Source organism: Eucalyptus grandis, chromosome 5 (assembly GCF_016545825.1).
Source record: "Eucalyptus grandis isolate ANBG69807.140 chromosome 5, ASM1654582v1, whole genome shotgun sequence".
NCBI classification, from domain to species: Eukaryota; Viridiplantae; Streptophyta; class Magnoliopsida; order Myrtales; family Myrtaceae; genus Eucalyptus; species Eucalyptus grandis.
The window spans coordinates 46567092-46711270 of record NC_052616.1 but is presented as its reverse complement, the minus strand read 5'-3'; the positions used below and the strand labels follow the sequence as shown (position 1 = coordinate 46711270).

At 39.4% G+C, this 144179-nt stretch overlaps 8 protein-coding genes across 10 annotated transcripts; 6 read left to right on the top strand and 2 right to left on the bottom strand.

The window, feature by feature from the left end:
• Positions 1–15232: 15232 nt before the first annotated feature.
• LOC104447102 (wall-associated receptor kinase-like 1) lies at positions 15233–17652 on the bottom strand. Its single transcript, XM_039313781.1, has 2 exons — positions 17124–17652; positions 15233–16314 (listed from the first exon to the last, which is right to left on the bottom strand). The coding sequence occupies exons 1-2, from the start codon at positions 17650–17652 to the stop codon at positions 15233–15235; spliced, it is 1611 nt and encodes a 536-aa protein (XP_039169715.1).
• A 9279-nt stretch (positions 17653–26931) lies between these two features.
• Positions 26932–29187, top strand: LOC104445169 (40S ribosomal protein S18). Its single transcript, XM_010058998.2, has 4 exons — positions 26932–27073; positions 27213–27373; positions 28357–28545; positions 28813–29187. Exons 1-4 carry the CDS (start codon positions 27071–27073, stop codon positions 28916–28918), a joined length of 459 nt encoding a protein of 152 aa, XP_010057300.1. The 5' UTR covers positions 26932–27070; the 3' UTR covers positions 28919–29187.
• A 2238-nt stretch (positions 29188–31425) lies between these two features.
• LOC104445275 (vesicle-fusing ATPase) lies at positions 31426–41461 on the top strand. The gene is given in 22 exon segments (XM_018874599.2): positions 31426–31618; positions 31874–31969; positions 32045–32126; positions 32217–32267; positions 33584–33754; positions 34116–34270; positions 34361–34469; positions 34865–34964; positions 35043–35098; positions 35824–35889; positions 36016–36098; positions 36401–36534; positions 36904–37114; positions 38486–38571; positions 38574–38616; positions 38719–38779; positions 38869–38928; positions 39078–39136; positions 39224–39311; positions 40061–40183; positions 40842–40907; positions 41102–41461. Coding segments are annotated over 22 exon segments (2262 nt in total). The 5' UTR covers positions 31426–31430; the 3' UTR covers positions 41276–41461.
• Positions 41462–45934: 4473 nt separating this feature from the next.
• LOC120293490 (vesicle-fusing ATPase-like) lies at positions 45935–56349 on the top strand. Of its 3 annotated transcripts, XM_039312940.1 has the most exons (12): positions 45935–46110; positions 46403–46506; positions 47052–47220; positions 48029–48160; positions 48249–48309; positions 48401–48460; positions 48610–48668; positions 48756–48843; positions 49413–49535; positions 50427–50492; positions 50812–51054; positions 56243–56349. In XM_039312940.1, exons 1-11 carry the CDS (start codon positions 45998–46000, stop codon positions 50950–50952), a joined length of 1116 nt encoding a protein of 371 aa, XP_039168874.1. In that variant the 5' UTR covers positions 45935–45997; the 3' UTR covers positions 50953–51054; positions 56243–56349. The 3 variants fall into 3 exon arrangements, with proteins under 3 accessions (XP_039168874.1, XP_039168876.1, XP_039168875.1); XM_039312942.1 differs by lacking the exon at positions 45935–46110 and having other exon boundaries at positions 46490–46506; positions 46976–47220; XM_039312941.1 differs by lacking the exons at positions 45935–46110; positions 46403–46506 and adding an exon at positions 46746–46941.
• Positions 56350–62319: 5970 nt separating this feature from the next.
• Positions 62320–90864, top strand: LOC120293491 (vesicle-fusing ATPase-like). The gene is made up of 8 exons (XM_039312943.1): positions 62320–62440; positions 62532–62591; positions 62738–62796; positions 62884–62971; positions 63877–63999; positions 64696–64761; positions 64991–65182; positions 90694–90864. Exons 2-7 carry the CDS (start codon positions 62547–62549, stop codon positions 65114–65116), a joined length of 507 nt encoding a protein of 168 aa, XP_039168877.1. The 5' UTR covers positions 62320–62440; positions 62532–62546; the 3' UTR covers positions 65117–65182; positions 90694–90864.
• Positions 90865–92404: 1540 nt separating this feature from the next.
• On the top strand, positions 92405–94243 carry LOC120293955 (vesicle-fusing ATPase-like). The gene is made up of 4 exons (XM_039313780.1): positions 92405–92583; positions 92827–92925; positions 93001–93082; positions 93165–94243. The coding sequence occupies exons 1-4, from the start codon at positions 92405–92407 to the stop codon at positions 93252–93254; spliced, it is 450 nt and encodes a 149-aa protein (XP_039169714.1). The 3' UTR covers positions 93255–94243.
• A 3035-nt stretch (positions 94244–97278) lies between these two features.
• LOC104447207 (F-box/kelch-repeat protein SKIP6) lies at positions 97279–103912 on the bottom strand. The gene is made up of 3 exons (XM_039313779.1): positions 103722–103912; positions 97522–98356; positions 97279–97440 (listed from the first exon to the last, which is right to left on the bottom strand). The coding sequence occupies exons 1-3, from the start codon at positions 103910–103912 to the stop codon at positions 97279–97281; spliced, it is 1188 nt and encodes a 395-aa protein (XP_039169713.1).
• A 28901-nt stretch (positions 103913–132813) lies between these two features.
• On the top strand, positions 132814–142944 carry LOC104445277 (vesicle-fusing ATPase). Its single transcript, XM_010059115.3, is given in 22 exon segments — positions 132814–133049; positions 133312–133407; positions 133484–133565; positions 133661–133711; positions 135073–135243; positions 135653–135807; positions 135899–136007; positions 136396–136495; positions 136571–136626; positions 137355–137420; positions 137533–137615; positions 137914–138047; positions 138463–138673; positions 140037–140168; positions 140272–140332; positions 140422–140481; positions 140634–140692; positions 140780–140867; positions 141584–141706; positions 142413–142478; positions 142675–142757; positions 142759–142944. Coding segments are annotated over 22 exon segments (2229 nt in total). The 5' UTR covers positions 132814–132864; the 3' UTR covers positions 142817–142944.
• The last annotated feature ends 1235 nt before the right edge of the window (positions 142945–144179 follow it).

Here is a 144179-nt window from a genome sequence, read left to right as displayed (position 1 = left end):
AAATTATTGAGTATTGGAAATGATAAAACACCGTTGACGATGAAAAGACAACATGCTAATTCATTGGTCAGAAACATTGGGGAATTCGCGTGTGATAGAGAGTAACAATGGTTACCAACTGTGGGTATCTAAAGCCCACTAAATTATAACTACTAACAAACGGTTAGTGTCCGGTCACAACTGCACATTTCGAGATTCCATTGGTCCTATTTGTAAGCGGTTACGACTTTGAGGTCATCGAAATACCAAACTGTCACTTGGCACCGACGCTCCGTTCGACATCCTTGGTCCGTGCGTTTCCTTTCTATGTTCACACTAATTGGCCATCCAACTGTCTTTATCACTGGATTATGATACATGTCCTTTGCCTGACGTAGATTAACCATGTCATGTAATCGACGGTGACTGTGCCATATAGTTCTCCATATCCACTTCTCCGCATGTCCTTTGAGTCATCTTTCTTAATCAAACTCAATAAACCAATCAAATTTTACTATTTATCAGTTCCGAAGAATTGGCTATTTTTTTTGTCAATGTAAACCAGGTAACTTTACGCTGGCCAATTGACCTGGGTACATGAAGGGAAACAACCTGAAGTACCGAAATTTAAGACCCTAAGAAGTGCTTAGAGATCCTAGCGACTTTCTTTTGAGTGATTTTTCCAAGTCTGATTGCCCTCCTCTCCTTCTCCTTCATTTGGCATGACAAGCGCTAGATAGGTTTCTTTTTTCTTCTCATCGGAGTTATTTCACAAAGACTTGCCATGGTAAGGAAGAAGGGGGGAACAAGCACACTTGGAGAGCGCAGTACAACGGAATGTCGTAAGAATTATTGTAACCCACATGATATTATTAATTAATGGTTTAACAATTATTTAAATGATATAAAAGAAATATTGGCTATGAAAAGTTACAACTCTCATGAAAATGTACAATTTTTATGAAGAAGTTATAGTTCTTATAAAAATTTACTTTGATAAAAGGCCCTTATTGATAATTAGTATAAACAGAGTCTGGTCATATCTGTACTTAAGACAACGAAGGTTGTATTCTATCATCTATCGGATAAAATACATTAAGAAAAGTGAATCAAGGGAGAGAAATCAAATTTTTTCATCTCTTCAATTTCTACAACAATTATTTTCAATGATATTGCTGTGGATGATGACATGCATTCATCTCTCTTATCATAAAAAATCATGAATATCGAAGATCCCTATTTTTTCAAATTTTTACAAAAAGAATAACATTATTTCTAATAACCTAGTATCGAAGCATAGTTTTGGATCTCATGATTATTAAAAATGTATGGTTTTTGAATAAAGATTTGTTGAATGAGGTTGGTTGGAATGAGGTGACACTTAAGCGGGAGGACTCACCACCCCTAAGTCACACTTAATACACCTACGCCTTGGGTTTTAACCCTTTCACGAGGATCAAGCCTTATTATTGAGCCAATGGCCGGTGGTGAGGTCTTTTTCTTGTTATTCACCAATTATTGAAATAATTTCACGAGAAACCTAAATGGTGGAAGGTGTGAGGAAACGAAGTGAAAAAAGGGAAAAAAATTGGCGAACCGGCACAAAGGGGAAGAAGGCGCGTGGATCCACGTGCGCTAACGATCAAGTGTGTGGAATCCACATGCCTCATGTGCACTTAAAATTCTGCCCGTTAGCTATTTATTTTACGATTCTACCCCTCTTCTTTGATTATTTACGATTGTACCCTAGCCACATTGACTTATCATTTTGGCCCTTGTTGATAAACTTATGTTTTTACCCCTTTGGTATTCCGTTTTACAGCTTTGCCCTTACACGTTAATTACGATATTGCCCTTGCATGCAATTTGGAGAATGTTTTTTTTTGGTAAGTCAATTTGGAGAATGTTTGTGTTTTATAATGTTAAAAATTCAATTATGAATGGTTTGTTAGTCACCAAAGTGGTTGGAACTTGGTCTTTTGAATTTTTGATATTGTATATTGTTTTGTTCAATTACCCGTGTCTAATTGATGCTATGATTGAAATTGATATGTTACATATCCTTATCGGTGTCATGGGTATATTGAAACTCATTTACTATAAGAACTTAGGGATTCACCCAAAGGTTAGTTAATTTCTTATAATTCATAATTATTATAGTTGGTAATTAATGTGTTGTTAGGTTTGTTTTAATATCCAAAGGTAGTAAATAAATTTAACGAGATATACTTATAATTACCAAATAAAAGTTATTAGCATCATTATGGTTTAATGTAAGTTTGTATATCATAGAATCACCCAAAGGAGAACTATGATTTACACGTATCATTTAATTTGACTATGATTGTGTGATATTGTCAAAACATTGACGTATGAGTGTTTTCTTGCATATTTGCAGTATTTGCATATGTTTCTCTTCATAAGCATGCTTTGTATGTTCCTTTATTGAATGAAATCAATTTCTCTGATTCAAGTGAACAAGTCCATTTCAATTAGGTGTCTTGGATCTTGAGTTAGTACTTCAAGTTGAGAAATATATTGCTATCATTGATGAGAGTAGCAATAATGAAAAGTCTTTTCGCAAAGCTAGGGAAAGATCGAACATATTAAGTTTGATGTTCATGTGAACATATTAACCTAGCGAGGGTGAGCCTTGCTCAACAACACTAAGGTCAAGCCTTGCCTAGCGGTTGGCTACTAGGGCTCGATGACTAGTCAAAGGAAGAAGGAAAGGAAAATAAAATAAAATAAAAAATTATAAAAATTTTAGAAAAATTAAAAATATATAAAAAAAAAAAAAATTCCATGTCAACACCGTCCATATCATGTAGGATAGCTAATGCTAATCAAACCACCGCATCAGTGATTTTCGGCCAAATTTGGTTAGAAGAACTAAATTGGCAAATTATTAAAAAGATTTAGGATTAAATTAACAAATCATTAAAATGTTTTGGATTGTAGGACTGAATTGTCAATTTGTTAAAATGTTTAGGACAAATTTAATAAAATTGAAAGGTTTAGCACTAAATTAGCTGCTATATAATAGATTAAGGACTTTTGGACAAATTTCCCTAGAAGCATTGGTATTTCCATTGCCGTTGCAGTTCACATATATGATCAGAGATTGGACACGAACAACGCCTTGGTCTTCACGATTAGTTGCCAGAGTGATCTCAAGGACGTCCAAGCCCACACTCGCCAAGAATGAGCGCTCAAATCTGCATTTGATCTTGGACCACTTGTTGAGACAATGATTGCAAACAGGAAAGGAATAGCAAATGGACATTGTGCATTAGGATTCATAGATTGTAAACCGCAGTGAAAAGCTAAAGCAGACTAATGAGAAATCAATAAGAGAAGGAGATAATATAAGGGCCACTTCCTATAATAATCAACACTATTCTGTAACTCACTTATAAAGGGCAAATAGAGAGATTGTGATGTTTCACATTGTAGAAAACTGGGCACAATACAACGAAATCCTTCTTCATCTCGGCAAATCGTTGAAGAGTGACCGATCGTCCTCTAATAAAGTCAACTCCACATCTGCTTCCCATCGCGTCAATGTGGAGACTGTACCGATAGGATAGATAGATCCAGTTCTAATGTGGTCGATCTCTTCATCATTTTGCTCCAATTCCATTGCCACTTCCTTCATTGTGGGCCTACACCTTCCTTTAAGGTTTAAGCATCTTTTCGCCAAGTTAGACACCACAATAATTTCTTCTTTCTCGCCATGGTTTAATACCTCCTTGTCAAGAACATTGAACAAGCGATTCTTCTCCATCCTATTGATGAAGTTAGAGGTGAGCATCGGTCTAGGGTCAACCCTGGACCGACCTTAGACTGGCCCAACCCTACCGGTCCTAGTCCAGTTCCCAGGGAGACTGAGTCGGTCCTTGGTTCTAGAATTCCTAGACCAGAACAAGCGATTCTTCTCCATCTAATTTATTATTTATAATTTTTTTAAATAGAGAAAATCTTAAAATAAATAGTGTCAACAACATTAAATAGCTCTTTAGTAAAAAATTCAAGTAATTTTACATTTTTCTTTAATAACTTAGATTTTTAATGTCTTTTACAATGTCAATAGTTATAATTTACGAAGGAGGAAAATGTTTTTGTGAGGAGTCCTATCGACATCCAAAAAGGCATAAACAGCTCCTTATGGCACCCTCCTTTAGTATTTGTTCTCTTCTGTCTTATTTGTCATCTTTGTCTTCAATTTGCCAAAATCGAAAGAAACAACTTCTCCACTTGCCACTCGACACTTGTCTTGCTTGCTTTGGGTCATTCGAGCCACTCACCGCTCGATGCTCGCTTCGCTTGTTGCTCCCGGCCCAACATTCGATGCTTATTCTGTTCAACACTCACCCCACTTGACCCTCACCGCTTGCCTTTCTTAGTTGACCTCGCTCATCATCGAACCCATTGGATCAGTAGGGTCCTTAGTTGCCCTTTCAAGGAGTACAAAAAATGAAATAAAAAATTATTATTTGGTCCTGAGTTGACCTGGAAACCATATCAAACCTATTGGGTTGGTTCGGTCCTCAGTCTCAAGCTCAATAGGGTTGGTCCTCGGTCCCAAAAATTGAGGACCAGCACTGTACAAGTTGGTCCTAAGGTTAGTGGGTGGACCAGCCCAACCCAGACCATGCTCACCCCTAGATGAAATAGGTGGCCAGGCTTCTGCCCTCTTCCACCCTAAGTTGGGAAATTGTTTTTTCTCTTCTTAGTAACTCGACAAGGACAACCCCAAAGCTATAAACATCACTCTTGTTTGTAAACCGACTTGTTTGGAAGAATTCTAAATCCAAGTATCCCAAGGTTCCTTGCAACTTTGTGGTCAAGTGAGTTTGGTCAATGGCATTTGATTTTTTTTTTTTTTTTTGGTCGAAAATAAAGATATTTCATTACTAACCCGAGACTGATGGGTTACAAAACGATTCGATGTCCAAACATAAAATAAGCCAAAGAGGATGAGGGGATTTAAAATCCAGTTCATCGGGAGTGAGTCGGTTTAATGAGCCTTAGCAACCTAATCTGCGGCCTGATTAAATTCTCTGGGCTCAAAACATAGTTTAATCTCCTTAAGTTGGCCCAACAATTCCTTGCAATCTTGGATGATAGAGCGTGCAACCCATGGAGGTTCACCTTAACCCAAGATGGACTTCACCGCTTGCAAGCTGTCGGACACCAAGACTCCATTAAGAACATTTGAAGTGCATGTGTTCTGTTCAGCCGAAAGTGTTGCTCCAGTTCGTTCACTTCGTGCGGCTTCTCTCTCTTTCCACCAGTTCAACGCCTCACGGACAACTAGGGTTTTCGCCACGAATACAGAAGGGGCAACAATCGGTTTCGCAAATCCATCGAGGAGGATGCCCTCTCTGTTTCTCTTCACCCTTGCTACTAATCCCTTAAGTCCATAGTTGATCCATGAGCTATGCATCGAGATCTTGAAGAAGAAGTCGGTCGGTGGGTCTTCTGATGTTGTTGCTAAAGAGCGTCCACTGGATTGTGCAGCTACCGGAGGTTTGTCTTCTGTTCGGTTAGTACTATTCATTCCCTGTTTCAATTGTAGTTGTGTCAAAAATATAGATTCTTCGACTATTAAACTCGGATTGGGGTTTTTTCCTTTGAAGATATGGCTATTCCGCGCCTTCCATATCCTCCAAATAGCTTCGGCAAACTTGGCTTTGGCTTGCAGGCTCTTCCTCACAATGAGATTTGCCCATACCCATTTATCCATTCGATTACTGATTTCTAGAGAAGTATTGGCTACCATTTTGTGATCTGACCATATTTCCTTTGTCTAGGGACAATGAATAAATACATGCTCAGTGGATTCAAGAACTTGGTCACAAAAAGGAGTCTTGTTCACGTAAAATCTTCCTCTTGTGTAGGTTTTCTTTTGTAGGTAAACCATTGTTGCATGTACTCCATATTAAAAAATTGACCTTTGGGGGAGTTCTGAGTTTCCATATTTCTATCCATAGCTTTTTAGGAGGTTGGTATGACGAGGATGGTTGATTTGTCATTTGGAATCTTTCCGAGTCCCGAAGCTTGTTGTACCCATTCTTTGCCGTATAGTCTCCTAATTAATTCACTTTCCATATCATCTTCTCTGGCCCAGGTGTTAGGCTCAAAGGCGTAGCTACAATTCCTTTTGCAAGTTTGTCATTGAACATCTCCTGTAGTAGTTGAGAGTTCCATTTCCTTTCGGTTTGATTAATTAATTCTGCTACAAGAAGAGGATCATTTTTATTTGCTGGACCACCTATCTTGCCTGATATTAGCCATCTATCCTCTCTAATGATGATCTTACTACCATCCCCAACCTCCCATTTTACTTCATGCTCAATTGCATCTCTTCCCACAAGTAAGCTTTGCCACCCCCATGAGGGTCGGGGCCTTTTTAGCTGTCTAGAAATCACCTCTAGGGAAGTAGATACCTCTCAACATCCTACTCCATATGGAAGTTTGGTCTTGTATAAACCTCCAAGCTTGTTTCCCTAACATCACTCTGTTGAAATCAACTAAGTCTTTGAAGCCTAAACCCCCATAATCTTTCCTTATTTTTAAAATATCCCATCTTTTCCAATGGATGCCCTTTCTTGTAGCATTTTGTTTCCACTAGAAAGATGAAATTCTCTTTTCAATCACCTTGCAAATTGATATAGGAATTTTCTAAAGATCGACATGGCAAATTGGGGTAATGCTTGGACTACTGTCTTGATTAGTATTTCTTTCCCAGCCTTAGACATTAGCTTCTCTTTCCACCCTTCTAATTTCCTCTCAACTCTTGTTAGAACCCAAGAAAACATCTGTTTCCTTGTTTGCATCCAATCTAAAGGTATTCCCAGATATTTACCTGTTTTTTCAATGATCGGCACCCTTAATTCAGCTGCTATATTATGTTTTAGTACTTGAGGGCAATTCCTTTCAAAGAAAATTCATGACTTATTGAGATTAATGGACTATCCCGATGCAAAGCAATATTGCTTCAGAATATTTGCTAAATTCTTAGCCTCAATAATTGTACCATTCAGAAAAAATATAGCATCGTTTGCAAAAAGAAGGTGTAATAGTATTGGACAGTGTGTGTTTAGCTGAATACCCTTTAGGCTTCCATCTTTGATAGCTTTTAGTAATAAGGAGGATAATACATTTGCTATCATAATGAATAGATAATGAGAAAATGGATCACCTTGTCTAATTCCTCTCTTGTTGGTTTGAAATAGTCACATGACTCCCCATTTACTTGGACCCTAAAGGACACCGAGGAAATACGGGACTTAACCAAAGTTACCCATTTGTTACAAAATCCCATGTTCAACAAACAATCACATAGAAAGTCCCATTCGACACTATCATAGGCCTTTTGCATATCCAATTTTAGGATTGCCTGAAATTTCCGCTTTCTTTTCCTCACTCGAAGCTGATGGAGCACTTCCTGAACAATTAATATATTATCATGAATTTGTTGGCCCCCAACGAAGGCACTTTGTTCTTGGGAAATAATCTCTGGGAGCCAGGGTTTTAATCTATTGGCCATTACCTTTGCAATAATTTTATAATTGAAATTGCAAAGATTAATGGGCCTATATTGAGTAATGCTTTCTGGATTTGAGACTTTTGGAATGAGAGTAAGATGGGTCCTATTAAGTTCACGATCAAGCATACCTTGGCTGAAGAAATTGTCTACCATGTTGAAAATATCCTCATGAATTTCTAACTAGTTACTTTGGTAGAATAATCCATTGAGTCCATCCAGACCCGGTGCCTTTGTTGCGCCCATTTGATAAATGGTGAGTTTTATTTCTTCCTTTGTAACAGGCCCTGTTAAAGTTTCATTCATCTCCATAGTGATCACTTCTTGACATTGATCTAACACCGGTTGATATTCTCTATACCCTACCGTCATATATAGAGCCTGGTAGAAACTTGATACGTGTTGTTTAAGGATCAAAGGGTCCCGACTCCAATTGTGATCATCAATTTGTAGTAGAGAGATTTTATTCCGTTGTCTCCTTTGTATTGTGGTAGCATGAAAATATTTCATATTTGTATCCCTCCATTTAATCCAATTAATCCTGGATCTCATACCCCAGTACATTTCTTCTTGTCTCCACAAGCTTTCAATATGTTGGACAACTTGGCGATATTCTTCCTGGTTTTGGCTCCCTTCAGCCTTATTCATTAACTCAGTGAGTCTACCTTGTAGTTAAGGAATTTCATGGGATGCATTTCTAAATGTTTTGTTGTTCCATCGCCTTAATGCATTAGCAACCTTCCTAGTTTTGCCCACAATATCCAGCCGGGTAGCCTTCCTCAGCTCTCCAGGCTCTTTGGATCACTTTTTTGCATTCTAAATTTTCTACCCAAAAAGCTTCAAATATGAATTTCTTCTTTTTCCTCAGCCCAATTGTATCTGTTTGTAGAAAAATCGGACAATGATTTGAACCAATTGCTAGAAATGCATATGCCTCCACATTAGGGAATGAGACTCTCCAATCAAGGTTGCAAAAAGCCCTATCAAGTATTTTTTTTTTTTTGACGAGTTTAGCGCCTTCTCGGTTATTAGACCATGTGTAAGTACACGTTTTACTATCTATATCCATCAATGAACAAGAGTTCATGAAGTCCTGGAACGCCGCCATTCTATAATATTTTAGTTTTAAAAAAATCATTTTTTTCCTTTTCTTTTCTTTGGTCATTGACCCTTTGAACCAAATCTAGTGAGGGGTCGTGAGCCCTCACTATGATTGACAAGGGTGTCATGACCCTCGCCCAGGCCCTTACTGGCCACAACAAGGGTGGGCAAGGATTGCGAACCCCTCCTTGTAGTCTGCAAGGGCCTAGGCGAGAGTCCTCACCCAAGGGCTGGCAATGATGGTGGCCCATTGAAAAAAAAAATTGCCATTATCAACATCAGCCATGCCACATAGGACAACCGGCATTAATTGGACTATCATATTAGTGATTTCCGGCCAAATTTGTCAAAAGGACTACACTAGTAATTCAATTAGCAAATTCTCAAAATGTTTAGGACTAATTTGACATAATTAAAAAGGTTTAAGACTAATTTGGCAAATTGTTAAAGGGTTAAGGACTAAATTAGCATAATTAAAAGGTTTATAATTGAATTAATTGTCGTATATAAGTTTAGGACTTTTAAGACAATTTTGCCATGCATCTTGTATAGGTGAGAAACAAAGATTTCAATCGAATTGTCAAATGCATAGAGTTGGAAGATAAAATTGTACTAAAAGCATTGTTGAATGCGTAGATTATGAAACCGTAGTTCATCCGAGCAGAGATGGCAATATCTTTCGCCTTCGTACAGATGAAATTGGTGTGTACACAGTCACGTTCCGCAAGCAGGAGAAAAAAAAAAGAGCGGGCAGTGACGTACTCGTAATGATGATGGCCCTGTGATCTACGCAGTCGTATGATCCCAGTCGATTCACGCTCTTCCCTCGGCGGCAGGGGTTCGGATCCTCGTTGCACTCATTGACATCTGATGGATATTAAATGATGGCTTAATGAAGGAAATAAGGAAAAAGAACAGATTGTTTCCAGATATATGACTAAACATTCAACAGTCAAATTCTCTGTTGGATTCTCTTATATTACCGATTTGTGAGCATCCATTGTCTGATTTACAATTTATTTATCCCAACTATATTCGCAGACTTTTCATTGGTTTCGAGCTTGCATAGCATCCTACTTGATTTTGGATAAAGAATATGGCTAAGATGCAAAGTAAAAGCGGACGTTCTAAGCTCACCTTGGCATCCATGGAGAAGAAAATAATTCCCGTGTAACCTTCACGGCAAGAACAATATAGTAGAATGGCCAAACCAGGTCTAACGTCCTCATGGTAGGAGCCGGAATTGCCATTGGCGAGACTATTGTTTTGTTTGCTCAGTAGTTGTTCCTCATATTGGGTAATCGCCCATTTCGAGCATCACCGGAACATCCTGGGGTAAACGTCTCAGATGAGCTTTACGCAACCATCCTTGCTCGACTAGGAAGGCATACCTGCAGTTTGAATCCCCCCGCGCTAAGTCCTTGCCCTCGGAAGTCTTGAACTCCACTTTGTATTTGACGATATCAGTGACGATCGAAGTCACGCAGCAACCAGTACCATTTGCGCACTGGTTGAATCCGAGAATCCTGTCTCCGCTACAGGAAGACTTGCATCCTACGACGTTCCCTATGGTATCATCGGTGGCCATCAAGGCCTGGTTATCACAACCGCCGGCAACAAAGTAGTTTCTATTCCGGGAGAACCTAAAAACTCCATTACTGCTCCTTAAGTCCACGAGGGCATCTTTTGCCGGTTGGTCGTACAATTAAGATTCAAATACAATATTGGCTGGCTGACCCTGATGTGACCTGGGGTGGTTGAACTTTCAGGTAGTCCGATCTTTAACACCACCACGCCCAAATTCTTAAGTATCGGAGTAGAGATGCCACCGGTCTGCTGGCAATCGATCTCGTACCAAGGATCCAAGAAGCAGTGGTGTCCAATTCCAAAAGGGTACGGAATGTTTGTCAGATTGCCGCACGTGTCTGTACAGCCTGGCCAGGCCAGACTCCGAGGAGGTGGTTCTGCAGCATGAGCCGACCAGCTCGCCACGAAAACAAGCACAAGAGCAAAGGAGGCCGTCGCCAGGATCATCTTCTCCCTGTTCATCCTCCACAGCCTGCTCCTACAGCTAGCTATTGAACTGTCAAACACCACGCCATGAAACATAAGACGCTGCGGCTGTTTGTCCAACCGCATCCAACGTCTTCCTTTCTCTCATTGATTGACGATGCCTCTCAATCTCGGCTTGTTCTGTCTGCCTCTCTCTCTCTCTCTCTCTCTCTCTCTATTTATTTACTCTAGTAGTTATCACTCGACGGAACTACTTGACTCTGCTATTTGCCGTTTGTCCATCGATGCTATCGATGGTGGAGTTTGGATGTATGTCCGTTTATTACTCGCATGACTATTTCCTGCTAAATGTGTTTGTTGCAAATGTATGTCATATTCCCATCAAACATAACGCCAGGCATGAAATCTCGTAACTATCATCCTAACAATGCCAAAGCTTTTGTGCTATTGTATTTGTATCCATAGAACACCATTAACACATTAAAAGCGTTTGACATGTGGGATAAATCCCAATATACTGGTCACTAAGGGCCTATTAGGTAACACTCCCGAGAGCAACTGATTCTATTCTTTTTTTCCTTGGAACAAAAAAAGAAAAAAAGAACAGAATTCCGTTTGATAAATTTTTTTATTTCCGGGATTTAAAATCCATTTTTTTTTTCTGAGAATAGAATTAAGAAGCAAAAAAAAAGTCACTTCTTCTTTCCAAAAACAATTCCTAGAATCAAATCTAATTTTTTTTCTTTTCTCCTCTTTTCTTCTCTCTCCTCTTCTTCCCTTTCCTTTTCTTCTTCTTTCTTTTGGCTGGTCGTCGGCCTCGGCCATGGCCGACGACCTTGCGTGGGTGTCACTGAACATCGCCAACCCTCGGCGATGCCAAGCCACAACAAGGCTCATTGGCTCAAGCCTCAACCTAGAGGTGGCCCGATGAGGTCAAGCCTCGCCATTGGGTGGGCAAGCTTGGCCTTGCCAAATCTAGGTGAGTTGACCTCACCCAACCAAGCAAGGCTGAGCCTCACTAGCCAACGTGAGGCTAGCCTCACAGTGGCCAAGCAAGCCTTTGGCGAGTTCCCTGAACCTCGCCCGACTGGTTGATAGCCACCACCCTGGCTGGCGACTAGCGACAAAGAAGGAGGAAGAAGAAGAAGAAGAAGAAGAAGAAGAAGAAAAAGCAAAAACAAATAAGAGAAAATTTATATATATATATACACTAAAAGTATTAAAAAAATTAAAAGAAGCAAAAAAATTTAAAAATCTTACCAAACACATTTATATCCCAGGAGGAGAAATTTTGGATAGTTACCAAACACTTTCAAAAATTCAGAAATTGTTTCCAGAAATAGAACTAAAAAAATTATTTCTGAGCAAAAGTTATTCCCAGGAACACAAAGTATTTACCAAACTTGCCCTAAATATGTTTTGTTATTCATGAAATCACTAAATTTCATGACTCGGACTTTTTTAATACCCCTCCGAAAATTTCCACTAATTTTTTATTATTAAAATATATTACGGATGTGATAAAATTATCCCACTATCTCTAGCATTAACATGTACTTAAAATTACCCCCGAACTTTTGCTTTAGTGTAATAAATCTGTTTTCTAACGTTAAGTCGGGCATACACCGTTCATTGATGTAATATTTAGCAAAAACAAGTTTTTTCATTGAATATATTTATTTTCTTTTGAGTCGTATATGGTTCAAATATGAAGCTTTCATAAGTTATAGAGCAAGAGTCACACATATACGACCATGCAACAATAAGTTGTATTGTACATAATTAAGCGCATGATACATTGATTGTCAGGAATTCTTTTGTTTTTACTTTCCTAAATTTCCAATTTGCTTTATCTTTTTTTGTGATTGCTCATTTAGATGTATATTTTGTCAATTCAAAATGTAATTGAATCACGGATTTTTATTTTTTGATTAATCATTTAGATATGTGTTTCATCATTTCCAAGTGGACTAAAAGTGGAAGTAACTGCCCAAGCAGTCCAATAGAACTAGTGAATTACGGTGAAAACCGGTTCCCCTTCCCCTTTGAAATCAAGCATTTGCTCTTTACCCACAAAAAGATCAAAATGCTTCAAAAATTATGTGAGCATTACACACTTGACAAATACTACATTTAATATTAACCAAAAGGCCAAGAAAGGCATACTTTGATTTGAATATAGCTTGGCTTTTATTCACAACCTCTTTTAGGGTTTCTACTTGCTCGTTCCCTATGGGACTCTCGACATTCACATGGATGGACACAACAACAGAGACAAGCCAAGAGTCCTATATTGAAGGCATTTGCATGGAAGGCTGCACACCACCGGAGAGACAAGCCAGACACATTGAGAGTCCCACATCAATGATCAAAAAGCATGCAAAGTCCATAAGAGGGGTTGTGAATAAAAGCCAAGCCAACTCAAGCATGCCTTTCTTGCGATTGGTCCAAATATTTGCAACTCAACAACATTGAGAAAATCCCTAATAATTAAGAGTTCAATTTATTTCTTTGATACTTTTAAAGAAATAAAATTAAAATTTTAAAAATAATGAATTTAGTCTAGACGTATCATCCTTGTAATTGGACTGAAATCACCGACTCCAAATTGGAACTGGGGAATCGGAAGGACGGCCCTAGTACCAAACCGAAGTGGTCTAGTTCAGTCCAATTAGTTCCTTTTGCTCACCCCTAGAATGAACAATTCAACCTATGTCTTAAAGGGTCATGATAGATTTTTAGTATGAACGAAAGTTTAGGCCAAGATAATTAGGAAAGATCAAACCTTTTGAAACTGTCTATACCTTTGTGAAATCACACACACTGGATATTAGATGATGATCTTGAAAAATCACCTCTGGTTCTCTAAGAGAAACCGCATAGTATCTCATTCCGAAGAGTTATGGATTCTTGTACTAATCTTGGCTTGGTTGAAGATGATCTTCTTGGAAGACATTTTTTGCGAAACAAATAAAATTTTCGTGTTTTAACCAATGCATCAACTTTAGTACGAGAGTTCAAGGTTGAAACCAACGCATCAACTTGAGTGCGAGAGTTCAAGGTTGGTATTGCTTCCAGAGTTCTTAATTCTCGTCCAAATGGCTAGGGGAAAAATGTAAAACTCTTCTGCTCTCATAAATACACACCAAACCAAAACAAACAAACAAACACCGACTTACGCCCGATTTTATAAATTAAATAAAATTATATTATTCTGCATTTTGATTTTCATTTATATGCTAGATCTTTTAGATCACTGCTAAAGTCCGGACTGTAAATCATTATCCTTGTATTAATCCGATTTTATAAATTATGTGTTCACATTTGAAGTAACTCAGTGAATTGGAGGTTTCTAGACTAGTTTCTAGTTAGTCAAGTCACAATTTTTGTGAAGAGTTCTTGAACATTTACTTTTCTTTCTAACTAGGAGGGAAAAGATGCCAAACCGAAAGACCTTCGTCACACAAGTGGACTTCCTTCCAAGCTAGCAGACGCATTGGTATTTCACTTGCCGCTGCCGTTCGCATATCTGATCGGAGATCAGACATGAACATTGCCTTGTCCTTTGCGATAAGTTGCCAGGGTGATCTCCAGCACGTCTAAGCCCGCCCTTGCCTGGAACAGGCGCTTAAAGATGCAATTGATCTCGAATCATTTGTTGAGATAACAGTTTTCTCCAATTTCAAACATGTTATATTTGTATGATACGTCCCTGATGAGGAGTGATTAAGGCACCGATTCGTCTTAATGTAATGTGATTGAGAAGGCACTCTTTGAAGGGATATGAGTAATTATCTTTTAAAGGAAGTATAAATAGGATGACTTCAATAGATAATCGACAGATGACAATAGAATGTTTCAGAAAAGAACGCTCTTCATTTTGTCTCTCACATTCCATCAAAGAAGAACAAACAAAAGGCAATTTGATTATTACTTTGAAAAGACAATCGGCATTAACGTTGTAAAATGTGAATACTTTCCTCGTGATTGTATTTAGACCATTGTGAAGTAGTATCGCTTGTTGTTTGCTTGTGATTTGTTGTTTGTTCTTGGGTAATTTGTTCATTGTGCATATCAAATGGAAGTCATTTCTTCGCCGACTTTCTTCCTACAGAACAAGAAAGAATCGTGACACCTCCGCAGCATTGGCAGCAGCCGAGCTTTGCTAGACACTTTGTGGCTTGTGTGGTGCATTGTGCATCAGGAGAGTCAACAAGAGAATGGAAAGGAAAAGTATATGGACAACCATTGCCAAAGGCATAGACATGAGTCATTGATATTAAACCCGATTGAAAAGCTAGAGCAGACTAACAAGAAATCAAGTAGAGATAATATAATCTCCAATGATTCAAGATACACAGAGTATATCATTATTCTGTAACTCACATACAAAGGGAAAATGATTGACCATGATGTTTCGCATCATAGAAAACTAGACACAAACAGAGAAATGCATCTTCATCTCGGCAAATCGTACAAGAGGGACTGATCCTTGTCCAACAAAGTCAGCTCCACATCTGCTTCCGATCGCGTTAACGTGGAGACCGCACCCAAAGGACGAATAGATCCGATTCTAATGCAGTCAATCTATTCATCATTTTGCCAAGCAACCACAGGATTTTCGAGGGATCTTACTTGCTCCAATTCCATTGCCACTTCCTTCATTGTAGGTCGATATCTTCTGTTAAGGTTTAAGCATCTTTTTGCCAAATTAGACACAATAACAATTTCTTCTTTCTTGCCTTGATCTAATACCTCCTTGTCAAGAACGTCGAACAGGCAATTCTCCTCCATTGAAATGATGAAGTACATGGCTAAACTTCTGCCCTCTTCTGCCCTCGATTGAGAAATTGGCTTTTCTCCTGTTAGTAGCTCGACAAGGACAACCCCAAAGCTATAGACATCGCTCTTGTCCGTAAATTGACTTGTTCGGAAGTATTCGGGGTCCAAGTATCCGAAGGTTCCTTGCACCTTTGTGGTCAAGTGAGTTTGGTCAATGGTAATTGATCTGGAAGCTCCAAAATCCGCCACTTTGGCTTGATATTTTTCATCCAAAAGTATATTCGACGACTTGATATCACGATGATAAATGGGAATGGCCGCAATAGAGTGCAAATACAAAAGAGCTCCAGCAACTTCATTGGCGATTCTTAACCGTGCCTCCCACGGCACAGGAAATCCTCCACATGGATTATGAAGATATTGGTAGAGAGTTCCATTGGGAACAAATTCATATACCAAAAGAGGGACTTCACTCTCCAGACAGAATCCCAACAGCTTGACCACATTTCTATGATTGATTTCAGAGAGAATAACGATCTCATTGACAAACTGTTCGACTTGCTCTGCATCAACAACTTTGGATTTCTTGACCGCAATGATTGCTCCATCTGTCAACATTCCCTTATAAACTGTTCCTTGAGCACCATGACCTAGTATCCGGTTCTCATTAAAATGGTCCGTAGCCATGTCTAACTCCAATGAGGTGAATAACTTGCCTTTCGCCGTGTGATTGTCTTCAACAGAAGATAGGCGTTGTTGCAAGATAAGTCCGCCATTACGTTTGAAGAACTTTTGCTTGAGCTTTGCCGCGCGCCTTCTTTTGATGAACTCGTACGACCACCAAGGAAGCAAAGATAATACTACGGCTGCGACACTGGTGCCCACACCTGTGTAAAAAAGAAGTCAACTGCAGTTACTTTAGGAACCTAATAGATGACATTCTGAGAGATTCTCTTGGCCCTAGGATTTACATAACCAATTTCATCTTCATCGTCAACGAATTTGCTTCCACCAATTTGAACAAGTGCCTTCTCGCTTTGAAGAGCGAAAACAGAAAGGAGGATTCACTTAACAATATAATTCGAAAGATCCTCGAGTACGATGCATCATGTATGGGTGAGAAACGAAGATTTCAATCAAATTATTAAATTCATAGAATTGGAAAATATAATTGAGTTAAAAGAATTATTGAAAGTACATTATGAAAGTACAGTTAAATTGAGGAGAGATGGTGATATATTCGTCTCATGCAGAAGAAGTTGGTGTATATACAGACAGTCGCGTTCCGCGAGCATGAAGAGAGAGGACAGGCAGTGACATACCTATCATGGCGATGGTCTTATGGAGTACACAGTGGTGTGTCCCTGGTCGATTCACACACTTCCCATGGCATTTGATGTTCGGTTGTTTGCACTCATTGATATCTGATTGATATTGAATGATATATGGGTTAAGGAAAGAAGCAAAAAGAAGAGGCGGTTTCAAGATATATGACGGAATATTCGGCGGTCAAATTCTCTCTTGGATTATCCTATGTCACCAATTTGTGAGCATCCATTATCTGATCTGAACAATTTAATTATTCCAACTGTACCCGTAGGCTTTTCGTAGATTTCGAGCTTGCATATCGTCCTACCCGGCTTTGGATAAACAATAAGGTTAAGATACAAAGTAAAAGCGGGCGTTCTAAGCTCACCTTGGCATCCAAGGGGAAGAAAAGAATTCCCTTCGTAGCCTGGATTGCAAGCACAAGATATATGAAAAGAATCCTTGAGCGTTTGGCAGGAGACGGAGTTTTTATTACTGTGCCCATTGCTTCGTTTGCTCAGCAGCTTTTCCTCATCAGGGGTGATCGCCCATTCAAGCACCACCGGAACATCCAGTGGTAAACTATTCAGATGAGCTCGAGACCACCATGCAGCCTCCACCAAGAACGCGAACCTGCATTTCGCACCCCCTGGCGCTATGGCTTTGCCCTCGTAAGACTTGAATTCCACACTGTATTTGCCGACATTATTGGTGATCGGAGTCATACAACAACCACGGGTACCAGAATGGCAGTAGTAATGCCCGAGAGTCCTATGTCTGCCGCCGTCACAGGAAGACTTGCATCCTAGGACCTCCCCTGGGTTACCATCGAGGACCATCAAGGCCTGGTTGTCACAACCTCCGGCAACAAAATAGTTCTTAGCCCGGGAGTACCTGAAAGTGCTGTTATTGCCCATTGAGTAGTCCACTGGGGCATCATTTTGCTGGTTGGTCGTACAGTTAAGATGATACGATGTCGGCTGGCTGACCTTAATGAGGCCCGGGGAGCCTAAATGTCGCGGTAGCTGGATATCTAACACCACTACGCTAAAATTCTTTAGTACCGGAGTGGAGATGTTGTGGGTTTGCCGGCATTCGATCTCGTAGAGGGGACTCAAGAAGCAACCGCGTCCCATTCCAAAAGGGTACGGAATGTTTGTCAGGTTGCCACACGTGTCCGGGCAGCCTGGCAAGGCGTGACCCTGACGAGGTGGTTCTGCAGCATCAGCTGGCCGGTTCGCCGCGAAAACAAGCACAAAGATAAAAAGGCCATCGCCAGAATCATCTTCTCCCGGTTCATCCTCCACGGTTCGCTTCTATATCTGGCTATTGAATTGTCAAAACACCTCTCTCTCTCTCTCTCTCTCTCTCTCTCTCTCTCTCTCTCTCTCTATATATATATATATATATATTTATATATATAGTTGTTCTACGAGTTAGCACCCGACAAACTACTTGACTTGACCCAGCTATTGACTTCTGTCCGTCGATGCTATCATTAGTGGAGTTTGGACGCATGTCCTTCGACTTTAGCCCATGACTATTTCTTGCTGAACACATTCCCAAATGTATGTCATATTCTCCATGAAACATAACGTCAGGCGTGAAATCTTGGAAACTTCCTAATAACTTCGCCAACCTCGCGAGAATCGCCGCCCAGATGTTTCTCGTAAGTATCATCCTAGGAATGCCAATACTCCTGTATTATCAAATTTGTATCCGTAAAACAACATTAACTTACTAAAATTTAATTGACATATGGATAAATCACAGCATAGTGGTTCCCAAATATTATTTGTTCTAAATATTGGTGGATGTAATTAAACAGAAAAATCAAATTTGACGGGCATTTTCTATCATTGTCTTACGTGTTTATATGTTGTATATAATAATGCTTAACATTTTCTTTTTGAAAAAAAGAAAAAGAAAAAGCAAGTAGACAATATGTCATGCAATTCATTCAATCCTCTCAAAACTTACTTTAAGAAGAAAAGCTCCACTCGAGCACAAAGATGACAGGTAGTGATTTTCCAAACCGCTTTCGAGCAATCAAACAATGTTAGTCCAAAAATAATTAAAACAACTAGAATGAATTCTTCAACTTAAGACCTGAAGACCCAATTTAGATTTTTTAGTACCAACGAAAGTTTTGGGAAGGATAATTGGGAATGATCAAACCGATTTGAAAACTATATATATTAGAATGTATGTGTTGACACGTAAAATAGGAAACATTATCCAAAAATTCCTAAATTTATTGCACTTTTAACAATTTAGTCCTAAAACTTTCAATTTCATTAAATAAGTCCTAAATCTTTTCATATTTCGCCATTTGAGTCCATCTGACCAACTTTGGTCGGAAATTGTTAACGTGGATGCTAACCATGCTTCGCAGCACGGCCGACACTTACAAGACAATTTTAGTAATATTTCCATATCTTTTTGATTGTCTTTATTTTCCTTAATTTCTTTGCTTTTTTTTTCTTTGTTGGTGATCCTCACCGGCCATGAAAACCTCATCCAAATTTGGCAAAGCCTTTGCACCCTCACTAATGGGCGAATAAGCTATAAAGCCTTGTCTATGGCCATCACGACCTCACTGGTGGCAGGTGATGGTAGAAGGCCCTCATTAGATCTAGCAAGGCCTTCACAACTAGCAAGGGTTGTTGGCAAAATAATAATAATAATAATAATAATAAACTCAAAGAAAAAAAGGAAAATATAAAATAAATGTTCAACATAATAATATAAAATTTTTAAAAAATATTATTAATAATTGTTCACATCAAGGTGTCGCTTATATCATGTAGGATATTCGGTCCACGTTAGCGATTTCGGATAAAATCGGTCGAATTGACTTAATTGATAAAAAGTGAAAATATTTACGATTAAATTTATTAACTTGAAGAGTTTATACTGAATTAACAAAAAGTACAATAGGTTAGGACTTTTTGAACAATTTAACCCATAGAAAGTGAAGATTGCGCTTTTTCCACTCCCACCATGGCTAAAACACTCCCTATCACATTGTTTTGACAACCTTTGTGGGTCCCACTTTTTTTAGTATCCTTTTTGGTTTGGTTTTGGTTTCCGTTTATTTCTTCTCTCTCTTTTCTTGTGAGTCCCATTTTCCTCCTTCTTTACTTCTCTTCGTTCCGTCTTAATTGTGATCATGGTTCAACCCCTGGTAGTACCTGTAAAAAAAAAAAAGAGAATGCTCCATGATCTATCTCTATCACTTGTCATCCAGGCCACGTTGTACTTATCAATTATTGAATCTATAGCCAGAGTTTGATGCCTAAGAACACAATAGACCTAAAGGCTCTCACATTGAACTTCTTTACGGCAATCAGGAAAATAAGGATCTTAACAATTGATGGGCAATGAGGTCACCTCGTTGCATAAGGGCTTGGACTTAAGGGTCAAGTTTGTAATCACCACTTCAACCCTCTCAATTGCTTGCGACAGCAGCTTGGCAACCGAGGTCAGAACAGAAGTAGAAGCGAGCGCTAAGGCAAAGAAGGGCAAATCCTCGCCAGTCTTGAGGATGGAATTGTTGTTCTTGAAGGTGGCCTTTTCAGTTTGCATAAGCAACTTAGTGAGAGCAAGGGCGGATATGGGCCATAGATATTGGTGGAGAAGCGGAAATTGCTAATGAGCTTCATGAGGTTTTGGGTGAGGGCTTCAGCTCCTGGATCTGAATCTTTGATGGGAGTTTTTCTTCTCTCTATAATCAATCAATTAGAGAGTCTAATGCGAAATGAGACAACGAATAACACAGAGCGAAAGGGATGGAATGGGGGTGAACAGCGAAGAGTGAAGAGATATGAGATGGTTTTTTACTTACAACTGAGCTTCGAGTTGAAGAAATGGAGATGGAAGAGGACTAGTTGGGTGAGGAGGAGGTTTCTAGAAATCAAGGCTTCAACTTAGTGGGTAGCTTGTGTCGGTAATGGGCGTTTTTTAATCTTTTGGTGCTGTTGATAGACGTTAATAACTTGTTTATTATTGACATGAGATGGTTGTTTTAGAGAGAGACGGAGAGAACAATGAGAAATAAATGATAACAAGTGACAGAGCGAAAAAAGAAAAAGAACAAAAGCAAATGAAGAATGCATTAAAAAGATGGGACCTACTAGGGTTGCCCTCAGTTGCGTTTTATCTTTCATGACAGCGACGGATACGGAGTTTCAATTTGAGGGGCAAGTTAAGAAATATGGAAAAATCTTACAAGTTCTAACCGATCCATCAAGTTTAGCGCGAAAGTTCAGGGTTGCTATCGCTTCCCAAATTTCTTGATTTTCGTCAAAATGGCTTGACGGAAAAAAAATGCAAAACTGTCTTTCTGAAATGTTCAACAATCACTTGTTATCACCAAGGAGCGAGGTAACCTAGTGGTAAAAAGATCACAATGGGTTTAACGAGGTCATAAGTTTCAAGACAAGTCGTGAGCGAACTTCTAATCAACATGTGTTTGGGCATTTGATATCTCATGTGAGAGATCTCTTCATTTCTAGCACTTTGATAGGGTTGCAGTGACAAGCTTGTACAACTACATGTGGACTGAGTAATTATGCTCAAACAGTATTTTGTAACTAGTATGAAACTCTTTTCATAACGTCGAAATTAATGCCAAAAGGAATACTTGCGTCGGTGGTCCATCTCTACTATTTTATCCCAAAAGGAAACACTCGCGTATCTCATTGAATTAAGCCAGTCCAATCAAGATTCTTGACAAATAATGAATGACTTCCTTAAAGGCTTTCACTTATGAAGAGATCTCGAATTTGAAATTCTGGAAGTCAATGAAATGAATTGCTAGAGTATATAATGATACCTTTTGCAATAATGTGAGCGTTTTATTCGTTAATTCTCTCTTTGTTTCTTTTTTCTTTTTCTTTTTTTTTATCGAGGATCCAGCCTAACTTACCTTACAAGAGCACAGCACCGACTATACCTCGAAGGAGACTGGTTCAACAATCCACCGCCGAGACCCCCCACTTAAATCACAAAGCATAACCCTGGGAGTCGAAACCCTTACCTTGTGGCCAAATTCAAGGAGCAAGCCTCAACCAGCGCAACCATACGTGGGTGGGTTAATTCTCTTTTATTTTGATATTCATTGAATTCAATAAATGGCCGTTGGATCAACTTGCTAGAGGGTTTGAACTCTAAATTTCAAGGGATTGATCATTTTGTTTGCAAAGAGTACCGTTCTTGCACTCTTGTCTTATTTTGCTTACAACTAGTATTTCTACTAATGAAATTTGTTGAACAATAGCAAAACATTAGTTTTAACAAGCTTTAATGTTGAATATTAGCAATTATATATATAAACATATTGTACAACAACCAATTCATTTCTACACCTTTTGACAATTTGCCAATTCAGTGATAAAGCTTGCAATTGTGTTAACTTAATCCTAAACCTTATAATGAATTATCAATGTAGTCATTCTAGCTAACTTTAACAAAAGATGGTGACGGTGGTTGTCTAGTTAACGTCAACTATCCTATTTGGTACTGCCAGTGGTTGTTAGCCCTCAACCAGTGGACCGCCGACACATTGAAGAAAAAAAGAAATGAAATGAAAAATGAAATCATTAAAAATAATTTGAAATTTAAAAAAAAAAATTAAATGATTGACTATGTCAATACCGACGGCACCATATAGGATGCTCGTTGGTAATTGGACCATGACGTCAACAATTTCCTTTCAAAATTAGCCAAAAGGACTACATTGGTAATTTTAAAAACTGAATTGGTACTTCTTTAGAGTTCTATTTGTCACTCTTAAAGATAATCCCTTGTGGCTAGCAAGGGCTTATGTGAGAGCCAGGATGCCCTCACCTAGCCAAATATGATGAGAACGCATGGCCTTTGCCCCCCTCATTGTGCCTAGCAAGGCCCACGACACTCGTCAAATTTGAGACTAGGTGAGGGGGTCGCAACCCTTATGTAGGCTCGCCAGCCACAACGAGGGTTCGCGAGCCCTTGCCAATGGCTAATGAGAGCTTCACAACCCTCGCCCATTAGCCGGTGAGCATTGTCTACCCTTGCCCAACGTCCAACAATAGTTGTCAACTCTATATAGAAAAAAGGGGAAATTTTTTAAAAACAAAATAAATAAATAAAGAAAAATTTTCATGTCAACGTCGACCATTCCATATAAGATTATCAACGTCAATTGGACCACCATGTTAGCAATTTCCGACCAAAATTAGTCAAAATGACTAAATTAGCACAATTGAAAAGTTTATGATTGAATTGGCAAATTGGCAAAAGTTTTAGGACTAAGTTAGTATGATTAAAAAGTTTAAGACTAAATTGATTGCCATACAGAAGGTTTAAGACTTTTTGGACAATTTCCCAAAAAATTATAAAAAGAAGAAGAAGATCTAACATCTTCTATAGATCTCCCTATTAGGTAACTCCTTGGAAGGCATTTATTTTTTCGCAATATTATAATGATTAAATATAAAATATCCCTATTTCATATAGCAACAACAAAATGGTTAAATGCAATTTAACAAATTTTAAGAAAAATGCTATAATTTTACACAAATGGTTAAATGCACAAGCGTGCTTAGTAGTTCGTATGTATAAAGAAAGGTAACTGGTAACTAGAGAGGTCAATTAAGATTGTGCCAACTAAGCAAAAGAAAGAGCGCCACATCAGATTTCTTTGAGTTTTAATTGGTTAGTTTTCTTCAAAATGCATTGATTAATCCCAGCCTAATAACTCTAAAATAAGTGGATCTTTTGAATGCTATTTAATCACACCTTTACATTTTATCTAACTAGTTCTCGGCCCATGTTTTGTTCGGATTTATCCTTAGAATTTTCACATATTTGTTAATTACAAAAGAGACATATTAGGCTTTGACACATTCTAATTCAACGGTGATAATGTTAATTTAATTACGCGAATAATTAGACACTTTGAAATACGTTTCTCCTAATACATGTATATAAATCTTGGTATATTTAGACATTTAATAATATTTCACTTCACTTCACAACTATTATATATAGTCAATTTTTGTTGCATATAAATGATAATATAATTAAGGGCTAGTTTGTTTGAGTGAAGGAGTTTTCTGCGAGTTAGTTTTCCATACTTTCACGCATTTGGGGTGCTGAAAATAATTAGTTAGTGAAAAACTATTTACACTTAAAGAAAATATGCATGCTTAAAGTTAGAAAAATGAATTTCCTAATTTGAAAATGAAAAAATATTTTCCTAAAAATGATTTTCCAAAAATATTCTCTAAAAAAAATAATTTCCCAAAACTATTTTTCTTTATCAAATAATTTTTCCTGAAACTATCACTCTCTAAATATTTGCATATACATTGAGATTTCAAAAGATTATCCTTTTAGCTTCACATGTTTGGCAAAACTCTAGAATTTTTATTTGTAAAAGAAAATACTCATGTCATTAACTTTAGTGCATCCAACAGCCAAAGGTCTTGTCGAGACCTACCCTTTGAGGGACTACCCTAGGCCAATTAGGTTTAGAGGTAATGCCAAAGATAGGTCCACCAATCCTCTATCAACATGAGTTCTCCCAAACCCTCACCTCACATGAAGTTGGGATATTTAATTTTCAATTCAATTAGCACTATGAGAATTCCAAATGAAAAGTTGCTACTAGCCCATTGAGGTCAACTAGAGACAAAATGAGGTATGAGAGCATAATTTACTTCTTAGCAACTAGAGATTTAGGGTTGAAGACTTGAATACACTAGTTATCTAAGTAGTGACATTTCAATACATAAACTCAATCATTTAATCACTAAAGTGTTTAGGTAGTCTTTTCACCAATTATGAGCTCTAAGTTTCCAATCCACTAAGTGTCTATGCAATGTTTGTTTATTAAGATCCTAGGATTTATCCTTATTGCGCTAAGAAGGAAAATAACAATCAACGTTTTGAAAGTGCACGCTCGAGTATATAATCGAAATTGAAATGCACAATCAATAACCTAACATTTTTCTTTAACATTTTTCTCCAATAATATCAATACCCTATTGTAGAGCCTTATGAGCTTCTTCGAATTGGGTTTAATTTTTTTCCAAAGATTTAAACATTTGTTTAGACTATGCTAACCCTAAGACATTTATCAAAATCCTAAACTATGTGAATTCCAATTTAGGAAAATTCAACACTAATTCTAAACTAGAATTAGCAATAAAATATAGGAAAACTAATCAAAATCTAGTTTATAGACTTTTCCTTTTTTTTTAATTTTCTAATAAATATTTTTAATAGTTTTAAAATAAATAATTTTTACTAAAAAGAGACTCGGGTCGGACCCTGATGCCTAGAAAGGGTAAGCACGGACTCGAGTCCTGCCAACCTGGCCCTTCGCTAGTACTAGGCTTAACACATGAGCTCGATCCATTCAAGGACCAGTCTTGTCAACCCTAATCAAACATCCCAGCCCAACTTCCATTTCCTATGCCAAGCCCACACCAAGCCTAGACCCATTAAACCAAATGAACCCAAACCCACTAAACCTATTCAATCCCATCGAGCCCAACTTCCTATTCGATCCCTTATCCCCGCGCCAGACCGGCCCTTTTGCCTCCAAATATCATCCCATCTCAACTAACCCTAGCTCGGCTCAGGTAAGGAGACCCAAGCTCGGCTGCCCCGTCTCATTGCCCGAGCCAAGCACGACTCTGGCAAAGCTGGTCCTCTAGACAGCGGCTCACCTCATGCTGGCTATAAGCGTACGGCATCACCGCTCTTGGTCGAACCAAGCCCTAACGTCGGCCGCGCCGAGCGTCCATCGACAACTCAAGTCGCCAGGTCGGGACAAAGGAAAACCCCTGCCTGGCCTCGACCGAAAACTCTGCTCGAGGCCCTGTCCTGCGTCCTGCGCCCTCCATTGCACGAGCGTCGCTGTCCTTTTTGTTGCAGAGAGCGCTGAGGGAAAGAGAAAGGAAGGAGAGAGACAGGAGGGAGAGAGGGAGAGAGGGAGAGGAGGGCCGGGCCCTGTTGGACCGGCCCGTTTCGTTTTTTTTTTTGTTTGATTTTTTAGATAATAATTAAAAAAAAAATCTATTGCTATTTGCTAGCCTACCCAAGTGTCTATTCTTGCTGTTTCTATTTTTTGACGACTAACCAGGTGTCAACAAGTCTAATTTTCTTTAATTTTTATTTTCTCGAAAAACTCGATATTTATTTAAAAAGGGAAGAGAGTCATTCCATTAAAAGAGTTCATTTCATGCTGAAAATCTATTTTTACTATAAAATGTATAGGCGAGATGTCGAGAGAAGATTACTTGTCCAAGGAATTTATTACTCTTAAAAGTAAGGACACTGTTTATTTTTTTAAAAATTATTGCGAGAAATTACAAAATTATTATTTTCTTTCCAAAGTTAAAATATCCGAGTACCATGATTTCCTATGATTTTCTCATTGTGGATTTTTCCTAGATAAAAGCTCAAGCAATCTTAATTCATAATCATCTTTTCCACAGAACAAGGGAGATTAGGATACCATAACAATGTCTTTAAACTTAACAAAAGAATAGTTTCACAAAAAAAAAATACACTTCATACGAAAATTCTTCTATATTTAAATATAGATCTTTTCATGTGCCCCACTAATTGTTTTTAAAAAAAATGAGATGTTCACCCGATTAGCCTTTAACAATATATATATATATATATATATATATATATATATATATATATATATATGTTGGTAAGGGCCTTTAACTATATGTATATGGGAAAAAGCCACAAAAAGACCCTAAAATTTTGCTAACTATTACAAATTTATTCCAAATATTTTTTGTAATACAATAAATCCTAAATTTATACTCGTGTGTCACCTTTACCTCTGAAATTTTTAAACCGCGATCTTATATTTATATAACACATTTATCTTATCTTAATTTTTTGTCACACTAAAAGTTCTAAACTCTTTTTTTGTGACACTAAATTTTTGGAGTAAATGTGTCATTTATATATACATTTGAGATTTTTTTATTATAAAAAAAGTTCAACATAAATCCAAATTTGGGTCAAATTTGTCATAAAGGTATAAGTTTATGATTTTTGGTGTTATAAATAATGTTTAGAATAAATATATTTCAGTTGGCATAATTTAATATATTAGGTAACTTTCTATCCTATTTAAAATTTCAATTTTTATGCACAGAAGAACGAGGGGGGAAAAGGAACATCAAAGAAAACCCTAACCCATCGAAGTCCCCTATAAATACCACACTCAAAACCCTAGCTCCAGTCCTTCAGCCGTCTCTCTCTTCAAGCAAGACTCGCTCCTCTCTGCCTCGCTCGCCTGCTAGCCCAACGACCATGGTAAGCTGCTGCTGCTCCTCCTCCTCGACCCGACCCGATCCGCTCCGATCCGAGCTTCCGGGTCTCGTTGTGTTGCTTCGATCGATCGACTGACTGACCGGGAGCGTGTTGTGTTGTGTTGAATTTTTGTGTTGGGCAGTCGCTCGTGGCGAACGAGGAGTTCCAGCACATCCTGCGTGTGCTGAACACCAACGTCGATGGGAAGCAGAAGATCATGTTCGCCCTCACCTCCATCAAGGGTATCGGCCGCCGCTTCGCCAACATCGTCTGCAAGAAGGCCGACGTCGACATGAACAAGAGGTTCGGCTTCCCATCTCGTCTCCCGCTCCCGACCGGTCGTCGTGCTGCCTGCGTTGTTTTTCTTGTTTAGCGAAATGGGTGCGGTGCGGTGCGCATGCGATTGCGATTGCGGTGGTTGCGAAGAAGTTTGTGAATTTTAGCTGTTTGCCGCAATGGGTCGAGCTACCTAGGTAGTTGGGTACTGTCGGATGCGAATTAGCTATGATTTTGCGGCATCTGCAATCTGCAGATTGTGTGGATGATCTAGGGAACATGTGGATTTTGGGTGTTTCGTCTTGTGATCTGAGTAGGAATTGGGAATAGTGGTCTTCGTTGCGGAAGTATCGAATTGCAAGAGAGCACTAATGATTAGTTTAATCCTTTGTTGGGCCTGTGATTTGCTTCGAATCTGATTTGTAGAATCAGAGAAGACGACTGTTGTTTAGTCTGATCTGCTGTCGAGTCCGGGGCATTCAGAAGATCTGCCCAGTTGTGGGTTTGATGCAGCGATTCCCACGGTTCTATGAGGAGGTCCATTGTCTGAGGAAACAATTGCCTCTGACATTTCATGGGTTTAATCAGAAACGATGATGGGCACTTGGATTGGTGGAAACCTTAATTTCTAATTCTGTGCTTTTACTTGGCTCAAATCTATCAATGACTTGGGGACTTCAATTCATTACTTTAGGGTTGTGTAGGTGTTATGTTAAGAGTATGCTATATATATGCTGACTGTCCTTGATCTTGTTGAGAATAATATGAAGGAGGTCACGGGATGGCTTAGGAAAATTTCAACCTGTTATCTAGCTGCAGGCGCCCCGTTTCCTTTCTGTCAGAGTTCCTTTTCCACTGTTTCTTATTTTATTTGCAGTGCATCTAATTGGTGCTAAGAGGATGCAAAGTCTAGTATGTTTTAGTCCCTTGTATGATTTGGTTTAAAATTTCTTGCAAGATAATTGGTATTTCTGATGTGTTAATGCTAGAATGTTTTTCTTTTCCACCAGGGCTGGTGAATTGACTGCTGCTGAGCTAGACAACCTCATGGTCATTGTTGCCAACCCACGCCAATTTAAGATTCCAGACTGGTTTTTGAATAGAAAGAAGGATTACAAGGATGGAAAGTACTCTCAGGTTGTCTCCAACGCATTGGACATGAAGCTGAGAGATGATTTGGAGAGGTTGAAGAAGATCAGGTGACCAGAATTTGCTTATTTTGCTACTGTAGATTGATTTACATTGCTGTCCCATGGTCTTTTTCCTTCTGTGTGAATATGTGGGGTAGCAGATTGGCATTTGCGTCACAATTCTTTCTAGTAGTATGTTCTTGTGAGTAGAGTCTCCCATCAATTTCAACTGTCAAAGCTAGTAATTAGCATGTCGCATCAGTTATTTCTGCTAGTAACCAATTTGGCAGAACTTCCTTTATGTCATTATCTGACTTTAGCACTGCAATAATGCAGGAACCACCGTGGTTTGAGGCACTACTGGGGCCTGCGTGTTCGTGGCCAGCACACAAAGACTACTGGACGTAGAGGAAAAACTGTTGGTGTCTCCAAGAAGCGTTGAGTATTACTTTTAATTATGGGTGTTACATTCAATGTCTTTGGGGTAGTGTTTTTTGTTTGAAGTTCCTTGCGTGGACTCTGATACAATTATAGCTCAAGGTTATTTCCTTGCCCTAGTTGTACGATGTGCTTTGCCTGGCCTGATTGCTGAAGTGTTAGTGAAGTAAAGCGGATCAAAGTTTTAAGTGATAATCAGTTTCATTAAGCAAGCAATGAGAGGTCCGGACAATTTTGTTGTTGAATGGTAAATGTTATTCATGCGATTTAATAGCCCATTGTGAGTTTGGTGGGGATGTGAGTACCGCCTTGGCCGCTAATGATGGCAGTGAGCCTTGGTCGACTTTGCAGACTAGTAGATAGATCGTGCTTCTATTTTTCTGCTGGTTATATATCTTGGAACAGACGCAGTTGCATTGAACTTGACGGGGGGGCTTGGATGTGAACTGGACAAGTTGTCTGTCATCTGCATTTGAAATGTGGAAGTCCTCCTATGGAATTTCTCTGTTAAAGTCCGTAACTTCCTTCAGGAGTGCGAGAATTCTGAGATTATGGAATGAGTGTATGATTGATGGGCATTGGCATGTTTCCATCTAAAGGAGACTCGGATATTGTTCATTGGCTTTGGTGTACTAGTTGCTTGGTAGTGGAAGGGAAGACACAATGGTTGGAAGTCGAAACTTATCCGCTGTTTGTCTGCTCTTACTGGTTGCTCATGACTTTCCTTTCAAAATTTGAAAATAATGTTCTTGTTTGGAAATATTATGTATGGCATTTGACAAGTCAGTACGGTAGTGTTAAATTCGGGAAACTTTCGATCGTTTCGGGGCAAATGAAACAGGTGGTGATCGGGCTGGGACCTACAGGATGGCGGTAGAAGTAGGATGAGGGCGGCCGACACAAGACATCCTGTGCCAAATTGTCTATTCTCTGTTGGGCACAACGTCAGCTAGTCTCTAAGTTGCGTTCAGTGTGGTGGTTAATTCACACGGTATTGACCCTACAACTCGCGTTTGACGGCTTGAACACCGATAGCCATGCTCGGCTTTGCATCTTTGCTGTCAGTAGTTTCGCATTGGCTCAGACGCTAGCTCCTAAAAGGGGAAACTTAAGAGGCCTCGCTCGGCTTTGTGACTCGATATTTAGAGCGAATGTACGATCAACCGTCAGCTGCTGGATGACGTTGATTGATAAATGAAGTCGATAAATCTTGACTTGCGAATGTACGATCAACCTCTCGACTGGATTACCTATCCCCCGCAGTATATAACCCTCTTATAAACAGGTTAATTTTATGTTCTGATGTTGAGATTTTGCGTTTTTCGGATGTTGATTAAGTAATGAAAGCTATATTTCCGAAAAAAAAAAAATTAATAAGCGATCTCCATCTCTTTGTCTTTGAGTTTTCCTCGTCTCGGTCCATCTTAGTATATGAGTCATCGTTGCCGGTACACTCTGGCTTTTCGTAGAATCTTATGATTGTCAATTCGATCCTTCAAGACCTCTGAACTGTCTGTACAGTTAACCCACGTAACTTGCTTGAGTGGGTGTGGGTTTTGGAAAATGGGTCGAATTATGGGTCCTTAATGATCTATTTTTTTCATCTTTATTTTTTCTCAACTTATTTATAACACATTTAAAAATAAAAGAGTCACCAATGTGAAATTGAGCTAATTAAATCCGGGTTGCAAAATGGGTTTGCCAGCCCTAAGTTCTTTATAAATATTTTTTTCTTTCTGAGTCTTTAAAAACATTTTAATTTATAGATCCTTATATTTATTTTATTTACTAATTTTTTTTTTTTAAATTTGATTTGAAGTTTTTATTCAATTAACATATAAATGTAAATAGCTTAAAGTGGGCATGACTTTTCCTACAATATTAATATGTTTTAACATAGAGTCTTGATCACTAGATTTGCATTATATGAATATGGGTCAAAGTAGATTAAATGAGTCAATATGGATTGAGCCATTTTCGATGCGACCCAAACCTAATTTGACCCGCCCATTTGACACCCCTAGCAATAAACAGAATCCATCACGATGTCTTACTATCACGAAGGCACGATTTGGGCCAAACCGAACCCAAAGGTCCGCTCATCCGACTGGAAACTTGGGCCCCGTCCAAATTCAAATCTGAACGTCGCCTCTGAAGTTTTCCCAAAATGGTTATGTCAACGGGGGCTCGTCGAAATAGGAAAAAGATTTCGAGATCTTGATCATACATGGCAAGAGAATAACCCCATGCATAAGAAAAGCATAAAAAGTATAGCTTAATTATTAAGTTGCTATATGTGTTACCTGTCATTAACTGACGAAGCCGCTGGGAAGAATCGTTCTCCCGCGCTAACCATCTCTCCCTCTCCTCTCCTCTTCTCTCCTCTCCTCTCCTCTCCTCTCTCGTTTCCTTACGGCCGAAGAAAACGCCCCGGAACCGAACGCTATAAATGTGACCGCATTGTTCCTTCTTCATCTTCATCTTCATCGTCTTCGCGGCAATCTCCAGTGGAAGCCATGGCAGGTGTGTCCTCCCAGCCACTGTCGCCGTCCGCCCTGATCGTCACCAACACCCCCGCTGCCGACCTCGCCCTCACCAACCTCGCCTACTGCTGTCCCTCCGATCTCCACCGCTTCACCGTCCCCGGCGCCACCACGGGGCTCCCCTTCGCCTCCGTCGGGGATTCCTTCGTCCTCTCGCTCTCATATCCTTTTCCCTCGCGAGTCACGTTCTTATGATGTCGTCAACCTGCATGTCATTTGATCGTTTTACGTGCATGATCGTCTCGTTCGAGGTGTTGGTTTCGTCGGCATGGTTGAGTTAGCGATAGATATCGATGGTTTTGGTTTTCTTGCTTGCGAGGACTGTCTATCTAAGCGTGTGATTGTTTGCTGGTGGTGTTGTGCGATCTTTGCTCGAACTGTCCAGTGATTGTGTGTTGGCCTTAACTGAGAGAAACTCCTCACGAGAATATCCGCCCTGGTCACATCGCGCTGAATACCATTCAACGGCGCTATGCGAGGGTTTCGACCGGTGACTCGATCTCTGTTAGCAGGTTAGTTCACGGCGAACCGTGGTACTCGCATTTGTAGCAAATGGAGATTGTCTCAACGGGTTGTTGCGAATGTAGGTTCGTGCCACCGGATGATTTCGATCTGGCGTTGCTCATGCTCGAGTTGGAGTTTGTCAAGAGAGGAGCCAGAAGTGAAGAGGTTTGCATGTCGTGAGCCTACTGTCCTGCTTTTCTATGTGGGAATAGCAGTCTCAAGAAACGTCCTCTTGTGTTCTTGTGAATTTTGTAGATTGATGCTGTTCTGCTGGCTAATCAGCTACGGAAGAAGTTCATCAACCAGGTACTACATACTTTTCTTCAGAATAATTCCAGTTCGCGTAATGCCGGAATCAGTCTTGGAGTGTAGAGATTATGTTCATTTAGTCAAGTTAATGATTTAAAAGGTTTTATTCTTCCCGCTTTTGTGGAGAGATTCACGATCCACTTGCTAGTTTATGAGGCACGGAACAGAGTATCTCTTGAGGTAGCCTGAACCACAATCCACAAATGAGTGAATGAGCTCTTTCTTTTGGGATAAGTAGAAGAGCTTAACTTCTGCATAAAAATTTCCAAACGGATAAGAACCGCATTTTCAAGCTAATTATAATTATCTGATTCAAGTCTGAAAAAAGAGTGAGGAAATGTGTCAACATTCACCGTAGCTAAGTAAATTAGTACGTTTTCCAATGAATAGATTTGAGTGTGCACGTGCAGCAGACAAAGATGAACACGCTCTAGACAAAAGAAAAATGGTTTCGTGAGATATTCTGCCCTTTAAACATGGAACATTTTCTACAAGTGATTGTAGCTACATAAATACCCAACTGGGTGATGCCAAACCAGGAGTGAGTGTATTTGATAAGTAGTATGAGTTTATGAAGGATATTGTGGTATTTCCACTTAAACTGTACACATATCACTGACCAACACTCTAGAATCCGTAATTTCTAGGACCATCTAAGTTTCTCTAACTTTTCATCCCAGACAATATTGAATCACTTGAATGAGAGATTTTGTTTTTTGATGAGTAAGTATTTCATTAATAAAACTTGAGCTGCTGAACAACTCCTGCTACATGTTCAAGTACTGAGGACAATCAACGGACTTGTTAACATCTAGTACAATGGAGAGAATTTTTGGGAACTCACTCCTGTATCTAAGTGTATTTGAAATCCATCTCTTAATTTGGTAAGGAAATTATCCAAGCATAGGAGCACTTCTAGATAAAGGTGCCAATTCGGCATAAGATTGCTGAGGTGCGGTTGTGTCTTGGATCTCTAATGTGTCCCTGTCAAGGACTTAGTATATTATGTCATCTCTTTGAAATGCACTGTTTTAATTCGTGGGGAAATGTCTGACTATAGGTGCACTTGGAGGTAAAGGTGCATATTTAGCATAGGATTGTATCTTGTACCTTTATGTCTCCTTGTCGGGGACTTAGTGAAGTATGACATTCTTAAGTCTGATTTTATGTCAGCTAAAATTATTGAAATGGGACTCTGAAGGTCATGTATTTATTTGCGTCCATGGCTATTATGAAGTTTTCTTAGATGTGCATTTTGCCCTTTCTGTCACTGATATGCAAATTTTTTGATGTACATGCAAATGTATTTTCAGGTTATGACGGTAGGGCAAAGGGTAACATTTGAGTATCATGGGAACAACTATGTCTTCACGGTCAATCAAGCTGCTGTGGAGGGACAAGAAAGGTCAAATGCTCCTGAAAGAGGAATGATCTCAAACGACACATACATTGTGTTTGAAGCATCAAATGCTAGTGGAATAAAGGTTTTCCTTTTAACTTCTTTTCTTTTTCATCTCATACAGTTTTCATTTTTTTGTGGTCCAGATTTGAAGTCATATAGTGAATTTTTTTTTCAGTATATCCTTTAAATCTGATTTTAGACTGCAGGAACAATAGCATCTTGAATTAGAATTTGGGTGCAGTGAGGGTGTCTGTTGTGCTCATGGAGCACAGCTGAAACTTCTGTGATCTTAATCTTGCTCTGCACTTTTTGCTTGGAGTCTATTTCTTTTCCTGTGTGAATTTTCGATAGTGAACATCTTCCTAATGCTGTTTTATTGGCCATTATACCATAATGTGGTAATTTTGTTGATTCTGTCTTGACTGTTTTGTCTTGTTATTCAGGTCATCAATCAACGTGAAGCTGCCAGTAGCAACATATTTAGGCAGAAGGAATTTAACCTTCAGTCCCTAGGCATTGGTGGCTTGAGTGCAGAGTTTGCCGATATATTTCGAAGGGCTTTTGCTTCTCGTGTTTTCCCTCCTCATGTGACTAGCAAGTAAAGAAACCAGAATTCTGGGCTTTGCAATTTATATGATGTCTTATATTCTGGTGCAGTTTTCTTACTCTAATACAAGGTCAATTCCAGGCTTGGTATTAAACACGTAAAAGGCATGCTGCTTTATGGCCCTCCTGGTACTGGCAAAACCCTAATGGCTCGTCAAATAGGGAAGATGTTGAATGGCAAAGAACCAAAGGTATGGTATGCTATCTCTTGTGGTTGTTCAATCACTACGAATGCTATTTTCATGAAAGGCTTTCAATCCAAGATGGGTATCGGTGAAATTAATCAATAATACTTAGTTTCCATGAAGGTCAAGGACTTAGAAGTTTATTGCTGCCCGGCCTTTACTTTCTCCCATTTGCTTAGGATGTGTCTCCCGTATTTCTCAAAACCTCGAATCCTATTGGACATAGCTTCGTTACTGTTTGTATGGTAGTTTACTTATTTTGCTGAGCATGTTTGAATCAGCTTTAAGATGTAAGCATGCGAACGGACCTTTGTACTCACATATGTAGACCTACCTACTCACATTGTAAATTATTTGTATGTATGTCTGTTTTTTCAATTTGACTTCATTTTCTGAGCCAGATAGTCAATGGTCCTGAAGTGATGAGCAAATTTGTTGGTGAAACTGAGAAGAATGTTCGAGATTTATTTGCTGATGCTGAACAGGATCAGAGGGCTCACGGTATTTCAGATAAATGAATTGGATTTATGAATCCTTTTTAGCAAGTATCTGTAACTTCTGCTTCTCCTTAATTTTCAGGTGACGAGAGTGATTTGCATGTCATCATTTTTGATGAAATTGATGCTATATGCAAGGTATGAATTATCTGGTCGATTTATGCATTTCTGTCCTCTATAGTGTCGAATAGCTTAGTCTCTTTAGGAGCAAATGTCATCTTTCCTTTCATTTCTTAGTTTTGAGGAACTTTTTAACTGGTTGTCTTGGCTTAAGTTGTGGAAGCAGTGTATATAGAGTAGCAGACATTGTGTTGACAGGGTTTTTTTTCTTGTATAAGGTCAACTTTAGCGAATTGTAAGGGTAGACTTTCATATTTTGTTTTCTTGGTAGCTGCTCTATAATGACCTTTATAGTTTTCAAGGTTCTGCTTCAGGATTTTTCCCTGATGGTTTACTTTCACTTCTCACTGATCTGATATACATTTTTTTTAACCAAAAATATGTTATGTTGAGGTGCCTAAATCGTTCCTAGAATTCTTATCAAGTATGACAGAAAACATGTGCGACGCAGAACTTTTCTCAACAACCACCAACACCCCCCTCCCTCCCTCTCAAAAAAAAAGTTAAAGAAAAGGAACAATGGATGTAAAATTGAAGCGTCAATTGCATCAACTGTGTTTTTGCTAATAGTCGCATCTCAATCATGAAAATAATCATGGTGATTTGTTGCTTCTTGTTCCTTTAATTTTTTTTTTTTTTTGGGGGGTGCCTCTTAAATGGCTGTTTTCTGTCCTATTGTTTCATAGACTGTTGCTGGTTGTCAACTTTCTATAATAAAGATATGAAATGACCTGATTTGGCAGTCAAGAGGATCAACAAGAGATGGTACTGGAGTTCATGACAGTATTGTAAACCAGCTACTTACAAAGGTTCGTATTAGTATCTTAGTGTTCTAAATGTGCGAAGTTATTTGACTAGGTCCATTTTTTCGCGAATATTTTCTGTTATGCTCATTAATACCAATCATTGCTGCTGATATAGTACCTGATTTTCAGATTGATGGTGTAGAGTCACTGAACAATGTTTTGCTTATTGGAATGACCAACAGAAAAGATCTTCTTGATGAGGCTCTTCTGAGGTGGTCCCTCTTTTTCTCTTCCAGTTCTTCATATCCAAGTCTTTTAGCTGCTATTTTAATATCCTCAGATGGTAAAAAGCACTCACGAGTCATCATGCAACTTCTTGAGAGATTCTTTTATTGTTGCTCTTAAGCATTATTGTGTCAAGCACTATGAGGACAAAAAAAAATGTTATCTTTTTGTTGACATGTGGTGGCGTCATACTTTTGGCAGGATCATATGTATTTTTACAATATTGGTTTTAGAGGTAAAAATAGATTTTTAAAGATGTTCTTTACATTTTGGACTATTGGATTTGCAGACCAGGACGCTTGGAGGTACAAGTTGAGATAAGCCTTCCTGATAAGGATGGTCGCACCGAAATCTTTGAGATCCACACGAAGAAGATGAATGAGAATTCCTTTCTTGCTGATGATGTCATACTTGAGGATCTTGGTAAGTCAGCTGGTCGCTTTTACTAGAATGGAACTTCATGGTGCACATTTTCAATTTTTATTTTAGAAGTGGCTTATTCTAGTGATCATTGTCATACGGAAGCAGAAAAATTGGCATATGATATGGTAGTAGTGTAGTTCAAATGATTTTTCGTGTTTCTTTGACCAAATTGGCTAACTCTCGTATTTCTGTACGCATTATGTCTATACTATAGAACTACTGGGTCCCCAGCCTGGTGGCCACTGTCCTCTCTGAGAATTGGGAGGTTCTTAATTACCAAAGAAAAAGAAGGCACATATGCTACAAAGGGTGACGCTTAATTCATCTCTGGAGATGACCCTACATTATTTGCGATTTGCGATTGTGCAGCTGCTTGGACAAAGAACTACAGTGGTGCAGAAATTGAAGGTGTTGTGAAAAGTGCCGTATCATATGCTTTGAATAGACAATTAAGTCTCGATGATCTTACGAAGCCTGTGGATGAAGAGAGTATCAAAGTCACTAGGAATGATTTTTTGAATGCACTCCAAGAAATCGTTGCTGCATTTGGAGCTTCCACAGATGACTTGGAAAGATGCAGGTAGGAATCATTGAATGTTGATATTCTCCAAACATCTATCTTTTGTAGCAATGTTCTTATAATCCTCAGTTCCAGTGAAGCAAGAATTTATGACTGGATATTGCATGTAAAATTACACATTTTCAAAATTGCTTGCCCAAAAATCTAGTGGTACACTAACCATAAACTAAGCATTATCCCACTAAGTGGAGTCAGTAACTGTTTTTCCCCCAGTTGATACTTTTATTGGGTTTCAAATGATACTTTCCCTGTCCATCATGTATAGCGAGGGAAGGAAAGTACATTTGTTCACAACGGTAAAGTATAATGTGATGTCCTTTTAGTACTAGCCTCCTGAGGACTGAGATTTAGGTCATTAAGAAGGGGGAAGCAAAAAAAGGTTGATTCGCAATAGGTTCCTTAAAGCTTTCTCTGAATCTCTGTATGCAGTATAAATGATCACATGTAGAACAACACAATGAATGCCTTAGAGATGGTTTAGCTGCTGTAGCTGCAGGCTTTAGTATTACACAAGTGATTCTTATTAAAATGTAGGAGGATCTCTGATTTTTACTTATGGATAGGTAATTACAAGAACAAATATCTGGTTAAACATGAACGAAGCTGAGATGAGAGTTGATTTCTTTGAAACTGCTTTCTTGTTTGGAGTTAGGTTCTCAACTTGGTGTTTGTTATTATTGAATCATAATAGATTAATCTGATGTGTTTTTAATGTGTGGTCTTACCTAATTATGTGTGGTCCATGGTGAATTATATGTTAGATTTGGTATAGATTTAGTTCTTGAACAGATAACGAAGAGGAGGGGACTAATTCAGAAAATTCTCTCTGAGCTGAGGTGTGGGAGTTAAATTTGCTACAAGTTTTATCCATAAAGATGTCCGGTCCATTGTTGGCTCAGAGGAAGGCATTTCAAGTTTCATTATGCAAATAGATTGGACTGTGTGAAAATAAATGGGTTTCCCACATGCTTCTTTTACACATGCTTACCATAATCTTAGAGCCCAGGGTTCTCCTAATTGACAAATTGACGTGAAAGCATTCTTTTTGTTCTGCCAAAAATGATCATGAAACTGTGGCAATCTCACTAAGCAATTGCGGATGTGAATTTTTAATTCTGCTTGGAGAGTCCATAGTGTTGTTGCTTTAGCACCTTTTGCGCCATCTCATAAAGATGCTAAAATGACGTCAGGTTTTGACTTCTTATTTAGTAAGATAAACCTGACAGCATTTTTTAATATACACATCCTTTGTGAGCTTCTATTCAAGTTTCATTAATTATTAGCTTTTGTTCCTATGTTCCAGTTAAAGACAGAGCAAACACTATTAAGCATGTGCCACTGCCTCATTTGTTTATGCAAATATTTTTGTAGGCTTAATGGAATGGTGAGTTGTGGTGATCGACATAAGCACATACTTGAGACAGCAATGCTGTTGGTTGGGCAAGTTAAAGTGAGCAAGGGAGTCCGCTTGTCACTTGCCTCTTGGAGGGTCCAAGTGGCAGGTATTTGGGTTTTCTAAAGCATTGCTTTTCGTTTTTGCTAAGCATTTTTTCCTATGTCTTAAAACAATTGGGAATAGTCTAAAAATTTTGTCTGTTGTACAGTGGCAAAACTGCTTTGGCAGCTACAGTTGGCATCAACAGTGATTTTCCATTTGTTAAGATTGTAATCTTCTGCTCCATGCTATGCTTTCTTTGAGTAATCAGACTTCTTTGTGCATCTGTTTAATTTCTGATTTTCTTATTGATGCTTAGGTCTCGGCCGAAACTATGATTGGATTGCATGAGAGCACCAAATGTGCACAAATTGCAAAGGTTTTTGACCTTTATATCTTGTCGATTAGTGCTTTGATGAATAGGAAATTAGTTGTTGCCCCTCCACTTTTAACTAACTTGAGGCGTGGTTATCTTACATTTTTCAAAATGACTGGGGAAGGTTTGTAATGGATTCTAATCTTTGATAGGTTTTTGAGGATGCATACAAATCTCCATTGAGCATTATCATCCTTGATGACCTTGAAAGGTAAGTTCTGTTGATTTATATTATTCAACCTCTATAGTCATCCTTGGCATTAAAAGATCAGTATGACTTGAGTGAATTGTTTTGCAGGCTACTGGATTATGTCGCCGTTGGTCCTCGATTTTCTAATTTGATATTACAGACATTGTTAGTCCTTTTGAAGCGTCTTCCTCCAAAGGTAGTTCCTTCTCCCCTTGCCATTATTTACAAATTGATGTTGGTGTGAAGAGTAACTACCCTTTTCTACAATTTCATCTGGAAGTTAATGCCAGGAAAGTTACTACTATTGTTGAATTAAGAATGCTTCAAGGTGGATGGGTGGGAATTAGTTCCCCTACTTCCCAGGAAATGTAAATTATGAGCGAGAATGTAGAAATCAATAATCCCTGGTCATGTTGCTGAGGGAAAACAATAATAATGTCATGAGACAGGTGCTAATCAGAAATTTGAGTTTGAGAAACTAAGATTCAGTTCATTGGTATTATTTTCGTGCATGTTAACCTTAGAATGATTGGCTTGTTTGGTCTTCTTGTTTGAGATGGAGAAGTAGTGAAGTTTGTTCTACTGTAGAAAGCAACAGACTGAGTGCAACCTTGGTTCATGTGTGTTTTCTCAAGGCTGTCCAGGGGGAAGAAGCTTTTTTTATATGTATGTCCTCAAGATTGAGTGCATTATCATATACAGATGCATTTTAGTATAGACATATGACAAATAGAATGTTATTAGTAAATATGCTTTCACTAGTTAAGTATTAGGTTATGCACTGTGTTCCTCTGTGCATTGTGATTCTAATGGTATCGTATTAGCTGTTTTTATCTCTACTGATTTAGTTGGTGGTTTCTGACTTACAAGGTTCGATTCCAGTGTCCTTTTCACACTGAATTTTTTAGCTTGTCATATACATACATTTGGCTTTATCTTTTCCAGGGAAAGAAGCTTCTCGTGATAGGGACAACAAGTCAAGTGAGTTTCTTGGATTCAGTTGATGTCTGTGGTGCCTTTTCTGTCACTTACCATGTCCCCACATTGAAGACAAAGGACGCAAAGAAGGTAAACTGCTATAGATGCTAGTTTGGTGTTTTTCTGCTGTTCTTTCTTCATTTCTCTTCCGCTGGAAAACGTGAGATAGAGGGGTAGAAATGTGCAGCAGTCTTGTTTTAAAGACAATTATATCTGCTTTAAAAAACCAGTTATTTATTGACTTCCCTTGTTTCTGATTCTCTTGCAAATATTGGGGGTCTGGAGGTGCTTGTATCGAAAGCATCCCTTCATCAGATTTCAATTCAAGAAGAGGGATATGGGATTAACCATTTGGATTAGCCTAGACATTGTGAATTTTGAGGAATCTAATATTCCTGAACAGCAAAACATGATAGCAACTTTGGAGTCCCTTTTCCTCAGAAAGCAGGGGAGTTTGGGAGGATAAAGGGATTGGGATGGGATGGGCTGGTTTATAAAAAGTCATGCGTTCGTTGTATGAGAACAGTTCAGACCTCATTCAAAGCGCTGGATTAGTAATATCTCAGATTTGACTTTATCTAATTGACTGTGAATCTGGTTTTTCTTGCAAGTTTCCTGAAGCAAATTCTGCAGGCTAGAGTATCTTGTTAATTAAGTTGCGTCAATCCAAAATGTGGATGTGAAGCTTTTGACATCACCATGGAGCTCTATATGTATGTATACATGACTTTCTTTTTTCCTCCTCCAGGTGTTGGAACAGCTGAAGGTTTTCTCTGAAGATGATGTTGATGCAGCTGCCGAGGCTCTGAACAATGTAAGATTTAGATCTATCTACTTGTGCTTTCTTATGTTTTGCCTTGTTAGAGTGATGATATGCAACAGAAATTCATTAAATTGCGTAATTCAGGACTAGAGAGTTAAGATATCTTCGTTCTCCATGCTGTTTTCCCATCCATTTGGAGAGAGAGAGAGTCTAACTTGTGCTGTCATGATTCCTACTTTTCTTAGATGCCCATCAAGAAGCTTTACATGCTGATAGAGATGGCGGCCCAGGGTGAGCATGGTGGAGCTGCGGAGGCCATTTACTCTGGTAGAGAGAAGATCAAGTTTTCTCATTTCTATGATTGTCTTGAGGCCATTATTTACTCTGGTAGAGAGAAGATCAAGATTTCTTATTTCTAAAACGTTGTTCATTACTAAGATGCAGCTGACCACTGTAGCGTCCCATATGTTTATTCTTTTCATTGACGATCTATATATCTTTTCCAAACTTCTCTTTGCTAAAATGCTTTGCAGTTGGCATGACTTGTTCGTTTGTTGAGTAGCAAACGCTCACGATTTATTCAAGAAGTTAACCAACGGTTACTTGAAAAAGCACACTGGTCCCTATGAATTATAGACCTTTGTTTCGTGGTATTCTCATGATCAGAAACTTCGATATCATGGCCTTTTGCTCCATGCTTTCGAGGATTGTGCAGAATTCCTTTTCGCAGACGACTTCGCAAAATTAAGCTCCCAACTTCAACCGGGCTTTTGGAGGAAAATAACCATTGACATCAGTAGACATTCTACTGTTTCCTGTATATTTCCTGGGTACTTAATGGAGAATATGCCAGTCGCATCTTCCGGGCGTCGATCCACATCAGCATCGTTGCACGAAAGCATCACCAGCAGACATCTACTAAGAGCTGGACGTTATGTGAAAGTTTCCTAGGACATTTACCTTAAAACCTAGAAATGCTTTACAGTACGAAGTCGCAGTCGAGCGGGAGTTTACACCTGCTAGGGAAAACGTTGGAGATGCGTGTCTTCCCGTACGTCTTTGTGCTTGCAAAGGAATGGAACATGTGTTGTTGCGCGACGCTTCCTACGAAAGTCATCTTCCTCTTTTGCTTCGACCCCTCGCTTGATCTCTTTTCGTTCTTTGTTGATCTTTTTGCAAAATAATCGACCCATTAACCTAAATGTTTTAGTGCCTTTATCTTATCCAAAGTGAACGTGACCGATCGACCATGGACAACCCCTAATTCAGCTGCGCCAGAACAGCTAAGCTTCACTCCCTCCATTTGTCACCGCCTGCCAGAGGCAGTCCTCGGCCAGGTCCTCCACTCGAACCACATAAGTTAGGATCACTTGTGTGATAATTTAGGTGTATCGCATAAGTTTATGAGGTGTCGTCACAACTAAATATATGGAGTCATAACACATTGTAAAATTGTCTTACTAGTTTTAAGACTAATCGTCTTAATGCAAAAAGATGGTGCTTAAAAAGTGGGATACGGTTCATCTTCTAGAGATTCCCGTAAGTTGGTCAATCAATGTTGAGGAAGCTGCAATTACTTTGCTATAATGTTAGAGTAAGCAACATCGTCAATTAATCTTGAGAGTGATTACTCATTTAAACTGTAAGCTGCATATGCAAAAGGAGGCGGGTCAAAAAGAATTGTACCGTGGCCATTACTCATTTAAATTCTTATTAAAGGCGAATGTATATGCAAGAACCAACTTAAACTTATGGTTTGGGAGACACGTGTTCACCATACAAATATGCAAGGATACATTTCATGCTTATTTGAGTAAGAGCAATAAGATTCCTCAATATCATGCTAAAAATGGCTAGGATTTCCAAAAGAAGATGCGATTTGTTTGATGGGAAACAAAGGGGAACATCGAAAATTTGAGTGATCGAAGCTGAAGCTTTTATTGGGAGACAGACATCCACCTTAGAATGAATACAAAATCAAGAAGATGGACAATTGAGCAATCACATGGAACTCTGGAAGCTCTCTCCCCAAAGAGAGGACAGAGAGAGATGGCAGATATGTCACTCTCAAAACCAACCCACATGAGCATTTTTTTGAAGAAGAAACATAAATAAGCTAAGAGAAATGTGGGAAGTAATTGCTACATTGTTTGTGATGCAAGCTGAATTGGAGGATGATGAGACCCGGTAGGAAGAGGAAGAAGCTGAGGATTGACGAGCAAGGGGGATTCACATCTGACCCTCTCCTTCATGTACTAATGCATTCTAAACTGAACTAATTCCAAGCTGAACTGCTCGTTCTTGTATACAATTTACTCGAGTTCGATATATAAATAATGCATTGTTCCTCAAAGTTTACATCAGCTGCGGCAGCAATATATTATGGATCAGAATCAACAGCAGAGTACATTGAACTCACAGATGCCTGATCAATCAAGCCTGCAGTTACCAATGTTGCACAACCAGATTCAGCTTCAGAGGCAGCAACAGTCACTTTGTGTGCAACAGATGGCGTTGCAGCAACCAAGTCCTCCCCAACAACTCCAGGAGCAGAGACAACGTCTGGATGTCTCTCAAAGCTTTTCTAAGGCCACGATGCCAGGCCAAATGCTGGAAATGCCTCAAGGAACGCCAGACTCACCAAGTCAGCCAAAGATTATCCCAGCAAATTCAAAAGAATAGTGGGCAAGAGAATGTGCAGTTCTCTAATCCGGCCCAGCGCCCAAAATTCCAGCTAGAACAGTCAGGGCCGCTACCTTAAACGGTGGGGGCATACGGTACTTCCACATTTCAGCAACAAGCCATGCTTCTGCTTCTGCCAGTTTGCTAGCTGGAGCTGCCACAGGTGGGCCATATGTAATATTTTCTCTGTTCTCTCGGTTTTTGGACGAAAATTGTGCAAACGTTGTCCAGTCAACGATGGATGGTAGACTTCTCCGAGATGTTTCGATTCACAAGGAGACGGCACAGTCAGCCGCTACTTTCTAAAATCCCAGTGCACTGGAAACCGTCGGTTCTAGTGGTAATAGCATGATGAAAGACTTCAACACACGAGCATTGACCGCGGGCATCGGAAACAGTACACTAACGACCTCCACTCTAGAACAAAACACGAGAAAGTCAACTCATCCACTATCCCACGATCATTCGGCCACAATGAATCGACTACAAAGAAACAACTGGTTGTCAAAATTTTAACGAATCAAAACACTTGCTTCGATTTTCGGACATATATGAAAACGCACCAGTTGCAGGTTAGCTTCAGTGGGTATGAAATCCTATTGCAGGTCTCACATCGCCTAGCGTGACGATAGCCTTTGGGACTGCCCTCACCCCACAAGTGCAGTTTTGGGGCTGAGAACCTTACTTGATATAAGATATAAGTAACGGCCATGGGCCAATTGGGGGGAGTGGGTATGAAATCCTAACAGAAATCCCACATCGCCGAGCTTGACGTTCGCAATTCGGAATATAGCCTGGGGGGCTGGCCTCCCGCTGCGACGAAATGCGTGACGTTAGCAACTTTATATTGCCTTGCAGGGGTTGTTGAGAACCCACACCGTGATGCGTGACGTTAGCACTCCATGTATAGCTGAGTCTCGGGGGACCTACCCTCACCCGTCAACTTGCAGTTTTGGGGCTGAGAACCATTGCGCCCTGCTTCCACACCTACATTGTCGATTCTCCATGTCTAATCGAGCGAATCGAACAGAAGAGAAGAACTCGGTTGGTTGAAGGCGCTGGAATCTTATATGGAGTGGACGATTCTCCAGGTGAGGATAGAGCTCGCGTTCTCAGTTGAAGACCCACGTTCTCGGAGGTCGAAGAAAATCGAAGAAGATGAACAGTGATAAGAGAGAGAAAGCTAAAAAGGAGGAGGAAAAAGAACAATAATAATAAAATCTAGAATGGTCGATGGTCGTTCAGTAGCTTCTCGTACAAGGTCAAATTTAGCATCAATGGGGAGAAGTCAATATTTTTGTAGTTTTGACCTGGCATCAACTGAATTGTCGGCCGACAGTCGTATCTTTGTCATTAAGTTTTTTTTTTTTTTTTTCTTGTTTTATTGGAATTTTGTCATAAGTCACTTATGGTAATTTGTTGCTTTTTCTTTAAACTTTTGCTCTTTTTCTTTTTTCCCTCGTCTTTTAAACCAGTCTTTAAACGTTTTGGTATTACTTGTTGTCAATTTTATTTTTTTCTTTTCTAAACAAGGAATAAAAAATGACCTGATTTTGCATCACTAGTCAAAGAGGAGCTAATTTTGCTAAGTTTTTAAAGCCAGGGTTTGTTAATATCTTGGTATTCTTCTAATTGTGCGAAGCTTTCCTATTGGCAACTACTCTTTCTTTTGCGAATATTTTCAAATATGCTCATAAGTACCGGTCAATGCTGCTGAGGTTGTCCTTATTTTTCTGATTGGTTCACCGAACAGCTTGCTTGTTGGAATAAAAAATACAGAACATCACTTTTGACATGGCTCTTTTGGGGTGGTCCTGAACAACGGAGAACATCAATTTTGGATGAGATAAGCCTTGCCGACGAGAATGGTCGCCTGTAAATCTCTCCAATCCATACAAACAACGAGAACACTTACAAGAGATGTGGAATTCATTTAGTTGTGGGGGTGGTAGGGGAAAGAATGAAAATGTGGATGAACATCAAATTCCTTTAATTGTCGAAGCTAAACCCTCCCTTCATATGACCATAATCCTTATCAATCCAAGATCGGTACGTGCGAATCTAATCAATCGTTCCTAGTGTCCAGAAAGGTTGCTGTCAAGCCTTTATTATCTCACCTTTGCTCATGATCTTTTGTCATCTTTATGGAAACATCGAATCCTATCATATTAGGACCAGTGGATGGGATTTCCTAGTCAAAGACGGTTAGGTCCTACTTCTGAAGCCATATTTAGAGCAAGCAAGTGGTTTGGATGGAGTTTTGATTGGTAGTTGCCTCCGTTTCTTGTCATTTTGGACATTAATCCTTTTACCTTTACACGTCTCAAATGAGTGATTCCTTATTAGCACATGATCATTCTTTCGTCTAACACAGAATCTTCTTAATATTCGTACAAAAACCGACCTTAGTTTTGATCTTGGGGCTGCACATCTTTTTGGCAATAATCATCAACAACAGCATGGCTGCTACTGAGATGATGCCCGAGATTGCAATCGTCGGAGAGTCATCGAACAGTGGTTCCCTAATCAGAACAGCAAACAGGGAAGATCTTCTTGGCGAGGCTCTTTCGAGGTGCCTCCCACTCTCATCCGTGTTCATCGCAAGGAAATCTACTTAATTAAAGTGGAATCCAACAATCATCGGGCAAACTTAATCGGAGATTGATCTACTATATGCCTTTAAATTAGATTGAGTTATGGGATGCGGTTGAGGTCAAGCACTGTCTCGTTCAATGTGCTTTCTGATTCCTTATATATTTTATGACTTCAGTATTCAAACAGTGGGGTATGGATGTGGAGGCGTCATATCTTTTTGGTTTTTGAGGTAAAAATGGATATTTACAGGAGCGCCTTTAATTTTTTAGACCAAGTTCCGAGGAAACTGTTCGCGTTCCGTGCTTCGAGATCCACACGGCGCATCTGAAGCAGAGTTCGGTTCTTGCTACTGATGTTAATTTTCAGGAACTCGGTAAGTCTTTCATTCGGTACCTTGGAAGTTCATCGGGCTTTTTTTGTTCTTTTTTTCTTTTGGGTCGAAAAGTTCATCGGCCATTTGTTTTTCCGGTCGAAAGTTCATCGGGCATTTAGATGTAGCTTCGAGCGCATGCTCACGAGGGAGCGCTTCTAAAAGGCTATAGTTTCTATATTCAACTTCAAAGGTACGAAAGAAAACTTCCTATTTATTGAAAAAACCAAAAGGGGAATCAATTTCCGCGATACCTGGGTCTCCCCCACCACCGAGGCATGACCTTTCTCTCTGACCCCTCCGTCTTGTTCCTCTCGATGTCCACCACCGTGGCCCCGCGGGTACAAGCCCATCTCGAGTCTCCTCGTCCTCGCCGGAAATCTCAAAATTTTGTCGTGAAAAAACAGGGAGTCTTGAATGATCTTGCTCGTTCCTCTGGTCAAAATATATAAACTCTTGTATTTCTGGACAGCTTTTGCGTTTTTACTGAAAAGAGCCGACCGGGTGTACGGACTGGGGCAAATGTTCTCTCTCTGTGAATTTTGCAGCTGCTCGTGCGCAGAATCATACTTGGGCAGAAATCGGAATGGTTGTGAACAGTGCCATATCATTTGCTATGCTTAGATCATGCCAAAATTATGAAAAGAGTATTGAAGTCACCATGGATGATTTCATGAACGCCATCAAAAGCATCGTTCCTGTGTTGGAAAGACACAGGTAGGTAGGAATAGTTGAATGCTGATATTCTCTGTATTTCTGATTTTTTTTTCTTTTTTCTTTTACTTATGGATTGGTAATCACAAGAGCGAATATCTGGATAAAGAATTAATGAAGCTCAGATGAGAGTCCATTCCTTGAAATTGCTTTCTAGTATTGAGTTTGGTTTTTCCAGCTTGGTGTTTGCTATTATAGGACGATAACATAAAGAGATATGGCTGATGCGTTTTCAAGAACTGTCTTCTTGCGTGGTCTTACCCAATTATATTTGGTCCACGGTGAATTAAATGATGGATTTGGTTCTCTGAGATTTAGTTCTGGAAAGGATGAACAAGAGGAGGAGCGTAATCCAGAGAATTCTCTCTCGGCTGATCTGGAGGTGTTAAATTTGCAACCCTTTTTTCTTTAAGACGTCTGGTCCATTGTTGGCTCGGGAGAAAACATTATAAGTTTCATTCTGCAAATAGATTGGATGATGTAATATTAATGGTTTTCCCAAATGCTTCCTTCACAATGCTATCGCCTTATTCATTACCTACTGTAATCTTAGAGCTCAGTGTTCTCCTTATTGGCGCACTGACATAAAAACATTCCTTTTGTTCTGCCAAAAAATGGTCGCAAAACCTTGTGTATCTCTCTAAGCATTTTGCAGATGTGGATTTTTTATTCTGCTTGGGGAGTCCATAGTATTGTTGCTCTAGCACCTTCTTTGCCATCTCATGAAGATGCTGGAATGGCTCAGTTTGAGTTTTTATTCACTGTCAAGCATGTGTCACTGCCTCAATTGTCTGTGCAAATATTTCTGTAGGCTTAATGGCATGGTAAGTTGTGGTGATCGACATAAGCTTATTTATGAGAACGCAATGCTACTGGTTGAGCTGGTTAAAGTGAGCACAGGCAGTTCGCTTGTCACTTGCCTTCTGGAGGGTCCGAGTGGCAGGTATTTGTAGTTTTCTGATGCATTACTTTTCATTTTTCCTGTGTCTTAAACCAATTAGGATTATTCTAAAATCTTGTCGGTTGTGCAGTGGTAAAACTGCTCTGGCAGCTACAGTCGGCATCGACAGTGGATTTCCATTTGTTAAATTTGTAATCTTTGGCTCCACCCTTTGCTATCTTTGAGTAATCAGACTTCTTTGTGCATCAGATATCAATTTCTGATTTTCTTATGGATGCTTAGGTCTCGGCAGAAACTATGATCGGACTGGACGAGCAGACCAAATGTGCACAAATTGTGAAGGTTTGTGACCTGTATTTCTGCTCGGTCAGCGCTTTGAGGAATATGAGATTAGCTGTTTTCATCTCACTTTTAATTAACTCGAAGAGTGGTTATCCTTCATTTTCCATGATGACTGGGGAAACTTTTGTAATGGATTCTATCTTTGATAGGTTTTTGAGGATGCGTACAAATCTTCATTGAGCATTGTCATACTTGATGACCTTGAAAGGTAAATTCTGTTGATTTCCATTAGTTGACGTCTGTTGTCATCCTTGGCATTAAAGGATCATGTTGACTCGGGTGAATTGCTTTGCAGGCTACTGGAGTACGCTGCCATTGGGCCTCGGTTTTCAGAGTTGATATCTCAGACATTGTTAGACCTTTTAAAGCAACATACTCCAGAGGTTGTTTCTTCTCCCCTGCCTTGTTTCTACAGATCAACATTGGCGTGAGGAGTAATTGTCCTTTTCTATGACCTCTTCTGGAAGTGAATGCTAGAATGCTTTTTGAAGGTGGATGAGTGGGAATTGGTTCCCTTTATGATAAATAAGATCCATTTCATTGGCATTATCTTCCACCATGTTGACCTTAGAACGATTGGCTAGTTTGCTTTTGCTGTTTGAGATGGAGTAGTGGCGAAGTTTGTTTTACTTTATAAGGCGAACTGAGTGCAACCTTGGTTCCAGGGGGAAGAAACTTTTGTAATATGTGGATGCATTTAACTTGGCACTATCACATACAGATGCATTCAAGTATAACTAGGTGAAACATAGAGTGTCGTTAATAATCTTGCTTTCAATAGTTAAGCATCAGGTAATGTACGTGTTCTCCTGTGCATTGTGATTCTAGTACTATTATAGCAGCTGCTTTATTTCTACCGATTTAGTCGGTGGTATCTGACTTACAAGGTTTGAACACGTCACTGGATTTTTTAGCTTATTATACACTTGTATTTGGCTTTGATCTTTCCCAGGGAATGAAGCTTCTCGTGATAGGGACAACAAGTAAAGTGAGTTTTATGCGTTCAGTTGGTGTCTGCTCCTCCTTTTCTTTCACTTACCATGTTCCCGTGCTGAAGACAGATGAAGTGAAGGAGGTAAGCTGCTGTAGATGCTATTTTGGTGTTTGCATGAAGTATTCTTGTTTCTGTTGTTCTTTCTTCATTTCTCTTCTGCTGGAAAACGTGAATTGGAGGGGGAGAAAAATGCAGCACTGCCTTGCTTTAAAAAAAATTAATCTGCTTTAAGGGTTTGTTTGTCTCAAGAAAAATATGATCAAAGGGCAATGTTTCCCTATGTTTGCTGAAAATACAAATGTGAATTGGAAAATAATCAGCAATGTCTTGCTTTAAGGAAAATTAACCCGCTTTAAGGGTTCATTTGTCTCAAGGAAAATATGATGAAATACCAATGTTTTCCTATGTTTGCCGAAAATACAAAAGTGAGTTATCGCTGTTTAGAATAAAAACCCGATTTGTGTTTTTCGTTAGGGAACGAATTATCTTATCTGGAGCACTTTGTTGCATTGCTTGATAAACCAGTCATTTCTTGATAAACCAGTCATTTCTTGACTTCAAGTGGTTATTATTCTATTGCAAATATCGGGGGTCTTGAGGTGCTTTTACCCAAAAGGTCCCTTATCAGATTTCAATTCAAGAGGAGGGATATGGGATTGCTTTTTCTTCTTTTTTGTTTACGAGGAAGGAGGTGGGTAATGAGGTCTTGTGAGGGGATGGGCTGGTTTATAAAAAGTCAGGTGGTTGATGTTCGTGAATACTTCAGATCTCATTCAAAGTGCTAAATTACTGATATTTCACATCGACTTCTTAGATCAAATGCAAATCTGGTTTTCTTACAAGTTTCCCAAAGCAGGCTGGAGAATTTTGCTAATAAAGTTGCGTCAGTCCAAAATGTGGACGTGAAGTGTTTGACATCACCAAAGAGCTACATTTACATGTATACGTGTCTTACTTTTTGTTTCCCTTCAGGTGTTGGAACAGCTAAACGTTTTCTCTGAAGATGACGTTCATGCAGCTGCCGAGGCTCTAAATGATGTATGCTTCAGATCTCTCAATTTGTGCCTTCTTATGTTTTGCTGTGTAAGAGTGACAATGTGCGACAGAAACTCATTAGGTCACGTAGGTTCAGGACTTAAAGAGTTAAGATGACTTCATTCTTCACGCTATTTTGCTATCCATCGTAGTTTACCCCCAAATGGAGTAGAGTTCAAATTCATGCTTTTGTGCTCTTACTTAGATGCCCATCAAGAAACTTTAGGGTTTCTGCTCTTACTTTTCTTAGATGCCCATCAAGAAGCTTTAGGGGAGAGAGAGAGAGTTCTAATTCATGCTTTTGCGCTCTTACTTTTCTTAGATGCCCATCAAGAAGCTTTACATGCTGCTAGAGATGGCAGCCCAGGGTGAGCCTGGTGGAGCTGCAGAGGCTATCCCTGCTGGTGGAGAGAAGATCAAGATTGCTCATTTCTATGACTGCCTTCAGGACATTGTTCATTAAGATGCGGCTAATCTGTAGTTCCAATGAAGTGAGAATTGTATGACTATATACTGCATGTAAATTTGAACGCCTTCAAAATTGCTGGATTGGAGATCTTGTGGTACGCCTGTCACAAAGCTGATTAGAAAACCCGCAGCGAATAGTGAGAGAGAAAGAAGAAGAGAGAAGGAATAGAGAAGAAGAGAAGGAGAATGTAAAAGAAAGAAAGAGGGGTTATGGATTTCTGTAGTAACAGAAACCCTACACCCATTGTATTTATATTAAATATAAATTGTATATGACAATAATACCCTTATGTAAGTAAAAAAGGAAATAAAACTCGATAATAAAGGAAACTCAATTAAAGTAACTTTAACACTCCCCTCAAGCTGGAGCATATAGGTCACCCATGCCTAGCTTGGAACAACCAACAACAAAAGCAGGACGAAATAATGCTTTGGTAAATATATCAGCAAATTGATCTCTAGAGGCAACGTAAGAAGTAGCAACCAACCACGCTTCACAGCATCACGAATAAAGTGATAGTCAACGTTTATATGCTTAGTTCGCTCTTGAAAAACAGGATTCCCAACAATATAAATAGCTGCTTGATTATCACACATCATATCAATAGGTTGATTAATGGAAAATCCAAGCTCCTAGAGAAGAGATTTCAACCACAACAATTCAACCACAGTATGTGCCATAGCACGATTTTCAGCCTCGCATTAGACTGGCAATGGTAGTTTGTTTCTTGCTTCTCCAAGTAACCAAATTACCACCAATAAAGGTGCAATACCTAGTTGTAGACCGTCGATCATATGTTGACCCAACCCAATCAGCATCAGAATAGCCAACCAAAGTGGAAGAACCATTAGATTTATAAATTAGTCCCTTGCCAAGAGAGCTTTTAAAATATCGAAGATAGCGACATACAGCATCCCAATAAGCCTTCTTAGGTGACTCCATAAACTGACTCACCACACCAACAACAAAAGAAATATTGGGACGTGTAATAGTAAGATAAATTAGTTTCCCAACTAGACATCGATATTGATGCTTGTCTTCAATTTCTTTTCCATCATCAACTCCAAACTTTTGATTTGGATCCATAGGAGTATCAAGCGGCTTGGAAGCCGGTGTACTGTCTCGAGACAAAAGATCAAGAACATACTTTTGCCGAGACAAATTAATACCTTTTTACTTCGTAAAACTTCAATTCCCAGAAAATATCTAAGAGTTCCCAAGTCCTTAATCTGAAATTACTGCTGAAGAAATGACTTAATCTAAAAAATGCCAGTCATATCACTACCAGAGACAATTATATCATCCACATATACCACAAGAATGACTACCCCCGATTCCTTCTTGCGAACAAAAATAGAATGATCAGAATAACATTGGTGGAAACCACATCTGGAAATCACTGAACTAAAATTTTCAAACCATGCTCTTGGAGACTGCTTTCAATCCATAAATGGCCTTATGTAGCCGACATACTTGACTACGATTCTCCCCCTGAGCAACATACCCAGGAGGTTGCTCCATATATACTTCTTCAGACAAATCACCATAAAGAAAAACATTCTTGACATCTAATTGATATAATGGCCAATCGAAATTCACAGCAAGAGAAATAACAACACGAACAGAGTTGAGACGCGCCACAGGGGAAAAAGTCTCAAAATAATCAACTCCATAAGTTCGAGTAAAACCTTTAGCAACGAGTCGAGCTTTAAGACGCTCGATTGAGCCATCCGGATTGTACTTGATAGTGTACACCCAACGACACTCCACCACATCTTTCCCAAGGGGAAGATCAACCAATGACCACGTTTGGTGAGAGACTAGAGCTTCCATTTCCACATCCATAGCTTTCTTCCACTCAAGGCGAGACAAAGCCTCAGTGGTAGAAGTAGGAATTGTGTGAGTTTGTAATGATAGAGCAAAGTCATGTAATGGAGAAGGAAGATGTGAGAGAGACACATAACGCTCAATAGGGTAAGCCAAAGATGATTTTTGTGTGCAAGACCGAGTACCTTTGCGAAGGGCAATAGGAAGATCGTTTGGACCAGGAGACAAGGAGGAAGATTGATTGGAGGGCATTGAAGAGCTAGAGACTGGTGGTGCCGTAGATTGCTTTCGCCGCTGATACACCTGCAAAGGAGGAGATACTAGAGACGGACTAACATAATCTAGGGGGATTTGTTGTGGGATAGGAGGATCAGCTACAATGTCAGTTGAAAACTCTTTACCCTCAGTAGAATAGTATGGTGTGTCCTCGAAAAAAGTAACATCAGCACTAACGTATTGAGTATAAGTTGTAGGATCATAACACCGATATCCCTTCTGTGTACATGAATACCCGAGAAAAATACATTTAGTAGCACGAGAAGATAGTTTATCAGAAACAGAATGTAGGTTATGAACAAAACAGACACACCCAAAGACGCGCGGGGTAAGAGAGAATAACGGCTTGTCGGAAATGCAACAACGATTGGTGATTGATGATTGAGGATAGTGGAAGGCATACGATTTATGAGGTAACATGCGGTAAGGACAGCATCACTCCAAAATGATTTTGGCACATTCATATGAAATAAGAGTGAACAAGCAACTTCTAGAAGGTGACGGTATTTTCTCTCGGCCACACCATTCTGTTGAGGGGTATAAGTACAACTTGTTTGATGTATAATGCCAAGATTAGAACAAAACAAAGAAATTAATTTCTGTGTATATTCTAGAGCATTATATGTTCGCAAAATTTTAAGAGATGTATTAAACTGATTAGTAACCTCACGATGAAATAATTGAAAAACATGTAAAAATTCAGAGCGGTCATGAAACATATAGAGCCATGTTAAACGAGAATAATCATCCACAAAAGTAACAAAGTACTTAAAACCATTTCTACTAGCAATACAGGAAGGTCCCCAGATGTCCGAATGAACAAGTTCAAGTAAATTAGATGCACGAGAATCATTACGACTAGGAAAGGAACTACGATGATGTTTCCCAAGTTCACAAGCCTCACACTCAAGAGTAGAAATTGATTTACACTCGGGAATTATTTGTTGTAACTTAAATAAAGATAGATGCCCTAAACGAGAATGCCATAATAAGGGGGTAATAGAACTAGCAGCTAGACCATTGGCGTTAGCAGTGGAGACACCATTGAGGTAGTAGAGTCCATCACATTCATGCCCTCCACCAATCATCTTCTTTGTCTGAAGGTCCTGAAAAATGCAATGAGATGGATAAAATGTAACGAACAACTAAGAGCTTTAGTTAACCGACTAACAGATAACAAATTTAAAGGAAGTTGGGGAACATGTAAAACAGAGGATAAAGATAAGGAAGATGTAAGTGAAAGTCCCTGATCCAACTACTTGAGTCGAGGAACCATTAGCTAAAATAACTTCTGAGAAAGGACTAGAGTTATGGTAGGAAGAAAATAGTTCTTGCTTACCCGTCATATAACTAGAAGCTCCCAAGTCAATGACCCAAGAGGTGTTAGGAGACGAAGTAGAAAAAGAGGCCACGTTACCCGTACGTGCAAGAGTAGCAGTGGATGTGGAATTGGAAGCCTCTAGTTGTTGGACACGTTTGATGAGTTGTGCAACCATATCATCTCGAGCTGTAGACTCAGAAGAACTACCCCCAGGTGGGAGAGATGGGTTCATGTCGCTATAAGACACATTTCGAGCACTCCCTTCAGACATAGCAGTATTTGTAGTAACTGATCGTTGAGCCCACTCAGGCTTGCCATGCTTGGCCCAACAAGTGTCAACAATATGACCGAATTTGCCACAGTGTATACACTGACGGCTATCTCGATCAGAACTTTGTCCACTACGTCCATCACCACGACTACAACCTCCCCCGAAACCACGACCTCTATTGGAAAATCCACCACGACCACGACCACCACTACTAGCCACAAATGCTTAATTGTCTTTAGATGAAGTAGAAGACGGAGGGACAATGTGCTGAATTCGACAAAATGCTTCATTCATAGAAGGAACTCTCTCTCTCCAGCAAGAAGAAGCTGACTCTTCACAAAGGTTGTAAGTCAGCATTCAAGCCGATAAAAATATGGCCACTTGAAATTCAGCTCGTTGTGTCTTTAGTCTCTCAAGATCAGTAGTGATGGGCTGATAAAGATTGAGTTCTTCCCACATACCTTTTAAAGCACTATAATATTCTCCAAGAGACTTGTCTCCCTGTTTAAAATTAAAAATCTTCTCATATAGTTCATAAACTCTAGACATATTTTTGTCTTGTGAGTAACTCTCTATAAGATCATCCCACACTCCTTTAGCAGTTGTATGGAACATGACATTAGCAGCGATGGACGGTTCCATGCTATTCCATAACCACACCAGAAGTGTATCATTCTCTCTCATCCAACCATTATAGTCTCTAGAATTTTCATCAGGAGGGTTTATGGGAAGATAATGAAGTTTCCCTTTGGCATTAATATAGACCTTCACAGCTTTGGCCCATAACAAGTAATTGGAGGATCCATTTAATTTAATAGTGGTAATTTGAACGTTGACACTATCTGTAGGAGCCTTAGTATCACTCATGATGATAATCTCAATATAAGTATATCTACCACTAATCAAGGAGGCTGAAACTTTAGTGCAAGTAACAAAGCAGCAACGCTAATGTATAATCGATGTAATTGGCTCCATCAATTAACCAAAGGATGCTGAAAACTCATAAATAGAGACTGCTGTATAGAAGAAAATATCTGACCAGAAATCTCGATTCAAATAATTATATGTTGGATGGAAAACCAGTAAGACTAGTCAACCATAATCAATAGAATACTCTGATTCTTGAATTTGCTGATCAGCAAGTGTTGTAATCCATGTTCATAAACTGAACCTGATGAATCCGATACCTTCTGATCTCATATGTATTGAGACTTGAGAAAACAGATAAAAATTGCAGCTTTAGGTGGCTACGCACCAGAGAAGAAGTAGGGTTACTAGGGGACTCTCAAACCAGCAATATGATTAAGTAATCAGATAGTTAGACCCGCTCTGATACCATGTCACAAAGCTGATTAGAAAACTCGCAGCGAATAGTAAGAGAGAAAGAAGAAGATAGAAGGAATAGAGAAGAAGAGAAGGAGAATGTAAAAGAAAGAAAGAGGGGCTACGGATTTCTGTAGTAACAGAAACCCTACACCCATTGTATTTATATTAAATATAAACTGTATATGACAATAATACCCTTATGTAAGTAAAAAAGGAAATAAAACTCTGATAATAAAGGAAACTCAATTAAAGTAACTTTAACAACGCCAACCACAAACTAAGCATTATCTTACTAGGTGGAGTCGGTAATTATTGTTTTTCCTGGTTGATACTTTTATTGGGTTTCCAATGTTACTTCCTCTGTTCATCATGTATAGCGAGTGCACAAAAATGGTGATGTCCTTTTACTGCTGGCCTCTCAAGGACTGATATTAGGTCATTAAGAAGGGTGAAGCAAAGAAAGTTGATTGACAACAGATTTCTTAAAGCTTTCTCTGAATCCCACTATGCAGTATATATGAATATAGTATGTAGAACAACGCAATGCCTTAGAGATGGATTAACGGCTGTAGCTGCAGGTCTTAGTATGATTCAAATGATTATTATTAAAATGTAGGAGGATCTCTCATTTTCACTTATGGATTGGTACTTACAAGAACAATTATCTGGGTATAGATTGAATGAAGCTCATCTGACATTGCTTTCTCATTTGGGTTAGGTTTTTTCGACTTGTGGTTTACCATTGTAGGACCATATCATGAGTAGATTTATCTAAAGTGTTTTTAAGTATTGTCTTATTGTGTGGTCTTACCCAATAAGATCACACAATAAGATTTAGTTCTGGAAAGGATAAACAAGAGGAAGGAAGTGATTCATAGTATTCTCTCTGAGCTGATCTGTAGGTGTCAAATTTGCTACTGGGTTTTTCTTAAATATGTCTGCTCCATTGTAAATTCATAAGAGAAAAATTTGAGTTTCATAATGTAGCAGTCTTGTTTTAAAGACAATTATATCTGCTTTAAAAACCAGTTATTTGTTGACTTCACTTGTTTCTGATTCTCTTGCAAATATTGGGTGTCTAGAGGTGCTTGTCTCAAAAGCATCCCTTTATCAGATTTCAATTCAAGACAAGGGACATGGGATTAACCATTTGGATTAGCCTAGACATTGTGAATTTTTAGGAATCTGATATTCCCGAGCAGAGAAACATGTTAGTAAGTTTGGAGTCCCTAGCTTTTCTGATTGCTTCTCTTTTCTATTTTTCCTCAGGAAACAGGGGAGTTTGGGAGGGTAAAGGGGTTGGGAGGGGATGGGCTGGTTTATAAAAAAGACGTGTTCGATGTATGAGAGGAGTTCACATCTCATTCAAAGTGCTGGATTAGTGATATCTCAGATTTGACTTTATCTAATCGACTGGGAATCTGGTTTTTCTTGCAAGTTTCTCAATGCAAATTCTACAGGCTGGAGTATCTTTTCAATTAAGCCACATCAATCTAGAATGTGGATGTGAAGCTTTTGACATCACCATAGAGCTCCATATGTATGTATACATGACTTTCTTTCTTTTTTCCTCCTTCAGGTGTTGGAACAGCTGAAGGTTTTCTCTGAAGATGTTGATGCAACTGCCGAGGCTCTGAACAATGTAAGATTTAGATCTCTCTACATGTGGCTTCTTATGTTTTGCCTTGTTAGAGTGACAATGTGCAGCAGAAATTCGGTAGGTTGTGTAATTCAGGACTCGAGAGTTAAGATATCTTCATCCTCCATGCTATTTTCCCATCCATTTTAGTTTGCCTGCAAATGGAGCTATGCGCAGTTTGGAGAGAGCGAGAGAGTTCTAACTCGTGCTTTTCTACTTTTCTTAGATGCCCACATGCTGATAGAGATGGCAGCCCAGGGCAAGCATGGTGGAGCTGCGGAGGCCATTTACTCTGGTAGAGAGAAGATCAAGATTTCTCATTTCTACGATTGCCTTCAGGATGTCGTTCGTTACTAAGATACAGCTGACCGCGGTAGCGTCCCATGTGTTTCTTCTTTTCACTTGAACGATCTGTATATATCTTTTCCAAAATTTCCTTCGCTAAAATGCTTTGCACTCGGCATGGGTTGTTCATTTGTTGAGTAGCAAACGCTTGTGATTTTGTGGAGAAGTAAACCGATGGTTACATGAAAAAGCACACCGGTCCCTATGAATTACAGACCCCTGTTTCGTGGTATTCTCATGATCGGAAACTTGAGTATCATGGCCTTTTGCTCCATGCTTTCGAGGATTGTGCAGAATTCCTCTTTGCAGACGACTTTGAGGAATTAAGCTCCTGACTTCGACTGGCCTTTTGTAGGAAAAGAACCATTGCCATCAGTAGACATTCTACTGTTTCCTGTATATATCCAGGGTACTTAATGGATAATACGCCAGTCGCGTCTCTTGGGTGTCAGTCTACATCAGCATCGTCGCCCAGAAGCATCACCAACAGACGTCTACATAGAGCTGGACGCAAGTGAAAGTTTCCTAGGACATTTACCTTAAAACCTAGAAATGCTTTAGACAGTACGAAGTCGCGGTGGAGCGGGAGTTTACACCTGCTAGGGAAAACGTTGGAGATGCGTGTCTTCCCATACGTATTTGTGCTTGCAAAGGAATGGAACATGTGTTATTGCGCGACGCTTCCTACGAAAGTCATCTTCCTCTTTTGCTTCGACTCCTCGCCTGATCTCTTTTCGTTCTCTGTTGATCTTTTTGCAAAATAATCGACCCAATAACCTAAATGTTTTAGTGTCTTTTCGTTCTCTGTTGATCTTATCCAAAGTGAACGTGACCAATCGACCATGGACAACCCCTAATTCAGCTGGGGCAGAACAGCTAAGCTTCACTCCCTCCATTTGTCACCGCCTGCCAGAGGAGGTCCTCGGCCAGCTCCTCCACCCTCCACCCGAACCACATAAGTTAGGATCACTTGTATGATACTTTAGGTGTCTCATATAAGTTAACGAGGTGTCGTCACAACTAAATATATGGAGTCATAACACATTGTAATATCGTCTTACTAGTTTTAAGACTAATCATCTTAATTTAAAAAGACGGTGCTGAAAAAGTGGGATATGGTTCATCTTCTAGAGATTCCCGTAAGGTGGTCAACAAGGTTGGACATTTCTGTTGGACATGCACTGCTGCAAGGTTAGAGTAGGAAACATTGTCAATCAATGTTGAGGAAGTTGCGATTACTTTGCTATAAGGTTAGAGTAAGCAACATCGTCAATTAATCTTGAGAGTGATTACTTATTTAAACTGTAAGCTGCATATGCAAAAGGAGGCAGGTGAAAAAGAATTGTACCGTGGCCATTACTCATTTAAATTCTTATTAAAGGCGAATGTATATGCAATAACCAACTTAAACTTATGGTTTGAGAGACACGTGTTCACCATACAAATATGCAAGGATACATTTCATGTTTATTTGAGTAAGAGCAATAAGATTCCTCAATATCATGCTGAAAATGGCTAGGATTTCCAAAAGAAGATGCGATTTGTTTGATGAGAAACAGAGGGGAATATCGAAAATTTGAGTGATTGAAGCTGAAGCTTTTATTGGGAGACAGAAATCCACCTTAGAATGAATACAAAATCAAGAAGATGGACAATTGAGCAATCACATGGAACTCTGGAAGCTCTCTCCCCAAAGAGAGGACAGAGAGAGATGGCAGATATGTCCTCAAAACCAACCCACATGAGCATTTTTTTGAATAAGAAACATAAATAAGGTAAGAGAAACGTGGGAAGTAATTGCTACATTGTTTGTGATGCAAGCTGAATTGGAGGATGATGAGATCCGGTAGGATGAGGAAGAAGCTGAGGATTGACGAGCAAGGGGGATGAGTAGTCTTGGCAATCGCAAACCCATCACATCTGACCCTCTACTTCATGAGCTAATGCATTCTAACCTGAACTAATTCCAAGCTGAACTGCTCGTTCTTGTATACAATTTACTCGAGTTTGATATATAACTAATGCATTGTTCCTCAAAGTTTACATCAGCTGCGGCAGCAATAGATTATGGATCAGAATCAACAGCAGAGTACATTGAACTCACAGATGCCTGATCAATAAAGCCCGCAGTTACCAATGTCACACAACCAGATTCAGCTTCAACTGCTACAGAAGCTTCAGAGGCAGCAACAGTCACTTTTGTGTGCAACAGTGGGCGTTGCAGCAACCGAGTCATCCCCAACAACACCAGGAGCAGAGACAACGTCTGGATGTCTCTCAAAGCTTTTCTAAGGCCACGATACCGGGCCAAATGCTGGAAATGCCTCAAGGAACGCCAGACTCACCAAGTCAGCCAAAGATTATCCCAGCAAATTCAAAAGAATAGTGGGCAAGAGAACGTGCAGTTCTCTAATCCGTCCCAGCACCCAAAATTCCAGCTAGAACAATTAGGGCCGCTACCTGAAACGGTGGGGGCACACGGACTTCCACAAATTTCAGCAACAAGCCATGCTTCTGCTTCTGCCAGTTTGCTAACTGGAGCAGCCTCAGGTGGGCCATATGTATTATTTTCTCTGTTCTCTCGGTTTTTGGACGAAAATTGGGCAAACGTTGCCCAGCCAACGATGGATGGTAGATCTCTTCCGAGGTGTTTCGATTCACGAGGAGACGGCACAGTCAGCCGCCACTTTCTAAAATCCCAGTGCATTGCAAACCGTCGGGTCTAGTGGTAATGGCATGATGAAAGACTTCGACAGACGAGCATTGACCGTGGGCATCAGAAACAGTACATAACGACCTCCACTCTAGAACGAAACACCAGAAAGTCAACTCATCCACTATCCCACAATCATTCGGCCACAACGAATCGACTACAAAGAAACAACTGGTTGTCAAAATTTTAACAAATCAAAACACTTTCTTCGGTTTTCAGACATATGTGATAACGCCTTAGTCGCAGGTTAGCTTCAGTGGGTATGAAATTTGGTCCCACATCGCCCAGCTTGACGTTAACAACTCTGTATATAATCTCTGGCGCTGCCTCCCCCCATCCTACGATCGCAGCCCCACAACTCCAGTTTTCGGGCTGAGAGGCCCAGTAACGACCCTGGGCCAACGGGGGGAGTGGGTATGAAATCCTATGCGAAGTTGCGAACCGCCGCCTCAATTGCTGTCAATTGAGTTTAAACAAAAGACAAAAAGGTTGATTTTCCTTTTCTTCCTCTCTCGCGGTCGGCTCGGTCCTTGCCCGTTCAGATCTGGATTGGAGTCGTGCCTCTGGCACTGAAGGCATGGCTCCCAGATCTGACCAGAAGAACTCAGTTGAAGGCGCTGAAATCAAAGATGGAATGGACAGTCCTCCAGGTGAGGATAGAGATGGCGCTCTCAGTTGAAGACCCACATTCCCAGAGGTCGAAGAAAATCGAAGAAGATGAACAGTAATAAGACAGAGAGACAAAAAGGAGGACGAGGAAAAAGAACGATGGTAAAGTCAGAATGTTCGATGGTCGTCATATAGCTTCTTGTACAAGGTCAAACGTGGGCATCATGTGGGAGAAGTCAATATTTTGTCGTTTCGATATGGCATCGACTGCACTGTCGGTGGACGGTCGTATCTTTGCCGTTAAGTTTTGTTTTTTGTTTTTTTTTTGGATCGAAATCTTATCATCAAGTTAGTTATGGTAATTTGTTGCTTTTTCTTTAAACTTTTTTTGTTTTTTTTTTCCTTCTTTTAAAACATTCTTTAAACGTTTTGCTATTTCTTGTTGTCAATTTTATTTTTCTTCTTTTATAAACAAGGAATATAAATAAATAAAAAAACTTGATTTTGCATCAGCAGTCACAGAGAAACTAATTTTGCATATTTTAAACCAGGGTTTGCTAGTATCTTGGTACTCCTTCTAAATGCGCGAAGCTTTTCGGTTGGCAACTATTCTTTCTTTTGTGAATATTCTAAAATATGCTCATTAGTGCCATCCACCAAAAGATATTTCCATTTATGGTGGACAAAGATTTGGTGGGGTTTGGGGTTTTTCCCAAAGTGGAAACAAAATAAAAAGCATTACGCGTTATTTATTGTCAAATTCTAAGAAAGAAAATTGACTTCTCATTACTTCTAATTATGGGCTTTACATTCAATGTCTTTGAGGTAGTGATTTTTGTTTGATCTCTGCATTTAAAGTTCCTTGCATGGACTTTGATACAATTATAGCTCATGTTATTTCTCTGCTCTAGTTATATGATGTGCTTTGCCAACCACTGCATGACCGTCAACCGCCAATCGCCGCACGATCGTCCATCGCTAACTGCCGCATGACTATCGCATGACTATCGCACGATTGTTGCACGATCATCGCACGACCACCGCACCACCACCGCACGACCGCCGCACAATTGCAAACTGTCGGCACCGACCGCCGCCCACAGCCCACCGGCAGCTACAGTTGGCATCGACAGTGGATTTCCATTTGTTGAATTTGTAATCTTTGGTTCCACCCTTTGGTATCTTTGAGTAATCAGACTTCTTTGTGCATCAAATATCAATTTCTGATTTTCTTATGGATGCTTAGGTGTCAGCAGAAACTATGATCGGACTAGATGAGCAGACCAAATGTGCACGGATTGTGAAGGTTGGTGACCTGTATTTCTGCTCGATCAGTGCTCTGAGGAATATGAGATTAGCTGTTTTTCCTTCACTTTTAATTAACTCAAAGACTGTTATCTTTCATTTTCCATGATGATGGGGGAACTTAGTAATGGACTCTATCTTTGATAGGTTTTTGAGGATGCTTACAAATCTTCATTGAGCATTGTCATACTTGATGACCTTGAAATGTAAATTCTGTTGATTTCCATTAGTTGATGTCTATTGTCATCCTTGGCATTAAAGGATCATTTTGACTCGAGTGAATTGCTTTGCAGGCTACTGGAGTATGCTGCCATTGGGCCTCAGTTTTCGGAGTTGATAGCTCAGACATCGTTAGCCCTTTTGAAGCAACGTCCTCCAGAGGTTGTTTCTTCTCCCCCGCCTTGTTTCTACAAATCGATGTTGGTGTGGGGAGTGATTATCCTTTTCTATGACCTCTCTGGAAGTGAATGCTGGAATGCTTGAAGGTGGATGAGTGGGAATTGGTTCCCTTTCCCCATGAAATGATAACTAAGATCCATTTCATTGGCATTGTCTGCTGCCATGTTGACCTTAGAATGATTGGCTAGTTTGCTTGTCCTGTTTGAGATGGAGAAGTGGCGTAGTTTGTTTTGCTGTATAAAGCAACAGAGGGAGTGCAACCTTGGTTCACGTGTTTGCTCAAGGCTGTCCTAGGGGAAGATACTTGTGTAATATTTGGATGCATCGAACTTGGCATTATCATATACCGATGCACTTTAGTATGAACAGATGATCTGTGAAATTTTATAGGTAATTTTGCTTTCTAAGAACTATGAGTATGTACGTGTTTCCCTGTGTATTGTGATTCTACTAATAGTATACTGGCTGTTTTTATTTCTACTGATGTAGTCTGTGGTTGCTGACTTACAAGGTTTGATTTTGGTATTCTTTGAATTTATAAACGAACCAGCAGTTTTCTACTGTATAAAGCAACAGACTGAGTGCAACCTTGGTTCATGTGTTTCCTCAAGGCTGTCCAGGGGGAAGAAAATTTTTTTATACCGATGCACTTTAGCATAAATAGATGATATATAGAATGTTATAAGTAATATGCTTTGATTAGTTAGGTATTAAGTTATGTACGTGTTCCTCTGTGCATTGTGATTCAATGGTATTGTACTAGCTGTTTTTATCTCTCCTGATTTAGTTGGTGGTTTCCAACTTGCAAGGTTTGATTCTGGTGTTCTTTTCACATTACTGAATTTTTTGGCTTATTATATACATACATTTGGCTTTCTTTTTTCCAGGGAAAGAAGCTTCTCGTGATAGGGACAACAAGTCAAGTGAGTTTCTTGGATTCAGTTGATCTCTGCAATGCCTTTTCTGTCACTTACCATGTCCCCACATTGAAGACAGAGGATGCAAAGAAGGTAAACTGCTGTAGATGCTATTTTGGTGTCTTTCTGCTGTTCTTCATATCTCTTCTGCTGGAAAACTGAAATTGAGGAGAAGAAATGTGCAGCAGTCTTGTTTTCAAGACAATTATATCTGCTTTAGAAAACCGGTTATTTGTTGACTTCACTCGTTTCTGATTCCCTTGCAAACATTGGGTGTCTAGAGGTGCTTGTATCTAAAGCACCCTTTATCAGATTTCAATTCAAGATGAGGGACATGGGAGTAACCATTTGGATTAGCCTAGACATTGTGAATTTTGAGGAATCTGATATTCCCGAGCAGAGAAAAATGATAGTAACTTTGGAGTCCCTAGCTTTTCTGATTGCTTCTCTTTTTTATTTTTCCTCAGAAAGCAGGGGAGTTTGGGTGGGTAAAGGGATTGGGAGGGGATGGGCTGGTTTATAAATAAGTCATGTGTTCAATGTATGAGAATAGTTCAGATCTCATTCAAAGTGCTGGATTAATAATATCTCAGATGGACTTCATCTAATCGACTGGGAATCTGGTTTCTCTTGCAAGTTTCCCGAAGCAACTTCTGAAAGCAGGAGTATCTTGTTAATTAAGTCGTGTCAATCCAAGATGTGGATGTGAAGCTTTTGACATCACCATAGAGCTCCATATGTATGTATGCATGACTTGCTTTCTGACTTGCTTTCCTTTTTCCCCTTCAGGTGTTGGAACAGCTGAAGGTTTTCTCTGAACATGACGTTGATGCAGCTGCCGAGGCTCTAAATGATGTAAGATTTTGATCTCTCAACTTGTGCCTTCCTATGTTTTACTGTGTTAAGAGTGACAATGTGCAACAGAAATTCATTGAGTTGCATAATTCAGGACTTGGGAGTTTAAGATATCTTCGTTCTTCATGCTGTTTTCCGATCCATTTTAGTTTGCCTGCAAATGGAGCTATGTGGAGTTTGGAGAGAGTGAGAAATTTCTAACTCTGTTTTGTGATGCTACTTTTCTTAGATACCCATCAAGAAGCTTTACATGCTGATAGAGATGGCGGCCCAGGGCAAGCATGGTGGGGCTGCAGAGGCCATCTACTCTGGTAGAGAGAAGATCAAGATTTCTCATTTCTACGATTGCCTTTAGGACGTCGTTCGTTACTAAGATACAGCTGACCACTGCAGCGTCCCATATGACTATTCTTTTCACTTGACAATTGTTGACACCTAAAAAAAAAATTAAAAATTAATTAATTAATTATTGCATGTAGATTATCTAGGTATTTAATATAGTATTTTAAATGGAAGATGTTTTTACTTTAAAAAAAAAGAAAAAAAAAAAAAAGATTAAAAAAAAAAAAAAAAGTTGGGGCCAATGATCTAAATGTGACTAGCCAAGCCCAGGAGGTTAGATTGGAATTCAAATGGTAAGTTGGGGCCAAAATGCAATTTCCAAAAGTTGAGGGACCAATTCGCAAATTTTGCAAAATTTGCGCCCGAGCCCGTAAATCATCATCTTGGTCACCAATTAAGTTGAAATTGAATTCGGGCCAACTCGAATCAATCAAATCGAGCGAAAAAGACCAAATTTGCCTTGAGTTGGGTATTTTCGGATAAAAAAATGGCTAAGTTTGAGGGACTTTCTTGCAAAATTGGGTGGGCACAATTGCAAAATCTGGTTGAGATCTTAAACTACTATACATTTACTTGCTAATTGATCAAAACCGCAGCCAAATTAATGGATTAAAGCACTCAAACTAGTTACCAAAACCCAGCCCATGATTAGGTCTTAATTCGGAGCTGCTAAGTAGGCATATTGGTGGCCCCACCATATCCTCCTCACCTGCCCAACCAGCCCGATCTCTGCACGTGATGGAATACCATCATTGGTACTGCAAGTGGACAAGCATTGGTCAGAGATAAGCTGCTGCAGGCACGGGAAAATCGCACCAAATCCGGACACTCAACAGCTGCGAAATTTGAAAATTTTGGCTAAGTCAGAAAGTGGGTGAGCTGGGTCAGTTGACAGGCTTGGTAGGTGGACAAAAGGCCGACCAAAAATCCTCCAATTCGGGGGATAACGTCAGGGAAGCAAGGTATTTCGAGGGAGGAGAGAGAGGAGACGAGAGGGAGAGGGGAGAGCTCGGAATCGTCCCCCAAAGAGGCCCTCAGAAGCAACTCCAGAAAAGAAAACCCAGAAATTCCAGATCAACCTTCTGAGAGAAAAGTGAGATTTTCGCAAACTTGCAGCCAAAATTAGCCAAAACCTTAAACTAGAGAGTGAAACTTCACTCAAAGATATTTCCATCCATAGGTCGCACGTCCAAAATGGAGATCGGTAAGGCCTCCTAAAGCCCCCCGAAACAGTGCCCTCCTGTCGGGCCAAGAAAGTCCGAAAATTTTTCTAAGTGTCGAGACTGGTTGGTCACGAGTGAGGAAAGCCAGTGTTTTTGAGAAATTTGAGAGACAAATGAGGAAAATATTGACTTTTATCCCAAACTAGAATACATATAGTTTGGCGTGGTGTCAATGTTTCCAACAAAATACGTCTTGAAGTCTAATGTTAGAGCTCAACGAAAACCTTCGTTGTCAGTTCGTTTTTTTGCAGATCTCATTTCCAGTTGAAGAAGCCAACTTCCACAGGCCCCCGAGGATAATTTGTCGGTTTCATCGGCCAAGAACCACTTGAAAAAGAAACTAGGAAGCAAGGTAAGCACCCTAGATATATTTATTTTCGAGTTTGAGCATGTTTTGATCATGAAAATCAAGAGGAAAACCAGCTCGAAAAACTGATTTCTGAGGTTGAAATTTTTCTAAGTGTTTGAAATCTCTTCAAGAGTGTTGCATGTGTGCTTCTTGGAGAGGTCGTTTTGATGTTGTTAGGTGGGTCATTCTCTGTGATATTTATTGCATTTGAAAGCTCATGTTACCTACTTTCACTCGGATCAAGTAATGTTTCCTTTAGATCTCGTATGCGATGAGTGTTGGGGCTTGAATATGGGCATGTAACCTGTTTGTTTGACTTGGGTTCAAACCCAGATTTGCAAAATCAGTTCAAACCCGTGTATTTGAGGATGATTTTAGCTTGGTTCTAGTGTGTTTTTAGCTATGATTTCTATCTAATCTTGTTCTTTGCATGTGGTAGTATAATCTTAATACTTTAGTTCCACATGAGATTGCTTATGAGTGAGATTGAAGGCTGCAAACATGGCTCAAAGAGGCTATTGGGGCTAGTTTAATGCACACCAAGTGTTCGACAAAATGTCCAAACTAAGCTTCGATCTTGAAACGGTCGATTTGAGCTTGATTATTGTGATATTCATGTGCTGTGTTACTCCATGTTAGCATAGATCGGTTTAAGGAATTATTATTATTATTTTATTTTAAATAATAATTAAAAAAAAGAAAAATATGAAAATTTCAAAAAATATCAAAAAATGTTAGATAGCATCAAATTAGGATATAAATGACATATATGAAATTTTCCTAATTTTAAAAGTCATTTTCCTAATTTAATGCTATTTTGGTATTTTATAACCATTTTTGTAAATAATTCATTTTGCGTAGATTAAAACTATTTAAAGTAATTTCATGCATCTAGAGTAATTTCATGCATATTTAAATTTTCATTTTGCTCATGGGGGTCCTGTCTCGGGGCGTGATAACAAGGCCATGTAATATTATTTGCTCGACTTGTATCGAGTTCACCTTTTCCGCATTTATTTTCAAGTCATTTCAATTTCTTGAATGTTTACTTACGCGCCGCTTTTCATTAATTTGAATGTAAATTTCTCTTCTAAATTATGTTAGGATTAGTCTAGACATTAAAAAAAAAAAAAACTACAAAAACATTTGCATTGACACTTAGTGGTTTCATAAAGATTATAATTGGTAATCAAGATTGTATGGCCATTTAGATAAACAACTTTCCAAGTTAGTGGTACCGCAAGGGCGTTAATAGAAACATTGGCGTAAACAAGTCCCCGTTCTTAGAAATCTCTGGTTGCGTAGGAATCAAGACAACACTCCCGTGTCTTGATTGGTTTCTAGTCGACCCCAATAGGCTAGTGGCGACTCCTAGAATTACATAGGTTGTTAAGAATTAAAATTCAAAATCCAATGTTACGCGAGGTATGGGCTTGGGAGAGCCCGCGCCTAATCTAGGGCCATTGGTCCGCCTCTTTAGGCAAATACCCCTAAACCCTCTTCCTTTTCCCCCGGACGGAAAAAAAGAGGTCATGACAGCTTGGCGACTCCACCGGGGACTTGGTTGCAAACCTTAGAGGACTTAGGCCGTAATAACTTGGTTGGTTGTTCACTAACATGGTCTTCATTTGATAGCGCGTGTCAAAGTCGCGTGGAAAACAAGGTTAGTCCGCTAACAATGTGTTAAATGTTTTTGTAGGTTTGGAGTAATAAGGGGTGGAGTGTTTGTTAACCCATCTCTTTTGTAGGGAGGCGTAGGAATGTATGCCTATATGGATGAAATTGAAGTGTTGTTTGGATATCAATCGATGTGTGTGCCTTTATACTTATCTTAGCACTACACATTTACACACACAACCCGCGATCTAAAACCCCGATCGCATTAGGAAGCCCATAGAAGGTGCCAAAAGATGGAACCCGTGCGGGGAATGACCCATGGTTATCCACTTTTGGTCCCGCTCATTTTGATTAATGATAAAGAGAACTGTCCGACGTAAGCGCGGAGTGGGGAAAACTCTTTTGATCTAATCAAAATGGGGACTTTAAGCCTTTAGAATTCCACCTTTATGCGTCAAACCTCACAAGTTTACATCCGCATGTCTATGTGATTGAAAAAAAAAATGTCTCTTCACCCACTTTGTAAGTATGATTTCTCCATCTACTTGCTCAATTCAAATTGAAATTTTCATTTTTTGAGATTCGCGGAAATCAATGGAATGCCCTTAGCGATATAGGCTTGGCTCTCACTCTTAATAAATAAACATTTCAAATACCTTTGATCTAACCCCATAAAACAAATGTTTTTGTTTTCAATTGTGAACTCAAAGTCACATTTTGTATAGAAATTCTTCCAAGTCAAGATTACATTTTGGGGCATAGAATTAAAATCAAATTTTCAATAAAATTCTTTCTTGGTCACATTTCAAAAAAAAAAATTCAAATCCCATTTTGTGTATTGATTTCTCAAAATAAAAATCACCTCACCTTTGCATGAGTGAAATTACAAATTAATCTTTCAAAATCAATGCCCCATTTATGTATGAAACTTTTGAACAAGAGTGGGCATTCAATTGATAGCCGCGGATCGATCATTTAATGAAATCTCCTCTTACTAATAAAATCTTGACGAAATACCAAATTCTCATAAGTGGATACTACGGAGAAGGTATCATCGCCTTGATTTCATTGTAAGAGGCGGCTTTATTGAAAGATCAATTTTTCATTCATATACCGACATTATCTTCCTTTCGCAGGTCATGCGTGACAACCATTCCTTGAACTCCTCTTGCTTGGCCATGCCAAAAGTGGACTTTAAAGCTAGGACAAGAATTGTGCTTATTATGCTCCTCTACGAAAGAGCTTCTTGTACTTTATCCTTGTCATTATTCCTATTAGGAACCGTGTTTTGCGTTTTGAGTTTTGATTGTGAACCCAATCAAATGCTTTTGTAAATCATACAACTCACATTTTCTAATAATAAAATTAGAGTTCATAAAAGTTATATTCTTTAAAACACTTGAAGTGTTTCAAACGGACCCTCTATGGGCTGAGTTTTATGCCTTAGCTTCAAAATGTGTGAAAATGAGTTTCAAGAAGAACTTGCATAATACTTTATCTCTTCACTTAATCGCTTTTTAGGTTGATCCGTAGAACGATGCTTTGATGGGGTAAGGTTGTAATCGTTCCAATAGGGATTTCTTGCGCAACAACTAACTTAGTCATCCATTTTTGTCAAACAGGCAAAATGGCGGTTTTGTTCAAGATTGACAAAAGTGCGGGCCTTTCCCTAACAGAGCAAGTCATGAGATGCACCAATTCATGCTCATTTATGGGCATATTTGGTTGAGCCATGAACTACTTGAATATTTTCGCAACATATGAATTCAAACATTGTGATTAAGTGTGAAAAGAATCATCAATGCCTCGAAGATCACAAATCTACTGGTCTAATGAAGTTCCACATCCTGGACAACCTCATATTAATTTGACATTCTTCGTGGAAGAAGAAATTTGTAGACATTCTTTGGCAACAAACTACTTCGTTGGCTGCGAACAAGAAGCATATGCAATCCCTACACTTCCAACGGTTTCTTGGCATCCAATCCTGTATGGAGATGATTATTGGTGGTATGCAAGACAACACTTCAAAATGTAGATGTACACAAGCAAGAATCGGTCATCAAATGTTGCCTTCAAATAAAAGGTGGTAATCGTTTCAAGTTAAATTCGATTTATTTTAGGAATGACTTGTCCTTGCACTTTGTGCAGATTTTAGTGAGGCAAATTACTGGCAAGCAACAAGATTACATTGGGAGGACAACCTGGTCTAGAATCACACGATCTCTAAAAAAAAAGGGTGTGTTCGTTCCAAAAGTCAAAACAACTCATTCATAAACTGACATAGCCACCCATGCTTACAGATTGTGAAATGGGAAATGCATTGATGCAGCAAAAATGGCGAAAATCACCTAGCCTAAAAGGGATACGGGAAACCAAGTAAAGCATGAAGGATTCAAATGAAATGAAGATTCATCAATCCAACATAATGAAGCTGCATATGGACAAGTTATCTAACTCAATGTGGCATACATTCGACCATAAGGACAATATCTCCCTTCTTCCACAAAGATACGATGAGATGCGGAATTGCCCGACTTTAAAAAGGGTGTACTTCGTTCCTAAACTTAATGTACCTAAGAGTGGAAATAATACATTGTTTCCATATGTGTAGGAAATTTTAATTGGGGCAGATGGCCATAAAATGGATCGGGGGCATGCAATGCCTGAGTCACCCGACTTCTAAAAGGGGAAAATTTCAAATGGAATAGACATTTGCCAAGTGAATCACTGTCAATCATGAAAGCAAATCCCTCTCCATAGCCAAGGAAACGAGATGGAACGCAGTCATCATATATGCCGTAAAAGGAGTATACCGTTCCTAAAATGAATCACGTCGAGTATGAAAATAACATATTCGTCTCTTTTTCCTTGTAGTTGATGAATGGGGCAAATCACTTCAAAGTAGAGAGCAATCTCACCCATGAGCAAGATGAAACATAGTCAATTGATTCAGCACGAAAAGGGAGTATCGTTTCTAAATTAGTCCAATTCAATTTTGGAATATAAGTAACATGCCCTATCTCTTGTAGGAAAAGGTGCACATTGACCGTTGGAGCAACACCTTATACCAAGAAGGCATGTTAAGGCCTAACCATCCATTTTGATGGAATAAATGGAGTAAAATATCCACGAAGCAATGCCCTCACATGTCGAAACAAGGAGTACCCCTCTCCTTTCATCTTTGACGCCCACTTAGAATGAGTGGATTGATAACACCATTTGAAGGGAGATCTTCAAGGAAATGTTAACACCTAAAGAGCAAAGGCACATGAAGAGGAAACACAAGACATTTAAAGTCAGATGTAGGAGAAGGGTAATTCGGTATCGTTTCCAAAATGCCTCATCTAAACTTCATTTTTGACGTAGTTCCTTTGTTTAACAGGAAGCGTTGGTATTCGAGGAACAAAATCGAGAAATTGATTAAGCATAATCTATATCGACAAAGTAAGCATGTGGAGTTAACACATGACAAAGTCACCTAAGTTGGCTTAAAATATGTGTCGTTCTAGAGCCGGTTCAATTAAATAAAAAAAGAAGCGCCCCATAGACACTACCAGCGCTTCGGCCTGGTGGTATGGGAATGAATGAACGGTCCGAGAGGTACGGGGTTCGATCCCCAGAAATGGCAACAAGGTTGCCATGTAAAAATAATAATAAATAAATAAATAAAAACTTTTTCATCTCTTATTTTTGCAAAAAGAGGGAAAATGCTTGAACTAATGAGACCAAAGACCGAGAATCTCTTCAAGCCTTAAAACAATAGGTTCATGTTGTTGTTTGCTGCCCAAATGGTGAAATTAACCAAAGGTAATGTTGTATCGTTCCAATTTTACAATCCCGAGGATTCATGTACTAACACATTCCTTTTGTTCTTCGTAGGGTCGCCGACTACTAAGGCAGGTAAGTACCCTTCTTCTCAAAATCAAATGGAAAACAAATGAAGAATTTCCATTGCAAAAAAGAACATTTATTGTTTTTCAAGAAACAAGCACAAAAAATGGAAATTGAAGAAACAACTTTTCCACAAAGTTTGCAAAAATCTTCTTTACCTTTAAATTGTCCATCCACTCGATGAATAGCTCATTTTGAATCAAAATTCCCTATGGAGATTAATCCACTCAGATGATCTCAACAAAAATGAAAGGCGATGTTGCTTATGCCAAGCGAGAAACACTTAGGATGAGGAAAGGCAACCCATTTCCAAACATGTCCTTTAAACACTCGGAATTTGAGTGAAAAAGAAAGCTCGTGTTGTTTGAGGTCAATGAATTCATTCGCAATAGGTACATAGATCAAGATGATAAGAGGCATTTCTTTCCTCTATCATACACACTACAGGTGACAATAGTTAGCCCATTCGAGCCTTTTAATGTGAAGAATTTTCTACAAAATACCCTTGTCAAGAACCACCCTACGATGGGGCAATTATGGAGGTTTGGGTTGACATTATTTGGAGAGGAAAGATGAGAAAGGTTTCTTTACTCTCACTTGCACAAATCTTTTTTGTGGTAACTTCAAGTGAATTCTTATGGAAGCTCGAAGCATCCCAAGGTGAAGAAGAGCATTCTTTTCTCTACCCAGACACCGATACCCTTTGCTTAAACCATATTGAGCCTAACTATTCATTTCTAAAACCCGAATGGTGATTATCTCCCCACATCGGGGCGGGGCACATGATTTACCAATGCATTGGTGTTTATATGAGGATATGAAAAGCATCTTGAAAGTCCCAAGAGCTCAAAAAGCTTGAAAGAACAAAAGTCAAGTGAAAATTAAGGGGCATGAAAAAGCAGTGTGCCTAGTAAAAGCAAGGCCAATGCCCACAAAAAAAAAAAAAAGGGAGAGAGAGTGGAAGAAAAACAATTGCATCAAGAGGAATATCTTTGTGAAAGCAAAAATGGCAAAAAAAAATGCCTGCATTGAAAAGAAAATCATTGCAAATGCAAAAGCCATTATGTTAAGATGATTAGTCAAAGGACTTTCGAGACAATTTGAATTCTAACCATTGAGTGCTTTAAAAAAAATGGATGATATGGTAATGATGCCATGATAATCACCAACTCTCAAATCCCTCTTCGAAAAAAGTGTTGAACCTTTTGAGCCTTTCACCAATCCAACATTACAACCTACTCCCCAAAGTCTCTTCAGATTGGGATGATTCAAAGTGGAAATAAGGACTTCCTAAAGAAGATGCCACTCGAAGAAGTGAGAGTAAGGTTGTCTTATCTCATCTTAAGGTTTCTTGACTTGTAAACCCGGCGGAGATGTCGATCAGTGATTAATTCATTTCATAGCCAATGATGCTTATCCATTGCTAAAACCATGATCAAACCTGCACTACGGTCCTTCTAAAAGACCTCTTTGATTGGTCAATGTGTACTTATTGCAAATGATTCAAAGCCTTGCGCACTGGAAGAGTGAGGTTGAGTGATCAATTTATTTCCCACATGAACAGATGGGATCAAACAGCCATTTTCTTGAAGATATGCGAGAAGCCCTTTCTGACTAGGGATCTTCGCTTGGCATACTTAACAAACCTTTCTCATAAGTCGGGTCATTTCGACAAGGACTTTTCTCCCAAGAGAATTTGACGATTAATGATATCATTCGAGCGTGATGACAGTTTTGCGAGTTTGTCAAGTTGTCGGAATTAGTTTGATTTGTTTATGCAATCATTGTTTTCTCATTACCGATACACTTTTGATAGTGTTTCTAATGACATGTTGAAATTGACCTCATCTAGCATGCTTTCGCTACTAGAATACTTGTTATAATGAATACTATTTGATGTGCGTATCCATTTCAGAATATTCTCGAATGACAGTTCCTCCTCAATTTCAAAGGGTTCATGGATTAGCCTTAAACCATGCATTTTCAAAGGTTCTTGGTTATCCAAAGGGTTCATGGATTAGCCTTAAACCATGCAATTTTCAAAAGGTTCTTGGTTATCCTTAAACCATGCAATTCAAAGGGTTCTTGGATTAGCCTTAAACCATGCAATTTTCAAAAGGTTCTTGGTTATCCTTAAATCTTGCAATTTCAAAGGGTTCATGGGTTAGCCTTAAACCATGCATTTTCAAAAGGTTCATTTTGCAAAAGGGTTCTGGGTTAGCCTTAAACCATGCATTTTCAAAAGGTTCTTGGTTATCCTAAAACCTTGCAATTTCAAAGGGTTCATGGGTTAGCCTTAAACCATGCAATTTTCAAAAGGTTCTTGGTTATCCTTAAACCTTGCAATTTCAAAGGGTTTATGAGTTAGCCTTAAACCATGCATTTTCAAGAGGTTCTTGGTTATCCTTAAACCATGCAATTCTAAAGGGTTCTTGGATTAGCCTTAAACCATGCAATTTTCAAAAGGTTCTTGGTTATCCTTAAATCTTGCAATTTCAAAGGGTTCATGGGTTAGCCTTAAACCATGCATTTTCAAAAGGTTCTTGGTTACCTTTAAACCATGCAATTTTCAAGGGTTCATGGGTTAGCCTTAAACCATGCATTTTCAAGAGGTTCTTGGTTATCCTTAAACCATGCAATTCCAAAGGGTTCATGGGTTAGCCTTAAACCATGCATTTTCAAAAGGTTCTTGGTTATCCTTAAACCTTGCAATTTCAAAGGGTTTATGAGTTAGCCTTAAACCATGCATTTTCAAGAGGTTCTTGGTTTTCCTTAAACCATGTAATTCCAAATGGTTCATGGGTTAGCTTTAAACCGTGCAATTTTCAAAAGGTTCCTAGTTATCCTTAAATCTTGCAATTTCAAAGGATTTATGGGTTAGCCTTAAACCACGCATTTTCAAAAGGTTCTTGGTTATCCTTAAACCTTGCAATTCCAAAAGGTTCATTGGTTAGCCTTAAACCATGCACTTTCAAGAGGTTCTTGGTTACCCTTAAACCATGCAATTCCAAAAGGTTCATTGGTTAGCCTTAAACCATGCACTTCCAAAATGTTCTTGATTACCCTTAAACCATGCAATTTCAAAGAGTTCATGGGTCAACATTAAACCATGCATTTTCAAAACACAATTTCAAATGGTTCATGGGTTAGCCTTAAACCATGCATTTTCAAAAGGTTCTTGGTTACCCTTAACCATGCAATTCCAAAGGGTTCATGGGTTAGCCTTAAACCATGCATTTTCAAAAGGTTCTTGGTTATCCTTAAACCTTGCAATTTCAAATGGTTCATGGGTTAGCCTTAAACCATGCATTCTTGGTTACCCTTAAACCATGCAATTTCAAAGGGTTCATAGGTTAGTCTTAAACCATGCACTTTCAAGAGGTTCTTGGTTACCCTTAAACCATGCAATTCCAAAGGGTTCATAGGTTAGTCCGAAACCATGCACTTTCAAGAGGTTCTTGGTTATCCTTAAACCACACAATTCCAAAAGGTTCATGGGTTAGCCTCAAACCATGCATTTTCAAGACATAATTTCAAAGGGTTCATGGGTTAGCCTTAAACCATGCATTTTCAAGAGGTTCTTGGTCATCCTAAAATCATACAATTTACACGGTTAGTGGGATTGCCTTAAACCACACGGTTAGTGGGACTGCATTAAACCACAAGGTTAGTGGGTTTGAGGTTAGTGGGTTTGCCTTAAACCACACGGTTAGTGGGACTACCTTAAACCACACGGTTAGTGGACTGCCTTAAACCACAAGGTTAGTGGGACTGCCTTAAACCACACGGGTTAGTGGGACTGCCTTAAACCACACGGGTTAGTGGGACTACCTTAAACCACACGGTTAGTGGGACTGCCTTAAACCACAAGGTTAGTGGGTTTGCCTTAAACCACACGGTTAGTGGGACTACCTTAAACCACACGGTTAGTGGACTGCCTTAAACCACAAGGTTAGTGGGACTGCCTTAAACCACACGGTTCGTGGGACTGCCTTAAACCACACGGTTAGTGGGTCTGCCTTAAACCACAAGGTTCGTGGGACTGCCTTAAACCACAAGGTTTGTGGGTATATCCTTAAACCACAATTTTCAAATTGTTCATAGGTACATCCCTAAACCACGCTCTTCACATTGCATTTTCATTTTACTATTGTTAAAAAAAAAACAAAAAAACAAAAAAAAAAAAAAAACAAAAAATTAGGTGTCACGTTATCTTTGAAAGAAATCTCTTCGAGCTTCCTTGCAAAGAGGGGCAGCTGTTGACACCTAAAAAAAAAAAATTTTAAAATTAATTAATTAATTATTGCATGTAGATTATCTAGGTATTTAATATAGTATTTTAAATGGAAGATGTTTTTACTTTAAAAAAATTGAAAAAAAAAAAGATTAAAAAAAAAAAAAAAAAAAAGTTGGGGCCAATGATCTAAATGTGACTAGCCAAGCCCAGGAGGTTAGATTGGAATTCAAATGGCAAGTTGGGGCCAAAATGCAATTTCCAAAAGTTGAGGGACCAATTCGCAAATTTTGCAAAATTTGCGCCCGAGCCCGTAAATCATCATCTTGGTCACCAATTAAGTTGAAATTGAATTTGGGCCAACTCGAATCAATCAAATCGAGCCAAAAAGACCAAATTTGCCTTGAGTTGGGTATTTTCGGATAAAAAATGGCTAAGTTTGAGGGACTTTCTTGCAAAATTGGGTGGGCACAATTGCAAAATCTGGTTGAGATCTTAAACTACTATACATTTACTTGCTAATTGATCAAAAACCGCAGCCAAATTAATGTTAAAGCACTCAAACTAGTTACCAAAACCCAGCCCATGATTAGGTCTTAATTCGGAGCTGCTAAGTAGGCATATTGGTGGCCCCACCATATCCTCCTCACCTGCCCAACCAGCCCGATCTCTGCACGTGATGGAAGACCATCATTGGTACTGCAAGTGGACAAGCATTGGTCAGAGATAAGCTGCTGCAGGCACGGGAAAATCGCACCAAATCCGGACACTCAACAGCTGCGAAATTTGAAAATTTTGGCTAAGTCAGAAAGTGGGTGAGCTGGGTCAGTTGACAGGCTGGGTAGGTGGACAAAAGGCCGACCAAAAATCCTCCAATTCGGGGGATAACGTCAGGGAAGCAAGGTATTTCGAGAGAGGAGAGAGAGGAGACGAGAGGGAGAGTAGAGAGCTCGGAATCGTCCCCCAAAGAGGCCCTCAGAAGCAACTCCAGCAAAGCAAACCCAGAAATTCCAGACCAACCTTTTGAGAGAAAAGTGAGATTTTCGCAAACTTCAGCCAAAATTAGCCAAAACCTTAAACTAGAGAGTGAAACTTCACTCAAATATATTTCCATCCATAGGTCGCACGTCCAAATGGAGATCGGGAAGGCCTCCTAAAGCCCCCGAAACAGTGCCCTCCTGTCGGGCCAAGAAAGTCCGAAAATTTTTCTAAGTGTCGAGACTGGTTGGTCACGAGTGAGGAAAGCCAGTGTTTTTGAGAAATTTGAGAGACAAATGAGGAAAATATTGACTTTTATCCCAAACTAGAATACATATAGTTTGGCGTGGTGTCAATTTTCCAACAAAATACGTCTTGAAGTCTAATTTAGAGCTCAACGAAAACCTTCGTTGTCAGTTCTTTTTTTTGCAGATCTCATTTCCAGTTGAAGAAGCCAACTTCCACAGGCCCCGAGGATAATTTGTCGGTTTCATCGGCCAAGAACCACTTGAAAAAGAAACTAGGAAGCAAGGTAAGCATCCTAGATGTATGTTTGTTCGAGTTTGAGCATGTTTTGATCATGAAAATCAAGAGGAAAACCAGCTCGAAAAACTGATTTCTGAGGTTGAAATTTTTCTAAGTGTTTGAAATCTCTTCAAGAGTGTTGCATGTGTGCTTCTTGGAGAGGTCGTTTTGATGTTGTTCGGTGGGTCATTCTCTGTGATGTTTATTGCATTTGAAAGCTCATGTTACCTACTTTCACTCGGATCAAGTAATGTTTCCTTTAGATCTCGTATGCGATGAGTGTTGGGGTTTGAATATGGGCATGCAACCTGTTTGCTTGACTTGGGTTCAAACCCAGATTTGCAAAATCAGCTCAAACCCGCATATTAGAGGACGATTTCAGCTTGGTTCTTATGTGTTTTAAGTTATGATTTCTATCTAATCTTGCTCTTTGCATGTGGTAGTATAATCTTGATACTTTAGTTCCACATAAGATTGCTCATGAGTTGAGATTGAAGGCCGCAAACATGGCCCAAAGAGGCTATTGGGGCTAGTTTAATGCACACCAAGTGTTCGACAAAATGTCCAAACTAAGCTTCGATCTTGAAACGGTCGATTTGAGCTTGATTATTGTGATATTCATGTGCTGTGTTACTCCATGTTAGCATAGATCGGTTTAAGGAAATTATTATTATTATTATTTTAAATAATAATTAAAAAAAGAGAAAAATATGAAAATTTCAAAAAATATAAAAAAAAATGTTAGATAGCATCAAATTAGGATATAAATGACATATATGAAATTTTCCTAATTTTAAAAGGTCATTTTCCTAATTTAATGCTATTTTGGTATTTTATAACCATTTTTGTAAATAATTCATTTTGCGTAGATTAAAACTATTTAAAGTAATTTCATGCATCTAGAGTAATTTCATGCATATTTAAATTTCCATTTTGCTCACGGGGGTCCTGTCTCGGGGCGTGTTAACAAGGCCATGTAATATTATTTGCCCGACTTGTATCGGGTTTACCTTTTCCGCATTTATTTTCAAGTCATTTCAATTTCTTGGATATTTACCTACGCGCCGCTTTTCATTAATTTGAGTGTAAATTTCTCTTCTAAATTATGTTAGGATTAGTCTAGACATTAAAAAAAAAACTACAAAAACATTTGCATGGACACTTAGTGGTTTCATAAAGATTATAATTGGTAATCAAGATTGTGTGGCCATTTAGATAAACAACCTTTCAAGTTAGTGGTACCGCAAGGGCGCTAATAGAAACATTGGCGTAAACAAGTCCCCGTTCCTAGAAATCTCTGGTTGCGTAGGAATCAAGACAACACTCCCGTGTCTTGATTGGTTTCTAGCCGACCCCAATAGGCTAGTGGCGACTCCTAGAATTACATAGGTTGTTAAGAATTAAAATTCAAAATCCAATGTCGCGCGAGGTATGGGCTTGGGAGAGCCCGCGCCTAATCTAGGGCCATTGGTCCGCCTCTTTAGGCAAATACCCCTAAACCCTCTTCCTTTTCCCCCGGACGGAAAAAAAGAGGTCATGACAGCTTGGCGACTCCACTGGGGACTTGGTTGCAAACTTTAGAGGACTTAGGCCGTAATAACTTGGTTGGTTGTTCACTAACATGGTCTTCATTTGATAGCGCGTGTCAAAGTCGCGTGGAAAACAAGGTTAGTCCGCTAACAATGTGTTAAATGTTTTTGTAGGTTTGGAGTAATAAGGGGTGGAGTGTTTGTTAACCCATCTCTTTTGTAGGGAGGCGTAGGAATGTATGCCTATATGGATGAAATTGAAGTGTTGTTTGGATATCAATCGATGTGTGTGCCTTTATACTTATCTTAGCACTACACATTTACACACACAACCCGCGATCTAAAACCCCGATCGCATTAGGAAGCCCATAGAAGGTGCCAAAAGATGGAACCCGTGCGGGGAATGACCCATGGTTATCCACTTTTGGTCCCGCTCATTTTGATTAATGATAAAGAGAACTGTCCGACGTAAGAGTGGAGTGGGGAAAACTCTTTTGATCTAATCAAAATGGGGACTTTAAGCCTTTAGAATTCCTCCTTTATGCGTCAAACCTCACAAGTTTACATCCGCATGTCTATGTGATTGGAAAAAAAAATGTCTCTTCACCCACTGTAAGTATGGTTTCTCCATCTACTTGCTCAATTCAAATTGAAATTTTCATCTTTTGAGATTCGCGGAAATCAATGGAATGCCCTTAGCGATATAGGCTTGGCTCTCACTCTTAATAAATAAACATTTCAAATACCTTTGATCTAACCCCATAAAACAAATGTTTTTGTTTTCAATTGTGAACTCAAAGTCACATTTTGTATAGAAATTCTTCCAAGTCAAGATTACATTTTGGGGCATAGAATTAAAATCAAATTTTCAATAAAATTCTTTCTTGGTCACATTTCAAAATTCAAATTCAAATCCCATTTTGTGTATTGATTTCTCAAAATAAAAATCACCTCACCTTTGCATGAGTGAAATTACAAATTAATCTTTCAAAATCAATGCCCCATTTATGTATGAAACTTTTTGAACAGAGTGGGCATCCAATTGATAGCCGCGGATCGATCATTTAATGAAATCTCCTCTTACTAATAAAATCTTGACGAAATACCAAATTCTCATAAGTGGATACTACGGAGAAGGTATCATCGCCTTGATTTCATTGTAAGAGGCGGCTTTATTGAAAGATCAATTTTTCATTCATATACTGACATTATCTTCCTTTCGCAGGTCATGCGTGACAACCATTCCTTGAACTCCTCTTGCTTGGCCATGCCAAAAGTGGACTTTAAAGCTATGACAAGAATTGTGCTTATTATGCTCCTCTACGAAAGAGCTTCTTGTACTTTATCCTTGTCATTATTCCTATTAGGAACCGTGTTTTGCGTTTTGAGTTTTGATTGTGAACCCAATCAAATGCTTTTGTAAATCATACAACTCACATTTTCTAATAATAAAATTAGAGTTCATAAAAGTTATATTCTTTAAAACACTTGAAGTGTTTCAAACGGACCCTCTGGGCTGAGTTTTATGCCTTAGCTTCAAAATGTGTGAAAATGAGTTTCAAGAAGAACTTGCATAATACTTTATCTCTTCACTTAATCGCTTTTGTAGGTTGATCCGTAGAACGATGCTTTGATGGGGTAAGGTTGTAATCGTTCCAATAGGGATTTCTTGCGCAACAACTAACTTAGTCATCCATTTTTGTCAAACAGGTAAAATGGCGGTTTTGTTCAAGATTGACAAAAGTGCGGGCCTTTCCCTAACAGAGCAAGTCATGAGATGCACCAATTCATGCTCATTTATGGGCATATTTGGTTGAGCCATGAACTACTTGAATATTTTCGCAACATATGAATTCAAACATTGTGATTAAGTGTGAAAAGAATCATCAATGCCTCGAAGATCACAAATCTACTGGTCTAATGAAGTTCCACATCCTGGACAACCTCATATTAATTTGATATTCTTCGTGGAAGAAGAAATCTGTAGACATTCTTTGGCATCAAACTATTTCGTTGGTTGTGAACAAGAAGCATATGCAATCCCTACACTTCCAATGGTTTCTTGGCATCCAATCCTGTAGGGAGATGATTATGGGTGATCTGCAAGACAACACTTCAAGATGAAGATGTACACAAACAAGAATCGATCATCAAATATTGCCCTAAAATAAAAGGTGGTAATCGTTTCAAGTTAAATTTGATTTATTTTAGGAATTACTTGTCCTTGTACTTTGTGCAGATTTAGTGAGGCAAATTACTGGCAAGCAACAAGACTACATGGGAAGGACAACTTGGTCCAGAATCACATGATCTCTAAAAGAAAAGGGTGCGTTCGTTTCAATAGTCAAAACAACTCATTTATAAACTGACATAGCCACCCACGTTTACAGATTGTGAAGTGGGAAATGCATTGATGCAGAAAAAATGGCGAAAGATCACCTAGCCTAAAAGGGGTAGGCGGGAAACTAAAGCATGAAGGATTCAAATGAAATGAAGATTCATCAACCCAACATAATGAAGCTGCATATGGACAAGTTATCTAACTCAATGTGGCATGCATTCAACCATAAGGACAATATCTCCCTTCTTCCACAAAGATATGATGAGATGCGGAATTGCCCGACTTTAAAAAAGGGTGTACTTCGTTCCTAAACTTAATGTACCTAAGAGTGGAAATAATACATTGTTTCCATACGTGTAGGAAATTTTAATTGGGGCAGATGGCCATAAAATGGATCGGGGGCACGTAATGCCTGAGTCACCCGACTTCTAAAAGGGGAAAATTTCAAATGGAATAGACATTTGCCAAGTGAATTACTGTCAATCATGAAAGCAAATCCCTCTCCATAGCCAAGGAAACGAGATGGAACGCAGTCATCATATATGCCGTAAAAGGGAGTATACCGTTCCTAAAATGAATCACGTCGAATATGAAAATAACATATTCGTCTCTTTTTCCTTGCAGTTGATGAATGGGGCAAATCACTCAAAGTAGAGCAACTCTCACCCATGAGCAAGATGAAACAAAGTCAATTGATTCAGCACAAAAAAAGGGAGTATCGTTTCTAAATTAGTCCAATTCAATTCTGGAATATAAGTAACATGCCCTATCTCTTGTAGGAAAAGGTGCACATTGACTGTTGGAGCAACACCTTATACCAAGAAGGCATGTTAAGGCCCAACCATCCATTTTGATGGAATAAATGGAGTAAAATATCCAAGGAGCAATGTCCTCACATGTCGAAACAAGGAGTACCCCTCTCCTTTCATCTTTGACGCCCACTTAGAATGAGTGAATGATAACATCTAAATGGCCCATTTGAAAGCAAGATCTTCAAGGAAATGTTAACACCTAAAGAGCAAAGGCACATGAAGAGGAAACACAAGACATTTAAAGTCAGATGTAGGAGAAGGGTAATTCGGTATCGTTTCCAAAATGCCTCATCTAAACTTCATTTTTGACGTAGTTCCTTTGTTTAACAGAAGCGTTGGTATTCGAGGAACAAAATCGAGAAATTGATTTAAGCATAATCTATATCGACAAAGTAAGCATGTGGAGTTAACACATGACAAAGTCACCTAAGTTGGCTTAAAATATATGTCGTTCTAGAGCCGGTTCAATTAAATAAAAAAAGAAGCGCCCCGTAGACACTACCAGCGCTTCGGCCTGGTGGTATGGGAATGAATGAACGGTCCGAGAGGTACAGGGTTCGATCCCCGGAAATGGCAACAAGGTTGCCATGTAAAAAAATAATAAATAAATAAATAAAAACTTTTTCATCTCTTATTTTTGCAAAAAGAGGGAAAATGCTTGAACTAATGAGACCAAAGACCCGAGAATCTCTTCAAGCCTTAAAACAATAGGTTCATGTTGTTGTTTGCTGCCCAAATGGTGAAACTGACCAAAGGTAATGTTGTATCGTTCCCAGTTTTACGATCCCTGAGGATTCATGTACTAACACATTCCTTTTTGTTCTTCGTAGGGTCGCCTGACTACTAAGGCACAGGTAAGTACCCTTCTTCTCAAAATCAAATGGAAAACAAATGGAGAATTTTCATTGCAAGAAAGAACATTTAGTGTTTTTCTAGAAACAAGCACAAAAAATGGAAATTGAAGAAACAAGTTTTCCACAAAGTTTGCAAAAATCTTCTTTACCTTTAAATTGTCCATCCACTCGATGGATCACTCATTTCGAATCAAAATTCTCTATGGAGATTAATCCACTCAGATGATCTCAACAAAAATGAAAGGCGATGTTGCTTATGCCAAGCGAGAAACACTTAGGATGAGGAAAGGCAACCCATTTCCAAACATGTCCTTTAAACACTCTGGAATTCGAGTGAAAAAGAAAGCTCGTGTTGTTTGAGGTCAATGAATTCATTCGCAATAGGTACATAGATCAAGATGATAAGAGGCATTTCTTTCATCTATCATACACACCACAAGCGACAATAGTTAGTCCATTTGAGCCTTTTAATGTGAAGAATTTTCTAAAAAATACCCTTGTCAAGAACCACCCCACGATGGGGAAATTATGGAGGTTTGGGTTGACATTATTTGGAGAGGAAAGATGAGAAAGGTTTCTTTACTCTCACTTGCATAAATCTTTTGTGGTAACTTCAAGTGAATTCTTATGGAAGCTCGAAGCATCCCAAGGTGAAGAAGAGCATTCTTTTCTCTACCCAGACACCGATACCCTTTGCTTAAACCATATTGAGCCTAACTATTCATTTCTAAAACCCGAATGGTGATTATCTCCCCACATCGGGGCGGGGCACATGATTTACCAATGCATTGGTGTTTATATGAAAATATGAAAAGCATCTTGAAAGTCCTAAGAGCTCAAAAAGTTGAAAGAACAAAAGTCAAGTGAAAATTAAGGGGCATGAAAAAGCAGTGTGCCTAGTAAAAGCAAGGCCAATGCCCAAAAAAAAAAAAAAAAAAAAAGGGAGAGAGAGTGGAAGAAAAACAATTGCATCAAGAGGAATATCTCTGTGAAAGCAAAAATGGCAAAAAAAAATGCCTGCATTGAAAAGAAAATCATTGCAAATGCAAAAGCCATTATGTTAAGATGATTAGTCAAAGGACTTTCGAGACAATTTGAATTCTAAACATTGAGTGCTTAAAAAATGGATGATATGGTAATGATGCCATGATAATCACCAACTCTCAAATCCCTTTTGACAAAAAGTTCTAAGCCCTTTTGAGCCTTTCACCAATCCAACATTACAACCTATTCCCAAAGTCTCTTCAGATTGGGATGATTCAAAGTGGAAATAAGGACTTCCTAAAGAAGATGCCACTCGAAGAAGTGAGAGTAAGGTTGTCTTATCTCATCTTAAGGTTTCATGACTTGTAAACCTGGCGGAGATCTCGATCAGTGATTAATTTATTTCATAGCCAATGATGCTTATCCATTGCTAAAACCATGACCAAACCTACACTACGGTCCTTCTAAAAGACCTCTTTGATTGGTCAATGTGTACTTATTGCAAATGATTCAAAGCCTTGCGCACTGGAAGAGTGAGGTTGAGTGATCAGTTTATTTCCCACATGAACAGATGGGATCAAACAGCCATTTTCTTGAAGATATGCGAGAAGCCCTTTCTGACTAGGGATCTTCGCTTGGCATACTTAACAAACCTTTCTCATAAGTCAGGGTCATTTCGACAAGGACTTTTCTCCCAAGAGAATTTGACGATTAATGATATTATTCGAGCGTGATGACAGTTTTGCGAGTTTGTCAAGTTGTCGGAATTAGTTTGATTTGTTTATGCAATCATTGTTTTCTCATTACCGATACACTTTTGATAGTGTTTCTAATGACATGTTGAAATTGACCTCATCTAGCATGCTTTCGCTACTATAATACTTGTTATAATGAATACTATTTGATGTGCAGTATCCATTTCAGAATATTCTCGAATGACAGGTTCCTCCAGTGAAACCACACAATTTCAAAGGGTTCATGGATTAGCCTTAAACCATGCAATTTTCAAGAGGTTCTTGGTTATCCTTAAACCATGCAATTCTAAAGGGTTCTTGGATTAGCCTTAAACCATGCAATTTTCAAAAGGTTCTTGGTTATCCTTAAATCTTGCAATTTCAAAGGGTTCATGGGTTAGCCTTAAACCATGCATTTTCAAAAGGTTCTTGGTTACCTTTAAACCATGCAATTTTCAAGGGTTCATGGGTTAGCCTTAAACCATGCATTTTCAAAAGGTTCTTGGTTATCCTAAAACCTTGCAATTTCAAAGGGTTCATGGGTTAGCCTTAAACCATGCAATTTTCAAAAGGTTCTTGGTTATCCTTAAACCTTGCAATTTCAAAGGGTTTATGAGTTAGCCTTAAACCATGCATTTTCAAGAGGTTCTTGGTTATCCTTAAACCATGCAATTCTAAAGGGTTCTTGGATTAGCCTTAAACCATGCAATTTTCAAAAGGTTCTTGGTTATCCTTAAATCTTGCAATTTCAAAGGGTTCATGGGTTAGCCTTAAACCATGCATTTTCAAAAGGTTCTTGGTTACCTTTAAACCATGCAATTTTCAAGGGTTCATGGGTTAGCCTTAAACCATGCATTTTCAAGAGGTTCTTGGTTATCCTTAAACCATGCAATTCCAAAGGGTTCATGGGTTAGCCTTAAACCATGCAATTTTCAAAAGGTTCTTGGTTATCCTTAAACCTTGCAATTTCAAAGGGTTTATGAGTTAGCCTTAAACCATGCATTTTCAAGAGGTTCTTGGTTTTCCTTAAACCATGTAATTCCAAAGGGTTCATGGGTTAGCTTTAAACCATGCAATTTTCAAAAGGTTCCTGGTTATCCTTAAACCTTGCAATTTCAAAGGGTTTATGGGTTAGCCTTAAACCACGCATTTTCAAAAGGTTCTTGGTTATCCTTAAACCTTGCAATTCCAAAAGGTTCATTGGTTAGCCTTAAACCATGCACTTTCAAGAGGTTCTTGGTTACCCTTAAACCATGCAATTCCAAAAGGTTCATTGGTTAGCCTTAAACCATGCACTTCCAAAATGTTCTTGATTACCCTTAAACCATGCAATTTCAAAGAGTTCATGGGTCAACATTAAACCATGCATTTTCAAAACACAATTTCAAATGGTTCATGGGTTAGCCTTAAACCATGCATTTTCAAAAGGTTCTTGGTTACCCTTAACCATGCAATTCCAAAGGGTTCATGGGTTAGCCTTAAACCATGCATTTTCAAAAGGTTCTTGGTTATCCTTAAACCTTGCAATTTCAAATGGTTCATGGGTTAGCCTTAAACCATGCATTCTTGGTTACCCTTAAACCATGCAATTTCAAAGGGTTCATAGGTTAGTCTTAAACCATGCACTTTCAAGAGGTTCTTGGTTACCCTTAAACCATGCAATTCCAAAGGGTTCATAGGTTAGTCCGAAACCATGCACTTTCAAGAGGTTCTTGGTTATCCTTAAACCACACAATTCCAAAAGGTTCATGGGTTAGCCTCAAACCATGCATTTTCAAGACATAATTTCAAAGGGTTCATGGGTTAGCCTTAAACCATGCATTTTCAAGAGGTTCTTGGTCATCCTAAAATCATACAATTTGCACGGTTAGTGGGATTGCCTTAAACCACACGGTTAGTGGGACTGCATTAAACCACGAGGTTAGTGGGACTGCCTTAAACCACGAGGTTAGTGGGACTGCCTTAAACCACACGGTTAGTGGGACTGCCTTAAACCACACGGTTAGTGGGACTTCCTTAAACCACACGGTTAGTGAGACTGCCTTAAACCACACGGGTTAGTGGGACTACCTTAAACCACACGGTTAGTGGGACTGCCTTAAACCACAAGGTTAGTGGGTTTGCCTTAAACCACACGGTTAGTGGGACTACCTTAAACCACACGGTTACGCCTTAAACCACAAGGTTAGTGGGACTGCCTTAAACCACACGGTTCGTGGGACTGCCTTAAACCACACGGTTAGTGGGTCTGCCTTAAACCACAAGGTTCGTGGGACTGCCTTAAACCACAAGGTTTGTGGGTATATCCTTAAACCACAATTTTCAAATTGTTCATAGGTACATCCCTAAACCACGCTCTTCACATTGCATTTTCATTTTACTATTGTTAAAAAACAAAAAAACAAAAAAACAAAAAAAAACAAAAAATTAGGTGTCACGTTATCTTTGAAAGAAATCTCTTCGAGCTTCCTTGCAAAGAGGGGCAGCTGTTGACACCTAAAAAAAAAATTAAAAATTAATTAATTAATTATTGCATGTAGATTATCTAGGTATTTAATATAGTATTTTAAATGGAAGATGTTTTTACTTTAAAAAATTGAAAATAAAAAAGAAAAAAAAAAAGAAAAAAAAAAAGTTGGGGCCAATGATCTAAATGTGACTAGCCAAGCCCAGGAGGTTAGATTGGAATTCAAATGGTAAGTTGGGGCCAAAATGCAATTCCAAAAGTTGAGGGACCAATTCGCAAATTTTGCAAAATTTGCGCCCGAGCCCGTAAATCATCATCTTGGTCACCAATTAAGTTGAAATTGAATTTGGGCCAACTCGAATCAATCAAATCGAGCCGAAAAGACCAAATTTGCCTTGAGTTGGGTATTTTCGGATAAAAAAATGGCTAAGTTTGAGGGACTTTCTTGCAAAATTGGGTGGGCACAATTGCAAAATCTGGTTGAGATCTTAAACTACTATACATTTACTTGCTAATTGATCAAAAACCGCAGCCAAATTAATGGATTAAAGCACTCAAACTAGTTACCAAAACCCAGCCCATGATTAGGTCTTAATTCGGAGCTGCTAAGTAGGCATATTGGTGGCCCCACCATATCCTCCTCACCTGCCCAACCAGCCCGATCTCTGCACGTGATGGAATACCATCATTGGTACTGCAAGTGGACAAGCATTGGTCAGAGATAAGCTGCTGCAGGCACGGGAAAATCGCACCAAATCCGGACACTCAACAGCTGCGAAATTTGAAAATTTTGGCTAAGTCAGAAAGTGGGTGAGCTGGGTCAGTTGACAGGCTTGGTAGGTGGACAAAAGGCCGACCAAAAATCCTCCAATTCGGGGGATAACGTCAGGGAAGCAAGGTATTTCGAGGGAGGAGAGAGAGGAGACGAGAGGGAGAGGGAGAGCTCGGAATCGTCCCCCAAAGAGGCCCTCAGAAGCAACTCCAGAAAAGAAAACCCAGAAATTCCAGATCAACCTTCTGAGAGAAAAGTGAGATTTTCGCAAACTTGCAGCCAAAATTAGCCAAAACCTTAAACTAGAGAGTGAAACTTCACTCAAATATATTTCCATCCATAGGTCGCACGTCCAAAATGGAGATCGGAAGGCCTCCTAAAGCCCCCCGAAACAGTGCCCTCCTGTCGGGCCAAGAAAGTCCGAAAATTTTTCTAAGTGTCGAGACTGGTTGGTCACGAGTGAGGAAAGCCAGTGTTTTTGAGAAAGTTGAGAGACAAATGAGGAAAATATTGACTTTTAACCAAAACTAGAATACATATAGTTTGTCTTGGTGTCAATGTTTCCAACAAAATACGTCTTGAAGTCTAATGTTAGAGCTCAACGAAAACCTTCATTGTCAGTTCGTTTTTTTTGCAGATCTCATTTCCAGTTGAAGAAGCCAACTTCCACAGGCCCCCGAGGATAATTTGTCGGTTTCATCGGCCAAGAACCACTTGAAAAAGAAACTAGGAAGCAAGGTAAGCACCCTAGATATATTTATTTTCGATTTTGAGCATGTTTTAATCATGAAAATCAAGAGGAAAACCAGCTCAGAAAACTGATTTCTGAGGCTGAAATTTTTCCAAGTGTTTGAAATCTCTTCAAGAGTGTTGCATGTGTGCTTCTTGGAGAGGTCGTTTTGATGTTGTTCGGTGGGTCATTCTCTGTGATGTTTATTGCATTTGAAAGCTCATGTTACCTACTTTCACTCGGATCAAGTAATGTTTCCTTTAGATCTCGTATGCGATGAGTGTTGGGGCTTGAATATGGGCATGCAACCTGTTTGTTTGACTTGGGTTCAAACCCAGATTTGCAAAATCAGTTCAAACCCGTGTATTTGAGGATGATTTTAGCTTGGTTCTAGTGTGTTTTTAGCTATGATTTCTATCTAATCTTGTTCTTTGCATGTGGTAGTATAATCTTAATACTTTAGTTCCACATGAGATTGCTTATGAGTGGAGATTGAAGGCTGCAAACATGGCTCAAAGAGGCTATTGGGGCTAGTTTAATGCACACCAAGTGTTCGACAAAATGTCCAAACTAAGCTTCGATCTTGAAACGGTCGATTTGAGCTTGATTATTGTGATATTCATGTGCTGTGTTACTCCATGTTAGCATAGATCGGTTTAAGGAATTATTATTATTATTATTATTTTAAATAATAATTAAAAAAAAAGAGAAAATATGAAAATTTCAAAAAATATCAAAAAATGTTAGATAGCATCAAATTAGGATATAAATGACATATATGAAATTTTCCTAATTTTAAAAAGTCATTTTCCTAATTTAATGCTATTTTGGTATTTTATAACCATTTTTGTAAATAATTCATTTTGCGTAGATTAAAACTATTTAAAGTAATTTCATGCATCTAGAGTAATTTCATGCATATTTAAATTTTCATTTTGCTCATGGGGGTCCTGTCCCGGGCGTGATAACAAGGCCATGTAATATTATTTGCCCGACTTGTATCGAGTTTACCTTTTCCGCATTTATTTTCAAGTCATTTCAATTTCTTGAATGTTTACTTACGCGCCGCTTTTCATTAATTTGAATGTAAATTTCTCTTCTAAATTATGTTAGGATTAGTCTAGACATTAAAAAAAAAAAAACTACAAAAACATTTGCATTGACACTTAGTGGTTTCATAAAGATTATAATTGGTAATCAAGATTGCGTGGCCATTTAGATAAACAACTTTCCAAGTTAGTGGTACCGCAAGGGCGTTAATAGAAACATTGGCGTAAACAAGTCCCCGGTCCTAGAAATCTCTAGTTGCGTAGGAATCGAGACAATACTCCCGCGTCTTGACTGGTTTCTAGCCAACCCCAGTAGGCAAGTGGCGACTCCTAGAAATACATAGGTTGTTAAGAATTATAATTCAAAATCCAATGTTTGAGCGAGGTATGGGCTTGGGAGAACCCGCGCCTAATTTAAGGCCATTGGTCCGCCTCTTTAGGCAAATACCCCTAAACCCTCTTCCTTTTCCCCCGGACGGAAAAAAAGAGGTCATGACAACAATCTGTATATATCTTTTCCAAACTTTTATTTGCTAAAATGCTTTGCACTCGGCATGAGTTGTTCATTTGTTGAGTAGCAAACGCTTGTGATTTTGTGAAGAAGTTAACCGACGGTTACATGAAAAAACACACTAGTCCCTATGAATTACAGACTCTTGTTTTGTGGTATTCTCGTTGTTGGAAACTTCAATATCGGGGCCTTTTGCTCCATGCTTTTGAGGATTGTGCAGAATTCCTCTTCGCAGACAAGGATTTTGTAGGAAAATAACCATCGCCATTATTAGACATTCTACTGTTTCCCGTATATTTCCAGGGCGCTTCATGGAGAATACGCCAGTCGCGTCTTCCGGGCGTCGGTCTACATCAGCATCGTTGCGCAGAAGCATCACCAGCAGACATCTACATAGAGCTGGACGTATAAGTGAAAGTTTTCTAGGACATTTACCTTAAAACCTAGAAATGCTTTGGAAAGTACGAAGTCGCGGTCGAGCGGAGTTATCACATGCTAGATGTGTCTTCCCATGTCTTTGTGCTTGCAAAGGAGTGGAACATGTCTTGTTGCACGAGACTTCCTACGAAAGTCCTCTTCCTGTTTTCCTAATCAACTGAAAATGTGTTCCTACCAAAGGTTAAATTTAGAAAAATAATTTCCCTCGAAAATACCGGAATACATTTTCCAAAATGCTTTTCTAGTCTTAGGGTTCTTGTTTAGTGAAATTTTTATTCTTATAAAATAACTTTTTTAAAAAATTCGAATTTTTTTTATCTCCTTTTTTTTTTTTTTTTTCCTTTCTCCTTCCTCGGTTGGCCACGTTCCTTGGTGATGTCTAGTAGCCCAACGACTGGCCATGACGCAAGCCGATCCAGGTGAGCCTGAGCTAGTTGAGGCCATCGAGCTCAAGGCTCATCAGATCCTAGCGAGCTTGCGGCTTAGTCGATCCCAGTAAGTTTGGGCTTGCCTGAAGCCCGCAAGCTCGAGATTCACTAGATCCAAGCAAGCTTGACCTCTATTAAGGCCAACAAGCTCGCAACTCACTTGATCCCGGTGAGGTTGACCTTTCCCAAGGCCGACAAGCTCAAGCTCACCTATGGATGCCGCTGGTTGAGGCCACTAAGCTCAAGGCTCACTAGATCAAGGTGAGCTCACAGCTTGACCAATCCTAGCAAGTTTGGGCTCACCAGATCCAGGTGAGCTCGAGCTTCGCTGAGGCCAGCGAGCTCGTGGCTTGCCTAATCCTAGCGAGGCTAAGCTCATCCAAGGTTGGCGAGCTTGAGCTTGTCTATGGCAATTGTTGATTGATTGCAGTGAAAGAAGGGAGAAGAAAAGAAAAGGAAGAAAATAAAAAGAAAAAGAAAATAGAATTAAAAAAAGAAAAAAAAAAAATTAAAATTGATTTTTTAAAATAAAAAATATTTAAAAATATTATTTCTTTTTGTCAGTCATCACATAAAAATCATTTCCCAATAATATTCAGGAAACATTTTCGATCATAATGAAGGAAAATTATCTGTATTTATGAAAAATACGATGATATATAGTGCACAGTACAATAACAGTCAATGCACGAAAAAGCATAAAATATCCTTAATGGATATTACCAAATTCCAAACCCGAAACCGAACCCATAAATAAGAAGATCGGATCTCATTTCTTCTTCTCAACTTCGTCTCCCTCGCTCGACGTCGACCACCACCTCCGATCGCAGCCATGGCCGGCCGGTTCTTCCAGTCGTCCCCGTCGCCGTCCGCCATGATCGTCACCAACACCCCGGCCGCCGACCTCGCCCTCACCAACCTCGCCTACTGCTGCTCCTCCGATCTCCACCACTTCGCCGTCCCCGGCACCAAGCTCTCCTCGCCTCCGTCCGCGATTCCTTCGTCCTCTCCGTCTCATATCCTTTCTCCGACCCTTTCCCTCTCCTCTCGTCGTTTCGGTTCTTCGCCGTTTGATCGTTTGCATGCTTGATCTTCTCGTTTTGAGGTGTTGATTAGGATCGATCGTTGACTTTGTTGCTTCATGCTTTGTGTAATTTTGAGCGAGTTCTGTCTACACGCGTGATCGTTTGCTGGTGGTGTTGTGCGATCTTTGGTCGAACCGTCCGATGATTGTGCGTGGCCCTTGACTGAGAGAAACTCCTCACGAATATATCCGCCCTGTCACATCGCGCTGAATGCCATCCAACGGCGCTACGCGAGGGCTTCGACCGGCAACTCGATCTCTGTTTGCAGGTTAGTTCACGGCGAACTGCGGTACTTGCGATTCGTAGCAATGGAAATTGTCTCAAGGTGTTGTTGCGAATGTAGGTTTGTGCCGCCAGAAAATTTCGATCTGGCGTTTCCCACGCTTGAGCTGGAGTTTGTCAAGAGAGGAGCGAAAAATGAACAGGTGTGCGTGTCGCGGGCCGACTGTCCTGCGATTCTCCGTGGGAGTAGCAGTCTCATGGAACTGTTGTTTTTGAATTTTGTAGGTTGATGCTGTTCTACGGGCTAATCAACTACTGAAGATGTTGACAAACAGGTACTCCATACTTTTGTCAGGACAATTCCAGTTCGCTTAATGCCAGCATCATTCTTGGAGTGTATAGATTATGTTCATTCAGTCAAATTTATTCTCCTCATTGCATTTATTAACTATTCCCCCTCTCGTCCTCGTTATTGGTTTACAAGTTATCATTTTGGCCCCCTTGTGGGGAAATTCATGAGCCAGTTGCTAGTCCATGAGGCATGTAACAATGCATTTCTTGGGATCACCTGTACTGCAATCGACGATCGAGGACCCCTTGGATGCCTTGAGAACCAAATCCGACCAGCAAAAACACCCAACTAGTTGCTAGTTTACGAGGACAGAACCGCCGCCCGCGACCCGCCCCGGGTCCGGGTCCTGCGTCCAATGGATGCCTCGAGACCAGCTTTCCACAGTGCACCCACCCACAATGTAAGCTTCTCCCCAACTATGCCCGCAGTAGCAAACAGCCCTCTCATGCATGGCGGGCCCGGACTTCCACCAGTGGGATCGGCAATCCAGGAGCCAGATGCAGTCCGTGGCCATGTCATTGATGGACCTGCCGGGGACGAAGATCAGGGGGCCGAGGGTGGCAAAGTGGAGCTGATGGCAGGGTAAGGGGAAGGGTTATGGGGATGAGATGGTGCTGCTTCGGAGAGGTGGGGTTCAAGAAGAGGGTGAACCAGAAAATCGGGGAGGCAAAGGACGAGGTAGAGAGAGGGCTCCGTGCAGCGGAGGAGGTGGCGCTGGAGAAGAGGGGAGGGAGAGGCGATATCATCCGGGAGGGAGGGGATCAATGGGGTCGCGGCAGTTGGAGCGGCAGAGAGGGAGGCAGTCGTGATCCAGAAATGGCCGTCGAGTTTGGAATGGGAGTTGAAGCTGGTACTTCGAAACCGGTTCTAATTTATAGAGATTTCATCAATTTGCATTGCGATTTAACATCAATTGATTAGTGTCCACCACCGAAAGATAATCCCATTTGTGGTGATAAAAGAATCGGTCGAGTTTGGTGTTTTTCTCATAGCGGAAACCAATAAAAAAACATGACGCGTTACTTATCATCAAATTCTAAAAGTGAAGATTGAGGATTGCTTCTAATTACCGACTTTGTTCATTTTATTGAGTTGTTGTTATGTTTGGCTCGGACCCAAGAAAGTTCAAGCTCCTCGTTCAAACATCATTGGCAATGCGGTTTGTGCCACATCAGACCAAAGCCATTGATATCTCTCTATCCTAATATTTCGAGCATATAGCTTGGAATGTTATTCACGCCCTTCACATTCAAATTCAACCTCAATTGATTAGTATCATTTGTCGAAAGAGATTCCTGTTTGTGGTAGACGAAGAATTGGCAGACTTTGATATTTTTCTCAAAGGCGGAAACAAACCAAAAAACATTACATGTTATTTATCATCGAATTATTGAGTTTTAAGAAAGAGAATTAAGGGTTGTTTTTAATTGCTGACTCTATTCAAAATATCGACTTGTTATATTTGGCACAGACCTAGGAAGGTTTAAACTCGTTCATCAAACTTCATTCGCAAGACGATGCTTGATTTGTGGGAGCAAGCACCGTCTTCTCCGTTGGCCGGTTTGTCATCAAATAAATAAATAAAAAATGTTCACATTTTACTGTTTAATATTAATTTGTCGCAATATATATATATATATATATATATATTTAATTTCTCTTTTAAGGGTTCTGGGTAGGCATGTTTTCTTCGGTGGTTTTATAATTCAGTCTCGAAAGTAGAATATCTAATGCTGCGTCAAGGATCTATTATGGCATCTTAATGTTATATTATCAGTTTGATCTGCGGAAATTGTGTTAGAAATTCCTATTCTTAATATTGGTCGCTCATCTTGATTACAGGCCCATTTTCCCGAAGTCTCGACTTCCAGAAGTACATTAGAAGGGCTTTGGAAAAAGATTTTGGTGTTGTCGTGGCGATTTATATACTTATCTATATATTAATAAAATATTAATTTTCATTTAATTTTCACATGTTTTCGAATTTTCGATGAACTATTATATATGTCAAATCTTAATCAATTGTGGCATATAGACGAGTACTCATGGCGATGTTAAATTTGAAATTCCGTTTGGTGTGTGATATGGTTTGTATAGAGAGGTTGGCGTGTTGACGCTTCCCTAGTTTCTGGCTCAATTAAATTTCCTGTCATGAAAAAACATAGCATATTCCAAACATTAGGAGTGTGCATGGTTCAGGTGGGCGGTTCCCGACTTAGAACCGGGAACCGCCCGCTAAGGACCGGTTATGAAAAATTGGAACTGGGATCCACCCGGGAACCGGACCGTCGGTACGGTCCGGTTCTCGGGTGGATCCATGGAACCGATCTTGACGCGAAACAATTTTGGTTTTCAACATAGAACGATTACGTGACATCAAAGCAAGCCAAAGAAAGAAAAACCAAATTTAAGTACGAGGAGATGCAGATGGCGGGAGAAGTAAACGCAGCGAAATTGCGATAGGATTAGAAGCCGAAGACGAAGGGAGTGAGATGAGATCTAGAGTTTCCTTTAGTAATTTTTTTTTTTTTAATATTAAAAAGGTTCCGGTCCGGTCCAGGTGGGCGGGCGGGCGGATCCGCCCATGGAACCGGGAACTGGACCGGTACCCACCGGTTCCCATAAATTGGAACGGGAACCGGACCGGTTCTCAAGAACCGCCGGTTCCGGGCGGTTCCGGTCCGGTTCCGGGCGGTCTGGGCGGTTCCCGAGTATTTTGTACACCCCTACCAAACATCATGTGTACGCCAAACTTTACATGGACAGCACATACAACGTGCCACATTTGAAGAATGTATGACAAACCTAAATTTTGCGAGTACCTAATAAGTAAATAATAAACAAAAACATAAACTAGTGAATAATTTCTTCTATGTATTGGCATTGTGTATGAAAATAGAATTCGTTTTGATCATAGTCCACCGTCTCGTGGAACCACTGTCTTATTTTATTTATTATTCTTCTTTTTCAATTCGTTTTGATCATACAATTTTTTTTAGCTCACACTAAAACGCTCTTGATCTTTCGGAACCCCACCCGAGTGGCATTCTTCACATGGACTTGAGTATATAATATATTGTAAATACCAAATGTGTCTCCCCCAGAAGCAGCTCATCCACAAGATGATCTTTTGGCTAGATAAGTACTACATAAATGGTCATCGTATTACATGATAAAAGGAGCTGCCTGTACATGTGATGACTCCACCAATTTAAGTGCAGAAATCAGCTATACCGCATTATTACGTTGCTCCCATAATGTATCGTCATTTGCATAGGCTAGTGTCACGGCCAAGAGGTTTCTATAGCTAAAGGGTCATGCCTTTTCGAGGAGGACCTCTTGCGATCGGATTCCCAACAAGAGAGCTTCCGGAACATTCTAAGGGTGGGCAATACGGTCATTATGCCAAGATCTAGTTGTCTCCGGTGTGTCGGTAATTGGTAGGTTGGGTGGTACGATATCGTCCGCCAGATGAAAACTCGATCAATGGTTGTAATATGAGGGTCTCTAGTATAAAAAGGGGTGCCATCATCCTCATTTATATACATCCAACCATTTCAGTAATCAATTCAGTAATCAAGGGCTCCTTTCTCTCTCCAGAGTTTCTCTTTCTAGAAACTTTCTTTCTTTATAATCCAACTGAGCGAGCCGGATACAGAGATAGTATCCAGAAAGGTCTTGGGATTACAAAAGTCATCTTGATTCTCGAGATGATTCTCCACCTTTCTATCAGTTCAACATGAAGAATATGCCTTAGCTTATGGGTAAAATAAAGAAGTGTGCTATACTATTTATTACTGACCCAACGATCCAAGTCAATCTAAAAGACCTGAGTATTATTAATAAGCATAGAAACCAAACGGTAATGAGGCAAATCTAAGAGAAATAATTGTTCAAGCATACTATAGACCCAACCAAGATCACAACTCCACCACCAAGCAAATCGACGATCAGAGACCCCTCGGATACCTTGAGAACTGAATCCGACCAACAAAAACACCCAACTTGTTCCCCATGCTCATCCTTCTTCACAGCAATCATAGCACACTAGACCTCCTTCTCCTCTCCACCCTCCCTTCCCTCCCAAACCACCACCAAATTCTCACCCAAATTTGCCATCCTCACGCCGTACATGAACTCCGGTGGCCAGCTTTCCACGCCCTTCAACTCCTTCCAAACTCCTTCCTTCACATCAAACTCTATAATCTTCTATGATCCAAAGTAATACAAACCTCTTGTACCCCTTCCTCTCCACCCCTTGTCAATCTCACTCTCCACACTCTCCCAAACCTCCTTGTCCACATCATACATGACACTGGCCCAGTTTGCCATCACGTAGATCCTCCCATCTACAACCGCACTAGCATGCATAAACTTCTCCCTGGCCTTGCGCGTTGAGAATGGAAGCACCGCCCACGACGGGTTCTCCCTCACCTTGTGTGATGAGGACGGAACCGCTGCCCATGACTCGGCTCCCACGTCCAAGACCTCTGCCCAAAGGATGCCTTGGGACCAACTTTTCACTATGCACCCGCCCATGATGTACAGCTTCTCCCCGACCACACCCGTAGTAGCAAACAACCGCCCCTCATGCATGGCGGGCCTAGACTTCCACCGATGGGACCGACAATCCAAGACCCAAATGTAGTTTGAGGCCATGTCATTGATAGACCTGCCAAAGATGTAGATTAGCGGGCCAAGGGCGATGAAGGTGGAGCAATTATTAGGGTAAGGGGAAGGGTTTGAGGCTATGAGGACGAAATGGTACTGCTTCGGAGAGGTGGGGTTCGAGTAGAAGGTGTACCAATAATGGTAACGAGAAGAGGGGAGGTGGAGGACGAGGTAGAGGGAGGGCTCCGTGTAGCGTAGGAGGCGGCGCGTGGAGAAGAGGTGAGGGGAAGAGAGAAGGGAGAGGAAGTTCTTAGAGAAAACAGAGAGGGGAGGGTGGTGGAGATGGGGGACACGGGCTATGATGTCCACGGCGGCATCGGGGAGAGATTGGGGAGGGAGGGGATCAGTGGGGTCGCTGCGGTGCGAGGGGCGGAGAAGGAGGAGGCCGCCATGATCCGGAAAATGGCGGTCAAGTTTGGAATGGGAGTTGAAGCTACATACTTTGAAACCGGAACTAATTTATAAAGATTTCATCAATTCACATTGCAAGTCAACTTCAATTCATTAGTGCCATCCACCAAAAGATATTTCCATTTATGGTGGACAAAGATTTGGTGGGGTTTGGGGTTTTTCCCAAAGTGGAAAAAAAAATAAAAGCATTACGCGTTATTTATTGTTGAATTCTAAAAAAGAAAATTGACTTCTCGTTACTTCTAATTATGGGCTTTACATTCAATGTCTTTGGGGTAGTGATTTTTGTTTGATCTCTGTGTTTAAAGTTCCTTGTGTGGACTCGATACAATTATAGCTCATGTTATTTCTCTGCTCTAGTTATATAATGTGCTTTGCCAACCGCTACATGACCGTCAACTACCAATCGCTGCACAACCGTCCACCGCCAACTGCCGCATGACTGTTGCACGATCATTGCACGACTGCCACACGATCGTTGCACGATTGCCGCACGACCGCCGCACAATGCGGACCGTCGCTGCCGATCGCCGCCCACAGCCCACCGGCCGCAATCGTGTGGCGGCGAGTGGTAGTCGATAGTTCGTGAGTAAGAAGAAAAAATAAATAAATACAAAAATTTATAAATTTTTACCAAAAGAATTTCTATTCTTTTTCTATTCCAAGAATGAAGAAAGTAATACCAGAGGTAAGAAAGTTATTGCGTTTAAAGCTAATCATGATGATACAAGTGGAGAAATATCCTATGATGATGAGGAGAGTGATGATGACATGACGTTACTAACAAAGAAATTTAAGAGTTTCGTGAGGAAATGAGGAAACTACAAAGGGAAGAGATCATCTAAACATCCTAATGACAAAAAGCCTTACAAGAACAAGGAAGAATCCAAAGGTAAGGATATTGTGTGCTGTGAATGCAGGAAACTAGGACACAAAACCAGAATGTCTATCGATCAAGAAAAAGAAAGGGAAATTCGAGTAGAAGGAAAAGGCATTTAAAGCTTAAACATAGAGTCAAATGTGAGTCAAGTGATGAAGAAGAAGTAAATCTTTGTCTCATGGCTGACTCAGAATTAGAAGAAGATAAGATTAAAGAGACTAAACTATCTTATGATGAATTATAATAATTTTTGAAAGAAATGTTTGAGGAACACCAAAAGGCTTCATAAAGAATTTTTATTTTGAAAAAGGAGGTTCATGATATTACCACTGAAAACCTTACTAGCACAACTCTCATTGACAATCTTAAGAAAGAGCTCGACCTTCAAATAAATCAAGTAAAGCTACTACAAGTGAAAATGAGAATTTCAAGGATGAAATTTCCAAAATCAAGACCAAATTTTCTCTTGATTCAACAGCCTTACAACACATTCTTTCTATTCAAATCCCTCACTACAACAAGAGTGGTCTAGAACGTGAAGAAAATGGGGGAAAAGATGAAATGAATCCTTTTCCAAAAACAAAAAATAGATCAAAACACAGACTTCCTATACAGTATTACAAGTCTCACTTTGTTTAATAGTTTACTTAAGCTACTAGTGAAAAATTGCCCGAGTGTTCAAACTGCGAAGGATATCGTCATTTTGAAATGGACTATTTAAGACAATAGAAGAGATTTAGGAAAACCGTTGATCTCTTAACCTTCAAACAAGACCTAACCACAAGAGACCCAAGTTTATGTGTGTGCCAAAGAAAAGATGAGATAATCTTTAATTTCAGGTAATATTGAAGAAAAACAAGTGGTACCGAGATGGTGAGTGTTCTAGACATTTGCCTAGAGAAAATAACAAGTTTGTAGCACTCACAACCATAGATGGAGGCATGGTCATATTTGGAGGAAAAGATGAAAGAAAAATTATCAGGAAGGAAACATTAGGTTGGGAAACCTAGTTATTGAAGATGCCTCACTTGTACAACGACTAAAACATAACTTCCTAAGCATTAGCCAACTTTGTGACAAAGGATACAAGATAAAACTCAAAAGAGGTAAATGTATTGGCATCAGTAAGAACAAATCACAAACATTCATTAGGAATAAGTATGGTGACATCTACTTACTTGATATCAACTTTGAGGGATCATACTATTTAATGTCTATCAAGGAAGAACATGATCTATAACACAAGAAATTAGGTCATATCAGTGCAAAGCAAATGCAGAAGATATTATCTAAAGATCTAGTTTGTTGTTTACGAAAAATCAACTATAGTAAGTGTGACTCATGTAATGCATGCACATTGGGCAAATGGGTAATAAATTCTTTCAAATCTATCAAAGCTATTACCACTAACAGATCTCTGCAGCTACTGCATATGGACCTATTTAGACCAACTTGAAGAACCAATCTAGGAGGAAAAAAAATATTGTCTAGTCATAGTTGACGATTACTCAAAATTCACAGGGGTAATATTCTTATCACGTAAGAACGAGACATTTCATTCTTTTAAGAAATTTGCTCAACAAGTTCTGAATGAGAAGGGATACAGCATCACCACCATCAAAACTAATCATGAAAGAGAATTTGACAACCATAGTTTTGCTGAGTATTGTGATCAAAATGGAATGGAACACAACTTCTCCACTGCTTACACTTGTCAACAGGTGGCAGAAAGAAGAAATCAATTACTACAAAAATAGCTAGATCAACAATGATCAAAAGTGGTGTATCTACTTAATTTTGGGCTAAAGCTATTGCTACTGCTTATTACACACTCATAGAGTACTATTGAGACCTATGATAGAAAAGATTCCATGTGAAATAATCAAATGAAGAAAGCCTACTCTTCATTACTTCCTTATATTCGAGTGCAAATATTTCATTCTTAAGAATACAAATGACAATATCGGGAAGTTTGATACACGAGCAAATAAATGTATTTTTTCTTAGTTATTCAATTACAAGTAAAGCCTATCGAATCTTTAACAAAGATTCAAAGATAGTGGAAAAATCTATAAACGTGAAGTTCATGGATGATAAAAAAAGGAGTGCAAACTGATGACTACAAAGACATCATATATATATTTGCACTAGTTGTTCATAAACAGTAGCAACCACAACCACCAGCTGATCTTCCGAATCAAGGACAATCTTTCAAAGATTGGAGATTTGAGTTTGAACATCCTAAGGAACAAATAAGAAGAAAGGTGGATGAATGAATCGAAATAAGATTGTCTCTTAAGAGTATGTTGAATTCCTTGGCTCTCATATTCCAATTTGAACCCAAGGAAGTGGAAGATGCTCTCAAGGATAAACGCTAGATTGAAGCTATGTATGAGGAATTACATCAATTCAAAGTCAACGATATATGAGAACTAGTTACAAGACTTAAGGATCAAACAGTTTTAGGAACCAAATGGGTATTTTGAAACAGACTTTATAAAGAAGGTAATATTGTATGTAACAAGGCAAGACTAGTCACTAAGGGATACCTATAGGAGGAAGATATTGATTTTTATGAAACTTATACTCCTATTAGTAAATTAAAGGCTATACGTTTGTTACTAACTTATGCTTGTTTCCATGATTTCATACTATATTAAATGGATGTCCACTTCAACTCATGCCGCCGTCCCGATGTCATCGAATCGGTAGGTGAAGCAGCAGAAGAAGATCAGCAACAAGTGGACGTGCGTCGTATGCAACCAGAAGTCTTGTGGACGTGCTCTCCATTAGTTTTTTTTTAAAATTAAATTAATACCATGAAAATCATAATCTGGTAAGCCTGCAACAAATAGAGGGTAATACCCCAAACTAGTATCCTATCAATTGTCACATGTCATCTAACTTAACAATTTAATGGTAAATTTGATGGAAACTAATGAAAGGTAAATTTGTCACGGATGTAACAACTTGGGGTTTTATGTGGTATTTTTTTTTTTTTGGAGTAAATTTGTTAAAAGTACTAATTTGAAATTTATTGTGGCATTAACCTTTTTAATTTTAACTCTCTCTAAGACACTATTGGTCTTTGATGCAACTAACCATTTGTGGTGTCCTATGCATTTCTTTTCGAGACTCTTCTTCACGAAAAGATTTGCACTCGACAGGAGCGTTTAATTGGTTGAGTAGCAAATACATGTGATTTCATGAAGAAGTTATAAGTAGCCACTTGAAAAAGCACACTGCACAGATTTCTATGAATTACAGACTCTTGTTTTGTAGAGAAAATATTCGATAGTTTCAAACTACCATGTCTCCTATGGAGAAAATATTAGGTAGTTTCATACCACCACATTAATTGCTGATGTGGCATGTGTTTTTTAATCATGTCAAATAATAAGATGACGTGTCTGCTCAGTTGGAAGAAAAGTTAAAAGATCAAATTCTCCGTGTTCCTCCTCCGTCCTTTGTTTTCCTCCATCCTAGCCAAACGTCAAAAACACTCAGGCAACACTAGTGAGAGATCTGCAACTCTAATGAAGCAAAGAAGCTTCCATTGTTAACATTGTTCATCCATCAACGTGATTTGGAGCTTCCCATCAAAACTAACAGCCATGCACAATCCGTGGTTGCCAGATTTGTGGAGAAGGCTCCTTGCGAGCTATGGACAAGTAAAGCTTATAGCCATGGATGATGGAGGACCCCTTCCCAATATTGCTTGCGGTTGGCCCGAGCCTCCCCTTTGACTTTGGCTTTTTCTATTTTTATCCAACCTCTAGATCTGGCATCGTGTCCATCATCCAAGGTTGTCATCACCTTCATTGACACCACTCGCTAAATCTCTAGATCTAGCCATCCATGGCCAAACGCGTTCAGGTATCTTATCGTTTGTCCATGGCTGTAAGTGTCGACTAATGCCGAAAGGGGTAGCTTGATTTGGAAGTCAAGATCTAGAGCCATAGCTATGAGCGACGACTACTCATTCGGCTATGGACAAGGGATGCTGACGAAGGTGACAAAGGATGCTAATGAAGATGATGACGGCCATGGCCATCAAAGGTCACCTTCCTACTACTACTCGAAGGATGGAGGAGAGAGAAGGGAGAATTTGGCCTTTTACTTTTCTTCATTCAAACTTAGTAGACACGTGTCATCTTATTATTGGACATGATTAAAAAACGCATGTCACGTGTCACGCCCCGAACCCTGAGTACGCGAACATCCCTCAACGGTTGATTAAAAATGTGACATCCTAGGACGCATCGTCGATCTATTCTTTTTATCTTTTGATTATACGTATGTGGAAATGAATCAAATTAAACACCCAGTCAATCAACGATAATAGGGATAGTAAAAACATAACTGCGAGTTCTCACAAACTACGATTTATATACCAACAGGTTAACTTAAGGAGTTTAATATATACATGCCTACCACAAAAAGGAACTCCTATACGACCTACAAACAAAAAGGGTCAAAGGTCGGGGTTAACTTCCCACTACACAAGCTACAACATCCGCTCTAGTACCCAAGCCTAGCCACGAAGTCGGGCACGACGTCAGGTGAGCACGGCTCCGTGGGCCGTTCCAGCTCGAAATCTAGATCCACTACGACACCGTCAGGGATGTCGATAGTCATGGGATCAATATCTTGCCCATCCACATTTCCGACAGGCAGTCCATCAAAACCATGCAGTGGACCCTCCCTCCCGACCACCATTCAGCTCCGTAGTAAACCACACTTTGAAGCAGTGAGGCACCATATTCACAAAGCCATCATCTACCCACACCATCATCACTACCAACTCGCGAAATCGGTTGGTCCCAGGGATGATGCCCAGTTATGCCGGAAGACCGCCGACACTTGTGTTGGCCGTGGTTCGAGGGGTCTTAATAATTAGAACGCGTGTGTTGACAATGCGCGTGAAATTCTTGTATGTGTTCTGATTGTTATTTATGCACGTTATACTATTATTGTTGTGCGAGATGTGCTAATATGCAAGGATGTGCTGGGGTGAGGTGAGTTTTTGTGTGGTGCATGCTTAGACTGCCTTCAAGGCGAATTTGCGTCCTAATTGAGGTTTAGGGATTTTAACTCGCTGAGATTTTATCTCGCCGCGTTGATGTCAAAATATTTTCAAGTCCGTAGTATAGAGATGCACCTGATACATTTCGGGGTCCCCTGGGATATGGAGATAAAGACTACTCTCTATCCTAAGCTCATCTATAGTCTCCCAATCAAATTTTTAACTCTAATTTCCCAAAATTAAAGCTTTTTGGGTAGAAAAATTCCAATTTTCTTCCCCATCCGAATTTCATTTCCTTTTTCTTTTTGTCTGAAAAATCATTTTTCCGAAAAATTTCGGACTCGTCGAAAATTTGCTGAAAGATGAGACGACATTCAATAATTGAATCGTGACAAGCTCGAACATTCGATTTCCAAAACCGAATTAAATTTCGTGGTTAAAAATTGATCGAACGTGACTTAAGTACAACCTAATCTATGGGGTAGCTTTTAGGAAATTTTAGTATGAATAGATGATATGTGAAATTTTATAGGAAATTTTGCTTTTGCTAATTAAAAACCAGGGTATGCACGTGTTTCCCTGTGTATTGTGATTCTAATAATATTATACTGGCTGTTTTTATTTCTACTGATTTAGTTGGCGGTTGCTGACTTATAAGGTTTGATTTCGGTATTCTTTGAATTTATAAACGAACCCACAGTGTTCTACTGTATAAAGCAACAGACTGAGTGCAACCTCGGTTCATGTGTTTCCTCAAGGCTGTCCAGGGGGAAGAAACTTTTTTTATATGCATTTCCTCAAGATTGAGTGCATTATCATATACAGATGCATTTTAATATAAATAGATGATATATAGAATGTCATAAGTAAATATGCTTTGACTAGTTAAGTATTAGGTTATGTACATGTTCCTTTGTGCATTGTGATTCAATGGTATTGTACTAGCTGTTTTTATCTCTGCTGATTTAGTTGGTGGTTTCCGACTTACAAGGTTTGATTCTGGTGTCCTTTTCATATTACTGAATTTTTTAGCTTATTATATACATGAATTTGGCTTTCTTTTTTCTAGGGAAAGAAGCTTCTCATGATAGGGACAACAAGTCAAGTGAGTTTCTTGGATTCAGTTGATCTCTGTGATGCCTTTTCTGTCACTTACCATGTCCCTGCATTGAAGACAGAGGACGCAAAGAAGGTAAACTGCTGCAGAGCTATTTTGGTGTTTTCTGCTGTTCTTTCCTCGTTTCTTTTCTGCTTGAAAATGTGAAATAGAGGGAAGAAATGTGCAGCAGTCTTGTTTTAAAGACTGCTGCACATATTGGGGGTCTAGAGGGTGCTTGTATCAAAAGCATCCCTTTATCAGATTTCAATTCAAGACGAGGGATATGGGATTAGCCATTTGGAATAGCCTAGACATTGTGAATTTTGAGGAATCTAATATTCCCGAGTTGGAGAAACGTGATAGTAACTTTGGAGTCCCTAGCTTTTCTGATTGCTTCTCTTTTCTGTTTTCCCTCAGAAAGCAAGGGAGTTTGGCAGGGTAAAGGGGTCGGGAGGGGATGGGCTGGTTTATAAAAAAGTCATGTGTTCGATGTATAAGAACAGTTCAGATCTCATTCAAAGTGCTGGATTAGTATATCTAAGATTTGACTTTATCTAATCAACTGGGAATCTGGTTTTTCTTGCAAGTTTTCTGAAGCAAATTCTGCAGGCTGGAGTATCTTGTAAATTAAGTTGCGTCAATCCAAAATGTGGATGTGAAGCTTTTGACATCACCATGGAGCTCCAAATGTATGTATACATGACTTATTTTCCTTTTTACTCTTTCAGGTGTTGGAACAGCTGAAGGTTTTCTCTGAAGATGATGTTGATGCAGCTGCTGAGGCTCTGAACAATGTAAGATTTAGATCTCTCTACTTGTGCCTTCTTATGTTTTGCCGTGTTAGAGTGATGATGTGCGACAAAAATTCATTAAGTTGCGTAATTCAGGACTTGAGAGTCAAGATATCTTCTTCTCCATGCTGTTTTCCCATCCATTTGAGAGAGAGAGAGAGAGAGAGAGAGAGAGAGAGAGAGAGTGTCTAACTTGTGCTTTTGTGATCCTACTTTTCGTAGATGCCCATTAAGAAGCTTTACACGCTGATAGAGATGGCAGCCCAAGGCGAGCATGGTGGGGCTGCGGAGGCCATCTACTCTGGTAGAGAGAAGATCAAGATTTCTCATTTCTGTGATTGCCTTCGAGACGTCGTTCGTTGCTAAGATACAGCTGACCTCCGTAACGTTCCATATATTTATTCTTTTCACTTGAACGATCTGCATATATCTTTTCCAAACATTTCTTCGCTGAAATGCTTTGCAGTCGGCATGAGCTGTACATGTAGCAAACCCTTGTAATTTTGTGAAGAAATAAACCAACGGTTACATGAAAAAGCACACTGGTCCTATGAATTACAAACTCTTGTGTCGCCATTCTCATGGTCGGACGCTTCAATATACTTAGTAGCTACCTGGGTCAAACTAAACCCATTTTGCCCAAATTAAATAACGAAGGCCCACTCGTCCTGATTGAATTAGCCTGAAGAATACTTTAATTGGAACTTTTGGGCGACGAGTTAGCCCCATCCGATTGAATCTAAAACATCACAGATTCCGTATATTTCGCGAAAAATGAATTATATTAGACATATTTTCAAAAGAATGATCACTTATAAAATCGAATGAACGAATTTTGTTATCATTCACGAAAATATTTAGACATAAATTATTATCGATAAAATAAAATATTTTTAATTAATTAATTATTTCAAGTAATATAAGTGATCATTATTAGGAAAATATTATTCAAATCCACGTAACATTTTGCATTTACCTTGTGATGTACTCAAATGGAAACGAACACCGAAAAAATCTCTTCTTAAAATATTGCCACGTCTCCCAAGACTTATTCGAAATAATTCTGTGAACAACTTCGTTGGAGATGCTTATCAGGTATTCTTAGTTCGAGTAGCAAACACTCGTGGTTTTGTGAAGAAGTTTCCAGCGGCTACTTGAAAAAGTGCAACGGTCCCTGTGAGTTACAAATTCTTGTTTGGCCATCCTCATGATCGGACACTTCAATATACTTGGTAGCTAGCTGGGCTCGCTAATCCTAACCGAGTTAGCCCAGAGAAATTGCGAACTTTTGAGGTGACGAGTTAGGTCACACCCGATTGAGTTTAGATTTGTTATAAATGTATCGGTTTAGAGTTTGAAAAACTGCACCGGTCCCTTGGAATTACAGACTTTGGTTTCGTCATTATCATGATCGGACTCTTCAATTTATTACTTGGTAGTTAGCTGGGCCCGCTCGTCCCGATCGAGTTAGCTTGAAGGATACCGTGATCGGGAACTTTTTGGGGCGACGAGTTAGGCCTGCCCTCAGACCGAAAAAAAAAAAAAAAAAAAAAAGGTTAGGCCTGCCCGACTTAATCTAAAAACATTACCTCTTGATCATGTCTTAGATTTACTCTTTCGACGGACTTGAATGGAAACGGACATTAAAAAATCTCTTCTTACAAGTGTCGTGGCGTCTCTCCAATTTTAACATGTAAATTGGAGAAGCTTAGAGTTAATTTATTTCGCAAAAAAATTCATTTTCTGATATTTGATTTGTTTAGAAAAATGAGTTAACAGAAATTTTCCTAATCGATGGAAAATATGTTCCTATCAAAGAGTAAATTAAAGAGAATAATTTCCCTTTGAAAGAATCAAAATATGTTTTCCAAAATATTTTCTTAGTACTAGTGTCCTTGTTTAATGAAATTTTTATTCTTATAAAAATAATTTTAGAAAAACTGATTTTTTTTTAATTTTTATTTATTTATCTTCTTATATCTTCTTTCTTCTCTTTTTTTTTTTTTTTTTCCTTTCTCCTTCTTTCTCCGCCACGTTCCTTTGTGACGGCCAGCAACCTAGCGACTAGCCATGACGCAGGGTGGTTTAGGTGGGCCTGAGCTAGTTGAGGCCACCGAGCTTAAGGCTTGCCAAATCCAATTGAGCTCGCAGCTCGATCTTAGTGAGTTTGGGCTTGCTTGAAGCCTACGAGCTTGGGACTCACTAGTGCCAAGAAAGCTCAGGCTCGCCGAGACCGGTGAGATTGCGGCTCGCTTGATCCCAACGAGGTTGTGCCACCCCAAGGCCAATGAGCTCAAGGTGAGACAAGCTCAAGCTCACCTATGATTGTTGCCGGTGAGGCCACTAAGCTCGAGACTCGCCAAATCAAGGTGAACTCACAACTTGGCCAATCCTAGCAAGTCCGAGCTCACCAAATCTAGGTGAGCTCGAACTTCGCTGAGGTGAGTAGGTTGAGCTCACCCAAGTTGGCGAGCTCAAGCTTGTTTGTAGCAGTCGATTGGTTGCAATGGAGGGAGGGATCAAAAACTAGGAAGAAAAGAAAAACAAAAACAAAAGACAAAATTAAAAAATATGAAGAAAAATAAAAAAAGAGAAAATTGAAAAATAAAATAATTAAAAATTGATTTTTCTTAAATAAAAAATATTTAAAAATTCTTTCTTATCTTTTTGTCTAGATAAAGTCACGACATTAAAATCATTTTCTAACAACATCAAAAAACATTTTCAATCATGTATCACTAAATGAAGGAAAATTATCTGTATTTATGTATTTATGAAAAATACGATGTTATTATTATGCATAGTCCAAGAACAGTCAATGCATGAAAAAGCATAACATATCCTTAATGGATATTACCAAATTCCAACCCGAACCCGAACCCATAGATAAGAAGACCGGATCTCATTTCTTCTTCGTCTTCTCCCCTTCGTCTCCTTCACTCGACGTCGTCGACCACCTCCGATCGCAGCCATGGCCGGCCGGTTCTTCCAGTCGTTCCCGTCGCCGTCCGCCATGATCGTCACCAACACCCCCGCCACCGACCTCGCCCTCACCAACCTCGCCTACTGCTGCCCCTCCGATCTCCACCACTTCGCCGTCCCCGGCACCAGGCTCTCCCTCGCCTCCGCCCGCGATTCCTTCGTCCTCTCCGTCTCATATCCTTTTCTCCGACCCTCTCCCTCTCCTCTCGTCGTTTCGGTTCCTCGCCGTTTGATCGTTTGCATGCTTGATCTTCTCGTTTTGAGGTGTTGATTAGGATCGATCGTTGACTTTGTTGCTTCATGCTTTGTGTATTTTTGAGCGAGTTCAGTCTACTCGCGTGATCTTTTGCTGGTGGTGTTGTGCGATCTTTGGTCGAACCGTCCGATGATTGTGCGTGGCCCTTGACTGAGGGAAACTCCTCGCGAGAATATCCGCCCTGTCACATCGCGCTGAATGCCATCCAACGGCGCTACGCGAGGGTTTCGACCGGCGACTCGATCTCTGTTAGCAGGATAGTTCACGGCGAACAGCGGTACTTGCGATTCGTAGCAAATGAAAATTGTCTCAAGGTGTTGTTGCGAATGTAGGTATGTGCCGCCAGAAAATTTGGATCTGGCGTTTCTCACGCTTGAGCTGGAGTTTGTCAAGAGAGGAGCGAAAAATGAACAGGTGTGCATGTCGCGAGCCGACTGTCCTGCGATTCTCCGTGGGAGTAGCAGTCTCATGGAACTGTTGTTTTTGAATTTTGTAGGTTGATGCTGCTCTACTGGCTAATCAACTATGGAAGATGTTGATCAAACAGGTACTCCATACTTTTGTCAGGGTAATTCCAGTTCGCTTAATGCCAGCATCATTCTTGGAGTGTATAGATTATGTCCATTTAGTCAAATTTATTCTCCTCATTGCATTTATTAACTATCCCCCCTCTCGTCCTTGTTATTGGTTGACAAGTCATCATTCCGCCCCCTTTGTGGGCAAATTCATGAGCCAGTTGCTAGTCCATGAGGCATGTAACGATGCATTTCTTGGGATCACCTGTACTCCAATCGACGATCGAGTACCCCTTGGATGCCATGAGAACTGAATCAGCCCAGCAAAAACACCCAACTACTTGCTAGTTTACGAGGACAGAACCGCCGCTTGGGACCCGCATCCAATGGATGTCTCGAGACCAGCTTTCCACAGCGCACCCACCCACGATGTAAGCTTCTACCCGACCACGCCCGCAGTAGCAAACAGCTGCCCCTCATGCATGGCGGGCCCGGACTTCCACTGGTGGGACTGGCAATTCAGGAGCCGTGGCCATGTCATTGATGGAGGACGAAGATCAGGGGCCGAGGGTGGGCAAAGGTGGAGCTGAAGGCAGGGTAAGGGGAAGGGTTTGAGGCGAGGTGAACCAGAAAATCGGGGAGGCGAAGGACAAGGTAGAGAGAGGGCTCCGTGGAGTGGAGGAGGTGGCGCTGGAGAAGAGGTGAGGTGAAGAGAGGATGCTTGTTATATTTGGCATTGGCACAGACCTAGGAAGGTTTAAACTCGTTTATTAAACGTCATTCGCAAGACGATGCTTGATTTGTAGGAGCAAGCACCGTCTTCTCCGTTGGCCGGTTCGTCATCATGTTCACATTTTACTGTTTAATATTAATTTGTCACAATATATTTAGAATTATATTATTAATTCTCTTTTTTAAGGGTTCTGGGTAGGCATGTTTTCTTCGGTGGTTTTATAATTCAGTCTCGAAAGTAGAATATCTAATGCTGTGTCATGGATCTATTATGGCACCTTAATGTTATATTATCAGTTTAATCTGCGGAAATTGTGTTAGAAATTCCTATATTTAATATATAGATACGTATATTACAGGCCCATTTTTCCGAAGTCTCGACTTCCAGAAGTACATTAGAAAAAAGATTTTGGTGTTGTCGTGGCGATTTATATACTTATCTATATATTAATAAAATATTAATTTTCATTTAATTTTCACATGTTTTTGAATTTTCGACGAACTATTATATATGTCAAATCTTAATCAATTGTGGCATATAGACGAGTACTCGTGGCGATGTTAAATTTGAAATTCCGTTTGGTGCGTGATATAGTTTGTATAAAGGTTGGCGTGTTGACGCTTCCCTAGTTTCTGGCTCAATTAAATTTACCGTTGTGAAAATACATAGCATATTCCAAACAATCATGTATATGCCAAACTTTATATGGACAGCTCACACAATGTGCCACATTTGGAGAATGTATGACAAACCTAAATTTTGCAAATACCTAATAAATAAATAATAAACAAAAACATATAATTTCTTCTATGTATTGGCATTGTTTATGAAAATAGAATTCATTTTGATCATAGTCCACCGTCCCGGCTCGTGGAACCATTGTCTTATTTTATTTATTATTCTTCTTTTTCAATTCGTTTTGATCATACAATTCTTTTTAGCTCACACTAAAACACTCTTGATCTTTCGGAACCCCACCCGAGTGGCATTCTTCACATGGACTCGAGTATATAATATATTGCATACACCAAATGTGTCTCCCCCAAAAGTAGCTCATCCACAAGATGATCATTTGGCTAGATAAGTACAGCATAAATGGTCATCGTATTACATGATAAAAGGAGCTGCCTGTACATGTGATGACCCCGCAAATTTAAATGCAGAAATCAGCTATACCGCATTATTACGTTGCTCCCATAATGTATTCGCCTAGACTAGTGCAATGGCCAAGAGGTTTTTGTAGTTAAAAGGGCCGTGCCTTTTCGAGGAGGACCTCCTGCGATTGCTAGGATTCCCAACAAGAGAGCTTCCGGAATGTTCCAAGGGTGGGCAATACAGTCATTACGCCAAGATCTACAAGTCTCTTGCCATTAGTGTTGGTAGTTGGTAGGTTGGGCGGTACCATCTCGTACACTAGATGAAAACTCAATCAATGGTTGTAATCTGAGGGCTTCTAGTATAAAAAGGAGTGCCATTCCCTTTTTTTTTTATCCATCCAACCATTTCAGTAATCAAAGGCTCATTTCTCTCCAAAGCTTCTCTCTTTTCTCTATACAATCTGGGTGAGCGAGCAAGCGAGTGATCGATCCGAGCAAGACTTGACTTAAGCATCCCGACGATCCAAGTCGATCCAAAAGAGCTTGAGTCGCCGTACAATTTAATTAACTGGATTATTAATAAGCATAGAAACCACACGGTAATGAGGCAGATCTAAGAGAAACAATTGTTCGAGCATAGCATCCCGATGATCCAAGTCGATCCAAAAGAGCCTGAGTCCTCGTATGATCATGATCCCGATCGATCGGCTTATGACACTAGCAAAGTAAATTTAAATAACTGGATTATTAATAAGCACAGAAACCACACGGTAAGGAGGCAGATCTAAGAGAAATAATTGTTCGAGCATACCATAGACCCAATAGGATCACAGTTCCACCAAGCAATCAACGATTGAGGAGCACTTGAATGCCTTGAGAATCGAGTCCGGCCAGCAAAAACACCAACTAGTTCCCCATGCCCATCCTCCCTCTCAGCAATCACATCACACCAGACCTCCTTCTCCTCCCCATGCTCCCTTCCCTCCCAAACCACCGCCAAATTCCCGCCCAAATTTGCCATGTTCACGCCATACACGAACTCCGATGGCTCCGATGGCCAGCTTTCCACACCTTTCAACTCCTTCCAAACTCCTTCTTTCACATCAAATCCTCTAATCTTCTGCGATCCAAAGCCATACAAAACCTCGTCAATCAAAGTACCCTTCCTCTTCACCCCTTGTTGATCTCACTCTCTACACTCTCCCAAACCTCATTGTCCACATTGTACACGACGCTGCCCAGTCTGCCATCGCGTAAATCCTCCCATCCACAACTGCGTTACCTTGCACGCTAAGGGCGAAAGTGCTGCCCACAATAGCCATCGTGATGACTGCCAATTTAAGTGCAGAAATTAGCTATATAGCATTATTACGTAGCTCCCATTATGTATCTTCATTCGCATAGGCTAGCAAAGTAAATTTAACTAACTAGATTATTAATAAGCATAGAAACCACACGGTAATGAGGTAGATATAAGAGAAACAATTATTCAAGCGTACCATAGACCCAACCAGGATCACAACTCCACCACCAAGCAAGCAATCAACGATTAGAGACCCCTTGGATACCTTGAGAAATGAATCTGACCAGCAAAAACACCCGACTTGTTCCCATGCTCGTCCTTCTTCATAGCAATCACAACACACCAGACCTCCTCTCCTCCCCACACTCCCTTCCCTCCTAAACCACCACCAAATTCCCACCCAAATTTGCCATCCTCATGTTGTACACGAACTTCGGTGGCCAGCTTTCCACGCCCTTCAACTCCTTCCAAACCCCTTCCTTCACATCAAACCTTCTAATCTTCTGTGATCCAAAGTAATACAAAACATCGTTAATCGAGTACCCCTTCCTCTCCACCACTTGTCGATCTCACTCTCCACACTCTCCCAAACCTCCTTGTCCACATCATACACGACGTTGCCCCAGTCTACCATCGCGTAGATCCTCCCATCTACAACCGCGCTAGCATGCATAAACTTCTCCACAGCCTTGCGTGCTGAGAGCGGAAGCACTGCCCGTAACGAGTTCTCCCTCACCTTGTGTGATGAGGACGGAACCACTGCCCATGACCCGGCTCCTGCGTCCTGGACCTCTGCCCAATGGATGCCTTAGGACTAGCTTTTCACAATGCACCCACCCATGACGTATAGCTTCTCCACGACCATGCTTGTAGCAGCAAACAGCTGCCCCTCATGCATGGCGGGCCCAGACTTCCACCGATGGGATTGGCAATCCAAGACTCAAATGCAGTTCAAGGCCATGTCATTGATGGACTTGCCGAGGAAGTAAATCAGTGGGCCAAGGGCGATGAAGGTGGAGTCGATGTCAGGGTAAGGGGAAGGGTTTGAGGCTATGGGGACGAGATGGTGTTGCTTCGGAGAGGTGGGGTTTGAGTTGAGGGTGTACTAATAATGGTAACGAGAGGAGGGGAGGTGGAGGATGAGGTAGAGGGAGGGCTCCATGTAGCATAGGAGGTGACGCATGGAGAAGAGGTGAGGGGAAGAGAAAATGGAGAGGAAGTTCTTGGAGACAACAGAGAGGGGAGGGTGGTGGAAACGAGGGACACGGGCTATGATGTTCACGGCGACATCAAGGAGGGATCGGGGGTCGCCGTGGTGCGAGGGGCGGAGGAGGCGGAGGCTGCCATGATTCGGAAAAGGGCGGTCAAGTTTGGAATGGGAGTCGAAGCTACATACTTCGAAACCGGAACTAATTTATAGAGATTTCATCAATTCACATTGCAAGTCAACTTCAACTCATTAGTGTCATCCACCAAAAGAAATTTCCATTTATGGTGGACAAAGATTTGGTGGAGTTTGGGGTTTTTCCTTAAGCGGAAACAAAATAAAAAGCATTACGCGTTATTTATTGTTAAATTCTAAAAAAGAAAATGGACTTCTTGTTACTTCTATTTATGGGCTTTACATTCAATGTCTTTGGGGTAGTGATTTTTATTTGATCTCCGAGTTTAAAGTTCCTTGCGTGGACTCTGATACAATTATAGCTCATGTTATTTCTCTACTCTAGTTATATGATGTGCTTTGCCAACCGCTGCATGATTGTCCACCGCCAACTGTCGCACGACCACCGCACGATCGCCGCACGCGATCGCCGCACGATCGCCGCACGATCGTCACACGACCACCGCACGACCATGGACTATCGCCGCTGACCGCCGCCCACAGCCCATCAGCCACGATCGTGCGGCGATGGTCGGCGGTCCGTGAGTAAGAAGAAAAAACAAATAAATACAAAAAATTTTAAATTTTTACCAAAAGCATTTCTATTCTTTTTCTATTTCAAGAATGAAGAAAGTAATACTAGAGGTGAGAAAGTTATTGCGTTTAAAGCTAATCATGATGATACAAGTGCAGAAATATCCTCTTATGATGAGGAGAGTGATGATGACATGACATTACTAACAAAGAAATTTAAGAGTTTCATGAGGAAAGGAGGAAACTACAAAGGGAAAATATCATCTAAGCATCCTGACGACAAAAAGCCTCACAAAAACAACGAAGAATCCAAAGGTAAGGATATTGTGTGTTGTGAATGCAGGAAACTAGGACACAAAACCAGAATGTCTATCGATCAAGAAAGAGAAAGGGAAATTCGAGAAGAAGGAAAATGCATTGAAAGCTTAAACATGGAGTCGAATGTGAATCAAGTGGTGAAGAAGAAGTAAATCTTTGTCTCATGGCTAACTTAGAATTAGAAGAAAATAATATTAAAGAGACTGAACTATCTTATGATGAATTACAAGATTTTTATAAAGAAATGTTTGAGGAACACCAAAAGGCTTCAAAAAGAATTTTTATTTTGAAAAATGATGTCACGACCCAAACTCCGAGCACATGCATATTCCTCAATGGTCGATGAAAGTTTGCGATGTCCTAGGGAGTGTCGCCGACTCATTCATTATTTTGCGCATGCGGAAACGTAAAACAATCTCCATACAACATAATAGTGGGATAAAAACGTATGATAATATTTTTACAAACCACACCTACAATACAGTAGTACTTATATACAGATCAGTTTAACACCCCAATGTCTAATATAAAAAAGTGAAGCTGTCCAGTTACCTAGGCGCTAAGCTTCCATTTACAAGACTAGGGTTCGCTATTACACTATCATACTTCTAAACCTCTCTAGAGTGAATTGTCACCCATTATCCAGCCTTGATGGAAAACCCGTCACCACCTAGGAGAAGATAGCGAGAAACCTACATTTCCCTTCTTGCAGGGTACACGACCTGGCCTTCCTCCGTCTAGGGACCTGAAAATTTTAGCCTACTGAGAGGTGAAATCACATATCAGCGAGTTAATCCCCTAAATCCCGAGTAGAAGAAGGGTACGCTCTACATGCAATATAATCACGTTTCTCACAACTCTTTTCATACCAGTCTTTCCCTACATGTTAGTGCCGATCAAATCATACATACAGTATCGAGCTTTCACATCATATGAATACCGTAACACGAGTATGTGCAAGGATATAAATATCAACGTAAGTACATGGGCCCCCAATTACCAGACTAAATCGTTATGGTACGTCCCATACCGCACCACACAGTTCCTTCTTTTAATTAGGTCCCTCGCGTTCACCCATTCATGTGTCAGAAATGATTTTAATGCACATATAACAGTCTTCCGGCATAACCAGGCATCGTCTTGCACCATTGAGCATGTCAATGCCTACATCTAGACAGTATTCCATATAGGAGCATCAGCCCAGCCTCCACTGCGACCGACATCCGTTGACGTGGGGCATTCTTGAAGGAGCATCGTCCGGCCTGCTGAAACAGCCCATCTCGAGTCTCCTCGTCCTCGCCGGAAATCTCAAAATTTTGTTGCGAAAAAACAGGGAGTCTTGAATGATGTTGCTCGTTCATCTGGTCAAAACATTTAAACTCTTGTATTTCTGGATAGTTTTTGCGTTTATACCGAAAAGAGCCAACTGGGTCTACACCCTGGCGGCAAACATTCTCTCTCTGTGAATTTTGCAGCTGCTCGTGCGCAGAATCATACTTGGGCAGAAATCGAAATGGTTGTGAACAGTGCCATATCATTTGCTATGCTTAGATCATACCAAAATTATGAAGAGAGTATTGAAGTCACCATGGATGATTTCATGAACGCCATCAAAAGCATCGTTCCTGTATTGGAAAGGCACAAGTAGGTAGGGATAGTTGAATGCTGATATTCTCTGTATTTCTGATTTATTTTTTATTTTTTTACTTATGGATTGGTAATCACAAGAGCAAATATCTGGATAAAGAATTGATGAATCTCAGATGAGAGTCGATTCCCTGAAATTGCGTTCTAGTATTGAGTTTGGTTTTTCCAACTTGGTGTTTGCTATTATAGGACGATAACATAAATAGATAGGTCTGATGCGTTTTCAAGAACTGTCTTCTTGCGTGGTCTTACTCAATTATATTTGGTCCATGGTGAATTATATGATAGATTTGGTTCTTTGAGATTTAGTTGTGGAAAGGATGAACAAGAGGAGGGGAGTAATCCAGAGAATTCTCTCTCGGCTGATCTGGAGGTGTTAAATTTGCAGCCCATTTTTTTTATTAAGATGTCTGGTCCATTGTTGGCTCAGGAATTTAAACATTACAAGTTTCATTCTGCAAATAGATTGGATGAGGCAATATTAATGGGTTTCCCACATGCTTCTTTCACAATGCTATCGCATTATTCATTACTTTGCTCTAGTTATATGATGTGCTTCTTTCACAATGCTATCGCATTATTCACATTCAATGTCTTTGGGGTAGTGATTTTTGTTTGATCTCCGTGTTTAAAGTTCCTTGCGTGGACTCTGATACAATTATAGCTCATGTTATTTCTTTGCTCTAGTTATATGATGTGCTTTGCCAATCGCTGCATGACCGTCAACCGCCAATCGCCGCACGACCGTCCACCGCCAATTGAAGCATGACTGTTGCACGATCGTCGCACGACCGCCGCACGACCGCCGCACGACCGTTGCACAACTGCGGCTTGTTGCTGCTGACCGCCAACCACAGCCAACCGGCTGCAGTCGTGCGGCGGCAAGTGGTGGTCGGTGGTCCGTGAGTAAGAAGAAAAAACAAATAAATACAAATTTTTTTATATTTTTACCAAAAGTATTTCTATTCTTTTTCTATTCCAAGAATGAAGAAAGTAATACCAGAGGTAAGAAAGTTATTGCGTTTAAAGCTAATCATGATGATACAAGTGGAGAAATATCCTATGATGATGAGGAGAGTGATGATGACATGATGTTACTATCAAAGAAATTTAAGAGTTTCGTGAGGAAAGGAGGAAACTACAAAGGGAAGAGACCATCTAAACATCCTGATGACAAAAAGCCTCACAAGAACAAGGAATAATCCAAAGGTAAGGATATTGTGTGCTGTGAATACAGGAAACTAGAACACAAAACCAGAATGTCTATCGATCAAGAAAAAGAAAGGGAAATTCGAGTAGAAGGAAAAGGCGTTGAAAGCTTAAACATGGAGTCGAATGTGAGTCAAGTCATGAAGAAGAAGTAAATCTTTGTCTTATGGCTAACTCAGAATTATAAGAAGATAAGATTAAAGAGACTGAACTATCTTATGATGAATTACAATATTTTTTGAAAGAAATGTTTGAGGAACACCAAAAGGCTTCAAAAAGAATTTTTATTTTGAAAAAGGAGGTTCATAATTTTACCACTGAAAAGCTTACTAGCACAACTCTCATTGACAATCTTAAGAAAGAGCTCGACCTTCAAATAAATCAGGTAAAGCTCTTATAGGTGAAAATGAGAATGTCAAGGATGAAATTTCAAAAATCAGGACCAAATTTTCTCTTGATTCAACAGCCTTACAACACATTCTTTCTATTCAAATCCCTCACTACAACAAGAGTGATCTAGGACATGAAGAAAATGGGGGAAAAATATTAAATGAATCCTTTTCCAAAAATAAAAGATAGATCAAAACACAGACTTCCTGTACAATATTACAAGTCTCACTTTATTTAATAGTTTACTTAAGCTACTAGTAAAAAATTGCCCAAGTGTTCAAATTGCGAAGGATATCGTCATTTTGAAATGGACTATTCAAGACAATAGAAGAGATTTAGGAAAATCAGTTGATCTTTTAACCTTGAAACAAGACCTAACCACAAGAGACCCAAGTTTATGTGTGTGCCAAAGAAAAGATGAGATCATCTTTAATTTAAGGTAATATTGAAGAAAAACAAGTGGTACCGAACCACCGGCCGCGGTGGCTCCACTGGATAAGACTCTGCTGATCCTCAACGAAGAGGTGAAGGGTTCAAAACCCAAGGGAGGAGCTAGGTGTATTAAGTGTGACTCAGGGGTGGTGGGTCCTCCTGCTTAAGTGTCACTTGGGGGTTTACGGCGCGGCTATCGGCTGCAAGCCGGTTCCTCCAATACCAAAAAAAAAAAAAAAAAACAAGTGGTACCGAGATGGTGAGTGTTTTAGACATATGCCTAGAGATAATAACAAGTTTGTAGCACTCACAACCATAGATGGAGGCACAATCATATTTGGAGGAAAAGATGAAAGAAAAATTATCAAGAAGGAAATATTAGGTTGGAAATCCTAGTTATTGAAGATGTCTCACTTGTACAATGACTAAAACATAATTTTCTAAGCATTAGCCAACTTTGTGACAAAAAATACAAAATAAAACTCAAAAGAGGTAAATGTATTGGCATCAGTAAGAATAGATCACAAACATTCACTAGGAATAAGTATGGCGACATCTACTTACTTGATATCAACTTTGAGGGATTATACTATTTAATGTCTATCAATGAAGAACATGATCTATAACACAAGAAATTAGGTCATATCAATGCAAAGCAAATGCATAAGATATTATCTAAAGACCTAGTTTGTTGTTTACGAAAAATCAATTACAGCAAGTGTGACTCATGTAATGCATGAACACTGGGCAAATGGGTAAGAAATTCTTTCAAATCTACCAAAGCTATTATCACTAACAGATCTCTGCAGCTATTGCATATGGACCTATTCAAACCAACTTGAAGAACCAATCTTGGAGGAAAAAAATATTGTCTAGTCATAGTTGACGATTACTCAAAATTCACAGGGGTAATATTCTTATCACATAAGAACGAGACATTTCATTCTTTTGAGAAATTTTCTCAACAAGTTCCAAATGAGAAGGGATACATCATCACCACCATCAAAACTAGTCATGAAAGAGGATTTGACAACCAAAGTTTTGCTGAGTATTGTGATGAAAATGGAATGGAACACAACTTCTTCACTGCTTACACTCGTCAACAGGTGGTAGAAAGAAGAAATCGATTACTACAAAAATAGCTAGAACAACGATGATCAAAAGTGGTGTATCTATTTAATTTTGGGCTAAAGCTATTGCTATTGTATATTACACACTTAATAGAATACTATTGAGACCTATGATAGAAAAGATTCCATATGAAATATTCAAATGAAGAAAGCCTACTCTTCATTACTTCCTTATATTTGAGTGCAAATATTTCATTCTCAAGAATACAAATGACAATATCGGGAAGTTTGATACACGAGCAAATGAAGGTATTTTTCTTAGTTATTCAATTACAAGTAAAGTCTATCGAATCTTTAACAAAGATTCAAAGATAGTCGAAAAATCTATAAATGTGAAATTCATGGATGATAAAAAAGGAGTGCAAACTGATGACTACAAAGACATCATATATATATTTGCACTAGTTGTTCATAAACAGTAGCAACCATAACCACTAGCTGATCTTTCGAATCAAGGAAAATCTTTCAAAGATTAGAGATTCGAGTTTGAACATCCTAAAGAACAAATAATAAGAAAAGTGGATGAATGAATCGAAATAAGATTGTCTCTCAAGAGTATGTTGAACTCCTTGGCTCTCATATCCAATTTGAACCCAAGGAAGTGGAAGATGCTCTCAAGGATAAATGCTAGATTGAAGCTATGTATGAGGAATTACATCAATTCAAAGTCAACGATATATGGGAACTAGTTACAAGACTTAAGGATTAAACAGTTTTAGGAATCAAATGGGTATTTCAAAACAAACTTTATAAAGAAGGTAATATTGTATGTAACAAGGCAAGACTAGTCACTAAGGGATACCTATAGGAGGAATATATTGATTTTTATGAAACTTGTACTCCTATTAGTAGATTAAAGGCTATACGTTTGTTTACTAACTTATGTTTGTTTCCATGATTTCATACTATATTAAATGGACGTCAAAAGTGATTTTTTAAATGGGTATATCAAAGAAAAAATATATGTTGGGCAATCACCAGGTTTTGAAGAATTATGAAGATCTAGTGATGTCTATTGTCTCAGAAATGCACTTATGGACTAAAACAAATACCTAGAGTTTGGTATGAAAGATTAAGTAATTTCTTGATAAATTATACATTTGAAAAATGTAAGATAAACACTACTCTTTTATCAAAAGAAAAGGTAAAAGTTTGTTCATTATCTAAAGATACGTTGATGATATTTTTGTTGGAGTTACTAACAACGTGTTGTGCAAGGATTTTGCAAAGATGATGAAAGTGGGTTCAAGATGAACTTCGATTGGAAAACTGAACTTCTTTCTCGGACTTCAAATCAAGCAAATTCTTAAAGGCAAATTCATACATCAAGAGAAGTGTGTAAAGGAAATAGTAAAGAAATTTGGTCTGGAAGGATGCAAGCAAATCGTGACTCCCATGTCATGTTCTATCAAGTTGGACAAAGATGAAAAAGGTAAGTTTGTCGACTTAAAGCTATACAGAATTATGACAAGTTCACTACTATACCTAACAACATCTAGACTTGATATTTTATTTAGCACTTGTTTGTGTGCTCGCTTTCAATTTGATCCAAAAGAATCTCACTTATCGGCTTTTAAACATATTATTCAATACATTGGATCCACTTAAAAGTTAGGGATATGGCATCCTAAAAATACAGACTTTATACTATGTGGATACTCGATGCTGACTTTGTAGGTTGTAAGGTAGATAAAAAGAATACATCAGGTACTTGCCAATGGCTAGTTAGTATGCTAATCTCTTGATTTTCGAAAAAACAAAACTTAGTTGCTCTTTCAACCACTAAGGTTGAATATATTGCCCTCATAAGTTGTTGTGCTCAACTAATTTGGATGAAACAACAACTAAGTGATTTTGGAAAGGATAAGGAATGTATTCTTATTGTGTGTGACAACGCCAATGCTATAAATCTCACTAGGAAACCAATCCTACATTCAAGAGCAAAATACATCAAGGTAAGACACACTTTGTTAGTGATATCTATATACAGTTTATAAAATCAAAATAGTAACCAATAGACATTTTCACCAAGCCACTAGATAAACCAGCCTTTGAATACATTTGTGGTGAACTGGGAATATGCAATGCTTTAGAATGATATTATCCAAATAAAAGTTTCAACTCTATCAAAAACATCAAGTACAATAGAAACAATAAGTATGTAGCTATTATCTCATTTAAAAAGTTACCTTATAGTAATGTAATTGTTACCGTTCTGACTACACATATACCCTATCTAAAGTTGTTATGATTGCTTTAATAGAATCAATAAGCATAATTTTTACTATCTATTTAATTGGTCGAATTTCAATACAAAATAATTACGGATAAGAAAGTTATCGTTGAGGACAACAACTAATTCTCTCTACATGAAATACACTACTCATATATATAGAGTTAGTATTCACACCTTCACTCATACTGCTCATACTTACTCTCTCATATTTCTTCTACATCATTTACTCAAAAGTCTCGTCCATTCTACGCCCAATACCTCTAGACTCAAAAAGCATGACACCCAAAACTCACCCTTCTTCCAAGGTCATAAGAAAAACCTCACGTACCATTGGCTGAACATCCAAAACCTCTAAAGAAGAGGTCACCCATCAAGAAAAATCTCTAGAGGTCACTCAAAGTCAGAGTGTGGCTCAAGCTAGTAGGTCAACTACCGCTATCACTCCATTGCTTGATAGATAAGGAAACACCTATAGGAAAAAGCTCTAGAATCTCAACTATTAGTAGAAAATAACACAAACGTTGTATCACCTATGGCGCCACTAGTCATAGCCACTCCATCACCATCAGCTCCTGTCCTAACTCTCCAAGGAGATCTATTAAAAGTGTAGCCACTCTTATGGAAACCCATGGATCGGAGCTAAAGAAAGTCCTTAAGTTTGAAATAATAGGGTCACAAACCCAAGGCAAGCATGGCGAAGCTGCAGAGGCCATTTACTTTGGTAGAAAGAAGATCAAGATTTTTCATTTCTACGATTGCCTTTAGGACGTCGTTTGTTGCTAAGATACAATTAACCAGCATAGCATCCCACATGTTTTTTTTTTCTTTTTACTTAATGATTTGTATGTCTTTTCCAAACTTTTCTTTGCCAAAATGCGTTGTAGTTGGCATGAGTTGTTCATTTATTAAGTAGCAAATGCTCATGATTTTGTGAAGAAGTTAACCAATGGTTACTTGAAAAAGTGCATTGGTCCTTATGAATTACAAACCATTGTTTCATGGTATTCTCATGATTGGAAACTTCAATATCATGGCATTTTGCTCCATGCTTTTGAGGATCGGTGCAAAATCCCTCTTCGTAGGCGACTTTGAGGAATTAAGCTCCTGACTTCAACTAGGCTTTTGTTGGAAAATAACCTTGCCATTAGTAGACAAATATTAAGTAGCCATGAAGGATACACCAATTGCATCTTCTAGGCATCGATCTACATCAACATTGTTGCCCAGAAGCATCACCAATAGATGTCTACAAAGACCTGGATGTTGAGTGAAAGATTCATTGGATATTTACCTTAAAACTTAGGAATGCTTTAGAAAGTACAAAGTTGTGGGTGAGCGGAGTTTGCACCTACTATAGAAAATGTTGGAGATGCTTGTCTTCCCATGTGTCTCTATGCTTGCAAAGGAATGGAACATGTTACTGCATGGTGCTTACAAAAAAATGGTACATTTATAATAAATTTGCTCTCCATTAGTTTTTTTTTAAAATTAAATTAATACCATGAAAATTATAATCTGGTAAGCTTGCGACAAATAGAGGGTAATACCCCAAACTAGTATCCTATTAATTGTCACATGTCATCTAATTTAACAATTTAATAGTAAATTTGACGGAACTAATGAAAGGTAAATTTGTCATGGATGTACCAACTTGGAGTTTTATGTGGTATTCTTTTTTTGGAGTAAATTTGTTAAAAGTACTAATTTGAAATTTTTTGTGGTATTAACCTTTTTAATTTTAACTCTCTCTAAGACATTGTTGGTCTTTGATGCAACTAACCATTTGTGGTGTCCTATGCATTTCTTTTCCAGACTCTTCTTCACGAAAAGATTTGCACTCGACAAGAGCCGTTAATTGGTTGAGTAGCAAATACATGTGATTTCACGAAGAAGTTATTAGTAGCCACTTGAAAAAGCACACTGCGTAGATTCCTATGAATTACAGACTCTTGTTTTGTAGAGAAAATATTCGATAGTTTCAAACTACCATGTCTCCTATGGAGAAAATATTAAGTAGTTTCATACCACCACATTCATTGCTGATGTTGTCACGCCCTGAACCTCGAGCGCGCCAACATCCCACCATGGTCATGTAAATGCGACGTTCCCAGGTAGTGTCACTGACCCCAATTGGATTTATTAATGCGCAAGCGGAACGTATAAAGAAACCCCTTTTATAAAAAAACATACGGGATATGACAGCAGGAACATCAAATCAAAATCAACAGCATACTTTCATACATCAATTACAATTCAGGGCTTACATACACCGACAGGATTCGGAGACTATATGCACCAAAAATGGGTCAGAGTCTATGTGCATCAAAAGAGGGTTAGCTTACACAACAAGGATCAGCCCACCAAAAGAAGAACGGTCCTATAACTACTAATTGGACTCGTTCGACGATTCCACATCCTCCACATCTGACGGCACAGGGTCCGGAGATGATGGATTGTCCACCCTACCATCGGGAAGGTCAGCCACACCCTCTCTTAGAAGAGCATCCATCACAATCAGGGGAATGTCAAAACTGTCAAGTGGACCAATCCTAAAACCATTGGCCCCAAAACGGAACCAAGCCCTAAACCTATGGGGCACCCTAACATCTTCAGTCTCTTGGATCCACACGGTAGACCTGATCAGCTCATAGACCCAATGGCTCCCAGGATCAGGAGCGCTGCGCACCTGCTCGATGATCTACACCGGGAGGCCATTCTTCTCAGGGGGTCCCGCCATCTACGGTCCTGTAATATTTTTCCCCAAACCGGGATGAGACTTTGTCTCAGCAAGTTCACCCCTCCTAAACCTTTATTAGAAAGTAAATACGCCCCAGAGTGGTCTAACCACACAATACAGAAGACTTACCTCGCCTCCTTGCCTTCCTGCAGGTTAGTACAATTCATCGCACTCAAGTACAAGTTATAATAAACACGTGAGCCATCGGAATGTAATCAATTTCATTTAAATTCACATCCACAGCAAGCATTTCAAATCATCAATCATTAGGGCCACACAAGGGCATAGCCTACTCGCAGTTCGGCTATCTACTGACATATAGCCAGGCATCGCCTCCCCACCTTGGAGCGCGGCCGTCCAAGACATCGACGGCGTTCCCGAAGGAGCATGGGCCTAGAATCCACTGCGACCCGCATCCACCTCGTGGGCATCCCATATAGGGGCAATTCCAACTTAATGGATCAATTCAATTCCCATAATTACCAGGCAACGATTTATAATCAACTCAAGGCACGTCACACGTAATTTACATGTTTCGAATCACAACATTAACCTTTAAAACAATCCAATTTCGATATCGAATCCGACACGTGAGATTTTCTAGCTAAAATTCATATTTTCCTCAATCGGCACTCAATTTGCATTAACCAATCATCAATTTCAAATTCTAACTACACAGCGACGATCGGCACGAAATTCTAAGCAATTAGGGTCAAAAATAAATTTTCGAGTTTTTTTTTAATATAATATTTTAATGATTTTCGGAATATGATTTATTATTAAATAATCCAGCAATTTCGAAACATTTATTTAAATCATAAATAATTCCTTTAAGTCCCATCAAGGTTTATTTTTAAAATAAACCTACTTAACTCTTAAACTAAACATGCTTTACTTTAATTAAACCACCTAATCTAATCCATATTTAAATGAACTAATAAAGCAACCTAATCCCAATCAACCTAAACTAAACGCACTTAAGACATGATTAACCCGCTAATCGGGGTTTAGTGAGTTAAACTCACCGGAATCGCTTTCCGACAAGTCTCCGGCGAAGAGCACGACGACGCCGACGACAAACCTACACGGATCAACACCAAATGAGGACTAATAGGGGCCAAAACAAGCTTGGAAAGAGCTGGTTCTTGCTGGTTTTTCCAGCACTAACCGAGCTTCGAAGGGCGGCGGACGGCGGCTGGACGGGCGGAGGCGGTGGAGAATGACCGGCGAGGGAAGCTAGGGCTTCGAACGGCAGCTCACGGCGACGGGCGGCGGCGACGGGGCCTCGGCGACGACGAATGGGCGACGGCTTGGAGCTGCGACGGTCGAGGCTTCGCGGCGGAGGCGGAGGCAAGGTGGCTCGGCGCACGGAACCGCGAGCAGCCGCGCACGGACGAGTGGCGACGGCGGCTCCGGTGGCGGGCGACGAACGGGCAACGGGGGCGGACGGAACTCGGCGGTCGCACAGCAGCTTCTCCCTCTCTCTCTCTCTCTCTTCCAAGTTCAAAATGGAGAAGATGATGGGGACAAGGGGGAGGTGACATCCCACCTTTCCAAGGCCTCATCCCCACCCTTCACTTGTCCAAATCTCCTTCTCTTGGCCCAACTACCATGACATCATCCTATGTCATCTTCCACTAACTCATTTCCTCTACAATTTATTTCAATGGGTCCAATTTTATTTTCCGGGGTCCAAGTTCTTGCACATCCAATTACTTCAATTTCCATCAATTTTCTTCAAATTGAGTCCAAGTCAAAGTCCATAAATTAATCCAATGATCCTAATAAGGTTTGTGACGCACCATGACTTTCAATTTCAGAATTCGATCTTAATTTCACGGTTAATTTCACTTTGGCACAATACTAGCGCATTCTAATCTACCGAGCAGCGTTTACAAATTTTTGTGCATTTGACTTGCAGTTAATCATTTCAAGCCACAACTTTCGGTTGTCGGGGGAAATCTCAAAGTTTCAAATACGAGCACAGGGTACCCAATCTTTAGAAAAGTCGGTTTAGTGTCGATCGGCCAAAGTTATGCGATCCGGTGGAATCACCCACACTTGATCACATGCCTCTGCCGAGCCAACCTATTTCCGATCTCTAATCGATTTTTATTTGTGCCGTAATGACCCTTGCAGATTATCTCGATCGAAAGGTCGCTTATTAATCAAATTCTCGAGTCTTATGCATTAGAATTTCATAACGGCTTCACCGGATAGACTAGATTTCACATGAGTGGCCGACTCAAGGAAATGGACTATATACGTGCTAACGAAATGCCCGTCTAAATTTATTGAAATTAAAATTGGAAAATCAGGCTGTCACAGATGTAGCATGTGTTTTTTAATCATGTCAAATAATAAGATGACGTGTTTGCTTAGTTGGAATAAAAATTAAAAGATCAAATTCTCCATGTTCCTCCACCATCCTTTGTTTTCCTCCATCCTAGCCAAACGACAAAAAAACTCAAGCAACACTAGTGAGAGATCTGCAACTCCAATGAAGCAAAGAAGCTTCCATTGTTAACATTGTTCATCCATCGACGTGATTTGGAGCTTCCATTGTTAACATTGTTAACAAGCATGCACAATCCGTGGTTGCTAGATTTGTGGAGAAAGCTCCTTACAAGCTATGGACAAGTAAAGCTTATAGCCATAGATGATGGAGGACCCCTTCCCAATGTTGCTTGCCATAGGCCTGAGCCTCCCCTTTGACTCTAGCTTTTTTCTATTTTTATCCAACCTCTAGATCTGGCATTGTGTCCATCATCCAAGGTTGTCATCACCTTCATCGGCTTCACTCGCTAAATCTCTAGATCTACCTATCCATGGCCGAACGCATTCAGGTATCTTATCGCTTGTCCATGGCTGTAAGTGTCGACTAATGCCAAAAGGGGTAGCTTGATCTAGAAGTCAAGATCTAAAGCCATAGCTATGAGCGACGACTACTCATTTGGCCATGGACAAGGGATGTTGACGAAGGTGACAAAGGATGCTAATGAAGATGATGATGGCCATGGCCATCAAAGGTCACCTTCCTACTACTACTCAAAGGATGGAGGAGAGAGAAGGGAGAATTTGGCCTTTTACTTTTCTTCATTCAAACTTAGTAAACACGTGTCATCTTATTATTGGACATGATTAAAAAACGCATGTCACATGTCACGCCCCGAACCCCGATTATGCGAACATCCCTCAACGGTTGATTAAAAATGTGATACCCCAGGACGTGTCGCCGATCCATTCTTTTTATTTTTCGATTATACACATGCGGAAACGAATTAAATTAAACACTCAGTCAATCAACAATAATAGGGATAGTAAAAACACAACTATGAGTTCTCACAAACTATGATTTATATACCAACATGTTAACCCAAGGAGTTTAATATATATAGGCCTACCACAAAAAGGAACTCATATATGACCTACAAACAAAAAGGGTCAAGGGTTGGGGTTAACTTCCCACTACACAAGCTACAACATCTGTTCTAGTACCCAAGCCTAGCCACGAAGTTGGGCACAACATCAAGTGAGCATGGCTCCCGGGCCCTTCCGGCTCGGAATCTGAATCCACTACGACATCGTTAGGGAAGTCGATATCCATAATATCTTGCCCATCCACATTTTCGACAGGCGGTCCATCAAAACCATGCAGTGGACCCTCCCAACCACCGTTCAGCTCCATAATAAACCACGCTTTGAAGTGGCGAGGCACCACATTCACAAAGCCATCATCTACCCACACCGTCGTCACTACCAACTCGTGAAATTGGTTGGTCCCGGGGATGATGCCTAGTTATGTTATGCCGGAAGACCACCGACACTTGTGTTGGCCGTGGCTCAAGGGGTCTTAATAATTAGAACACGTGTGTTGACAATGCACGCAAAATTTTTGTATGTGTTTTGATTGTTATTTATGCACATTATACTATTATTGTTGTGCGAGATGTGCTAATATGCAAGGGCGTGCCGAGGTGAGGTGAGCTTTTGTGTGGTGCGTGCTTAGAATGCCTTTAGGCGAATTTGCGTTCTAATCGAGGTTTAGGGTTTTTAACTCGCTGAGATTTTATTTTATCCCGTCGTTGTCAAAATATTTTCAGGTTTGTAGTATAGAGATGGGCCCGATACATTTCGAGGTCCCCTGGGATATGGAGGTAGAGACTACTCTCTATCCTAAGCTCATCTATAGTCTCCCAATCAAATTTTTAACTCTAATTACCCAAAATAAAGCTTTTTGGGTAGAAAAACATCCAATTTTCTTCCCCATCCGAATTTCATTTCCTTTTTCTTTTTGTCCAAAAAAATCATTTTTCTGAAAAATTTCGGACTCGTTGAAAATTTGCTGAAAGATGAGACGACATCCAATAATTGAATCGTGACACGCTCGAACGTTTGATTTCCAAAACCAAATTAAATTTCGTGATTAAAAATCGATCGAACTTGACTTAAGTACGACCTAATCTATCGGGTAGCTTTTAGGGGTTTTAGCGCATTTGACCCGTGGTCGATAATTTTCAACCCACGTTTATGCATCTTCAAATCTTAGATGACTCTCGATTGTCATGTAATTGCGAGAGTTCAATTACGTATCATGAATATAATATAAATAAAAAATCAGTTTATTAATCATGTGAAATCACCCACAATTCGACTACATACTTCCATCAAATCGACTTGTATCCATAAGCTAATCAATTTATAATAGTGTCGTATTGACCATTGCTGATTTTATAACGCTTTATGGCATTACCTAATAGATTAGTTAACTCGTGAATAATCAATTCCAAGTAAAATAACCATAAGCGCATTGATGAAATAACCATTTCATATATTCGAAACGGGGCCAAATTTCGAGATATCACATCACGTCAACAATTGACATGGTTGTTTGAAATCACTAAATATTTTCTCCTTGTTATGCCATTCTCATGTTAGACGCTTCAACATACTTGATAGCTAGTTGGGCCAAACTAAACCATAGCAAAGGCCCGCTCGTCTTGATTGAATCTCAAAACATCTCCTCTAAATCATGTAAAACATTTTACATTTACTATTGTAATGGACTCAAATGGAAACGAAAACTGAAAAGTCTCTTCTTAAAAGTGCTACAAGAAATCTATTCTTATTAAGTATTTTTAGGGTCCCTTTTTTCGAAAATATTTTTATGGTATTTGGTTTATCTAGAAAAATGAGTTAATAAAATATGTTTTCCTAGTTAACGAAAAATATGTTTCTACCAAAACTTAAATTCAGGAAAATGATTTCCAAAACATTTTCTTAGCGGTAGGGTCCTTAGTTAATGAAGATTTTATTCTTATAAAAAAGTTATTTTTAATTTTAATTATTTTTTTAAATAATTATTTTTTTTTCCTTTTGTTTTCTTATTTTCCTTTCTCCCTTGTCTTATGCCGATTGCATGCCTTGGTGACAATCGACAAGCCTAGCCATGCCGCAAGCTAATGAGCTCAAGGCTCAATCAATTTAGGCGAGTTTGAGCTGGCCGAAGCCACTGGCTCAAGGCTTGCCAGATCTGGTGAACTAATGGCTTGGCCAATCCTAGCATTCGGGCTTGCTTAAGGCCAACGAGCTTGTGGCTTACTCAATCTTGTTGAGATTGAGCTTGTCCAAGGTAGACAAGGCTGAGCTTGCCCAAGACCGACGAGCTTGAGGCCATTATTGGTCGATCGCAATGAAGGAAAGAGAAAAAGAAAAAGGAAAGAAAAGAAAAATAAAAGAGAAAATTTTAAAATAATTAAAAATTTTGATTTTTTTGAAAATATAAAAAGATAAAAATTTAAAGAATTTAAAATTCGTTTCTTAAAATTAAAAAATTTGAAATTTTTTGTTTGAGATAAAGATAGGGTTTTTTTTTTGGTGTTAATACGGGAGGCACGTAGGAAACCACCACCCACGCACCCCGGGTAAGTCGCCAAGTGTCTCCCGCCTCCCCGCTCGCGTTGCGGGGCTTGAACTCCGGCCTCCGGCGTGGAGGTCCTGGAGCCTACCAGCGGAGCCACCCTTGCGGGTGGTAGATAAAGATAGGGTTAATACACGAAAAACCAAAAACTGGTATATTTGTAATAAATTTACCCAAAATTATTTTTTTTTAAAAACCCAAAACTGCATTTTTTACCATGAAAAATCCAAAATTGGTACATCTATGATAAATTTATCCCGGTTGACCATAAAAAAATCTAAACTTGTACATTTATGATAAATTTATCCCAAACTAATTTATTTGACCGTAAAAAAACCCTAAACTAGTAAATTTGTGATAAATATACCCTCTACTAAATCGGATTAATACCACAAAAAACAAATCACAAAAAGTGTAAAATGTGACAAACATAGTGTAAAATTCTAAATTGGTATATCGCTTAACTGTCACGTGTCATTTTTTAATTTAACAATATAATTTAACGAAAACTAACATAGGGTAAATTTGTTACAAGTGTATTTGTTTTTTTTTTTATACCTAGGGAACATGTACAGCCGGCAGCCGGCGGGTAAATCATGAGGCGATGCTAGCGGAGGACCCACCACCCCGACGTCGCGCTTAAGATCTCGTACGTCCCACAGGATTTGAACCCCTCCGTCTTGGGTAGACGTCATGGGAGCTCTTATTCAGTTTAGGCCATCGCATTTTAGTAAATTTGTCAAATGTATACCCGTTTATGATTTTTGGTGGTAAAATTTTTTTTATCACAGATGTAGGGGTTTTTTTAGGGTATTAACCCATAAAGGTATGAGATTAAAATCACTTTCAAATAAGAAATTTTCGATCCTTAATCACAAACTAAAGGAAAACTAACTATATTTTTGAAAAATATTTTATTAAAAAAAATTTCTTTTTTTTTTTTTTTTTGGTAAAGGTAATAAATATATAAATAAAGCTAAGGCAAAATACAAAAGATCGGCACCAAAAACCTACACTCAATCCTCCAAAGGAGACAAAGTGTAGGGGAGCCAATGTAAGAAGCCACATAGGCAAACAAGAAAGCCACAAGGGCACAACAACAAAACAAACGAGCGGGAAAGAGATAACAACAAGGCATTCCAACCCTCAGTCGCCAAGGAAGCGGCTAAGAACGGAGAGCCAAGAAAGATAGGAGCAACTCGCGCAAAGCAGCAACTAAGGAGCACTAGATAGCCGAGAGAAACACCGCAGGGTCAAACCCCCTCGGGGTAGGAGGGACATCTTTAAATGTTATAGCTTTATCCCTCACTACCTTAATAAGGTGGTTTTTTTAGAGCTGAGACCACTAAGGATTCACCCCGAAATATAATCGCATTTCTTTTTTTATCATTAAGATTTTCGGATAAGAACTTTAAGGCCCAACTGAAATCTTTCCAAATACAATTTGAAATACGAAAAGAATAAATTCAGGATACGGAACATGTGCACAAACATTATAGTCAATCCTTCCATAAGAAAGAAGAAGAACAGTCAATGCGTGTCCCAAATAAAAAGCATAAATTATCCCTTTAATGGATATTACAGAAGGACCAAATTCCAAACCCGAACCCGAACCCAAAATGATTTAAATAAACAACCCGGATCTTCATTTTCTAAGCCTTTACGGAATGAACAGGGATTCACAAAAATTTTCGTTTATCATAAAGTTTTCACAAAACAAATGCAATTTGAAATACAAAAAGTATTCAAGATACTATTGTGCACAGTAGAAGAACAATCAATGCGTGAAAAAGCATGAAATTACCTTAATGGATATTACCAAATTCCAAACCCGAACCCGAACCCGAACCCATAAATAACAAGACCGGATCTTCATTTCTTCTTCTCAACTTCGTCTCCCTCGCTCGACGTCGACCACCACCACCGATCGCAGCCATGGCCGGCCGGTTCTTCCAGTCGTCCCCGTCGCCGTCCACCATGATCGTCACCAACACGCCCGCCGCCGACCTCGCCCTCACCAACCTCGCCTACTGCTGCCCCTCCGATCTCCACCACTTCGCCGTCCCCGGCACCAAGCTCTCCCTCGCCTCCATCGCCGATTCCTTCGTCCTCTCCGTCTCATATCCTTTTCTCCGACCTCCCTCTCGTCGTTTCGATTCCTCGCCGTTTTGTCAATCCGAATGCGTGCTTGATCTTCTCGTTTGCGTGCTTGATCTTTTCGTTTTGAGGTGTTGATTAGGATCGATCGTTGATTTTGTAGCTTGATGCTTTGTTTGATTTTGAGCGAGTTCTGTCGATTCGTGTGATTGTTTTTCCGGTGGTGTTGTGCGATCTTTGATCGAACTGTCCGATGATTGTGTGTTGGCCTTAACTGAGAGAAACTCCTCACGAGAATGTCCGCCCTGGTCACATCGGGCTGAATGCCATCCAACGGCGCTACGCGAGGGTTTCGACCGGCGACTCGATCTCCGTTAGCAGGTTAGTCCATGGCGGACCGCGGAACTTGCGATTCGTAGTGATTGGAGATTGTCTCAAGGGGTGGTTGTAAATGTAGGTTTGTGCCGCCGGAAAATTTCGATCTGGCGTTGCTCACGCTTGAGCTGGAGTTTGTCAAGAGAGGAGCCAAAAATGAACAGGTGTGCATGTCGCGAGCCGACTGTCCTGCGATTCTCCGTGGAGGTGAGTAGCAGTCTCATGGAACTTCCTTTCATGTTCTTTTTGAATTTTGTAGGTTGATGCTGCTTTACTGGCTAATCAACTACGGAAGAAGTTTAAGGACCAGGTACTGCGTGCAATTTTTCAGAACAATTCCAGTTTGCATAGTGGTAGTATCAGTCTTGGATTGTGTAGATTATGTTCATTAAGTCAAATTTATTCGCCTCATTGCATTTATTAACTATCCCCCTCCCGTCCTGGTTATTGGTTTACAAGTTATTATTCTGCCCCCTTTGTCGGGAAATTCATGAGCCAGTTGCTAGTTTATGAGGCATGCAACAAAGTATCTCTTGGGATCACCCGTACAACAATCCACAAATGTGTGAATGAGTTCTTTCTTTTGGGATACGTAGAAGAGATTTGCTGCTGCCTAAAAATGTCAAATAACAACTGCATTTTCAGACTTATTATAATTAGTTGATTCCAGTCATAAACAAGATTAAGAAAATGCATACATTCACCACAACTAAGTAAATTAGTATGGTTTCTAATGAATAGATTTGAGTATTGCACATGTGCCAGACAAAGATGAACATGCTCTAGACAAAAAAAAAAAAAAAAAAAGTTCTGTGAGATGATGTACCTACACATGGAAACAACGTCTTCAAGTGACAATGACTGAACTGCATAAGTACCCTACTGGATGATGCCAATCCAGAAGTGAGTGTAGTTGATACGTAGCATGAGTTTTATGAAGGAAGTTGTTGTGGGGCTTTTCACTTAAAACTGCAAACATATCACTGATCAACACTCTAGCATCCGTAATTTCTAGGATCATCTAAGCTTCTCTAACTTTTCATCCCAAACAATATTAAATCATTTGAATGATAGATTTTGTTTTTCAATGAGTAAGTATAAAACTTGAACTGGTGAACAACTCCTGCTTCATTCAAGTACTGAGGAGAATCAACAGACTAATCACAGTTAGTACGATGAGAGAATTTTTAGGAACTACTCCTGCATCTAAGTGTGTTTGAAAGCCATTCTCTTAATAGGTAGGGAAAAACCCAGGCATAGGGGCACTTTTTGATAAAGGGCCAATTCAGCATAGGATTGCTGAGGTAGGATTGCAGCTTGGATCTCTAATATATCCCTGTCAAGGACTTAGTATAGTCTGTCATTTCTTTGAAATGCATTTTTTATACTTGGGAAAATATCGGAGTATATATGGTGCACTTGGAGGTAAAGGTGCATACTTAGCATAGGATTGCATCTTGTACCTCTACATCTCCTTGTCAAGTACTTAGTGAATTATGACAAAAGGCTATGCTTTTATGTTAGCTAAATTTATTGAAATGGGACTCTGAAAGTTCATGTATTTATTTGCCTCCATGACTATTATGAACTTTTCTTAGACATGCATTTTGCCCTTTCTGTCTCTGATATATAAATTTTTTTATGTACGTCGACATGTAAATGTATTTTCAGGTTATGACAGTAGGGCAAAGGGTATCATTTGAGTATCATGGGAACAACTATATCTTCACAGTCAATCAAGCTGCCGTGGAGGGACAAGAAAGGTCAAATGCTCCTGAAAGAGGAAAGATTACAAATGAAACATACATTGTCTTTGAAGCGTCAAATGCTAGTGGAATAAAGGTTTTCCTTTTAATTTATTTTCTTTTTCATCTTATACAGTTTCTTGTTTTTTTTTTTTTTTTTTTTTTTTTTTTTTGACATTTATTTTGTGGTCCAGATTTGAAGTCATATGGTGAAATTTTCCTTAGTATATCCTTCAAATCTGATTTTTGACTGCAGAAACTCTAGTAATTTGCATTAGAATTTGGGTGCAGTGAGGGTGTCTGTCATGCTCATGGAGCACAGCTGAAACTTCTGTGATCTTTAAACTTGCTCTGTACTTATTGCTTGGAGAAATAGTGAACATCCTTTTCTTTTGCTGTGTGAGTCTTTGATAGTGAACACCTTCCTGATGCAGTTTTATTGGCCATTATACTATAATGTGGTAATTTTGTTGATTCTGTCTTGACTGTTTTGTCTTGATATTCAGGTCGTCAATCAACGTGAAGCTGCTAGTAGCAACATATTTAGGCAGAAAGAATTTAACCTTGAGTCCCTAGGCATTGGCGGCTTGAGTGCAGAGTTTGCGGATATCTTTCGAAGGGCTTTTGCTTCTCGTGTTTTCCCTCCTCATGTGACTAGCAAGTAAAGAAAGCAGAATTCTGGGCTTTGCAATTTATATGATGTCTTATATTCTGGTGCATTTTTTCTTTCTGTAATACATGGTCATTTCCAGGCTTGGTATTAAACACGTAAAAGGTATGCTGCTTTTTGGGCCTCCTGGCACTGGCAAAACCCTAATGGCTCGTCAAATAGGGAAGATGTTGAATGGCAAAGAACCAAAGGTATTCTATTTTCCCTAGTGTGGTTATTCAATTACTATGGATGCTATTTTTGTGGAAGGCCTTTAACCCATCATGGGTATTTGTGAACTAACCAATGACATTTAGATTCCAAGAAGGTCAAGGGCTTGAGAGCCTTTTGCTGCCTGGCCTCTATTTTCTCCCCTATGCTTAGGATTTGTCTCCCTTCTTTCTCAAAACCTTGAATCCTATTGGACATAGCCTTATTACTGTTCTTATGGTGGTTTACTTATATTGTTGAAGATGTTTGAATCATCTCTAAGATGTAGGTATTCGAACTGACCTTTGTACTTGCATATGTTGACCTACCTACTCATATTGTAATTTATATGTATGTATGTTTGTCAATGGACTTTATTTTCTCTGCCAGATAATCAATGGTCCTGAAGTGTTGAGCAAATTTGTTGGTGAAACCGAGAAGAACGTTCGAGATTTATTTGCTGATGCTGAACAGGATCAGAGGACTCTCGGTAATTGAATATATGAATTGCAGTATGATTTTTCTTGGCAAGTATCTATAACTTATGCCTCACATTAATTTTCAGGCGATGAGAGTGATTTGCATGTCATCATTTTTGATGAAATTGATGCTATATGCAAGGTATGACATTATCTGGTCGATATATGCATTCCTGTCCTCTATGATGTTGAATAGCTAGCACTGCTGCTTATATCAATTGCTTGGGGCAACTTCGTCTTCCCTGTCATTTCTTAGTAACTGGTTGTATTTGGCTTTTTGTTTTGGAAGTAGTGTATATAGAATAGCAGGCAGTGTGTCTGCAGGGTTTGGTTCCCGTATAAGGTCAACTTTAGCTGTATGATTACACTTTTGTATTTTATTGTCTTGGTAGGTCCTCTATCATGATTTTTATAGTTTTCAAGGTTCCATTGTAGGATTTTTCCCTGATGGTCTGATAACTAACATTCACTATTCGGATATCCAATATAAAATACTCTTAACCTACTATATGTTTTGTTAAGTTGCTTAATTCGTTCCTAGAATTTTTATCAAGTTTAATGGAACTATGTACTGTGCAGTGCTTGTCTCGATAACCCCATTACACCCCCAAAAAAAAAAAAAAACACACACACACACACACAAAAGCACAAAAAATTAAAAAATGGAGATATGGTTGTGATATTTATGTGTCAATTGCATTAACTGCACTTTTTGCTTAGAGTCCCATCTTTATCATGTTAATTTGTCGCTTTTTTTTTTTTTTTTTTTTTTTGCTTCTTAAATGGCTGTGTTTTGTCTTATTGTAGACTAGTGCTGCTTGTTGACTTTTTATAATAAAGATATGAAATGACCTGATTTTGCATCTGCAGTCAAGAGGATCTACCAGAGATGGTACTGGAGTTCATGACAGTATTGTAAACCAGCTACTTACAAAGGTCCGTAGTAGTATCTAATCGTGTGCAGTAATTTTCCATTTTTATCTGCAAATATTTCCTGTTATGCTCATTTATACCAATCATTGCTGCTGAGATATTTCCTGATTTTCAGATTGATGGTGTAGAGTCACTGAACAATGTTTTGCTTATTGGAATGACCAACAGAAAAGATCTTCTTGATGAGGCTCTTTTGAGGTGGTCCCTCATTTTCTCTTTTGGTTCTTCATGTCTAAGTTTTGTAGCTGCTTTTGATCTCCTGAGATGGTAAAAAGCATTCATATGTCATCTTGCAACTTAATGGAAGATTGTTTAATTGTTGCTTTTAAGATATATTATGGCTAGCACTTTGAGGATAGAAAAGATTGTAATTTTGTTGCTGACATGCGGTGGCATCATGACTTTGGCAGGATCATATGTACATTTACAATATTTGTTTTAGAGGTAAAAGTAGATACTTAAAGACATACTGACATTTTGGACTTTTGATATATAGACCTGGACGCTTGGAGGTACAAGTTGAGATAAGCCTTCCTGATGAGAATGGTCGCCTGCAAATCTTTCAGATCCACACGAACAAGATGAAAGAGAATTCTTTTCTTGCTCCTGATGTCAATCTATCCGCGCTTGGTTAGTCAGCTGGCACATTTACTAGAATGAAACTTCATCAAGCAAATCTTTGTTTATTATTTAAGAAGTGGCTTACCTTATTCAGCATTGTCATGTGGAAGCAGAAAAAAATGGGCATATAATATGATAGTAATGTAGTTTTGAATAATTTTGCGTTTTTCTTTGATCAAATAGGCTAACTCTTGTATTTCTGGACGTATTACATATATACTAAAAGGAACTACTGGGTCCCTGGCCTGGTGGCCACTGTTCTCTCTGAGAATTGGGATCCACCTCCTGTGAAGTAGGGGTAAGGGATGTTCTTAATTACCTAAAAAAAGAAAAAAGAAAAGAAAAGATGTATATGCTAAAAAAGCTGGTGCTTAGTTCATCTCTTGTGATGACCCTACCTTATTTGCAATCTGCGATTGTGCAGCTGCTCGTACGAAGAACTATAGTGGTGCAGAAATTGAAGGCGTTGTGAAGAGTGCCGTATCATATGCTCTGAATAGACAATTAAGTCTTGATGATCTTACCAAGCCTGTAGATGAAGAGAGTATCAAAGTCACTATGGATGATTTTTTGAATGCACTCAAAGAAATTGTTCCTGCATTTGGAGCTTCCACAGATGACTTGGAAAGATGCAGGTAGGAATAATTGAATGATGATGTGCATTATATATCTATCTTTGTGGCAATGTTCTTATAATCCATAGTGCCAATGAAGTAAGAATTGTATAACTGGATATCGCATGTAAATTTAAAGGCCTTCAAAATTGCTTGGCCGGAAATCTACACCAACCACAAACTTAGCATTATCCTACTAAGTGAAGTCAGTAATTGCTTTTTTCCCTGGTTGATACTTCCATTGGATCTCCAATGATACTTGTATTGTCCATCACACATAGCAAGTGTACAAAGAGTACATTGGTTCAAAACGCTAAAACATACTGTGATGACCTTTTACTGCTGGCCTCTCAATGACTGAGATTTAGGTCACTAAGAAGGGTGAAGCAAAAGAGGATGATTTGCAAAAGCTTTCTCTGATTCCCCTTGTGCATTAGATATGAGCATTCATGTAAAACAACCCAATGCCTTAGAGATGGTTTAGCTGCTGTAGCTGCATGCTGTATACAAGTGATTCTTATTAAAATGTACAAGGATCTCTGAATTTTACTTAAGGATTGGTAATTACAGGAGCGAATGTCTGGATAAAGAATGAATGAAGCTCAGATGAGAGTTGATATCTTTGAAATTGCTTCTTCGTTTGGGGTTTGGGTTTTTCAACTTGGTTTGTACCGTTGCAGAATGATAACATAAGTAGATTTATCTGATGTGTTTTTAGGAATTGTCTTATTGTGTGGTTTTACCCAATTATATGTGGACCATGGTGAATCATATGGTAGTTCTGGTTTTCTGACATTTAATTCTGGAAAGAATAAACAAGAGGAGGGGAGCAATTCAGAGAATTCCCTCTCAGCTGATCATTAAATTTGCCACAAGTATTTTTCAATAAGATGTCTGGTCCATTGTTGTCTAGACAAAAACATTTTGAGTTTCATTAGGCAAATAGATTGGACGATGTGAATATTAATGGGTTTCCCACATGCTTCTTTCATGCATATTATCATTTGATTCGTGGCTTATCTGAATCTTAGAGCTCAAGGTTCTCCAAATTGATGAACCAACATAAAAACATTCCTTTTGTTCTGCCAAAATATGATCACAAAACCTTGGCGATCTTGCAAAGCATTTTGCAGATCTGGATTTTTTATTCTGCTTGGGAGCCTGCAGTGTTGTTACTTTAGCATCTTTGCCATGTCATGAAGACGCTAAAATGGCTCAGCTTTGCTGGCTATTGGAGTACGTTTAAAAATACACATTTTTTGTGTGCTTGTATTAAAGTTTCATGTATTGTTGACTTTTGTTCTGGAGTGCCAGTTAAAGATAAAGAGCAAACACTATTAAGCATGTGTTACTCCCTCAATTGTTTTTGCAAATATTTTTGTAGGCTTAATGGGATAGTAAGTTGTGGCAATCGACATAAGCACATCTATGAGCGAGCAATGCTACTGGTTGAGCAAGTTAAAGTGAGCAAAGGAAGTCCACTTGTCACTTGCCTCCTGGAGGGTCCGAGTGGCAGGTATGTGAGCTTTTCTGACACATTGCTTTTCATTTTTGCTAAACATTTTTTACTATGGTCTTAAAACATTTGGGATTATTCTAACATACTGTCTGTTGTACAGTGGTAAAACTGCTCTGGCAGCTACAGTTGGCATCGAGAGTGATTTTCCATATGTTAAAATTGTAATCTTCTGCTCCACGCTTTGCTTTCTCTGAGTAATCAGACTTCTTTGTGCATTAAGTATAATTTCTGATTTCTTTTGGATGCTTAGGTCTCGGCAGAAACTATGATTGGATTACATGAGAGCACCAAATGTGCACAAATTGTGAAGGTTTGTGACCTGTATTTCTGGTCAATTAGCAGTTTGAGGAATGGGAAATTAGTTGATTCCCCTCCATTTATGACTAACTTGAGGAGTGGTTATCTTTACATTTTTCATAATGATCGAGGGAAGGTTTTGTAATGGATTCTAATCTTTGATAGGTTTTCGAGGATGCATACAAATCTCCATTAAGCATTATCATCCTTGATGACCTTGAAAGGTAAATTCTGTTGATTTCTATTAGTTGACCTCAGTTGTCATCCTTGGCATTAAGAGATCATTCTAACTTTAGTGAATTGCTTTGCAGGCTATTGGAGTATGTTGCCATCGGGCCTCGATTTTCAAATTTGATATCTCAAACATTGTTAGTCCTTTTGAAGCGACTACCTCCAAAGGTTGTTTCTCCTCCCCTCGCCTTGTTTCCACAAATAGATATTGGTGTGAAGAGTAATTATCCTTGTCTCTGATCTTTTCTGAAAGTTAATGCTGGCAAAGTTACTAGTATTGTTGAATTAGGAATGCTTCAGGGGGGATGAGTGGGAATTAGTTGTTTTGCCAGGAAATGAAAAATTCAGGGGACAATGTAGAGAGCAAAAATCACTGGTCATCTCGCTGAGGGAACACAATAATGATGCAGGTGGTAATTAGGAACTTGAGTTCGAGAGATTGATTCTGTTCATTGGCATTATCTTTCCCCATGTTGACCTTAGAATGATTGGCTAGTTTGCTTATCCTGTTTGAGATGGAGATGTAGCAAAGTTTGTTTTGCTGTATAAAGCAACAGACCAAGTGCAACCTTGGTTTGTGTGTAAGGCTGTCCCAGGGGAATATGTGGATGCATCGAACTTGGCATCATCATATACAGATGCACTTTAGTATGAATAGATGATATTTGAAATGTTATATGTAATGTTGCTTTTGCTAATTAAGAACTAGGGTATTTACGTGTTCCCCTGTGTATTGTGATTCTAATAACATTATACTAGCTGTTTTTATTTCCACTGATTGAGTTGGTGGTTGCTGACTGACAAGGTTTGATTTCGGTATTCTTTTCGCATCACTGAATTTATTAGCTTATTATACACATCTATTTGGCTTTTACTTTTTCTAGGGTAAGAAGCTTCTCGTGATTGGGACAACAAGTGAAGTGAGTTTCTTGGATTCAGTTGGTGTCTGTGATGCCTTTTCTGTCACTTACCATGTCCCCACGTTGAAGACAGAGGACGCAAAGAAGGTAAGCTGCTGTGGATGCTATTTTGGTGTTTGCATGTGGTATTCTTGTTTCTGCTGTTCTTTCTTCATTTCTCTTCTGCTGGAATCGTGGAATAGAGGGGGAGAAAATGTGCAGCAGCCTCTTGTTCTAAGAAAAACATTATCTGCTCTAATAAACCAGTCATTTGTTGACTCACTTGGTTCTGATTCTCTTGCAAATATTGGGGGTCTAGAGGTGCTCGTATCCAAAATGACATCCCCTAATCAGATTCCAAATCAAGACAAGTAATATGGATTAACCATTTGAAGTAGCCTAGACATTGTGAATTATAAGGAAATTAATGTTCCCAAGCACAGAAACATGATAGTAACTTTGGAGTCCTTAGCTTTTCCGTTTGCTTCTCTCTTGTTTTCTTTTTTCCTCAGAAAGTGAGGGAGTTTGGGTGGGTAATGGGGTTGGGAGGGGATGGGCAGTTTTATAGAAAGTCACGTGGTTGATGTTTGAGGATAGTTCAGATCTCATCCAAAGTGCTGGATTAATAAAATTTCAGATTGACTTCTTTAATCGACTGGGAATCTGCTTTTCTTGTAAGCTTCCCAAAGCAAATTCTGCAGACTGGAGAATTTTGTTGATAAGTCACGTGGATCCAAATTGTGGATGTGAAGCATTTGGCATCACCATAGAGCTACGTATATATGTACACATGACTTACATTGTCTCCCTTCAGGTGTTGGAACAGCTAAACGTTTTCTCTGAAGATGACGTCGATGCAGCTGCCGAGGCTCTAAACGATGTAAGCTTTAGATCTCTCAACTTGTGCCTCCTTCTGTTTTGCTGTGTTAAGTGATGATGTGCAACGGAAATTTGCCTGGAAAGAGTTGAGATAATTTCATCAGCCATGCTATGCTCCTATCCATCATATTTGCCTGCAAATGGAGTGACGCTAGAGAGAGTTCTAACTCGTGCTTTTGTTCTCCTACTTTTGGTAGATGCCTATCAAGAAGCTTTACATGCTGATAGAGATGGCAGCCCAGGGGGAACGCGGTGGAGCTGCGGAGGCCATCTACTCCGGCAGAGAAGATCAAGATTGCTCATTTCTACGATTGCCTTCAGGACATCGTTCGTTACTAAGATGCGCGGCTAACCACTTTAGCGTCCCATATATCGTTTATTCTTTTGACTCGATGATCCGTATAACGATTTGCGGTCTACATGTGTTGTTTGTTTGTTGAGGAGCGAGAACTTTGCGAGTTATAGTCTACGAGGTGTTTTTTTTAGACATACCCGTAGGTTGTTAGTTTACAAGGTGTTTTTTTCATAGCCCATTTGTTCCCAAGTGCTTCCAGTTGCCATTTAAAACAATTCCTTGGGGCCACAGGCTCTCCCTTTGTGCTTGAGATGCCTATGAAGCGCCGCAACTCTCTAAGAGTTTTCGTATCGTGTTAGATATTTCGACACGTGTCCAACACTTTTAGATATTCTATCAACACATGTTGGAAAATCCGACATTTGGTCAATTTTTCCTACACACTCAAGTTGGAATTCTGATATACGAGTTTTCGACACGTGATTTTGATATCAAAGTCAATTTTAAAAATTCAATAAATGAGAGGCCAAAATATATATATGTGAAAAAATAAAACATAATAATAAAAATAATAAATGGAGAAATAAAATAAAAATCCAGTCTTTCTTCTGACTTTTACATTTTGTGATACGCAACTCTTTAGGTTTTTTTTCCCTCCTCCAATATATCTAATATGCGAGTCAGAATATAGATCGCTTGTTTTTTTTTTTTTCCAAGTTTTATGAATAATTGAAATAGAGTTAAATTTCTCAAATTGAAACAATGAATGATATTAAAAAATAACGGGTTAATGTTTTAGTGTATATTCATTCTAGGCTTTTATTTATTTATTTATGAATTTAATTCAAATTAATTTGATTGAAATAATCATAAAAATGATAATTTATTATGTATCCTAACATGTTAAAATTTCTGTTTTTTTCAGAAATGACATGTCGGCGTGTCGTCTCGTGTCGCGTCGCGTTGCGTGTTGTGTGTTAGTGTCGATAATACTTAGTTAGACGCTCGAGACTTCGCTTGATCTTTGACCTTGACCGGTATTGAATTTCTCAGATTCAACTCGAAAAAAAAAAAAAAAAAAAGATCAAGATATTCAAATTTGACTCGACTAGATTGAAATATAATTGAACTTGGAATTTCATGTAGGATGAATCTTACAGATTTTTGTGTGTACTGTTATAAGTATTAAGTAATCTACAAAAGTAACTTAAACATTACTAGGCTCGTGAGATTATTAAATAGGGTATTGGCGATTTTAACCTCAATTTTTTTTTTTTAAATGTGACTTGATGTCACATTAGCAATTATCCAATTACCGAAAATATGATTTTTGAGTTAAATGAACACGATGCATGTTCTTTGGGGATTGTTTAATCTCATATATGTACATGAAGGCGTCCGTGATTG

Bases quoted from the DNA above. Each gene is read 5' to 3' on its own strand.
- LOC120293490 (XM_039312940.1), top strand. From the start codon at position 45,998: ATGGCTGCTACTGAGATGATGCCCGAGATTGCAATCGTCGGAGAGTCA. The intron at 47,221-48,028 runs GTAGGTAGGAAT...ATATTTCTGTAG, and splicing joins CCTGTGTTGGAAAGACACAG to GCTTAATGGCATGGTAAGTT. The intron at 48,669-48,755 runs GTAAATTCTGTT...ATTGCTTTGCAG, and splicing joins ATACTTGATGACCTTGAAAG to GCTACTGGAGTACGCTGCCA.
- LOC104445169 (XM_010058998.2), top strand. The intron at 27,374-28,356 runs GTTCGGCTTCCC...CTTTTCCACCAG, and splicing joins GACGTCGACATGAACAAGAG to GGCTGGTGAATTGACTGCTG. The intron at 28,546-28,812 runs GTGACCAGAATT...GCAATAATGCAG, and splicing joins GAGAGGTTGAAGAAGATCAG to GAACCACCGTGGTTTGAGGC.
- LOC120293955 (XM_039313780.1), top strand. From the start codon at position 92,405: ATGGCCGGCCGGTTCTTCCAGTCGTCCCCGTCGCCGTCCGCCATGATC. The intron at 92,584-92,826 runs GTCTCATATCCT...CTTGACTGAGAG, and splicing joins GCGATTCCTTCGTCCTCTCC to AAACTCCTCACGAATATATC. The intron at 93,083-93,164 runs GTGTGCGTGTCG...TGAATTTTGTAG, and splicing joins GAGGAGCGAAAAATGAACAG to GTTGATGCTGTTCTACGGGC.
- LOC120293491 (XM_039312943.1), top strand. From the start codon at position 62,547: ATGATCGGACTAGATGAGCAGACCAAATGTGCACGGATTGTGAAG. The intron at 62,797-62,883 runs GTAAATTCTGTT...ATTGCTTTGCAG, and splicing joins ATACTTGATGACCTTGAAAT to GCTACTGGAGTATGCTGCCA. The intron at 64,000-64,695 runs GTAAACTGCTGT...TTTCCCCTTCAG, and splicing joins AGACAGAGGATGCAAAGAAG to GTGTTGGAACAGCTGAAGGT.
- LOC104447102 (XM_039313781.1), bottom strand. From the start codon at position 17,652: ATGGGCAATAACAGCACTTTCAGGTACTCCCGGGCTAAGAACTATTTT. The intron at 16,315-17,123 runs GTGAGCTTAGAA...TTTTTTACACAG, and splicing joins TCTTCCCCTTGGATGCCAAG to GTGTGGGCACCAGTGTCGCA.
- LOC104447207 (XM_039313779.1), bottom strand. From the start codon at position 103,912: ATGGTGGTCGGGAGGGAGGGTCCACTGCATGGTTTTGATGGACTGCCT. The intron at 98,357-103,721 runs GTACTAGAGCGG...TTTATAAATTAG, and splicing joins GACTTCGTGGCTAGGCTTGG to TTCCGGTTTCAAAGTATGTA. The intron at 97,441-97,521 runs GTTTGGGAGAGT...TTTGGATCATAG, and splicing joins TGTATGATGTGGACAAGGAG to AAGATTATAGAGTTTGATGT.